Below are 106684 nucleotides of genomic sequence, written 5' to 3' on the forward strand. Positions count from 1 at the left end.
ATAGGAAAAACAAGAGACCTCTTCAAGAAAATTAGAGATTCCAAGGGAACTTTTCATGCAAAGATGGGCTCGATAAAGGACAGAAATGGTATGGACCTAACAGAAGCAGAAGATATTAAGAAGAGGTGGCAGGAATACACAGAAGAACTGTACAAAAAAGATCTTCACGACCAAGATAGTCACGATAATGTGATCACTGACCTAGAGCCAGACATCTTGGAATGTGAAGTCAAGTGGGCCTTAGAAAGCATCACTACGAACAAAGCTAGTGGTGGTGATGGAATTCCAGTTGAGCTATTTCAAGTCTTGAAAGATGATGCTGTGAAAGTGCTGCACTCAATATGCCAGCAGATTTGGAAAACTCAGCAGTGGCCACAGGACTGGAAGAGGTCAGTCTTCATTCCAATCCCAAAGAAAGGCAATGCCAAAGAATGCTCAAACTACCGCACAATTGCACTCATCTCACACGCTAGTAAAGTCATGCTCAAAATTCTCCAAGCCAGGCTTCAGCAGTATGTAAACCGTGAACTCCCAGATGTTCAAGCAGGTTTTAGAAAAGGCAGAGGCACCAGAGATCAAATTGCCAACATCCGCTGGATCATGGAGAAAGCAAGAGAGTTTCAGAAAAACATCTATTTCTGCTTCATTGACTATGCCAAAGCCTTTGACTGTGTGGATCACAATAAACTGTGGAACATTCTGAAAGAGATGGGAATCCCAGACCACCTGACCTGCCTCTTGAGAAACCTGTATGCAGGTCAGGAAGCAACAGTTAGAACCGGTCATGGAACAACAGACTGGTTCCAAATAGGAAAAGGAGTGCGTCAAGGTTGTATATTGTCACCTTGCTTATTTAACTTATATGCAGAGTACATCATGAGGAACGCTGGGCTGGAAGAAGCACAAGCTGGAATCAAGATTGCTGGGAGAAATATCAATAACCTCAGATATGCAGATGACACTACCCTTATGGCAGAAAGTGAAGAGGAACTCAAGCCTCTTGATGAAAGTGAAAGAGGAGAGTGAAAAGGTTGGCTTGAAGCTCAACATTCAGAAAACAAAGATCATGGCATCTGGTCCCATCACTTCATGGGAAATAGATGGAAAAACAGTGGAAACAGTGTCAGACTTTGTTTTTTTGGGCTCCAAAATCACTGCAGATGCTGATTGCAGCCATGAAATTAAAAGACGCTTGCTCCTTGGAAGGAAAGTTATGACCAACCTTGATAGTATATTAAAAAGCAGAGACATTACTTTGCCGACCAAGGTCCGTCTAGTCAAGGCAATGGTTTTTCCCGTGGTCATGTATGGATGTGAGAGTTGGACTGTGAAGAAAGCTGATCGCCGAAGAATCGATGCTTTTGAACTGTGGTGTTGGAGAAGACTCTTGAGAGTCCCTTATACTGCAAGGAGATCCAACCAGTCCATTCTAAAGGAGATCAATCCTGGATGTTCATTGGAGGGACTGATGCTAAAGCTGAAACTCCAATACTTTGGCCACCTCATGAGACGAGTTGACTCACTGGAAAAGACTCTGATGCTGGGAAAGGTTGGGGGCGGGAGGAGAAGGGGACGACGGAGAATGAGATGGCTGGATGGCATCACCGACTCTGTGGACATGAGTTTGAGTGTACTCCGGGAGTTGGTGATGGACAGGGAGGCCTGGCGTGCTGTGATTCATGGGGTCGCGGAGAGTCGGACACGACTGAGCGACTGAACTGACTGACTGAACTAACAGATCTTTGGGGCTTTACACTGAGTTAGAGTTCCTATCAGAGGGATAACAGCACCACAGCCACACTGAATCCTCAAGAAGGAGGCACACGAATGACTAGATTACAAGAGTTATAGGAATGAGAGTTGCTTACTTCCCAGAAACTACAGCTCACAGAAAACCAACAAAGACACGAGATACAGACCATTCACTTACGAATGTGTAAAACTCAAAAAAGTCCACATCACTCCTGCTGCTGCTGCTGCTGCTGCTCCTATAACATATCAAAAGTGCCTCAGAATTCACACAATACCAACTTTCTCATGGTTCTGGTTAAATTACATATACCAGTTTATAACAAATGGCAAAATCTGTAACTCTGTTCAAAGTTTTAAAAAATTACTTAAGAATAATTTCTTGTATTTCTATGCCACCTTTATAGTTCTGGTTTCTCATTTCGTAATTAGTAAATTCAGCGTGCAGTTTCTATCCCAGGCTAATTTATACACTTCCGGAAGAAATGACCTCTTAAATCCACAGAGTGTTGAGGTGGGGAGCCCCCAACCACGTCAGATTCATTTCACATATGATAATATACATGTTTCAATCCATTCTCCCAAATTATCCCACCCTTGCCCTCTCCCACAGAGTCCAAAAGACTGTTTCACACATCCAAGTCTCTGCTGTTTTCTCGTATACGGGGTTATCGTTATCCTCTTGCTATATTCCATATATTTGTGTTAATATACTGTATTGGTGTTTTTGTTTCTGGCTTATTTCACTTTGTATAATAGGCTCCAGTTTCATCCACCCCATTAGAACTAATTCAAATGTATTCTTTTTAATCGCTGAAACACACACACACAAATTATAGGCCAATATCCCAGATGAACATAGGTACAAAAATCCTCAACAAAATATCAGCAGACAGAATTCAACAACATATTAACAGGAGCATATGCCAGACTCTGTGGACATGAGTTTGAGTGAACTCTGGGAGTTGGTGATGGACAGGGAGGCCTGGCATGCTGTGATTCATGGGGTCGCGGAGAGTCGGACACGACTGAGCTACTGAACTGAACTGAACTGAGTACTCCATTGTGTAAATGTACCACAGCTTTCTTATCCATTCATCTGCGGATGGACATCTAGGTTGCTTCCATGTCCTGGCTATTATAAACAGTGCTGCGATGAACATTGGGGTACATGTGTCTCTTTCAATTCTGGTTTCCTCGGTGTGTATGCACAGGAGTGGGATTGCTGGGTCATATGGCAGTTCTATTTCCAGTTTTTTGAGGAATCTCCACACTGTTCTCCATAGTGGCTGTACTAGTTTGCATTCCCACCAACAGTGTAAGAGGGTTCCCTTTTCTCCACACCCTCTCCAGCATTTATTGCTTGTAGACTTTTGGATAGCAGCCATTCTGACTGGCGTGAAATGATACCTCATTGTGGTTTTAATTTGCATTTTTCTAATTATGAGTGATGTTGAGCATCTTTTCATGTATTTGTTAGCCATCCGTATGTCTTCTTCGGAGAAATGTCTGTTTAGTTCTTTAGCCCATTTTTTGATTGGGTCGTTTATTTTTCTGGAATTGAGCTGCAGGAGTTGCTTGTATATTTTTGAGATTAATCCTTTGTCAGTTGCTTCATTTGCTATTATTTTCTCCCATTCTGAAGGCTGTCTTTTCATCTTGCTTATAGTTTCCTTTGCTGTGCAGAAGCTTTTAATTTTAATTAGGTCCCATTTGTTTATTTTTGCTTTTGTTTCCAATATTCTGGGAGGTGGGTCATGGAGGATCCTGCTGTGACTTATGTCAGAGAGTGTTTTGCCTATATTCTCCTCTAGGAGTTTTATAGTTTCTGGTCTTACATTTAGATCTTTAATCCATTTTGAGTTTATTTTTGTGTATGGTGTTAGGGAGTATTCTAGTTTCATTTTTACAAGTGGTTGACCAGTTTTCCCAGCACCACTTGTTAAAGAGATTGTCTTTTCTCCATTGAATATTCTTGCCTCCCTTGTCAAAGATAAGGTGTCCATAGGCGCATGGATTTATCTCTGGGCTTTCTATTTTGTTCCATTGACCTATATTTCTGTCTTTATGCCAGTACCATACTGTCTTGATGACTGTGGCTTTGTAGTAGAGCCTGAAGTCCGGCAGGTTGATTCCCCCAGTTCCATTCTTCTCTCTCAAGACTGCTTTGGCTATTCGAGGTTTTTTGTATTTCCATACAAATTGTGAAATTATTTGTTCTAGCTCTGTGAAAAACACCGTTGGTAGCTTGATAGGGATTGCATTGAACTTATAAATTATTTTAGATAATATATTCATTTTCACAATATTTATTCTTCCAATCCATGAACATGGTATGTTTCTCCATCTATTAGTGTCCTCTCTGATTTCTTTCACCAATGTTTTATAGTTTTCTATATATAGGTCTTTTGTTTCTTTAGGTAGATATATTCCTAAGTATTTTATTCTTTTCGTTGCAACGGTGAATGGAATTGTTTCCTTAATTTCTCTATTTTCTCATTATTAGTGTATAGGAATGCAATGGATTTCTGTGTGTTGATTTTATATCCTGCAACTTTACTATATTCATTGATTAGCTCTAGTAATTTTCTGGTAGAGTCTTTAGGGTTTTCTGTGTAGAGTCTTTAGGGTTTTCTTTAAAAAGAAAACTCTAAAAATATATTTACCACAATGTTGGCATTAAAGATAAATATTTTGTTATGTGTAAAACCATCTTCTTCATCCTGAATATTTTTCCTTCTGCTTTTAAGTGATATTAAAATATCTTCATGGACCCCCCCTCCAATACTATAGACCTTGGGCATTGTGTTTACTGTACCTACTGACTTTCCTAAGCCTCAGTTTCCTCATCTGTAAAATGGGTGTAGTGACAGCATCTGCTTTGGTCCATAGCAATCAGCTTGTGTAGAGGTGGCCTCCAGCCCCTGGCATCTAGTTAGTGCTCAGCTGGGAAGGTTGCTGTCACTGCTCTCTGCTGGGGGTGATGGGCTTGCTATTAGGGGGACTGAGTAGCTCCCCTGGGGTTGGGCTGCTTCTGAGGTACATAATCAAAGGCCCGTATGGGTGAGGGTTTATGCCATCGGCTCTGCTTCCCACTCCTGCCTCACAAAGCATCATGGCCAGAAGGGTGAGCAGAGCCCGCCCTCTGCCCAGGCCTGTGGAGAGATTGGATCTGTCAGGGCAAAGCTGGGATGAGAAACCCAGGCTCGGACCCCAGCCCAGAGCCATCAGGCCCCACCCCAGGCTGTCTCCTCAGGGAGACAATCACAAGCGCATCTGGGCGCAGACGCAGACCAGACTTTGCTGCAAACATTGCTCCTGCCGCCCATGTTGCAAAGGCTTCACCCCCCGCCACCCCCCATCACCCTCCACTGCTGCACCATTTCCTCAAGGCCACGTCCCCATGTGGGCCACCACATGCAGCGCCCAGCCAGGGCCTGACCTTTGACTGCCCAGCCTGGGGCTGAATCCCTGCTCTGCCACTGAGTGACTGGGCAGGTTGCTTCACATCGGCTTGCTTACTTGAGAAAGGGATGTAAACACACGTCTTACCTCACGGGGCAATTGCAAAGGTGACACAGGTGACAGCACTCACGCGCACACACACACACACACATGTACACAGCTCCATCCTGAGGAGCAGGAGGGCCTAGAGCTGCTCTCTCCTCCCATCTCCTTCAGGAAACCACTCGGGAAAGCCCACGCCTGGGGTCGGGGTGCGGCCCAGGGTAGAGCCACTGGAATTCCAATTGGGCTACAGATCCAAGTGGAATAATCCTGGAATTCACATCAAGGGCCCGCTGGAGGAATAAAAGTGAACACATTTGAAAACACTTACAATGCTACCTGGTCTGCAGTGGCTGCTCAATGGATGTTGGGTAATTTTTTTTCTCAGTACATAAGCCACAGATAGCAAAGGGGCTTCCCAGGTGGCACAGTTGGTAAAGAATCCACCTGCAATGCAGGAGACCCAAGAGACATGGGTTCTATCCCTAGGTTGGGAAGATAGCTTTGAGAAGGAAATGGCAACTCATTCCAACTGGAAAATTCCATGGACAGATGAATGTGGCAGGCTACAGTTCATGGGGGTCACAAAAAATCAGACACTGCTAAGCGTGCTCACACACCCACACACAAGCCACAGGTGGCAATGTGGCTATAGCCTCCAGGACAGAACCTTCTAGAACTCACATGGGCTTCCAGAAATGAGAGTCCTCAGTTCCTTCCTCTCCAAATTGGCCACTGGAAGGTTTGTCGTTCAGGGAGTGTTGGGGAGTTTCCCCTAAATCCATGGCCTCTTGGTTGCTGAGACTCAAGCTGTTGACATCTCCGCTTCAGGAAATGACCATGTACCGGAGGCGGGGGGTGCTGTCACCCTGATAATAACCACAGTCGGTTGTGTGAGCAGCAGGAGGGCCTGGAGAGAGTTTGAGTTCCAGGAACTTTGAAGGAAAGAGAGAAGAAGGGGAGGGATAACAGGTCTTGAGTGCCTCCTCAGAGCCAGGCTCCAGGTGGCTCTTTGGCTCTGCTCCGGATTTGTGGAAACAGTTTTGCATGAAGCTCTGTCAGGGGAGTGGCCTGGGAGACTGTCAGTCAAGGCCTTTGGCTTCCTGGCTTCAGCTCTTTCTCTGTCCTCACTGTGGGGCAGGGCCCTCGGTCGCAGGGCCAGCTGGACACCAGAATGCGCCCAAGGGTAGCTTCTGGCTTCTGAGGGCCCCAGACTCAGACCCTGAACTCATTGGTGCCAGACTCTGACCAGTCACAGGCTGCTCCCAGCTCTGTTTCCTTTTATTTTTTCTCTAGTGGATTCCCTTTCTTTTCTTTTTCTTTGCTATTGTTGTTGGCTGTATATCCCAGCACGTGGGATCCTAGTTCCCTGACCAGGGATCAAACCTGCATCCCCTGCAGTGGAAGGATGGAACCTTAGCCACTGGACCACCAGGGCAGTCCCTCTTTAGTCCAGCGTGGATCCTGACTGAGAGATATCAAAGTCTGTACTCTCTCTGAACGGTGTTTTCCTGGAGAGACTGTTGCTAACCCGAGTGCTCCTTGGCTGCTGGCATAAAATATTAATACCTAAGTGAGTGTGCGAGCTCTGGAGCCGTCCAGGGGCAGGGTCTGGTTTCACATCCTGAGGCGAGACGACAGCTGCAGGCAGGGTCTGGGGGGCCCGGAGGCCCTGCGCCCGCTGAGAGGTGCAGCCCTGGCCCAGCGCACCTGCTCCACAGCCAGGTTCCAGGGAGCTGAGGTCAAGAAGCACGACAGCCATGAGAGGTATGTACCCTGGTGAACAAAGTGTGATAAGGAATCTGACTTCTGGAATCTGAACTGAACTTTGCTGGCTGTTTCTGTGACTGTCAGAGCCACAAACCGGTTTCTTCCTATATCGCAATGAAACCTACATACATAGACATGCAGAGAAGTGATAGTCAGATGCAGTCTTCTTACATATATTCTGTTCCCCTATGCAATGACTTCTTAATATGGTATCTGTGAGTCTCCCTCCAGAAATCTGAATTTCTATAAAATCATTGCATAGGGTTGTTTTTTTTTTTTTTTTCTGGAGAGGAGGATTTTTTATTTTGCAGTAGATTCTCAAAGGAGTCGGTCCCTACCCCAAAATTAAAAATGATAATGCTAACCATTCCACTTTTTGGGAATATCTATGACTACTTGTAAGTGACAGCAAAGATCCAGGGACTGAAACATTTCTGGAAGCAATGTTTGTGGTTGCAAAAGACTAGAAATAACTCAATTATCAGCCAACAGAGGTGGTTAATCATTTGGGTGTGTTCACCCTTTACACAAGGGTAGGGGGCAAGTCTCTCTGTGTGATCTGGAGGGCTCTCTGGGAGGGTGAAGTAAGAAAAGCAAGGTGCGGCACAGAGTGTGTGCTGTGCTGACACTCGTGGGTGAGCTAGGCATTTCCTGTATGCGGGGACTATCTCTCGGAAGGATCCACCAGCCACTGGCCACAGCAATCATCTGGGAGGAAGTGAATTCTGGGACAGAGTTCAGGCGTGAGAGGAAGGCTTGCTTTCATCAGAGTCTGTACTGTTTGAACTCGTCTGGTGTCAAAACAGTCTAACCAGAGAACAACGCCACAGGGCAATATGCCAACTTGACTTTCAAGAGGACCTGAGGCCTGTGAATGGCGGAACTGTGGGCTGAGCAAGAAGTGGCTAATTTGGGTGGGCAGCTGCTACTTTTCTAAATTAAGAAGGTAGCCAAGGTCAAAGGCTAACTCACAGCTGGCCCCACAGCAGCCAAGGGAGCTCAGTAGAGGGGGGCCCTCCTTGCAGGGGGTCTGACAGCCTGCCACATGCAAGCTGGTATTCTTGTCGTGATCATGACACCTAAGGCTTTCATGGGTGCAGTTCAAAGCACATGTGCAAACCCCATGTACTCTCCTCAGAGCCCTTCGAGGCTGGGGGGCTATAGCACAGACTCTCGACATCTGTTGGGAGGGACAGGAGCCGGGGGACTGGGTCGTGATTCATGACGTCCAGCAGGAGTGCCTTTGCTCCACCTCACCCAGGAAGGGAGTCCCCCCAGGAGGTCACGAGCAGCCTGGACTGCCCACAGGCCCGCCCCAGGCAGCTACCAACCTGCTAGGCAGGCCAGGCTGTGTGAGCTGTAGGTCACATTCCTCGGCCATGAAGCACCCGGTTGACAAGGCCAGAGGCCTGGTGTCCATCCATCCTTCACACCGATTTCTGATCACAGTGACAGCTGAGTAGGCCTCCGAAGTCGGTTAACTATTTGCCTGAGGCAGAGTGAGCAACTGGTCAAGAGGTGTCAGTGGGGTGGGACTGTCCTCACCAAGCTGCCTCATTCCACTCTTGGGGCCTCACGGCACAGAGCTTTGAAATCTTGTTCTCTGAGAACACCTCACTCTTCTGTAAATCTCTGGCCTGGCTCTTGTTGGGTGGGATGAGGTGTCCAGCCTGCACTCTGCCCACTCATGGCAAACCTGTCCCCCCCACTGAAGAGACAACCGGGGGGGCCTCTACCAGGGCAGGGAGGCTCACTGGACCCACAGGGGCCCACAGTATTCATCCATACAGTTCACCTGGAAGTGGGTGGCCCACTATGCCTGTTCACATAGGACTGAGGGATTTCCCAGGATGGGTGACTCTCAGCGCTAAAACCAGACAGTCCTGGGCAAACCCGGATGGCTGATCACCCTCCATGGAAGTCTGCCACCAGAGGGACATGCCAGGGCTCTCTGCATCCTTTCAAGGGCAGGGATTATGCATTCCTTTCTTTTTTTCCCTTCTACAATTACAGACTTTGGACTTCCCTGGTGACTCCATGGTAAAGAAACCACCTGCTAGTGTAGGAGACGTGGGTTTGATCCCTGGGTCAGGCAGATCCCCTGGAGAAGGAAATGGCAACCCACTCCAGTATTCTTGCCTGGGAAATCCCATGGACAAAGAAGTCCGGCAGGCTACAGTCCATGGGGTTGCAAAGAGTCAGACAGGAGTTAGCCACTAAACAACAACAACTTGCAACAATGCCTGGGTCTTTTCTTTGTATTTCATGATGTTGATATTTTTGAAGAGGACAGGCCAGGTATTTTGTAGACTGCAGGGCCCTCCAGCAGCGCCTGGTGTGTAACTGGCTGCGTGTTACTGCTACCATGTTTTGAGTGCCCACCATGTACCAAGATTGTCTCAAGCATTATCTCATTCATCTGTTCAACCAACCTTGGAAGGACAAGTGATATGATTATGCTCATTGTGCACTCAAGGAAAATAGACTCAGAAATGTTAAAGCGCTTGCCTGAAGTGGTCCAGCCAGAGAGAGGTAGGCCTGGATTTTAACTCTGGAGTCAAACCTCCTAACTGCTGGGCCATAGTGTCCTAGAGAGTTTTCTTGTTTTATTTGCAAGTGTTGTTTCTTTTAACTTCTGAAACTCTAACGTCAGCAAATTGTTGTCAAGGTCACCAGCCATCCTCTACCCAGAACTGCTCCCCATACACCGATTGAGATAAGGTGGCTGACCTATGGACTTTCCCCTGTAAGAAAAGAGGGGCAATTAACCACGAGAGCCCTGAGATTGTAAGCAGGTGGGTGCAGAGGGTTATGGGGTGAAAGTGCACTTCTGAGTCTAAAAACCCTGAGTCCCTGTTCTTGGCTCTGATCTGAGTCGATGATATGAGTTCCTGTTCTGGGTTCTGATCTGAGTCCATGATCTGAGTCCCTGTTCTGGGTTCTGATCTGAGTCCATGATATGAGTTCCTGTTCTGGGTTCTGATCTGAGTCCCTGCTATGGGTTGGAACAGGATATGAACCAAGGAACCCTCTCTGGTCTGGTCTGTCTGGTTATGGCTGGAGCTGAAGTGGCAAACAGTCACCTGGCTCCACTTACTGCCTCTGCCCCTGCCCAGTGCCGCAGCCTGAGGTAGAGCATCTTCTCACAGGGCCTGGTCACCCTCCTCCAGGAAGTCTTCCAGACTGAAGGCCCAGCAACCCCAAGTAGCCCCACGCCCTTTACTCTGACGCCATCCCTGACTCTGCCCTCTCCAGAACAGCCTTCCTCACTCACTGCACGTGGTAAATATTCAGTACCTATCAATGAATGAATGAATGGATGTAGGATGCCTTGGGACCTACCTTCTGTTGTCACTCTGACAAATCACCCTTAAGTTCTCACTAGCCTTTCCACTGTTGCATGTGCCAGTTGGTTGGCATGAGTTCTGCCCGCACTGCTCTTAAGAAAACTACCTCTTTTCTGTGCATTTCTGCCCTTGTTTGTGGCCAGGCTGGCCCCTGTGGCTCCTACTTCTCTCTTTTCCCAGGATTTCCCTAGAAGCTTCCACCTGGGCCTTGCTCTTGGGCTGCTCTTCTCAGCCCATCACAACTGCCGGCCCAGTCTGTTCCCAGGTCTTTCTCTGGGTGATCCATCTATGACTCCATATTTCTAGTGAATTTATTCATTCAACAAATATCCACTGGGCACCTACAGTGGGTGAAGCGCTGTACTAGGTGCTGAGGTCAGCAGGGAACAAGATAAAGTCCTTGGCTTCATGGGAGAAAGATTAAAGGGCAAACAATCAACAAACAGCAATTGCAGGATGTAGTATGTGCTAAGAAGGAAAGAAAACAGGGGGTTTACTTGGAGAATAATGGGGGGCTACTGACTCTGGACTAGCGACCATGGAAAGCCACTCTAAAGAGGGGACAGTTGAGCTAAGAATATAAGGACGAGGAGTCAGCATGCAGAGTTCAGGGAACAGCATTCTAGGCAGAGGGAACAGCAAGTACTAAGGCTCAGTGTCATACTTGGAAAACAAGAAGGAAGCCTGTGCAGCTAGAGCGGGACTGAGCTGTGAGATGCCACGGGGTTAGGGTCATCAGCCACAAAAAGGAGTTTGGATTCTGTTGTAAGCTTCACAGGAAGCCACTGGTGCTTTCATTTTTTTAAGTTTTTTTTTTTTTTTTTTAATGTGGACCATTTTTGAAGTCTTTACTGACTTTGTTAAACGTTGCTTCTGTTTTATGTTTTGGCTGCGAGGCACAGGGCATCTGAGTTCCCTGATCAGGGATTGAACCTGCACCCCTTGCATTGGAAGGTGAAATCTTAACCATGGTACCGCCAGGGAAGTCCCACCAATGATGCTTTTAAAGTCAGAAGGTGATGTGGTCTCCTTTTCATGTTAAACCTCTCTGGCTATTGCAGTGGATCCGAGGGAGGTCCCCCAGGGTCCTACCCTCCTGCTTGTGCCTGTTTGCATCCCCTCACACCCTCTTTGCCCTGTTTGGCTCCAGAGGACACTGGCTTGCGAGGCATTCTGTTCCTCAGGCCTGGCCTCCCTCTCTCAAACCCCCCTCTGGCCCCACTCTGGCCCTTGAATGTTCTAAGGTGCTTCTATCACAGTGGTCACTCTTACAGGCTCCAGGCCTCCGTGGATGTCCCTCCTCAGAGACGAAGGCTGGGGCTCTGGACTCAAGCAGACCTGTGGCCCAGTCCTGGCGTAGCCACTCACCAGGAGAACATGAGCTTCTTCGGAGCCTGTCTCCTCCTCTGGAAAAATAGGGGTACCAGTAGCACCTACTTCATGGATACTAGGCTTTCCAGATGGTGCTAGTGATAGAGAACATGCCTGCCAATGCAGGAGACATAAGAGACGCGGCTTCAATCCCTGGGTCGGGAAGATTCCCTGGAGGAGGGCATGGCAACCCACTCCAGTAATCTTGCCTGGAGAATTCCATGGAGAGGAGTCTGGCGGGCTACAGTCCATAGGGTTGCACAGAGTTGGACACAACTGAAGCGACTTAGCATGCACATACGCATGGGTACTTGTGTGGTTTAGTGGAAAAAAGCTGAATGGTGCTTGGAGCCATGCCTGGCACTGGGCTAATGGGCCTATGTCTGAGTCTTGCCCTTCTGGGCCAGGAGTGACTGGACAAACGGTGCCCATTGGATCTCTTGCTGCGGCCCAAGATCTGCGGCTCAAATGTGAGCTGTGAGAGCCTTGTGGATTCTTGACCTGGTTTTTCTCTGCTTTGGAACCACTCAAACAGCTGGCCTTGCTGCTGGCAGAGAACAGTTCTGGGCAACGGGCTGAAACCTGAGGAGGTAAATTTAAGCCGCAGATTTACAATACCTTCTATGAGCTTGGCAGGGGTAGCTGAAGTTGGTATTAGTAAACACAGAGCAGTCATTGATCACACTGGGGAAATAGCCTTGACTGACTTGACAAAGCCCTGAAATGTTCCCCTTAACTCCCCATTTGGAGTCTGCATTGTGGACAGTGCTGGACCTGGGTTTGAGAGATTGCCACTTTTTAGCTATGTGACCTTTGTGTTGCTGTTTAGTCATTAAGTCGTGTCTGACTGTTTGTGACCCCAAGGACTGAATCCCGCCAGGCTCCTCGGTCCATAGGATTTCCCAGGCAAGAATACTGGACTGGGTTGCCATTTCCTTCGCTCTTTCCAGATCAGGGATGGAACCTGTGTCTCCTGCAGGGGCAGGTGGATTCTTTACTGCTGAGCAACCAGGGAAACCTTGGCCAGGTTAATTAATGGAGTCTCTGTTTCCTTTGTAAACTGAAAACAGGGTCTTTTGAGGTTGTGATGGCAGGAAGATTAACAATGGCCAGGAAAATCCTTGTGAACATTGAACTACTGGGCCCCAGAGGAGGTGGTGATGAGCGTGATGCTTGGGACAACATAATGTGGGTTCTAGAATCAGTAAAACTGGGTTCTGGTCTCCCAGCTCTGTGACCTCAGGCAAGTTGTTTAACCTCTCTGAACCTCAGTCATGTTATCTGTAAGATGGGAATAAGAGCAGTGCCAGGGTTGTTGGGAGGATTATATGTGATACAGTAGGTAGAAAGCATCTCCTACAGACTCATGTCCATTTGGCACCTGAGAGCATGACCTTGTTTGGAAATAGGGTCTTTGCAGATGCGGTCAAGTTAAGATGAGGTCATCCTGGATTAGAATGGGCCCTAATCCAATACAACTGATGTCCTTATAAGAGGAGGAAAGTTTGAATAGACACACAGAGAGGAAAGCATGATGTGGAGACAAAGATTGGAAGAATTTGTCTACAAACCAAGGAACACCAAGGACTGCCAGCAACCACCAAAAGCTGGAAGAGGCAAAGGTTTCTTTCCTGGATCCTGCAGAGGGAGTGTGGCTCTGGTGCACCTTGAATTCTGACCCCTAACCTCCAGAACTGGGTGACCATAAGCTTCTGTTGTTTAAGCCAGGGGTCCCCAATCCCCAGGTCACAGACTGGTACCCAACGCTCACATGACTGTCTGAGTTCCCCACCCCCACCATATCCCTGTCCACAGAAAAGCTGTCTTCCACAAAACCAGTCCCTGACGCCCACAAGGTTGGGGACTGCTGGTTTAAGCGGTCCAGTCTGTGGTCATTTGTTACAGCAGCCACAGGAAACTAATACTTTTGAAGATCCAGAAAAAGTGCCCAGCGTGATCCCTGGCATGGTGTAAGTGCTTTAAAAAAGTTAGCCACTGTTATCATGCCTGTGTGTGCTCAATCACTTCAATCGTGCCCGACTCTTTATGACCCTATGCACTATAGGCTGCCAGGCTCCTCTGTCCATGGAATTTTCCAGGCAAGAGTACTGGAGTGGGTTACCATTTCCTTCTCCAGGGGATCTTTCTGACCTGGGGATTGAACCCACATCTCCTGAGTCTCCTGCACTGCAGGCAGATTCTTTACCACTGAGCCACCGGAGAAACACATTATTCCTGGAATTACCTTCATTAATGATTCAAGGTAGGTTGTCATGGCTACAGACTTGGTTGGAGGAAAGCCCTGTAGCTTTCCCACCTCAGACCTTGCTAGGAGTCAGGTGGGGTGGGGTGGCTGCCCCAGCTCTGGTCTCCATGAGCCCTGTCTGGACAGGGTGACTGCCCATGGGGGCGATGACTGGCCCCCATGCATCTAGGGGGGTTTCTGTCGAGGTTTGCAGTGAGTCTCCAGGGGCCCCTGTTGTGGGAAGGGTGGCAGCTGCCCCTGTGGCCTTGGCCTCCCAGGAGCCGCCTGGCGTGGCAACAGCCCAGGCCTGGTTTCTGGAGCCCGTCTTGGCAGACACCTCGTCAACCTGTCTGGCAACAACATTCCTCCGACACTTGGGCAGCCGGCTGTCACTCCGCAGCTCGTTGTGGTTTTTTAACTTGTAAACGAGGAGCATCAACTGCAATTCACTGGGCAGTTCTGAGCCCAGCGGTTCCCCTGTGGTGCTCGGATCCCTCACCTTCCGCCTGGCTTCTGTTCAGCCCCTGGAGGCAGATCTTCCGAGGCCCTCCCTTGGCAGGCAGGCAGGGACGCGCGGGCCTCTGGAGTCCTTCCAACACCCCAGGACAGACTGACTTCATCTCTTGCCTCCCTCAGGGGCCCGTCATGGCTTCTGGGTTTGGGGTAAGCAGTGTCGATGTGTGGGTTCCAAGTAAGAGTGAGCAGTGGAGAGAAGTAGCCACAGAATGCCTGGTTCTGGCACTTTCCTTGGATGGACCACTTGATCTTTTAGAGCTTCGGTTTGCACTCCTGTAAATGGAGATGTCTCAAGGGCTTGAGAAATAATCAGAAGTGGAGTGGGCCCCATGGTGAATGACTGTGAGTAGCAGGTCGCATGGTGGAAGGGTTTGAACACGGTTTTCCTGATTCTTGTTCAGTTGCCCAGTCGTGTCGGACTCTTTGTGATCCCATGGACTGCAGCACACCAGGCCTACCTGTTCCTCACCATCTCCTGAAGTTTGTCCAAGTTCATGTCCATTGGATGACACCATCCAACCGTCTCATCCTCTGACACCCTCTTCTCCTTCTGCTTACGTCCACAAACTTACATTAGGGTCGAGGAGGCCTCAAGGGGAAAGGGGACAGGACTCCTGACTGCCCCAGCTGAAGGTCAAGGCTGTAAAAGCCTGTCTGTTGGGCAGAAGGCAGCCCAGCTGAGTCCACTGTATGAATGGATGCTGGATCCCCTGGAGCAGAGCTTACCACAGGGCACAGACTTAATCGAGGCACCAAGGACTACATGTGTGTCCAGGTGGAGCAGTGACCAGGAGAGGAGTCTGGTGTCCTGGAGGTGCTGGTGGTAAGTCAGAAGGACTCTGTGATGCCACGAACCCAGGCATCTTTGCCATGGGATGAGCATTAGTGTTAGTCGCTCAGTTGTGTCAGACTCTTTGCAACCCCATGGATTGTAGCCCACTAGGCTCCTCTGTCCATGGCATTCTCCAGGCAAGAATACTAGAGTGGGTTACCATTCCCTTTTCCAAGAGATCTTCCTGACGTGGGAATTGAACCTGGGTCTCCTACACTGTGAACAGATTCTATACCATCTGAGCTGCATGTCTGAGCCTAATCAAGACAGTAGATGTTTCTCCCTGAGTGAAGTGTTTCTCAGCAGTTGGCCCCTCACTTTCTCCGAGTCTGTGTTTCCAGCATTGGGTGCAGCCTCCTGGGTGCTGTGGGGTCAGGGATCTGCGTTGGTCGTGGAGAGCATCCTGGTTGCACAGTTGGCCAGATTCTGATATGGTCCTTGATCAGTCAGTGGGAGTGATGGGCAGGGACCTTGCAAGCAACCCCTGAGGCTTTCAGGAAATGTTTGGAGTGGTGGAGAGGGGTCCTAGGAAACACTGCGGCATCTGGAGCTTGGAGCATGGACATACAGGGCATTCTGCACCTTTGGCTTTGAGCTCGGCAAAGTCAACTCTGAAGCTATTCTAGTTATGAATATGCACAAATTCTGCCCTCAGTCAACCACCTGGGACCCCCAGAGTCTCAGTCACCATTTACCTAGGAGGCTTGTTTGCTGTGGGGGGATGGGTGAGGGCTTCCCAGGTGGCTCAGTGGTAAAGAATCTGCCTGCAATGCAAGACATGGCAGGTTTGATCCTTGGGTGGGGAAGATCCCCTGCAGGAAATAATGACCCACTCCAGTATCCTTGCCTGGGAAATCCCATGGAGAGAGAAGCCTGGCAGGCTATAGTTCATGCGGTCGTAAAGAGTCGGACACGGCTTAGCAACTAAACAACGACAAAAACCCCCTGTTAACTGTGGGGCTCTGAGCACTGCAGGGCTGGTGTGGGCAGAGTCTGTTTCTACCGGTAAGGCTAGGGCTGATGGGAGAATCCAAAGTGGGCCACCCAGGTCCCCGGTCTCCACTGTCTGCCAGCATCAGGCTCCAGAGATGGCATCATTCCAGCCAGGACAAGGCTAGACCTCAACATTCTGGAGCGTGTGCACGGCCATATTTCTGGAACTCTTTTCCTATCTGAGTCCCCTCCTATTTTTAACCACACTTGACTTTAACAAACAGGATTTGAGTATCTGCTGCATGTTAAGCTTTGCGGCAGAAGAAAGAATAGCAACCGTGATAAAGGCAGTCATCCTAACAAAAGTGATCGTTTCTTTATCTGTAACAAGGGATAATAATAACATCCACCTCCTAGGGTGCTGTGAGGATTAAATGAGATTTTGCCCATAAGGTACTTAGAACATCGTGCCTGGCACATAGTAAATGCACAGTAAATATTACCCATAAGAATAATAGCTATTATAATTAGGACAGCCATTTATGAGGACATGGAGGCTCAGAGAGGTTGAGTGCCTTGCTTAAGATCACACAGCTTGGGGGCCCGAATGAGGGAGCTCCAGGGTGATGGGAGAGGGTGATTAGTTCTCCAGAAGCTTCAGTTCAGTGTCCTGAGTGAGCTAAGGGAAGGGCAGATGGTCCTGGGGGCAGTCTGACTAGGCAGTAGCAGGAAGGCCCATGAGGAGGTGATAATTCTCCAGGGCCTCACTTGGTGAATGGGCTGTCATCACGGAAAGAACAGCATGTGCGAATGCAGGGAGGCGCGGACAGAGTAAACTCAGAACAGGAGAGTGCCTTGGGTGGAGCACTGGGAGAGAGGGCTGGGCAGGGAGGCTGCAGGCAGAGGGCACAGAGCCTTGAATGCATCCGTAGGACTGACACAGGCGACAAGGACCCCACCAACTGTTCCCTGGAGAGGCCGTATGGTAAAATGATTTAAGACCAGGCCTCTGGCACTTTCCTGGTGATCCAGGGGCGAGGATGCTCCCAATGCAGCAGGCCTAGGTTCAGCCTCTGGTCATGGAACTAGATCCCACACACAACGATAGAGCCTGCATGCCACAATGAAGATCGGAGCGCCCACGTGCCACCACTAAGGCTTAGTGCAGCCAAATAAATAAATAAAGGACTCCCCCGGTGGGCCAGTGGTTAAGAATCCACCTGCCAATGCCGGGGACACTGGTTTGATCCCTGATCTGGGGAGATCCCACATGCCTGTGTGCCACAACTCCTGAGCCCACGCGCTGCAACGGAGAACCAGTGCAGCCATAAAAAACCAACCAACCAACCAAACAGAAAAGAGCCTGGCCCCTGGAGCCAGTCTGCCTGGGGTCACCTCCACAGAACAGGGCCAATAGCAGCACGTGTACTCCAGGGCTGGAGGAATAAGCCAGGAGCCCCTAGCCTCGGGGTATGTCCCCTCAGCCTCTGTCAGCCTGGCTGCCAGGCATGTGGGTTTGACCCCAGTGCTGAGACTCTCAGAGGCAGTTACAATCTCCAAGATAGAGCTTCCTTTGTTCCCTTATGGCTGGACTGTCCACGGCCAGTTGCCCAAAGAGGTGGGTGCAAGAGGATGTGCCTACGTGGCCGGGAGAGGTTTGTCTGGGGGACGGTGCTTTCTGGGTCATCTGCCCTTGGAAATCTAGACAGGAAAGCTGTGCCTCTAAGACCCTCCGGGAATCTCCTCTTGCAGCAGTCAAGTTGCCCAAACAGCAGAGGTGGAATGAATTCCTGACTCCTACTGGCCAATTTTGCCTTCATTTTGGGTCTCCCTGCACCTGTGCACGTGCAAGTCTGGGTGGATGTTGCCTCTGAAATGGCTGCATCTGTCTGGCACCCCACTAGAGGAGCCCTCAGCTGCAGAAGTTACTTTCTATGCGCACTTTCTGAGATGCCGTGATATTTTCAGGCCACCAAGAGAGACCCGGGCCAGCCCAGGCTCTCTGTTTCCTGGGCCTTCCCATCAGAGCCACAATTCTGATGCTCAGGGTCTCCTCCTAGCCACGTGCCCTGACTTGGCCTCCATCCGTCTTCTTGCCATCCCCGCCCCTTCCCCAGTCCTCCAGGCCCGCACCTGCTCTTTGATTCGTGGCTCCTTCTGCTTCCAAGGAGGTCAGAGGCTCCCATCACTGCTGGTTGGAATCTGGAACCATCACCTGCCTCTTGGGTGTCTTGGTACATACATTTCCCAGGCTCAGGGTGCTTGCAGGAGGGGTGACTGGGAGGGGTTGGACGTGAGGCCTCCAGGAGGCAAATCTCAGAGGGAGCTCCAGCCCAACCCCTGTATGGTCTCCCTCCCTTCCTCCCTTCTTTCCTTCTTTCCTTTCTCTCTTAAACAGCGTTATTGAAATGTAATTAACATAGCATAAAATTTGCTCATTTAAAGTGTACAACTCAGTGGTTTTTAGTATATTTGCAGAACTATGCAACCATTCCCCATAACCTAATTTGAGAACATTTCATCACCCCCTCAAAGAATCCCCATTAGCAGTCACTCCCCATTTCCCCCTCCCTTCCCAGCCCCTGGTAACCACTCATCTCCTTTCTTCTCCTGGCGTTCATTTATCAAGCAACTGTCAACAGTGAGGCCAGAGCCCCAAGTTCGCAGCTGGAATGACCCCTCCCTCGGACCAGGACTTCAGGCAGCAGAACCTCAGAATCACACAGTCATCCTTTCCAACTTGCCTACTCACTCCCTTGTGGTTTTAGTTCACCCGCTCATCCTCCTCATTTATCCAGGGAGGTGACAGGAGACCCAGAGAAGGGAAGAAACCTGCCCAGAGTCATGCAGCGGGTGGGAACACAACTCCTGGCCTGGAGTACCCCGCCTTCTCAGCTCTCCAAGCTGCCTTCCCCCAGCTGCCCCCTACACATTCCTGGGCCCAGCCACTCTTACAACATTGTACCCTAGTTTTTCCATCTTGTAAAATGAGAATTATAACACCTACCTCACATATCATTGTGAGGATTAAATGAAACCTAAAGCAATCCTGTATGTAAAGTTTAGCCCAGTGCTTGGCACATAGCGATCCCTCGGTAGAAGCAAGCTAAATTGCATCGAAGTCCCACCCTGGCATTCCAGGCCCTGCATGCTCCGGTTGTTTGGGCTGGGTGGCGGTCCTCCCCCACCCCGTGAAGATGATGATGGGAGCCACTGAAACTGCTCAGGTCCTAGTCACTGCTTCCCCGTCACCTGGGAGCTAGTGATGTCGGCAGGGCTGGCGGAAGGTTGAGACTTGCCGTGATGACTAACCACCCGGAACTGTGGGAGTCTGGTTAATCAGCAGCATCAAAACTTCCCGTGGCTGTTTGCAAACAAGGGCCACCCCCAGAGAAGGAGGGCCAGAGGCAGGGGAGAGGCTGTGGGGCTGCTGGAGAAGCTGGGTGAGCCATGCTGGCAGCGCCAAGAGGCTGGCAGGTGGTCAGGAGCCAGAAAAAATATAGCTTCCCTCACCCGGCTGCTGCCTCTGTGTACCCACTCCTGCCCCCTGAGAAATGAAAAGCTGATTGCAGTTACCAGGGCCTCTTGAGGGATTTACTTTCCAGGAGTGACTGATAGGTGCTTCCCAAGTGGCGCAGTGGTAAAGAATCTGTCTGCCAATGCAGGAGATGCAGGAAACGTGGGTTGGATCCCTGGGTTGGAAAGATCCCCTGAAGTAGGAAATGACAACCCATTCCAGTATTCTTGCCTGGGAAATCCCATGGACAGGGGAGCCTGGAGGGCTACAGTCCATGGGGTCGCAAATGAGTTGGACACCACTGAGCACATGTGTAGCTGATGGACTTCTTGAGAGAACACAGGATGCGGTTGCTAGCTGGTGTCAGAGCAGGGATAATCTTAGTAATGCTGATGGCCACCTGAGCAGTCTTCCAAGGTTGTGGGATGTTCCAGAACCCACCTGGGAAGGTGTCTGGGGGCTTGAAGAGCAGACAGGGAGGGGGTGTGCTGACTCAGCTCTCTCGGCCGGGCCTGGGCCAGCCCAGCAGACAGAAACCCAGCAAAGGAACCAGACACTCCCCTCCCTGACAGCCATCGCTCAGACGTTTTATGTGCCTCATGCCTCACAGGGGAACCAGCCCAGGCGAGAATTCCAGATCCAAGAGAAAAACTGTAAATTAGTACAAAAAGTAGCTCTCGTCTAAAATGCTGCCAGCAACAGTGTAAAGTGTAAATTTGGTAGAGCTCATCTGATGGCAATCTGGCAACATGTTTAGAAAGTGTAAAAAAAAAATGATCAGACTCTTTATTCGGATTTTATGAAATTAACAACCCCATTCCCCCTGCCCTGTCTCCTACCCTGTCCCCAGGGAATGAACAGGCTGTGTGTAGGGAGATGTCACAGCAATGCTGTTTATAAATGTGTAAAAATGGGAGCTACTCACATATCTGATTCCATGGAATGGCCAGTTCAGTGCTGGCAGAGCCATTCAGAGGTATATTATGCAGCCATTTGAAATGCTTATTCCTTTCAGTCATTTTTACAGGGTGCTAGGTGTACCCCACACCGTGCAAGCCTAAGGTTGAACGGGCCCTGGGCCTCATCCTGTCTTGGTTCTGCAGTTCAGAAAAGGGTAGACCTTAGTAGGAAAAAGTCACTTGGAAAATCCCTTGTTCTATGATATAACGTGAGAAAAAGGCAAAGTAGAAAACTGTCTCCACGGTCTGCCTCCCACTGTAACCACAGCTGGTGCTCCAGATGCCGGGCTCTGGGTGTAACGTGTTTGCTCTTATTTACTTCTCACAGCAGCCCAATGAGATAATTACCTTGTCACAGGAGGAAACTGAGGCACAGGAGAACTGGTGGAGCCAGAGTTCAGACTCCCAACCACCTGACAAGCAAACCTAGTTTTAACCACTGCTCTCTACTGCCTCCCCTTACTACAGAAATAATGTCTTTTGAAACTTAACTGTGTTCTGTGCTTCCCTGGTGGCTCAGACAGTAAAGAATCTGCCTGCAATGTAGGAGACCCGGGTTCGACTCCTGGATCCGGAAGATCCCCCGGAGAAGGGAATGGCTACCCACTCCAGTAGTCTTGCCTGGATACAAGAGCCTGGAGGGCTATGGTCCACGGGGTCATGCAGAGTCAGACACGACTGAGCGTCTAACACTGTTACACTTTCACCAGAAAGAAAATCTGGGCCAATGACAATAAGTGAAGAGTGGTGGGATTTGGGGGCACGGGTGATTTGTCCTCTCTTGATTTCTACTACATTTGTGCAGGAAAAAATAAAAATTGAAGTTAAAAAACAAACCCCCACCCCAGCAACCTAGAATTTGCAGCAGATGGGGAAAAATGAATGGGGAAGTTGAAAAAAAAAAGCAGGGATGATGTGAATAATGCATGTCTTGGCTTAGAACAAGGAGAGAGAACAATTTAGGAGCAAGAAGAGAGCCAGGGAGGGAGCTTTTAGGGAGAGGAAACCCAGGGCTTCTGCACGATCCCAGGGAAGGGCTGACTCAGAGGGAGGCCGTGGGGGCAGGGCTCATCTCCCTCGGTCACCCTTCCTCCATCTCTTCATTACCTGGTATAGTTAAGAACATATCTCCTTAACGTCTGCATTCCTCTCATTTTTTAGACTACAGGAAATGATAAGGGGAAAAAAACCCTCTGTTTTCTTTCTGCCCTGGAATGCTAGGAGGGGGCTGTCTGCCAAATTCTCTCTCAGATCATCAAGAGGCTTCAGGTTCCCCTCACCTGGGAGCTGGGAAGCACTACTGAGCAGAACTTCCTTGGCAAATGCAGCAGGTCAGTCACTGTCTAAATATTTTAGAGCAAAAGTGGTCTGGGGGGAAGGTTGCCTTGATTCCCAGCAGAGTCCTTTGGAAGTGGGAGCAAGGTTTCCCTCGTTAATACAGCTTTTAGAAGGAGGAGGTGCACAGAGGGAGCACGAAGGGGAGAGGGGAGAGGGGAGAGGTGGCGACCATTTGTTCAAATACCTGATGAGTACTGAGTGCTCACAGGAGCTGAGCCTGTGACAGAGGAGAGTCAGGATTAACAGTCCAGCCCCGGGGTCATCTAAGACCCCACCCCTTCACGTCCACTGAGAAGCGTGACTTCCTCAGAGCTGGGAGGTGTGAATCAAAGGCCAGCACCCCCCTACCCCCACAAAGGGCCAACCCCCAAGTATGCTCAGAGATCAAAGGCTTGAGTCCTGCTGCTGGTGAGAAGTCAAATTCGCACTTGCAGGGCTGGGTGCAGAGCCCTGCCTGAGCCCTCCCAGGATCCTCCAAGCTCGTTCTGCACTGTCCATGATGGGCTGTATCAAGGCTACTGGAATGGCTTCAAAACAGCAGCTAATTGAGTCAGAATTACTTACTGTGTGACTCAGCTCCAGGAGGTACCCTCTGACTTCAAGAAGCTGTTTGTTACAGGAACATGTACCTATCACACTTTTCACAGGGGCAGGGGGCTCCTAACTGACCACATTGGAATGATTCCCTAAGGATCCTTTCACTTACTTCCTTTTCTCTTTCAACTTTTTCTTCTGTATTGGGGTATAGCCAATTAACAGGTAGTGTTGTGACAGTTTCAGGTGAACAGCGAAGGGACCCAGCTATACATATACATGTATCCATTCTCCCTCAAACCCCTCTCCCATCCAGGTTGCCACATAACACTGAGCAGAGTTCCCTGTGCTGTACAGTAGGTCCTCGGTTGCTGTTCAATCACCAAGTCATGTTCGACTCTTTAAGATCCCATGGACTGCAGCATGCCAGGCTTCTCTGTCCGTCACCACCTCCTGGAGTCTGCTCAAACTGATGTCCATTGAATCGGTGATCCCATCCAACCATCTCATCCTCTATCATCCTTTTCTCCTTCTGCCTTCAATCTTTCGATCACTCTTGTTGGTTATCCATGTTTAATATAGCAGTGTATATCTCATTAAGTCCTTTATGTTATTTACATGGGAAGAAAGTCTGTTCACACATGTTTAGCGCACCCTGTTCTTTCCCTCTGTGATCCCTGTGTGATCTAGTTCTTTATTTACCTGATGTGATGCCAGGCACCTACTGCCTGTTGGAGCAGAGTCTGTAGCAGAGGCCTTCCCCGTAATCAAGTTAGGAAGGAGTCCTGAGCTCAAGGAGATGATGGTGTAGACAGGAGAGACCTTTACAATCAGGCATGGGGGATGCTGCAGGGGAGTGAGCAGTCAGGGTATGGTAGTGCCTGGTAGGGTCAAGGAAGGTGACCTCTAAGCTTGAAGGAGAAACAGGAGCTGCCCAGGTGAAGGTGGGTGGAGGCTGGCAGGAATGAGGTGAGAAGAGAGGCCTCTAGAGAACAGCACTGCAAAGGCCCGAAGGTGGCTGAGTCTCAACTAAAGTCATTCGAACTGGAAAATCGTCTTAGGTGCTCTCTACTCTGATTGCTACAAGAATCAGATTAAACAGAACTGGCTTATTATCACACACTCTTTGCTGCCCTCTATGCAGAAGAACCCCCTTGAGCCCTTGACTACCTCTCATATGGGTGCCTGAGAGTTAAGGGCTTTCAGACTCTTTGAACAACAATGGTGTTCCCCCCTCTCTCCTGGAGGATGGGTCAATGTGGATATGAGCCTGCAGTGTTCCATTGTTCAGGCACTCAGTCATGCCCAACTCTTTGTGACCCCATGGACTCAGTATGCCAGGCTTCCTGTCCTTCACCATCTCCTGGAGTTTCCTCAAACTCATGTCCCATTGAGTTGGTGATGCCATCTAACCATCTCATCCTCTGCTGCCCTCTTCTCCTTTTGCCTTCAATCATTCCCAGCATCAGGGTCTTTTCCAGAGTCGGCCCTTTGCATCAGGTGGTCAAAGTATTGGAGCTTCAGCTTCTGGCCACTGCATTCTTGTGGCCCTCCCAGGGACATCTATGCCTCTGCCAGGAGGCAGGTAGGCTGAACCCAAGAGTCCTCACTCATGGGCTCAGGACCTCAGCATCGGGGTGGCCAAGTTTTACTTTCTGTGTGGCTGGGGAGAATTGGCAGCCTCTGTATCAAACCATCAGTGAAGTTTCTGGGATAGAAATATACCCCGAAGTCACTGGTCTGTAGTTTCTGACATTGTGCAACCTTAAACTAAACTCGAGCAATCATAAAGCAATTTGGTTTCTCATTTCAAGACAGAGTTTTACTGGAATTTGGCAAATGCTTCCTCAACCATCTCAATTTTCTTTTTCCTTCACTGGTGCTTTGAACTTAGTAAACTCCAGCACCTATATACATATGGTTGTACTATACGCTTGTGTATATGTATATATATACAGGCTTTCCTGGTGGTTCAGTGGTAAAGAATCCACCTTCCAATGCAGGAGACATAGGTTCAATCCCTGGGTCAGGAAGATCTCCTGGAAAAGGAAATAGCAACCCACTCCAGTATTCTTGCCTGGAGAATCCCATGGACAGAGGACCCTGGAAGGCTACAGTCCGTGGGGTTGCAAGGAGTGAAACACAGCTTGACGACCGAACAACAACAACATGTACACACACACACACACACACCCACACCCCTATTGGGTTCATATCTCAGCAGTAGCATACACCAGGTTTGTCAATGAACTTTAGGAGGCTCAGTTTCCCCTCCTGAAAATGGGGGCTATGATGGTACCCACCTCATAGGGTGTTTGGGGTTAAATGAGATCTTGTTTTTAAAGAGCTCAGCGCAGTGCCTGGCACAGTGATAACTATGATAAATGGTAGCTATTATGTGCATAGAGGAAAAAGACTGTACTAAAATGTTGGCAGCACTTATCTCTAGTGGGTGGGATTATGGTTACAATGAACATCTATTACTTTTGTAATCAGAGGAAACGAACAATAAATGTTATTATTAATTTAAAAATCTGGCTTTGGCTTTGTCGGAAGGAACCTGCAGTTAATGTCAACGTGCCAGCTGTACGTAAGACAAGGCCTCCGGTTCTGTATCAGGACTTGGAAAGACAAACTCTCCCACCCCATCCCTCTCCCCAGTCAAACATTAGGGTCTATAATGAAAGGAGATACTTGGTCAAGGATCTAGAGATAATTTGTCTTCATTTGACCTTGCAGTCCCCCTGACCACTGCTATCTGCAGGGCAGTCAGAGAGAAAGTGCCTCTCAAATTATGACCTGCTTTCCCATTGGAAGGGTTATCTGGGGTTCTTAGCTAGAAATCTAACTCTCTAGGAAACCATTCCAGAAGAGCGACTCGGGACTTCCCTTGTGGTCCAGTGGTTAAGACTCCGCACTGCCAATGCAGGGCACGCAGGTTTGATTCTCGGTCTGGAAACTGGAATCCCCCATGCCTGTGGCTTTGACAAAAATATAAAAACAAAAACCAGAAGAGTGACAGGCATCCCTTATTGGGCCTGCAGTGGGACATCTCAGTGAGAAGATAAAACACATGAACCCATTTTCAGTAGAGGGGTTGTGAGTGTCCTGGTCTGGCATCCAGGACCATCTGCGGCCCAGGACCTTGGCTCTGCTTCTGGTTGGGATTCTTGATCACCAGCCCAGTGCCTGCTCAGCAACATGAGACAGAACCCACCTGGAGCTGCAAGCCCCCCTCCAGTCAGGTCATCCTCCCCTCCTGTTAAACAGGAAGAGGCAGAGCACCCACCCTCCTGGGATTATCTGCAGGAACCATCAGCCTGCACTGGACTGGCTCCTGAATTTCTTTGCTCTCTCCTCCTTCCGCACCCTGGAGGGGGAATATTGCTGCTGACTCTGGAATAAAATGCCGCCTCTGTTTGAGGGACAAAGAACAGAGTGGCTCCTCCGGGTCAGCTGGCTCTCCTCGGCTGGCAGGCTCCCTGACTCCCCCAGCTTCTTCTGGGACATCCTCTGAGGAAGGCCGTCTGGGTCTACACCAGGAGCTGCTGTCTGCTCCGAGCCGGCATTCTGAATGCGTTTTCACTGGAGATTAAAGGAATATTTTACCTTAAAAAATCCCAAACAAGTTCCCTGCTCTGCAAGATGTTTATGTCTTGAGGCGGGTATAAGAGCGGATCAGGGTCAGGGAGGAGCAGGGGGCAGCAGGTGGTGCCCTGGCTAGGGAGGCAACCTGGCCTGTGCACTCCTACTAAAGCTAGTGAGAATGTACGAGTGAAAATGCGTGTGCTGGTGTGTGACAGTGCATGCATATGCACGTGTGCTCACTAAAGCGTGTGTTGTTTAGTTGCTAAGTCAAGTCCGACTCTTTTGCAACCTCATGGAGTGTAGCCTGCCAGGCTCCTCTGTCCGGGTTTCCCAGGCAAGAATACTGGAGTGGGTTGCCATTTCCTCCTCCAGGGTTTCTTGCTGGACCTGGGATCGAACCCAAGCCTCCCGCATTGGCAGGTGGATTCTTCACCAGCTGAGCCACCAGGGAAGCCCATGAAAGTCTGTACTGGGGTTAACAACATAGGAAAGTTGCTGTGTGGAACGTGAGGAAGCGTTCAAGAGTATGTGAAGAGGCGTGTGCAGTATTTGTGGGAAAGCAAGGAGGAAAGTCTGAACTCCGTACAGGAATGTGAGTGCACACTGGAAGTGTGTGAGAATGTGCAGTGTGCACATACTAGCTAGAGTGTGTGTGCTAGAAAGTTTAAAAAAAAAGTCTTCTACAGTTTGTGAGAAACTGTGAAGGGTGGCAAGGGAGCACTTGTGAGAATTGTGTGTTACTGGTAACTAGTGTGTGCAGGTTTTGTACTACGGTTTGAGGTGTGGATGAGAACGTCAGTTTAAGTGCAAAAGCATGCACGTAGGAACGAACGTTGGGATGTGTGTGAGAACTGTGAATGTGTTCATGTGGACTCACTAGAGCGCGTGTGCAAACCTGTGAGAGCCGCGTGTATTGTATGTGAGCACGTAGGACGGCGCGTCTGCGTCTGGGGTGAGCGCGCACGTGTGCACGGGTGTGTGCGGAGCGCCGGCAGACCCAGAAGAAAGGTCTGAGCGGAGCGGGCGGCCCCGCGCGAGAGTGTGAGTCTCTGTGTGTGTGCACGCGGGAGCGCGCGCGCGCGCCGCCGCCCCCCGCCGGGGTCTGAGCCGGTTGCCATGGGAACGCGCCGCGGCCCGAGTTAATCATTTCCTGTGGAAAGTGCGCGGGAGGGGCCGGAGCGGGGCGGGAGCGGGGCGGGCCCAGGAGGCGGTGGCGTGGAGCTGCCTCCCGCCGGCGGGCCGGGCCGGGCCGAGCCCCGGGCGCTGCGGCGACGCCGGGATCGTGCCTCCGCCAGGCCGGTGAGTCCGGGGCTCGGGCGGGAAGAGGGAGGGCTGGGCGCTCGGGTTCCGCCCAGCCCGTCGTTCGGGGTGTCGCGTCCGGGATCCCCCTGCCCAGTCCCGAGGTGGGGCGCGGGGGGGGCCGGGCCCGGGAGACCCAGCCCTGCGCTATCCCGCCCCCGCCCCCCGCGCTGTCCAGCCGGAGCCGATCAGAGCATGGGGGCGACATGTCCCCTGGAATGCCAGCAGCCTCGGGACCCCCTTTCCGATTTCAATGGCCCGGGAAAGCCGGAGATTGCCGGGGAACCGCGTGCCGGTCAGCGCCGCCCCCTCCCCGGGCCGAGGTCCCCGGTCCGCCAGGCTCCCTTGAACGCTGCAGTTTAGTGCCCTCCCACCGCGTAGGTCCCCTGGGCAGTTGACTTGCCCCTTCTCAGGGCCGGGATGGGGTGGGCTAGCCGCAGGTTAGGAAGGAGGGCCTGGGCTGGCGTCCCCCTGGACAGTGGGGAAATTGAGCCTTTGACAGCTGCAGCCTGGTGGGGAGGGGTTCCCAGCTGGGAGGGCCAGCCCAAGCCACCTCTGTCAGCCCCTGTTGTGAGTTAGAGCGGAACTCTGGCGCAGTGAAGGGCCTGGTCCTGGCAGATTTTAAAGATAAAGCTGTATTTAAATTCCCAAGTACCATTTGTCACTAGTCCCCCCTACACACACACACACATTTGTCTCAAGGTTGGGGGTCCTGGCCACACCTGGCCTTTTGCCTTCTCTGGCTTTCTGTCAGCCTGAGGCTGAGCGAGCAACTCTGCTGGCCCAGGCTGTTCCCCATGCCCTTGATAAAAGTAGCCGTCTCCTTGGCCAGAGAGTCATTTGCGAAGAATACAGTCTGAGAATGGGGCCCTGTATTTGCAGTGACTGGACTTGACGGATGTGGGGGTAATGAGTTCTGCTTTCCTTCTGGGCACCAAGGAACAGAGGCTTTGAAATCTGGGTTGAGCTGCGAACCAGGACGTGTGACTGTGCACAGGGGAGGTCCAGCCCCTGTCCACCCTCCCAGACCTTCTGCCCCTTCTCCCAGGGAGACAGAGGCTATGTTTCCTGGGCAGTGGTCTCTGGGCAATTGTCAAGTCTGTCCCCCAATCATTGCAGAAACCCTGGTCTGGGGGAAGGGAGCTGCACCTCTGCCACCCTGGCCTAAACCTAGGCCGATGGGGCTCTCCGGCAGCCCGCCCCCTGCGTTCACCACCGCTGGATATAGGTCACTGAAAAATAAAATTTGGTGGGGGGAGGGTTCTTTGTATATGTCAGTATTGTTCTTGATGTTGTGTATATGTATTGTCCAAACTTTATACCAACCATATTAAGGTAGAGTTCTCCCATTTCAAAGATGGAGATACTGAGGCTTAGAGATAAAGTCATTCTCTCAGGGTTGCACATCTACTAAGTGGCACAGCCGGGCTCTGAACTAGCTTTTGGTCATAATCACGCTGTGCCCCCATCACCCTGTCCTATGACGGGGTTTTTGAGTCTCCAGTCTTGGGCTGTTTGAAAGTCCTTGATGCTTTTGACTCTCACATCCACAGACTGCTAAATTCAGCTGCTTTTTCCTCTTCAGGATCTTGCACACACCCTTCCTCTTTCTTCCTGATATCTTCCTGCCTCCCAACTTCCCTTCCTGAAAGCCAAGAAATAACGTGTCCTTCTGTCCCTGCCCCTCAGGCTTAGTTGATGTCCTTAAAAGTCTTTTCGGGGCTTCCCTGATGGCTCAGCGCATATAGAATCTGCCTGCAATGCAGGAGACGCAGGTTCGATCCCTGGGTTGGGATGATCCCCTGGAGAAAGAAATGGTAACCCACTCCAGTATTCTTGCCTGGAGAATTCCCATGGACAGAGGAGCCTGGCGGGCTACAGGCCAAAGGGTTGCACAGAGTCCAAGACAACTAAGCACAGAGGCACGTGGAAGTCTTCTCCCTCAACCGTGGAATCGGCCTTCAGTGCCCTTTGCCGTCTCACCTTCCAGCAGCTCAGCATGCAGGTGGAGCCTGTCTCGCTCCCTCTTTCTTTACCCACTGGGCAGCTGATCCTCAGGGCTGATTGTGTGCCAAGCTCTGTGCTGAATAGCCTGGAGAAGGGGACGTCTGGCTACGTATCCCAGTTCCCTCCGCTCCACAACTGGTCCATCTCCATTTCCTCAGCGGAGCTGCCCACAGGCAGGATTAACGTCCATTCTGCCCTTTGGCCTGCAGTCCTGACCCCCTGCCAGGGAGAGGGCACCCAGGAGACTCCTCCTCCAAGGTGTCGTCCTTAATCAAGGAAGGCAGAGACCAGGACTCCCTAGCCAAGAGCCTGGCATTCCTCCAGGGCTCAGCTCCGCCAGCCTCAGGCCACCCATCCTTGGGCTCTTCCTTCTCTTGCCTCTCGATGCTTCCGTTGCTTCTGTTCCTCTGTTGACCCAGCATGTGCAGATCTCTCCTGTTCTAAATTCCACATCCTCTCCTTCCCATCCTAGCCAACTTCTCCAAAGAGAAGGAAGTGGCAGCTTCCTCTAGCCACCCCCAGCCCACCTTAGACCTTCCCAGGTCTGTCCTCCGCTCTGCTCCATTGACCGTTCTTCCAATTTGATCTCTCTGTGGCATGGCTCCCTGGTAATTGACCGTCCTCTCCTTCTCACTCACTCCCGATCACCTCTGAGGACTCTGCACCTGTCTTTTGCTTCTGCTACCTCTGACCTTCCTTCTCCAGCTTTCCTTCCCACTCAGAGTCACCTCTGTCCTCCCTGATGGCCTTTCATCTTGCACTACCTTTGACGACTGGATCCTCACCTATGGCATGGTGACCCCCATCAGCCTCACAACTCAGTGATTCCATCTCTAGCCCTGCTGTCTCCCAAGCTTCAGTTCAGGCTTTTGTGTGCATTCCTATCAAGGCATTCACCCAGCAAGCCTTCGCCAGCTGTTTGGTGTGGATGTAGCTGCTGCTCCAGGCTGGGTGCTGTGGGACTCACCCTGGGGAACTGTAGAGGGTCAGGGGGGATGGACACTGTTTAGATAGCTTTACTGCCTGATAGAAAGCAGTCAGTGCAGCGAGGGATGGGGAGAGTGGTCTCTAGCCCAGGTGGCATCATTAGGAAATCCTTGGGTGCCTCCAACTCCATTTTAAACCCAAAGCAAACTCTACATTACCTCTCTGAGCTGACTTGGCTTCTTTCAAACATGGCATCACTTATTGTCTGAGTCTGGGACTGTAGCTTGGTGTATCACCTTAAATGCCTTCAGTGTTGCTTTGAACGCAATAGGTGTTCCATGATGACTTGCGAAGTAAATGGAGTCTGTCCTGTTCATTTGCTCAGTGCATAAGGGCCCTATGGGGCTTTCTACCCAGACCAGTGTTCCCCACCCCCAGCCCCATTCTCCATACCACCTGGAGCTTCCTTACCTCCTGTTCTGATTGTGAAGGTTTGTTGAAGTGTTTACCTCCCTCCTGACAGGGAGCTTTGAGGCCATGTCTCTGCTGATCAAAGAGGACCCCAGGCAGGTGCCTGGCACACAGCAGGTACTGGGTAAATAATTACTAAATGAAGAATGAATGAATCTTTGTATTTTCGAGTCCTAGCAGGATGTCTGCCAGTTGTAGTACAGCATAAGGGCTAGTTGAAGACATGAATGAGCTGATTTAAAGAGAATTTTGATGTATATAAGCCTGACTTGTCAGGGCCACAGTCAGGGTCCTTTCGTAATAGGTTCATGGAGATGCTGTTGGAGTTCCTGGCGGTGCCTCCATGTGGGGCTGTGCCCTGTCTGTGTGCTGCCAGGCTCCGAGCGGAGGGGCTGAGATGTGGGGTCTCCACACTGTGCTGCAGATGCAGCTGGTGGGCTCCTTGCCCACCTCTGAGCCTCCCTTCTCCTTAATGAGCACCCTGAAATGGTGCTAGGCCCTGTTTCATCGCGTGAGCCCAGGGGGGTCCTTGGAGGACATTGGAATTGGGGCTTTGGGTTAACAGGTCTTTGGACCCTTGCAGATGGCAGGCTCCGATCTGCTTGGGGTTGAGGCGGGGTAAGGTGCCGGCCAGCGGGCTTCAATCTCGGTTTTCTTGCTCTCTCTGCAGGCTGCCCGGCGCCCGGAGGAGGCTACTAAGCCCCGCCGGGCCATGGTCCCGTCTCGCAGGACGTGGAACCTGGGAGCCACGCCCTCGCTGCGCGGCCTGTGGCGAGTGGGCCGGGCCGGGGAGCCCGAGCCGGGGATGGCTCGCCCCGCCCCAGCCAGCCCGGCCGCCCGCCCTTTCCCACACACCGGCCCGGGGAGGTTGAGAACTGGTGAGTCCGCATTTTTAAAATGCCTCTTTATTTCCCTTCCTTCCTCCAGATACCAGCGATGAGACCGGGGTTTCTCGCAAGTTCCTAGACTCAGTCAGAGCTGTCAGGTAATTACAGGGTACCGGCAGCCCGCGAGCCGGGCGTGGAGTCAGGGCGTCAATTTCGCTGGGCACTCCTGCCCCGCGCCCGCCCGTCTGTAAAGACCGGCCCGCGACGCCGAGTTAAACGTTAACGCAGTCTGTAGCGCAGAGCGGGGAACGCGGCGGACAGCCACGCGCTCCCTGGCCGGCCGGGTCGCTGTGGCTCTGTGATCCGCCCGTCCTCGGCCGAGCACAAGTGGTCTCGCCCCGGTTTCTGCCCGCAGCTGGTAAACAAGGTAGGTGCAGAGCTGCCCGGCGCCCTGCGCCGTGCCGACACTTGATCCCGCTGGGGCTCGCCGGCGGGTGGCGCGGAGTGGAGGAAAGGCTGCTCTCGAGCGTGGCCTGGCAGAGGGTGGGTGCCATGCGCTCCTTTTAGGTGCCATCCAAGGTGGCCCTGACAGCAGGTGGGCAGTGAGGGAGTCCCTGAGTCTGGGCCCTCCCTGCCCCTGGGGGAGCTGTCAACACTGGCTCTCCTTTCTGGGTCATGTCCCCTGGCGCTGCCAACATCAAGAAGTGGGCGGCTTCTGTGATTCCCGGTGGGGGCTAGATCATCAGGCCTGGGGAGCTGCCCCGTGGGTGTCTGCCAGCCTTGGCTTGGGCAGGTCGTCCTGGAAGTGTGGGGGAAGGGGGTGTGTCTTCAGGCAGGGGACCTTCAGGAGTTTGCTGTCTGACTGCTCCTGACCTACTGGGAGAGGGCTGTAGAGGGCCAGCCTGTCTGAGTTAGCAGAGCCCTTCTGGGACATAAGGCCAAGCCCCTCCATGTACAGAAGGGAAAACCGAGGCCCAGAGAGGGCACATAGCAAGCTCCAGTTCCCTCTCTCCCACCTCACTTGTACCAACAGTGGCAGCCAAAGCGCTGCCCTCCACGGTCTCATCTTTGGGGCCAGTGAGGCTGATGTTGACCCTGGAGTCTTCCTGGGAAAGCTTGGCCTCTTGAATCAGGTGGCCCCAGTTGTCTGGAAGGAGCTGAAGATGATCTCTACCCTGCAAGATTGTCCAAAGGATTAAGACTGTAATATGAATGAATAGTATTGCTTTTCTGGTTTAAAAAAAAAAAAAGAAAGCAAAAATTGAAAAACAAAAACATGTTATCTTGGAAAACTAAAAAAAAAAAACATAGAAAGGTATAAAAAAGAAGACTCACCTAGAAGCTTGTCGCCAAACACTTTATATAGTTCCTTCCAGTCCTGCATGCGCATATAGATCTCTTAAATTAGTATTATGAGGCTTATGTGACCATACAGACTTTTATCCACTTTTAAAATTTAAGACAAAGGTCTGATGAAATCCTGTGAGTGAAATGCTAAGCATGGTGCCTGCCACTGGGTAGAGTTTCAGCCAGTATGGGTGTCCCTAGGCCCCTCTACCCACCCACCCACCCCCGCCCCCCACTTACTGCCACTTTGAGAAGGGAAAGCAAGCAGAAGGTGGGTTAGCACATGGGATTGGAACACTGGCTTCTTGTGACCCTGGGCATATTATTAACCCTTCTGGGCCTCCGGTTCACACCTCTCAGGGTTGTTGTAAGGAGCTGTTGGTCTGCATTGATGACTACCTTCTGTGTGAGCACTTTACATGTGTCACCCCATTTAATCCTCATCATGTGACTGAAGTTGGTTCTTAATGCCCATGGTATTGACAAGGAAACTGAGGATCGGGAAGGGAAATAAGGCCTGGAAAGCACTTGGTCCAGTGCTGGCAGTCAGGATGTGATAGCTCCCCAGGTTGGGAGCTCTGCAGTTTGCCCCTTGAGTCGAGTCCTCTCTCCCATCCCGTCCAGCTCCACAAGCTATGGTGGAGGGCTGGGGATTAGGGGTGAATGGGGTATTGAAGCCACAGTCAGCCCTCTTCTGCCATCCGGTGAGGAAGGTGACGTGTCAGAGACTCGAGAGGATGTGCTTTAACTGGTCCTGGATGTGCTCTTGAAGGCCGCGGGGACCAGGCCACCCAGTGTGGGGTTGGTCTTTATGAAGGCAGGGGAGAAATTGCCACCTAGAGGCAGCGTTGGTAATGAGGTCACGGCCCCGGGGTGTACCTCCTGTGAGGATTAGCACAGCCGGGGTGGCGTCGGCTTCCTTCTGCTGCCCTCTGTAGAGGGTTGCTGGTGGGCACGTGCCAGCCCTAAGGCCACTGTGGAGGGAGGGGAAGCCCCCACCTCCGGGGTGGGGGGGGGCTCTTGGGCGACCTCCTGCAGAGGATCCCTGGGCAGTTTGTGGTGAAGAAAGAGCGCAGCCCCTGCTCAGTGCCAGGCCTTCCCTCCGTGCCGGGCAGACATGTGAGGGCGTGTGAGTCCCTCCTGGCAGTGCCTGGGCCGCCTTGAGTGTGTGAAAGGGGAGCTAAGCCTCAGCCCTGGCCACTGATCCCCGGCCAGCAGCTTCCAACCAGTGTCCGGCGTCTCACCTGTCTCCTCTGTCCTGGGACAGGGCGTGGAAAAGACAGCCCGGCCGGCGGTGACGAGGACTCGGGCGCCCGAAGTGCAGCTCGCCCGGCCCTGGCTCAGTGCCGAGCCCTCAGCGTGGACTGGGCTGGCCCCGGGAGCCCCCACAGGCTCTACCTGACCCTGCAGGTAAGTCCGGGGGCTGTCAGAAAAGCCAGGTGTCTAGCCGGGCAGGTGTGCCGTGGCCCTTTGAATACCAGCCATTGGCCTCCTCTGGGGAAGGAGGCCACGAAGGAGACGGGTCTCACGCCTCCTGCCAAGCTCCTCATAGCACACCCACTGGGAGCCTGCCTGCGTGGGGCAATTTGCTTTATTAGGTTATCTGGCGGGAAATCTCACAGGAGATGACAGGAGCTTCTCAGCCACGCCCTGACTGAAGTGTTAAAGTGGGAAATGTGGGGCCTTCAGTGAGAAGCTATTAGGAAGATGGGCAGGTTTTTAGGGGAGCTGTTTATTCCCACTGGGGCATATGAGTCCATGGGGGCAGCGATACTTAAATTTCCTCATTTAAAGTGAGGACTTTACCAAAACTTGATTTCTTTTCTCTTGCAGTTGTCACTGCAAGTCAGTTATCACGGGGCTCTCAAAAGACTGACTTTACATTTATATGTATAGTATTTGGTTGTAGAATGAAGACGTCTTGATAGCAATAATGATATTTACTGAACGCTGGCTTTATCCCAGGCGTTGTGGCATATATTATATATCTCACATCAGTCCAAGACACGGTTACTGTTTTATGGATGAAGTAAAGGAGGCTCAGAGAGGTTAAGTGATTTGCTACTGGTCACACAGCAAGCTGGGATCTGAACATGATGAACTTTAAAAATGGTATAAAGAACTCACACATGTGGTATCTAATATTTAGAAACTGAATGTCTCCTGTGGTCCTGTGTCTTTGAGAAATCCACTATTAATTTATCTTTTCTATACAACTACTTGATTGTGTTTATACAGTTTTTATTCTTTATTTTTGCCTTCTATTCTTTGACTAGCTCTTTCCCTCAACAGTAAGTTTTGGTGATTTCTTCATGCGTATCAGTATATAGAGAACTACCTCATTCTTTTAAACTGCTTCATAATATTCTGCTTCAGGGCTTATCTCACTGATCTGTATTGTTTCTGATTGCAAAGAGCTCCTTAAACAAATACCTATGAATTCATGCACCTAAAACTTTGAGCAATTTCAGGATAGCACAGACTCTGCAGTTTTATTTTTGCTGCACCACACAACATGTTGGATCTTAGTTCCCTGACCAGGGGTTGAACCTGAGACCTTTGCACTGGAAGTACAGTCTTAACCACTGGACTGCCAGGGAAGTCCTTGTAATTTTTTAAATGGACGCATCTGTTAACAGATATTTTTGCAAGTGCCTACTCTGTGTTAGAAGACTGTGCTGGCACACAGTCAAGAAGAGAAATAGACCCGGCAGTCTAGCAGAGAGGCCAGGATGGGCAAACATTGACATAATGGCTGAGGATGAAGGATCAGAGTTATCTGGAGGTGTTGTCAAGGTGTTGCCCCCAAGAAAGATTGTGTGTGACAGGGGCTACCTTGAAGGGACCCAGGCAGATGGAGGGCAGGGTGGGTGCGGGAGATAGGTGCCATTTGAGCGTGTGGCTTCAAGTCCTGATCTGAACATGAACCCCTTGCTTGTTGCTTCAGAGACAGTCTTGGGCTTCCTGGTTTCTCTCATCCCCTCTGGTGTGGTTCATCTGAAGATGGAACCGAATGGTCCGTTTTGGTTTTTTTTAACCTGTAAGTTCTGCTAGAAATGCAGGTCTGGTGCAGGAACAGTTAAAAAATACTGGAGAACCATTTTTTTTTTTTTAAATCGGACTCAAGCCGTTGGTAGTTAAATCGGGAGGTGGTCAGAAACGGGCAGCCTTGAGTTGGGTGGAGGCTCTGTTCTTGAATTTTGATTATGGGCTGTTGGGTTGTGGTTGCTGCTGAGTCCTGGGGTCAGCAGATCTACTGAGGATGTGAGATGCTGCTGCCAGCCGCCAGTTTCCACATGCGTGTTCTTCTGGGCTGGTGAAGCTTTATTATGTTTATAGGAGCTTCGCTCGACATGGGGTGTGAGGTTCAAACAGGGACCCAGACCCAGTGAAGTGACCTGGTGGGCTTGGTGACCTCCTCCACCAGCTTCTCAAGCAGTTAAAACCCGATTCGCTCCCTTTGGAGGCTGCAGAAATTCCCAACCCCCAGGGGCCTGTCTGCCCTTCCTGTGGCTTGGCCAACGGGCCAGAAATAGTGTAACCTTTGCTCTGGACGGCAAATGGAAACTTCCAGCTGCCGCCGTTGCTGCCGCCAGTGACAAGGCTGCTCGTGCTGGTGTGGCAGTTGGTCAGAGGGTGGGGATAAAATTAAGTCGGAGGGAATTTTCCTAAATACGAGACATGCTCACGACCGTTCCTTCTGGAGTAGAAAGTGGAGTTTCTGTTTTAAGAATGGGATGATGAAGCTTCAGGGAGGGTTAAGTAACTTGCCCATGGTCACACAGCTCACCTGAGTCAGACTTCACACCCAGGCCTTTCTGACTGTAGACTTGGAATATTTTTTAAACATAGCAATTGTCTTTTTGTTTTGAATAAGGTTGGCACAAAGACACACCAAAAAGTGCCTGTAATCTCCCATTCTGGATAGCTTCTGTTATCAAAGATAACAAAGCAGAACACCACAGATGCTTACGAGGTTAAAAATGCAAATGCCAGAAAGGTTCAGATTGCAACATAAAGCCTTTCCTTTCGCCTCATTTTCTCTTGCAACAAGTTTCTTTTGATTTCCCCAAAGTTTGCATGTGTGCTCAGTTGCTCAGTCATGTCCGACTCTTTGCTGCCAGGCTCCTCCGTCCATGGGATTCTCCAGGCAAGAATACTGAAGTGGGTTGCCATATCCTCCTCCAGGGGATCTTCCCGATTCAGGGATTGAGCCCACATCTCCTGCATTGGCAGGTGGATTCTTTACCACTGAGCCACCAAGGAAGCCCATCCCCCAAATTTAGATGATGCCCCTGTACCATCACCCAACCTCCAGAGGAAACCAGATTTGGAGAGGGAGGGGAAAGCCTCTTATTTCCGTCATCCTTAAATGGGATTACATCTTACCTGTGGTTCTGTTCACACCTTACCTGTCGTCTTGTGCGAGTTGCATGTGATTTTCTCTGGTTGAAAGGCTCCTTCTGCCTCTTGCCTCATCTCCCCGCCAGTTCTCTGGTCTCTTCTCCTCCAGCCTTCTTTGCCTAATTCCTCCTTAACCTGGAGACAAGGGCTCATGATCCCGGGTAGCCATGCCTGCATGTGCACCATGGCCTTGCCCTGCTCGTGTGGACCCGTGTGCCCCCTCCTTGGCAGTCCCAGACTGGGTGCCATATGAAGGGGTATGGGGGCAGCTGACATCACAGGTGGGGGTTGTTGCCCTGAGATTGCCATGTGCCTGGTGGGGCTGGACAGGCCTGTGAATGGTGGGACGAGGGTCACCACTGCACTGGTGACTCAGGGCTCACAGGTCAGCCAGCTGAACTTCACTTGAGGATTTCTAGATGCCCAGGAACCTCGTTTGCTGGTCCTGAGGGCCGGCTGCCGATGAGGGCCAGGGGAATGCACTGCTCCCTCTCGCTGTGAGATCTGGGTGCATTTTCTTCCGGACTTCGGGCCTCCTTGTTCCCATCCACCCACACAGTGAGGGGTGGACCGGCTGGGTCTGGGGGCCTCACCAGCTCCGGGAGCATGCGCCATCCTCAGGCTCCACGGGGGTCCCCTCCCCACTGCAATCCCCCCTCTTCATGTGAGGATTCTGATTGTGTCTTGGCAGCAGGCCCTGCGGGACAAGGGGTGCGAGAGCAAGAGTCAGGGGACGAAAGAAGAGAAGCCCCTGAAGAGGCAGGCGCCGGCCCCCAGGAGGGACCGGGAGGCCCAGGAAGCTGGTGGCGCCATGAATGTAGAGAAAACAGGTAAAGGAAGCCTGCCCACCCACCTGGCAGAGCCCTGGCTAACGCTGATGTCAGAGGGGAGGCTCTTGTCCCCAGACACTGTCCTTCTCTCCTGGAGTGGCCGCCTTGACATGGAACTTGGAGACCCCAGCCTGCCCATCCTGACTCCAGGGACGCCCTCTTCCTGGTGCCACTGGGCGCCAGCCAGTGATAAGCAGCTTTGGCTAGCACACGCTGGGGTTGAATTTCCCTGCTTTTTTGTCTTTTCCCCAGTGTCTGTCAAAAGCAGGACGAGGGTGGCAGCCGCAAAGACGCCACTGCCTGCAGAGAGAGGCCCGGCCCCCTCCTCTTGTGTATCCGTGGGTCCATCAGGGACCCAGAGGCCCTAGGACGGGGATTCGCTCTGCCGTGTCGAGGCTGGGAAAGAGGAGCTGGTGGCTCCAGTCTTTTCTGGCGAGGCTGACAGTTCTGGAAGATTCTGTGGGCCCCCTTTGTGGAGTTCCCCAGCAGGAACCCAGAGCCCAGCAGCTGTTGGGGAAGGGCATTCTCAAGAAGCCCGAGGGGAAGGCCAAGAGTGAGTGGGGAAAGGAGCTGGCCTTTCTGTTTGCTGCCTCCTGTCACCAGAGATTGGTTTGTGTCTGAACTTGCAAGGTGGAAGGAGCCACCCGCTTCTCTGAGGTTGATCCAGGGCCTCCTTCACCTGTCTGGGCCCGGCACTCATCTGGGGCCGGGTGTTGGGGTCTGGCCAGGCTGTGAAAGTGGGGGCAATGTCCAGCCAATCCAGAGGTCTGACTCTTGTTTGTGGGTTCGGGGCTGAGCTTCCCCGAGCCTGGGTGCCCTTGAGGGGCAGTGTCCAGGCAAGGTCTCAGAGAAAGAAACTGTCTTCTGAGAATGAGGATGGACAGCTGACCTACTATGATGGTGCAGTGGTCCCTCAGCTCCCTTGTAAGTTCTCCTTTAATTGCATCTCTCCCTCCTCTGCTGTTCTCTGTTAGTTTCCTCAAGGTCTTTTCCTCCCCAGTAAATGCTCTCCAGGCCCCTTGCAGCTCCCCTGGCACATGGGCACCATGCCAAGGTTAGGATGAAGTCCCCCGGCTGTGGGCTGAGGGTGAGATGAGCCATGTTCCAGCAAGGAGGGCTATTCCAGGCTTGCTGGGCCACACACCTGCGCACCCCTCATGGGTTTCAGGTGCCTGCCCAAGGTTGCCTCTTTGGACAAGTTGCCATTGTCCCTGTTTCAGAGGGAAGCCCCAGAGCGATCCTCCCACCCGGCTCTGAAGTGGCAGTGCCAGCTCTTGGACCTAGAGTTGAGAGTGTTTCCTGCCACCCCACGGCAGTCTGCAGAGGGCACAGGGCCGTGCTGGTCACATGCTGTCTATGGCAGCTCCGGGTGCTGGCCTGGAAGCATCCGTCTGACCTCGCGCTCTCTAGAACAGAGAGCAGAAGCCTGGCCAGCTGTGTGTGACACGCATGCTATGTCACATGCGGGCCGCATGGCCAGAGTCCCCTGGCCAACCAGTGTTGGCCCCCATTCTGGCTCTCCAGAAGGCCTTGAGTCAGAGCCAACCCTTGGGGTTGGGAGGAAGGGAAAGAGAGTCTGTGTGTGCAGGGCCTGCTTCTTCGAGAGTGGATGGCTTCTCACTGTCCACCCCTCCTGGGCCCAGTGCTGAGCTGTCCTGTCCAGCCTGGAACCAGTGCCATCTGTGCCCCACGTTCCCACTTAGTCCAAGAGCCAGGCTGGCATTTCAGCTTCTCTGCTGTCTCATTGAACACACTTGTCACCTTCCCGTGGGTCAAAGCTGGGCTGTGTGACTTCAGGTGCAGATGACTTTGTTTCTGGAGGCTGGGGTCCCCCCCTCCCCCCGCCGTCCTGTCCACACAGGGCTGCAGCTTCTGGGACCTGGTGTTGGGGAGCTCAGATGCCCCGGTGCTCCGCGAGGGTGGAGGCTTGCAGCAACTCTTCACGCCTCACTCTTGGACACCTCGTCCTGCCTCACGGACTTTGGCCAGGACCCGGATTAGGCTGCCCAAGGCGGGAGGCAGATCCCTGCCCTTCCAGCCTCTCCTCTGTCCACTGCCCCACCCCCTTGCCAGCTCCCCACCTGCAGAGACTGTGGTCCTTCTTGGTGCCATAAAGCAGGCTGTGGTGGGCATGCCAGGCCCCATTAGCAGGTCCCAGGCCTTGATTCTGTGTCTCTGTCCTTTTGTCCATCTGTCTGTGTCTCTTCTGCTCCTGGTGACAGGATGGTGGAAGGCGGAGACCCCCCCCCCACCCCAGTATTTATCCCTCCCTCTTGCCTGTGTGGTCCCTGTACTCAGTCCCACAGGGGTGTGCCTGGGAGCATGCTCGGTGATGTTCCTGCTTGTGAGCTGCTGCATTTGATCCTGTGTCCTTGTTCTTGCACACGCACACCTCCGCTTGTTCTCTCTGTGCGGTGACCACTCCCTGCGGAGGGCAGGGGCCAGGCTGGCGAGCCCCCACCTCTCTTCTCCACTCTGGGGAAGGTTTGGGGTGTAAAGAAATCACTTTCCACCAAGGATAATGTTTTCTGGGGAGACAACAGTGGTTGCCAGAGTCACATCTTTTTCAACTGCAGGTCCCTGCAGGCTGGCCATGGAGAGGATATTGCCCATCAAACCTAGAACATAGGCTTTGGGGGAGTAATGAGTGGAAGTTGCTTTCCTGACTCCTGGTCCAGGCAGTTCTACCCACCAGAAACTTCCCGCTAAAATGGCTTCCTCCAAGGCAGGCCCTGGAGGCCCCTGCACTAACCTACCCACACCCACTAACCCCTGCTGCTGCCCCAGCCTTTGCCCAGCTCCTTTGTCTCCTCTGCTTGCATCCACTCCCCATCCCCCTGGTCCATCCTTCCATGACAGGCCCCTTGTCCTCAGCCAGGCTGGGGCCTCTGCTGCCCCGCTGATCGGCCGCTACTTTGCTCATAGGTGGGCGGCCCTTTGGCAGCGGGAGGTGCTCGAGCCTGTCGGGGTCGCCCGGTGCCGCCCCCGTGGTACATAGGATGGTGGAGGCCATGTCCCAGCTGCGGGAGGAGAAAGCCCAGCTGCAGGAGGAGCTGGTGGCCCTGAGGGAGAGGCTGGCTGTCCGCGACAGTGAGCAGCAAGCCACGTCCACGCAGCTGCAGAACCAGGTATCTGGGGAGGGTGGGACGGGCTGAGGCCACTGCCCACTGTGGAACAGGTCGGAGGACGTCGCCCAGGGTACCTGGGACCCTCCAGGCCACCCGCATAATGGACAGATGGGGTCTCCTCCCCTGGCTTGGGAACACACGGAGGCCTGGGCCTCCCAGCCTGGTCCTCCACGTGCCATTCCTCATGGTTACCAGGTGGCCAGATCCGCCTCTCCATGAGTGACAGGCAGCATGTGTAGATGTGGGCAGAGCAGGAAGGCGCAGGGATGTTATGCTCTGAGGCTGGTGCTGAGTCCAGCTGAGCAGTGGGGGCGCCCAGGTGGACAGGCACGCCCTGGCCTGTGGCGGCTGCAGTCTAGGAGAGGACAGACATTTGTCACTTGCATTTGTGTAAAGTTGGGAGAGTAACAAAGTCTCTGCTGGTGGGCGCATACAGAGGGCGTGAGGGCTCTTACCAGATGCTTTTGTCAGGGAGATCAGGACCTGTAGCGGGGAGAGCTCTCCCTTCCCCGACTTCCCTTGGTTTAGTTTGTCTGGGCACTTCACTTTTGAAACAAGTTTTGTTTTGGTTTTTGAAGAAGTTCACTGAGGTAGAATTCACATTCCATAGAACTCATCCTTTTAAGGTATACAATGTATGGTCTTAAGTATATTAGGGTGATGATGCAGCCATCACCGCTGTCTAATTTTAGAACATTTTTGTCACCCTTCAAAGACCTATTAAGTCACTCCCCATGTCCCCTTTCCCGCAACCCCTGGCAACCACTGCCCAGCTTTCTGGCTTTTTAAAAAATCTTTTGGCCTCACTGCATGGCATGTGGGATCTTAGTTCTCTGACCAGGGGTCAAACCTGTGTCCTCTCCATTGGCAACATGGAATCTTAACCACTGGACCACCAGAGAAGTCCTGTGTCCTGCTTTCTGTTTATACGGATTTATCTGTTCTGAACATTTCATATAAATTAAATAATACGTGGCCTATTGTGACTTTAAACAAATGTTTGCGTGCGTGCATGCTAAGTCTCCTCTGTCGTGTCTGATTCTTTGTGACCCCCATGGGGTAACCAACCAGACACCTCTGTCCTTGGGATTCTCCAGGCAAGAATACTGGAATGGGTTGCTGTGCCCTTCTCCAGGAGATCTTCCCAACCCAGGGATCAAACCCACATCTCCTGTGTCTCCTGCATCGCAAGCAGGTTCTTTACCACTGAGCTACCAGGGACGCCCCTAAACGAATGTTTAAGAAACATTTTTTTCCCCTTTAATTAGCAAAATTGACTTACTTTTTAGATGGGAAGTTGAGGGTTAAGCATCTCAGCCTTTTTGGTGTCTTTGAGCAGCAGCTCTCCAGGAAGTCCTGACCCCTTCCCTTATCCCAACCCCCACTCCTCTGGATGATCTGGAGAATTCAGAATGGTTCCCGGTCTTGGCTCATATTTTATTCCTGCAAGCTCTTGTCTGAAAAAGTATCTCAGGAGATGCACCTGAAGGTTCAGGTCTCTGAACTCTTGGAAGGGTCTTGGAAGGACCCACTCTTGGAAGGGTCTGACCCTGTGGAGCTGAGGGCCTGGAGCCCTGTCCATGTCCTGACTTTGGCACTACTCATCAGCTGTGTGACCTTGGGTTAGTTAATTACCACTCTGCACCTCAGTGTCCTCATCTGTAAAATGGACATAATAACAGTAGCTAGTGAGATGACCAGTATTACTGGTGTCACCACCATCACCACCCTCATTGTTACTGGGAGGAGTGTTGGATTTGGAATCATGTGCGCAGGGTTTGAGTACTGGCTGTGTAGCTATAGTAAGTCACTTCCTCTCTGAGCCTTCATTTACCCATCTCTAAACTGGGTCTAATGTTGCTTCATGGTTACTGAGCAGCTCAGTTATGAAACTGGACAGAAAAGTGGATCATAAACTGTAAAATGCTGTGCCTTGTGAGGTGTTACATCTGTGTGCTTTGGTTTCCTGTCAGCCTCACTGTGGTTTGACACAGATTGACCTTCTTGGTTTTTCTATATGTTGCTTCTCTAAGAAAAGCCCACCATGGAGTACCCTCCACCTCGTTCTCAGGATGCATCCTGGTTCCCATTCTTGTCCAGATTTGTCTTTGAACTCAACTGGCTTTGCCATGTTGCTCTTCCTGAAAACTCACGTGGCCTACTGGTTAAGATTGAGGGCTCTGCAGGGGCTCCAATTCTAGGGCCAGCACTTAATAGTCAAGTGACCCTGAGTAAGATTAACCAAGGCTTAATCTCTTGGGACCTCAGTTTTTCCTCCTGTAAAATGGAGATAATAATAGTATGTACCTCAGAGGATTGGAGGGTTCAGAGTAAAGATCTAATCAAGAAATCATTGCCAAATCTAATGTCATGAAGCTTTCTCCTTGTTTGCTTCTGAGAATTTTATATATAGTTTTAGCTTTTGTGTTTAGATCTTTGATCCATTTTGAGTTAATTTTTGTATATGGTGTTAGTAAGTGTCCAACTTCATTCTTTTGCATGTGGATATCATTTTCCCAGCACCACTTGTTGAAAAGACTATCCTTTCCTCATTAAAAATCTTAGCACGCTTGTCAAAAATCGGTTGACCAGATACATGAGGGTTTATTTCTAGGCTCTCAGTCCTATTTCATTGGTCTATATGTCTGTCTTTATGCCAATTCCACACTTTTTGGTTTACTGGAGCTTCATTGTAAGTTTTGAAATCAAGAAGTGTGGGTCCTCCAACTTTATTCTTCTTCAAAATTGTTTTTGCTATTTGGAATCTTCTGAGATTTCATATGAATTTTGGGATGGACTCTTCTATTTCTGCAAAAACTGTTGGTGGGATTTAAATAGAAATTGCATTGAGTCTATAGATTGCTTGGGGTAGTGTTGACATGTCAGCAATATTGTTTCCAAACTATGAATGCAGGATGTGTTTCCATTACCATTATCATCTTTAATTTCTTCCAGAAATGTTTTATAGTTTCTAGTGAACAAGGTTTTGCCTCCATCGTTGCTTTATTTCCACATAGTTTATTCTTTCTGATGCTATTGTAAATGAAATTGTTTTCTTAATTTCCTTTTTGTATTGTCCAGTATTAGTGCATAGAAACACAACTGATTTTTAATGTGTTGTATCCTGCAACTTGGCTGAATTTATTAGTTCCAGTTGGCCTGATTTTTTAATGCTCAAGTCAGTTGCCACCATTTAAATCTTAGTTAATTTCCTATAAAAATCTCAGCTTCCTGTTTTTGTTATAAAATGCTGGAAGATGTGGCACCTCTGGGCTGACATTCCCACATGGTACCCACTGCCTGGAGCCCAGTAGCCAGTCCTGCCTTTGGTGGAAGGGAGCATCCTTCAGTGAGCCCCAGCCTGCACCACCTTTGCTGCCCCATGCCCTGCCTTACGGCTCACTCGCTCAGGCATTCAACACTCTCTCTACATGTGTTTACCGAGCACCTCCTATATACCAGGTGCCATTCTAGGCCCTGGGAGTGCATTGCTGACACAGTAGACAAATGGCTCTGCCTGTCTGAACTCTCATTCTGTTACTAGAACTCATTACGGAGCTGGGCCCTGTCCTAAGCACTTTGCATACGTTATCTCTTGTAATCTCACTTAATGCTCCGGACCTCCTCTGTAAGGCAGCGTCACTCTACAGCTAAGGATTTGGAGAGAGGCATGGTGGGCTTGAGACATGTCCAAGGTTGTCCGGCATGTAGGGCAATGTCTGTATTAGAAAGCTGGGCAAGTCCGGCCTGAGAGTCCATGATCCCATGACCCTTGGTGGCAGAGAACTCACATGTGAAAACCAAGCAGTAGAGGCAGGGTGGATGGACGTAGCCAGACAGGCCTGGTCATTGGTCACATATGTAGGCAGCCAGGAGTCAGGTCTTCTGGGATGGGGAGTGTGTTGGGGGCTGCCCCTCGGGCCTCTGGACTGTGTTTCCTTGGGGCAGTCTGGATCCCAGGCCCTCTCATTTTCCCAGCTCAGGAACCCCTTGATCTCACCACTGGGATAGCCCTCCGTTCCTCCGAAGACAGCTGATGATGGAGGGCCAGGCTTGGTGGGAGGTCGAGGGTAGGTAATCAGTAGGTTGTCTGCCTTGAAAGGAGCAGACAACTGGGAAAACGCAGACCAGCTCAGGCAGCCCCACCCTCTGCTGAACCTGCTTCTGCTGAGAGATGTAACTATGGGTTGGCGTCAGGTCAGCAGACGGGCCCCATCTCCCAGGTCTCCCCCAAGGCTGCCCTGCACCAGGCCTGTGACTCAGTTTCTCTGGATGACGAGGAGACTGAGCTCAGGGAGTGTGTGTATGTTAAGTCGCTTCAGTCGTGTTCGACTCTTTGCGGCCCATGGACTGTAGCCCACCAGGCTCCTCTGGGATTCTCCAGGCAAGAATACTGGAATGGGTTGCCATACCCTCCTCCAGGGGATCTTCCCAACCCAGGGATCAAACCTGTGTCTTTTATGCCTCCTGCACTGGCAGGCAGGTTCTTTACTACTGGTGCCACTTGGGAAGCCCCAGGGGGAGTGTTGCGCAAACTCAGCCTGGTCCCTTCTCAGCCCTGGGGTTGACTGTGTGCTGTCCTGGGGGTCATCATGGCAACCTGTTAGGAGCCTGCTTGCCCCTCTGGCTGACTCTCGTTGTGTACAGATCCAGGTATGGTCGCTGATTCAGAGCTGTGCTGGGTGTGCCTGTGGGGTCCCCCTCCCACAGAAAGCTTTGCCGTCTGGTCAGGTTCATCCTCAGCTCCCCGTCTCTGCTCTGATTCTGCCGCCCGTCTGTGGTTCTGTCTCTGTCTCCATTGCCCATTGTTTTCCCTGACTCTGAGGGACTCACCCGTTCCCCCTCCCAGACTGGGAGAAAGCTGCCATCTTCCCTGCGGCCCCCCCGACTCGGAGCCGAGCCCTCTGTGTGGGGGGAGGGGTCCCGCGCCTGGGCAGCGCATGTTCTTCATTCCCGGGCCCCTAATGGAGCTGGTCGGCTGGGGCACAGCCACCGCACACCATGGGGTGGTTTGTGCCTGACCAGCTGTCCTCCGGTGTCAGCGTGTCCCCCCACTGCCCGAGACAAGCCGGGAGAGGACGAGGGTCTGACATCTCTGACAAGAGGGGTCTTTTACAGCCTCTTCCTCATGCCACACCTCACCCCTAGCCTGGGCCCCCAGGGCAGCCTCTGCCTTTTGGGGGTACCCCTCTGAAATTCCAGACAGAGGCTTGGCACTCTCAGAGTTCCAATTGTGATGTAAGAAGAGAATAGGAACTGGGCTGCAGGCAGATGGCAGGTAAGCATCCTGATCACCCCCCGCAGGTAAACACTGGAAACCCCCACTTTCGCTGCACTGGATCTGAATGCCAGTGGCGTTGGGGACACATGAGGTCTGAGCACCCCCAGCCCGGTGCCAAGGAAGCAGTCTGTTGGGGTACCAACTCTGTGCAAGTGGGTCTTACTGGGTGATTTCTGAGGAAGGGGAGGAAGGTGGGGGACCTCAACCTTTCAAAACGAGGTGGACTCCACCTGTTTCAGGGTGGAAGGAGTGCAAGATAAATATATATTCTTTGAGACTTAAAAATTACTGCAAAGTGTTAAATATTTGTCAAACATAATCCTGCTGTCCAGCACCCTCTACTTTTTTGTATTGCAAATGCAATTTTGTTTTTGGATTTTTCTTTGACTTAATACTTTGAGGAGCCATTCCCTACGTCATTTAAAATTCATGATAAGTATGTAAGTAACAGTTACACAGTAGTGTATGAGTGCATTTACAGTGACCCACCTAACCATTCCTCCAATGCCGGGCATTCAGGTTATTGCCAGTTTCGTGACTAAGGAATGAAAGGGAGCTCTATTCAAACTCCCCTCTTGGGCAAAGGGACTGAGCATTCTGTGTGCCAGACTCTTAATAGAAGCGGGCGTTGGCGTGGGCAGAGAAGTGGCATAGGCTTTGCTGCCTGCCTTGGTCCATGTCCAGTGCATTGCTAGGAGGGACGTGCTGGTGGAACAGGTGACAGAGGTGACCTTCTCAGGTGCCCGCCCTTAAGTCACCTGCTTGTCCGCCAGCAGGCTTTGGGCAGCCAGGCTTGTCCTCCAAGCCCCTCTCTGGGTCTTGTGTCTTGTACTCCACTTCCTCAACTACGAGTGAGCAGCTCGCTGGTGTCACTGGTCTTTCCCTCGGAGGTGGGGTCACGCCTGTGACCCAGTTCCTCCCCCAACCTGCTCAGAGAAGCAGAGGCCAACTTGTGGTTCAGCCGCTTTCTCCAGCCCCAGGAGATGGCTGGTTCTGAGCTCGTGCTCGACCAGTTGTGGATGACATCTCAGCCGTATGTAGTGGGGAGATTTAATATGCACAACCTGAAAATCCCAATGTCTGGGCTCGCTTGAAAGGTCAGAAGTTTGGCAGCACTGGGCCTGTGTCCCCACCCCCCGCCCCACTCCCACCTTCTTCAGCTGGATCTTGGGTGTCTAGTCCTGCATCGCCTTTCACCTGCTTTACCTGGCTGGTGGACCCTGTAGGCAGTAGGCTTTGTCTCCTGGTGTTTAGTAATAGCCAGCCCAAGGCTTCGTGGCCTGCTTGTGTAAACTGCACCTCCTCATCTCCGTGGAGGAAGCCTGACTCTCTCACGGTACTTTTCCCAAGGTTCTCTGTGGTCATCACAGAATGTTCTGCAGGGAAATCCCTAAACATGCTCTGATGAATGCTGGTGTCAAAGTCCTCATCTGCATTTTGGGTTATTTCCGAGGGGAGAGTTCCTAGGGGTGGGCTGATGTGAAACCAGGGTCTAGGCCTGTGGGGAGAACATGCAGCACCCCTGGAATCCTGCTGTCTGGGGGCTGGTTTCTCCTCCTTGGGCTCTGGCTGAACCAGGTCACCCTCGCCTCTTGATGGAGTGCACACCTCACGGCTCTCCAGCAAGGCAGATTGGAAGCCGGGGTAGACACAGATCCTATAGGTGTGCTGATCACTAGCAGGCTGGTGTCTCCACAGACAAACTCCCCAGGAACCACTCAGAGTGGAAAATTCTAGGGACCGATCAAGGACCAATCCACGTTTTGTAGTGCCTGAAGTTTATACAATTTGGAGACCTTTTAAGAGTTACAAATACAAAAGTAGGTACAGACCTGGGCAGGGGTCTGGGCAAGGCAAGTGTCCTGAGGGTCAGCCCCTTGAGTCCCCCGTCAAGCCGCCCCTGGAGTGGGCCCAGGGGTCACCTCTCTGTGTTCGCTCCCTGGACTCTCCTGAGAGCCCAGGCTGGTGGGTCCTGAGATGGGAGAGGGTGCTGAGAGCTGTAAGGACGAGGTCAGGTGCATCACACCTAGAGTTCAGGTGTGGTCTGATGTATGAACACAGAGAGGGCTGGGGCCATGGGGTCGGGCGAGAGGCCTAGGAGTGAGGAACCAGGCTTACCACCCTGGCTTTGTGCTGGCAGGTGGAACACCTGAAGGAGAAGCTCATAAGCCAGGCCCAGGAAGTGAGCCGCCTTCGATCTGAGCTGGTGAGCCCAACAACGCCATCCAAATGGGGCTGAGGGGTGGGGAGAAGCTTCCAGGTACTTTTCACCACAAGGTTGCGTGACCCATAACGGGAGGGAGGTTAATTGTTGTTTGCTGATGTAAAGCAGGAGTGTGATCTCTGGGTATATAAATATGACTTTCCTTGTTACTTTCACACTCAGGAAAATAGAATGAGAGGGCTGGGGTGCAGCCACCACCCTCCTCCACCTCTCCTCTCCTCTGCCCTCATCTTCGTCTTCTCTGGAGCCCCTTCTCTCTTCTCTCCGTCCATCACCGGCCTTTCTTTCTCTTTCCTCCCCATCTGGGCCCTCTGCCTACCCCCCCGCGTACGGTCTCTGCCTCCCCGCTGCCCCATCCTTCCCCACCGCCTTGGCCACATGCACCCCCCGCCCCCCGGCTCTCTGCAGGGAGGCACCGACTTGGAGAAGCACCGGGACCTGCTGATGGTGGAGAATGAGCGACTGCGGCAGGAGATGCGGCGCTGCGAGGCGGAGCTGCAGGAGCTGAGGGCCAAGCCGGCGGCCGCCTGCGCGGGCTGCGAGCACAGCCAGGTGGGCCCAGGGCCCGCGTGGTCCTGGGGCCGGGGGACAGCGGGCTTCACTCCCAGCAGTCACCCCGGCTCCTCACGCTGCCTCTTGCCCGCGGGTCTCACACCTGACCCGTCCCCACCTCCCGTGCCTCTGTGTCTGTCCGTCTGCAGGAGAGCGCCCAGCTCCGCGACAGGCTGTCCCAGCTACAGCTGGAGGTGGCGGAGAACAAAGGCCTGCTGTCAGAGCTGAACCTGGAGGTGCAGCAGAAGACCGACCGGCTGGCCGAGGTGGAGCTGCGGCTCAAGGACTGCCTGGCCGAGAAGGCGCAGGAGGAGGAGAGGCTCAGCCGGCGCCTGCGAGACAGCCACGAGACCATCGCCAGCCTGCGCGCCCAGTCACCGCCCATCAAGGTGAGCCGGGGCCGGGTGGCTGCCTGCTGTATGCACCTGGGCTGTGCCTCGGCACTGGTCTCCGGAGCCCAGGACGGGCCAGACACAGAACAGGCTTGTCTTGGTGAATAAGTGGGTGCGAGGGCTTGAAGGAATCCTTCCAGGTCTGCCCTCAGCCTGGCCCCTTCCCCTTCCTTCTGTCCAGGGTCAGGCCATGTAGGCATCCAGCAACTGAGGCTTGGGGTGCTTGCTGTGAGCCAGGCATGGATGCGATGCTTCACTACATTCTGCTCTCGTCTTTGCCCTCCTTGTCTGTTCTGTGCCCAGCCTTGGGCCACAGCCAGACTCCTCTTGGGCTCGTGAAAATGAGAAGATTGCAGGAGGCCCCTGCAGCATTCTGGAAAGCCAAGACCTCAGGGCTCCTCTAGTTTTTTCTGCGGGCTGTTAGTGGGATGCTCCTGAGGGTCCCCTCAGGGTCCTAGGGTGAGGGCAAGGCACCCACACACCTCTGTGTGCCCGCCCCTCCGCCCCTCCCTCGCAGTATGTCATCAAGACAGTGGAGGTAGAGTCGTCCAAGACCAAGCAGGCCCTCAGCGAGTCGCAGGCCCGGAACCAGCACCTGCAGGAGCAGGTGGCCATGCAGAGGCAGGTGCTGAAGGAGATGGAGCAGCAGCTGCAGAGCTCGCACCAGCTGACCGCACAGCTCCGGGCACAGGTGCGTGGATCATCGCATGGCTGTCGGGGTGGGATGACACTGGGGTCGCCCTGTGGCACAGTGCAGAGGCTGAGCACTTGGGGTCCCACAGACCCGTGTTCCAGTCCCCCTCTCCCTGCTGGCCGTTGTGACCAAGGGCAAGTTTCTGCTCATCTGTAAAATGGTCTGATCACAGAACCCAGCTCCTGGTGGGGCTTGACCTCATTGCAAGATTGACTCAGGGCCCGGCACACACGCTCTTGGAAGGGTACCCTGGTCCGTATCATAACTGACAAGAGATCCTCTGCCCTGCTTCCCAGGGCCTGTGGGACCCTGGATGGCTCTGAGCTGATGCTGGGAAGTAGCTGCACGGAGCTGGCAGCCCTTTCGGGGAGAGAGATGGCTTCCCGTGTGCGTGCGTGTGTGTGAGGGGTGGGGCATCTCGCCGTACCATGGGGTGTTGCACTGAGCTCCTGACCCTGGCTTCAGATTGCCATGTACGAGTCGGAGCTGGAGAGGGCCCATGGGCAGATGCTGGAAGAGATGCAGTCCCTGGAGGAGGACAAGAACCGGGCCATCGAGGAGGCCTTTGCGAGAGCCCAGGTGGAGATGAAGGCAGTGCACGAGAACCTGGCAGGTGAGCCAGCCGGCTGAGCCCTAGCCTCCCCCCACACCATGGCCCTCCACCCCGCTGCCGCTCATCCTGCCCCACAAGGCTCTCCACCCCGCTGCCGCTCACCCTGCCCCACAAGGCCCTCCACCCGGCTTCCCCTCACCCTGCCCCACCACGGCCCTCCACCCCGCTTCCCCTCACCCTGCCCCCACACGGCCCTGCACCCCGCTTCCCCTCACCCTGCCCCACCACGGCCCTCCACCCCGCTGCCGCTCACCCTGCCCCACAAGGCCCTCCACCCGGCTTCCCCTCACCCTGCCCCACCACGGCCCTGCACCCCGCTTCCCCTCACCCTGTCCCCACGCGGCCCTGCACCCCGCTTCCCCTCACCCTGCCCCTACACGGCCCTCCACCCCGCTTCCCCTCACCCTGCCCCACCACGGCCCTGCACCCCGCTGCCACTCACCCCTTCGGGCCCCCACAGGCGTCCGGACCAACCTGCTGACACTGCAGCCAGCGCTGCGGACCCTGACCAACGACTACAATGGGCTCAAGCGTCAGGTGCGCGGCTTCCCGCTGCTGCTGCAGGAGGCCCTCAAGAGTGTCAAGGCCGAGGTGAGTGCAGACCCTGGGTGGCGGGGCTGGGAGAGGCTCTGGAGCCCCTGGGTAGACACAGCATCCCCCAAACTCAGACAAACCCCCAGAGGGCAGCTCCCTTCCCTACCACGCACACGGCTGTCCTCAGACCATTGGAAAAACAGTCTGATCAGGGGTAGGTATTTGGATATTTGTCTTGTTATGAGTCTGTAAAGCAAACACGTCACATGTATCTTTATATCCCATATGGGCTACGCATATCTTTATAACCCAAACATGCTACACATATCTTTACATCTGTTAGGTTTAATTTAATTTTTTCAAGCTGTACTTGTGCAGTATGAGAATAACCAACGTGTCTAAAGTGCCTCCTACATGCCGAGCCTTTTATAGCCATTGGCTCCTTGAGTCTGTGTGACAGCTCGGCAGGATAGGCATGTCTTTGGGGAATTGAAAATAGTTCTTCTCCTTTAATAAAAAAAAATCATGTCAATAATACCTGGACATGTTGAGAGTACACATTTCACAGATGGGCATCGGATGAAAAGGAAAGGCCTCTCTCTGCCTCCCAGCCCGCTCTCCAAAAGAAATCTCTCCCAGCATGTCCCCTAAAGGGCATCCTGAGCATGTTGAAAACTGTTGACATGTGTGCGCATGTACACGCACTTTCCTTTCTCCCAACAAAGGGGAACAGGTATGAGTGTGGCCTGCATCTTGTTTCTTTTCCTTATGAATGGAACTTGAAATCTTCATCACCAGCTCCTATGAATTCCCATTTTACAGATGAGGAAATTGAGGCTTGAAGACATTGAGCCAGTTGCTTCCGGTCTCCCAGCTTCTCAGAGTAGAGCTGAGATTTGGGTCCAACTGAATCCTGTAGTCAAGGGCTGGTGCTATGGAGTGAGGGCTGAGTCCCAGCTCTTTGCTCATCAGCAGGGCAACCCTGAGATTGGCTTAGCTTCTCTGGGGCTCAGTTTCTTGCTCTGTAAAATGGGTCTGGTCGCAGCACCTACCCAGAGGGGTTATTGGGAAAGTCTGACGTGTGACAGCTCAGCTCAGGTGCCCAGTGCAGGGCAGGCAGCGATGAGCAGGCTGTCAGTGGTGGGGGCAGCAACCGGGCATGTGAGGTGGGTGGAAGTGGCCCCCTGATGGCACTGCCCTTCCCCCCAGATCGGCCAAGCCATCGAGGAGGTCAACAGCAACAACCAGGAGCTGCTGCGCAAGTACCGCCGGGAGCTGCAGCTGCGTAAAAAGTGCCACAATGAGCTCGTGCGGCTGAAAGGTGACTGCAGGGGGCGGGGTTGCCCAGCAAAGGGGGCCCTGCCCGGCCTCGGGCGTGCTCCTGCCCTCCCTTTGGCCCCCAGTGCCAGTCCTGGGAGCCGCGCCCTGTCATTCTAAGGCACTGTTGTGATCCCCTCTTTGTAAATAAGGGTACAGAGGCACAGAAATGTCACAGGGAATTTGCTCAAAACTGCATGGCGAGTAAACGAACGGTCCACCTTGGATCCGTCCAACTCTGAAGCCTTTCCTAGTGCCCATGGCAGCCCACCAGGTGTTGGAGGAGCGGGGCACTGAAGTACTGGGTGGTGGGTGGCTAGAATGTCACTTATTCTGATGTGGGGCTTGGTCAAGCTTGAGAGACCGCCCGTTCACCTGCTCTGTGCCACATGCTGTCCCAGACACTGAGGATATGTCTGTGGACCCCACGGAACCTGCCCTTGCCCTCATGGTGCTCCCTTCAGTGGAAGTGGGGGGGCAGACGGTGATCATTAATCACCCTGAGGACCCCCTCAGTGACCCTTTACCTGGGCTAGGGAGGGGTTCTCAGAGCTCCTAAATATCTGACAATTGAGGGTGTCAAGGGTCTTCTTGAAGGAGGTGGAACCAGGGCTGAGACCTGGACTGTGAGCTGGAGTGGCCAAGTGCAGGGAGGTGGGGCCATGCTAGATGTGATGGGGAGTTTTCTCTTCATTCAAGCCTCTGGGATCCCCTCTAAGGGCTTGAAGCAAGGGGCGTGGCATGATTGAATTTGTGTCCCAGTCAACCCCAGGGCTGCCCTGTTGCCTGTGCCCATCTTCTACCTGGTCCCGTCAGCCCATCTGATTCCCTGACTCCATCCTGGCATTCACAGTGCCCTTCCAGAATGAGAGAACAAGCTCCTTGGCTTAGCGGGATCCAAGCCCCTCATTGTGTGTGTGAGGAAACTGAAGTCCAGATGTGTAATGGGTTGTCCATTTTGGTATCCCACCCAAACTGGGTGCAAGGTGCAAAGTCTGAACTCTGAAAACTGACCTTTCCTCTATGTCCCCAAGGTGAGGCTGCCACCCTCAGTTGGTTTACTAAGCAAAAAACGTATTGATACATGAATTCATAGCATAGTGTGAATGACTAACAGCTTTGTGGACCACCTTGCCCTTGGGGGCCTTACTAAGAAGGTAGGGATCTCGTGAGCCACTGGCCTGCTCTGGACACCAGTGGACACCAGTGTGGAGGTAGTCTGGTCTTGACCTGGCCTGTACCTGTCTCTCCTGCCCCATCCAATCTAGGGAACATCCGGGTGATTGCCCGTGTCCGGCCAGTCACCAAAGAGGATGGGGAAGGACCTGAGGCGACCAATGCTGTGACCTTTGATCCCGATGACGACTCCATCATTCACTTGCTGCACAAAGGAAAGCCTGTCTCCTTCGAGCTGGACAAGGTCTTCTCCTCACAGGCCTCACAGCAGGACGTGAGTGTGGCCCCTGCCGGGAGAGGGACAGAGAGACACACTCACCTCACATGAAGGGGGAGAGCTGGACGAAAATAAACGTAAGGGAAGGGAGACAGGATGGAGAAGCCTAGGGCTACATGGTCCCTCTCTTTACCTCTGGAGGAGAGAAGACAAAAAGGGCTTCAGAAGGGCAGATCCATGCATAAGCTAGGGAACTCCCCCGTGGTTCCGCCCATCACAGCCACACCCACTCGGGCCCATCCTACTCAGGTGATCCCTCCTATCCTTATAGCCACACCCACCCTCATAGCCCCTCCCACCCACACTGTCCCCTCCCATAATCAACCACACCCACTCTCAGCCCCTCCCACTCACATGGCCTCGCCCCCGCACTGGACCCTGGTTTGTGTGGAGGCAGGCCTCTCCAGCCAGGAGCACCACCTTTATCAACCCCACGGGCCTTTCTAGGGACTCCCATGCTGCTCGCGCAGACCTCAGGGAGGAGCCCGCAGCTTGTATGAGCCAGGTGTTTTCAGCATCTGCTCTTCCCTCATCTCTGCCAGGGCCAACCTGAGAGGCCTGTTTTGCTTGTCCCAGGCTAGGCTTTATCTTTGCCCCCGTTCTTTGTCTCTGGCTGACAGGCGAGCCAGTGGAGGTGCCAGGCACATGCTGCCTCTCCCTTGAGAGGTCGAAAAGCTGGGGGAGGGCTCCTGAGCTCCTGGCCCAGGCTGCCCCTTCCTCAGGTGCCAGTGGGCAGTAATTACTACCCTGACTTCCTTCCAGTCTTTCGACAATGAGGTTGCCCACTGACGCCTAGTGTAAATGACTCATTAGTCACAAATTCCTCTGCAGTGAGCTGATTGCCCATGATAACACGTGCCATATTGTTGCTGAAGGAGGGGAGCGGGAGGAGGAGGTGGCTGGGGTGTGGGGCAGCCAGCAGCCTTGGCAGCTCCATATCCTCCATCCTACATCTTCTCTGCAGGTGTTCCAGGAGGTGCAGGCCCTCATCACCTCCTGCATTGACGGCTTCAATGTCTGCATCTTCGCCTACGGCCAGACTGGGGCTGGCAAGACATACACGATGGAGGTGTGTGCCCACTGGATGGAGCAGGGGTTCAGAGTGAAGACTGCCCCCTTGCTGCCATAGATGGGGGTGCCCCTCACTGGTCTCGAGGTTCTGTGTGGGGCATGTTTTGCCTCACTTGGTCTTCCCAGCCTTAGAGCCGAGCCCATAATTATTTGTGTTAACCCTAAGGCACCAAGCCTGGAGAGGGGCTGCCCTGCCCAAGCACACCTGCGTGGTCCCAGTAGGTCCGGGGGAGTGGAAGGTGTGCTGACAGCAACCTCTGGCCCCAGAGGGGTCTCAGCCTGGGCGAAGAGTCCAGGGCAGATTGCTGTGACGTATCTCAGGATTGCCCTGATTTCAGCCACACACATGTATTGGGCTCCCATTGTATGGCTGCTCATGCTGGGCCCTGGGGGTGTTGGGATGAATGAGAGGGGACCTCGGCCCTCAAGGAGATCCTTGGGCAACGGGAGAGACTGGCCAATGGAGGCTGTCATGGGGTGCCCAGCTCTTACCTGCAGCTTGCAAGACCTCATCTCCCTGCCTGTACCACCCTCCCCCCACCCCACGCCTCCATGGACTGTGGCCTGGAATAGAGGCGTTGAGAGGAGGAAGAATTTTGACTGTAGACAAAAATGGAAAGCTGGTCCCAGGGCATGTCTTTAGTTTATTAGCATTTCCCTGGCTCTTAAGGGTTGCTACAGGACTCTCCAGGTAGAGGAGGCGGGCAGGTGACCTGGTGTCCCAACAAGGGCTATGAGAGGGCCCTGCTGGCCCAGGCTGTTAGACACCCTTTGGGAAGGCTCCCGTGGTGGGTCTTTCTTCCCCAATCTTTACCTTCTTTTCCCTCAAGAAGGAATTGATTAGACTGTTTAGTGAGAGGCAGGCCAAAGGAAGATGGGAAGGGGGAGGGGGTGGTTGGGGGGAGTGTGTGCAACACCCTTAGGCTCCCAGCTCTGTCTGGGGTGCCCAGAGTTGAGGTGACACCAGGGGCACCCATCCTCCAACTCATCCAGCCTGAGGCTCCACATGCATCAGGCAACCTGCCTGGGGCTCAGCTGTGACCAGAGTGCCTGCCCCACAGAACTGGCCTACCCATGGGGAGATGGCAGTGCCCACAGCAAGTCACCATGTGTCCTTCAGTTAGGTGCTGGAGAGGAAAATTCAGCCAGGAACGAGGAACCAACAGTGAGGGAGGGATCCGGTGTTTGAAGGGAAAGAAAGCTTCCCTGAGGAGGTGACTTTGGTGCAGACACCGAAGCCAGTCACAGAGAGGAGTGTGGGGTAGAGGGGACAGTGGGGCAGAGGCCACGGGGCTGGAGGGTGTGGGGAGGATACTGAGGCCCCAGTGGCAGAAGCGGAAGTGGGGGTGGAAGGTGCCATCCAAAGGGAGGCCCAGGTGAGGACTCCAGATTTGTCTCTAGAAAGGCCAGCCAGCCCATCCGGCCCCAGTTCCCTTGCCAGCTTTCCCGCAGAACCTGGCTCACGGCGTACCTGACATTGAGCCCCCACTCTGGGCAGCAGCAGGGAAATCACACATTCCCAGTGGCTCCTCCCAGGGGGCCCAGCAGGGCCAGGTGTCCATCAGCAGCCCCTGTGTGCAGGCCCCAGGCCAAGTTCCACCTGGCACTCTGCTTTAAGTCTCAGGCCCAATCCTGGGAGGGCGGGGCCATTTTAAAGGTGAGAAAACTGAGACCTAAGGAGGTGAAGCAGCTTGTAGCTGGTGGAGAGTGTTTAGCTGGCAGGACGGCATGCGACAGCTTAAGTCGGGGAGGCTGGCCTGGGAAGGGTAGCCAGAGCAGGTGGGGAGCATCTGCACGGGTCAGCCTTTGTGGGGAGAGGGGAGAGGCTTGGCTAACTGGGGCCTTGATTTTACCCCCAGGGGACCCCTGAGAACCCAGGCATCAACCAGCGGGCCCTGCGGCTGCTCTTCTCTGAGGTGCAGGAGAAAGCATCCGACTGGGAATACACCATCACTGTCAGTGCCGCGGAGATCTACAATGAGGTCCTCAGGTGAGGGGCCCTCAGGTGAAGGGCCCTCAGGTGGGGGCCTCAGATCGAAGTTGAATGTTGTGACTAGGCCCAGAGGATTCACTGGTTCCAGGCCCCTCCCCTGCACCAGCAGGCGGGAGGGAGAAGCGCCCACTGAGCCCACCTGGGACACCCAGACCAAGGCCCTCCTTACCCTCTCGAAGTGCCCTCACCCTACCTGCAGGCTGCACTGGGTGGTGAAAAGTGAGAGTGGGGTCTTGGGGAACCCTACCTCCAGGGGTTCAGCGTAACATGGGGGCTGGTTACCACCACCCCAGGACTTTTGGGGAACATTCCTGCCTCTGCCCTTCAGCAGACTGAGTGCCCGAGAGGAGCTGGGGCTGAGTCCCTTGGTGTCCAGAAAGGCATCCTGAAGTGTGATGGTTGGGAGAACATTCCAGGCTGGGGGCGGGTGCAAGTGTAAGCAGAAGGCAGACTGGGAGGAGGGCGTGACCGTCCTTCCTGCCCTCAGGGACCTGCTGGGACAGGAGCCCCAGGAGAAACTGGAAATCCGGCTGTGTCCAGACGGCAGCGGGCAGCTATACGTGCCAGGGCTGACAGAGTTCCAGGTGCAGAGCGTGGAGGACATCAACAAGGTGAGGAGCTGGGCGGGCCAACGCTGGCGGCTCCGCCCACAGCGGGGCGGCTCCGCCCGAAGGGCCAGGGCTCGGATGCGGGCTCTGCAGGGCCCGCAGTCCTCTGGGAGCCTGTTTCCTCCCCGGGAGGAGGTAGCGGGTGACGCCCCCTCATAGGGGTGCTCCAGGACTGGGGATTCCGAACACCCCACTCCAAAGCCGGTGCGTCGGCCTTCCCGCCTCCAGGTGTTCGAGTTCGGCCACACCAACCGCACCACGGAGTTCACCAACCTGAACGAGCACAGCTCCCGCTCGCACGCCCTGCTCATCGTGACGGTGCGCGGCGTGGACTGCAGCACCGGCCTCCGCACCACGGGTGAGCCAGGGCCCCCGGCGCCCGGCCCGAGCACCCCCACCCCTGCCTCTCCTGGGGCGGCCCTGACCTGCCCGCGCCCTCCCCGCAGGGAAGCTGAACCTGGTGGACCTGGCCGGCTCGGAGCGCGTGGGCAAGTCGGGGGCGGAGGGCAGCCGCCTGCGGGAGGCTCAGCACATCAACAAGTCGCTGTCGGCCCTGGGCGATGTCATCGCCGCCCTGCGCTCCCGTCAGGGCCACGTGCCCTTCCGCAACTCCAAGCTCACCTACCTGCTGCAGGACTCGCTCAGCGGGGACAGCAAGACCCTCATGGTGGTGCAGGTGAGGGCCTCAGGCAGGCCGGACAGGGTGGCCATCAGTGTGTATGGACTTGGCCAAGAACAGGGGTTCCCACCCCCTTCCTTCCCCTGCAGCCGGAGTACCCCAAAGGCTGGTCAGAGAAAAGCCTCTTGTCTTCAGCAGCTTCCGAGTCAAGTGACATGTGCCCCCCCACCCCCACCCCGTAGCCTTCCCAACAGACCTGGCCACAGTCACTCTTTGCTTGCAGCTTCCTCCACTTCACTTGGTGAAGTTGCCCCTGGCCCCAGGTCCCCTCCCTCTCCGTCTTCTCCAGGGAACCTTCTAGAATCCCCTGGTTGTGAGCTCCCTCTGATGCCCCTTCCAGTTCTGTGAGGACAGCCGGCCAGCCAGGTGGAGAGTGAGCTCTCGTGTGTCCCCTAGGTGTCCCCTGTGGAGAAGAACACCAGTGAGACGCTCTACTCCCTCAAGTTTGCTGAGAGGGTGCGCTCTGTGGAACTGGGCCCCGGATCCCGCAGGACAGAGCTCGGGTCATGGTCCAGCCAGGAGCACCTAGAGGTACAGGGACCCCCCACAGGCCTGCCTTCGGCCGGCGCTGAATCAAAGACTTCCTTCCAGTCATGGGCAAGAGGGAGGGTATGGTGGGGAGGACAGCCTGGAGTGGGGAAGAGGGGAAGATACCAGAGTGGGTGGAGCCAGAACTTGAACCCAAACCAGTAGTCTCTTCAGTCCAGGTGTTTTTGTTGACCTCAGAGGTACCTCGGGGTCATCAGCTGGTTGGAGGTGGGGCAGGGAGGTGCAGGCTGGCACACAGATGCTCAGTAGTAACTAGTTCACTTCTTTATTAATTCCCATCTTCCTCCCATGGCTATTGTATCATCGTCATGTCCATCTTGCAGATGAGAAAACAGTTTTGGGTGGCTGGGGAGGGGAAACACATGGGTGGCAGGGGACCCGCCCACTTGCCCTTCTCTGCCCACAGTGGGAGCCAGCTTGCCAGACGTCACAGCCCTCAGCGCGAGCCCATTCGGCCCCCGGCTCTGGGACCACTAGCCGCCCAGGCTCCATCAGGAGGAAGCTGCAGCCCTCAGGTGAGTCTTCAGGGAGTGAGCCAGGGTGGAGAGCCTCCCCCATAGGCTGATCACAGGCACTGGGCTGCCCTTATGGGAGTGAGCTTTAAATTTATAAAACTTCTCCAGACCAGTTTCACAACCTTCCTTGGCCCTGGGAATTAGTCAGGGCAGATAGTCCATTTTATTGATGGGAAACTGAAGGCCCCTTGGAGACAGTGTCAGGGGGCGGCCAGCCCTCCAGACTCCTAGCTCGGCTGCTGATGTGAGGCCCAGGATGCAATTCTCTGAGGCTGGGTTCATGAAAGACATGGCCTCCTAAGTAGGCCGTGGATGGGTGATTAGAATCCTAGGCTCCAGCCCCCAGCTTGGCCCACTTACAGAAGGGCCTGGCAAGTGTTTTGAGTCTAAAGGGGGTGTGGGCAGCAGGGTCCTGGGGGTTGGGTCCCAGCCCAAGGCAAGCCTATCAGTGAGACACCTGTTGCTTTGATTTCAGCCTGACGGCTGGGGCTGCAGTCTCCAGGTGAGTGTGGGGGCCAGCAGCCCAGGGCTGCCCGCCCACCCGCCTGCCTGGCCGCCTCGGGTTGCAGGGCTGTGCCGGGAAGTTGGCTGGGTCTGGGGCTCGCTGCCTGCTGTCTGTGTGCTTCTGCCCGGCTGCCTCCTGCTCTGGGACAGAGGCCGACAGTCCTGGTGCTGACAAAACCTAACCCCTCCCATAGGGAAGTCCAGGCCGTTGCCTGTGTGATGGACATGCCCACCCTGCCGGACCAGGGACCAGCGACTGGGTCTCCATGCATGGCTGACCTGCCCCTGCTGAAGCGTCTGGAGCCCGCGAAGCAGAGGCCAGAGTGGAGGCGTCTCTTTGACCCCATCTCCCCTTAGAGATGAGCAACATGTTCAGAAGGAAACCATGTCTCTTGGCTGTGGCTCTGGGTGCAAGTGGCACAGGCTGGGCCCAGGCCATCAGTGTGGGCCCTTGTGGGGAGGGCAAGTGTGTTGTGTGAGAGGGTGGGCCCTCGCCTGGGCTGTCCCACCCCTCCCCAGCCCGCAGGGCCCCTCCAAGGCACAGGTACTGTGGGAGCTGGGCAGTTGGTGGGCAGCCCTGTCCTGCTCTTCTCCGGGAGTAGAGCATCTCGCCAGGCGTGTAGATAGTGTTCCTAGGTATGCACAGGAGGCCTGCTCCCGCCGCGGGTCGGGCTTTATTTATGGCCGGCAGGAGGCCAGTGGGTGGGGATCTTGCTGCTCCCCTCTTCTGCCTGGCACCAGGCTGTCTCCCTGCTCACTAGCCTCTTGACATTTTCCTCCCTCTGAAATCTTATTTAAGAACTTTTGGAAGCTTAGCCATTTTTACTTATTAAAATAACCTTTTTACACAAACATTGTCTGGAAGAGTTGGTCTTGTGAGCCCCTGATCAGACGCAGCGAGTAGGGTGTTTGCATGTGTGGGTGGTTCCCCAGTGCTGGCCTGTCACCCACTAAGTCAGGATCAAGTGTCCTCCTCCCCCATCCTTACCATGACTGACCCATACAGGTACTGGCACCTTCACCTAGTAAATGGGAAACTCAAGCTCTCCAAAGGCTTGTCAAAAACCTAGCCACGGTGGTCCCTACTCCACTGCCTGCCCTCTGCCCTGGCCTTGCCCCCTTAGGTGAATGGCTCTAGGTGAGTGCCAACCCCCTCCTCCCTCTGCCTATAGCACCCCAACCATCGGTGCCATGCCCACCAGGCTCCCCACCATGGAAGCGGTGCTGGTCTGCACCTGGTCCTAGCCTTGGGGAAACATGTGCAGGGCTCTGTGGGGTCCTCACACCAAATGGGCTAAAGCTGCCTCAGGAGGAAAAGCAGGGTGACCTCTGGGTCAAGGGAGCTGTTCTGGCCAGCCAGCACTGGGGGCTCCTGCAGGGAGGGGCAGCTGTTCAGAGCATGAGGTAGCTGCCTTTCTGGTCCCATCCCTGGAGGCCTCCGGGGGTCGGGGGAGGGTGGTGAGCTCTGGATCAGCCACTGCAGTAAGTGGTCCCACTGCAAGGCTGGGGGTCCAGCCCCTTGCAGGGTACAGTTGCCGACTGACCTCAGAGGCATCCACTGGACAGGTGGGAGTGTGGCTGAGACAGAGGGGCTGGACTGGAGAGCCTGAGCCCACCCCTCACCTGTTTCTTCTAGCCAAGAAACGGGGAGTTGCTGTGCCTGCCTTCCCCCAGAATAAGTCTGAACTTACCCCTTCCTGCCGGCCCATCACTCTGCTGCCCCCTGCTGGCCACCCAGCGTGGCGTACCACCTCTGGGTCTTGGAGAAGGAGGCCTCTGAAGAGGCCATCAGGGGCCCAGGAGAGCCTTGTGGCTGCCAGAGGATGCACCTCCCAGTAAGGAAAGCAGGGAATAGTTACAAATTTAATAAAATTCACCTTATAAATTACAGCAGCAGCCCCAGGGCTCAGTTCACTGCCCCAGGAAGCAGGAGTTGGGCAAAGCTGGGCAGCTGTTGCTGCAGAGAAGTTGTCACAGTTCAGGGCTGAGGAGTGGCCAGTGGGCCAGCGCCGCCACCTCCAGGATGGCCACAGGGCAGCAGTGGGGGCTGGGTAGAGGCTCATGGGCCGGTGGACGCACAGGGAACAGGAGTAGGGGCCAAGGCCAGGCCTGAGGGTGCCCCCACTCTCTGGGCTCCTCAGTCCAAGCTGGCCATGAGCAGGTGCAGCTCGCGGAAGGCACTGCCGTGGCGGCCGCTCAAGCCCGACTTGCTCTTGACGAGGCTGCTGATGCTCTTGAGCTGCTTGTAGCAGAGCCGGCACTTGTGCAGCCTGTGGGCAAAGGGTCAGTGCTGGAGGTGGGCAGTCGGCACGGTCCCATGACCCCTGCCCAACCCCAGGGCCTTTCCTGTACTAACCACACTGGCCCTCCTCCCAGGGGAAGGCGGAGACCCAAAGAGCAGGACCCAGGCCACAGCCAGGCCATGGAGGAGCCCAGGCTCTGGTAACCCCACCCTGTGCCCTGAGCCACTGTCCCAGGCACAGTGACCGCCTCTATTGGCTGTTTCACCAGGGCCATCAACAAGCAGGCCTGTGTGCTCTTGCCTGACATGGCGTGCGCACACACACCACACACTCCTCCCCACTGCCCGGGATCCTCACCTCTCCTCCCGGCTGATGTCCACACCCACAGAGGGCGGGGCCGCCAGGATGTCTGTGATGAGGGGCAGAAACCGCTGCAGGATCAGCTTCAGGGAGGTGCAGCCCGTCTGGACGTAGCTGCAAGGGCAGAGGGATGGACAGAATCTCAAACACACAGAGCGCATGGCTCATGGAGACAGAGCGGGGCAGAGACGGGGCCAGAGGCCGCATGGACTTGCGGTCACTCTGGCCTTCCAGCCTTGGAGGGGACAGCAGCACGGCGCAACCACCTCACAAGTGCACCAGCTCTGGGGGTCTTTCCTGTAGTCCACCCCCACCCCACCCCGCTGAGGCAGGTGCGGCTTCCCCATGCGTACCTCTCATACTTGCTCTGCAGAAGCTTCTCGATCTGCGGCAGAACCGTGGTGCACAGATCCAGCTTCCACAGGGAGCTGGGGAGAGGGTCAGGGACACATGCCCTCAGCACCCGGCCCTGCCCACGCCCCCCACCTCCCATCCCCCGTCATGGCCACTCACGCCTTCTGGTTGACAATGTTAAGGAGGTCTACAACCACAGACAGGTCATTGATGGCCACGGCTGAGTCCACTGATGTCTGTGCAAACAGAGCACCCATTAGTGGGGACCGGGGACACAGTGGCCCTGCGTGGGTGTGATGTGATCACGGGCTTTATTGGGGGGTGAACATAAAACTGCAAGGTGTGGTGACGGGAGCTGCCTACCACCTCTTCAGCCCCATCCCAGGGAGCTCTATTCTCAGCTCCAAACCCAGGCAGAGGTGGCACTTGCTTTGATATCGCCTGTGGTCCACACGCCCCGCACAGTGTCCAGGTTCTTGTGGCGGCTGGTGAGCACGACGCACATGGTGTCATGGCCTTTGCGGATCTGGGACATGGCATCCTCGTCGACCAGCTCTGCCTGCTGGGGGATCTTCACGGCCTGCGTGGGATGGGTGCCTGGATGCTGGCAGCCAAGTTCTGCCCTCGCCCCATGGGCCTCCACCCACTCTCAGCCTGGGCCCCCCACTCACGGGCAGGAAGTCGGAGGCCTTCAGTCCGATGGGCTCATTGCGGGTGGCAGGAAAGATGGCAGGCTCGGCCTTGGGTGCAGGGGTAGAAGTGATGACCGGGGGCCGGGACAGAACCTCAAGCTGGAAGGGTCTGGAGTTAGCAGGCAGCCAGCCCAAGGCTTCCCCCTCTTCCTCTCTCTCTGGCAAGGGTCACCCCAGCCCTGATTCAGGACACCAGGCCCTCTCTGAGTCTCATACCGTGCCCGCTCCGCCTGGAGATATGTTTGGCACTGGGAACTGTGCGTCCGTGGCTGGGCTGGGCTTTGCTGCCTCCTTGGCTGTGGCCATGTCTGGAGATAGAAGGGAAAGATCCCTGGGTCAGGTCAGGTCGGGAGAAGGGACAGGCGGGAAGGAAGGCTTGCGCTGGGACTCTGGGTGGCGCCTCGCCTCTAACAGGGGAGGCCTGGCGGAGGGGGCGGGGCCTGTCCCCTCCCTTTCCACCTACTCAACCACAGGTCTGGCAGAAAGCAGGAACTGAGCACCACATGTGGATGGGACCCAGGGAGTGGTGGCCCCAACACCTCACTAGGAATGGGGTGTGTTTTGCAGGGGGAGTTGGTGCTGAGTGGATGCTGACTAGGAGTGTGAGAAAGAGAGGTGCTTCAGGAACCCAGCTTTAGGGGCACGGGAAAATGGCCCCTTGAGAAAGCTGGTGGCGGGGAAGGCTGGGCTGGAAGATGAGGGCACCCCGTCCCACCTTCTCCAACCACAAAGCAGATCAGGTTTTTCTCCCTTCTTAAATCTTCCAGCAGCAAAACCCAACCCCCAGGGACTGGGGACCTGGCCCCCCAAACCCCCGCCCTGCTCTCAGCTCCCTCCCACCTGAGGCTGTTCCCTGCCGTCTCCTCACCTGGCCCCCAGGCCTGCCTGATGCACCACCTCAGCAGAGCCTCACAGCCCCCATCTACAAGGCCCGAGTGCCTCTCACCATGCCTGGTTCCTCCCACACGGCTGTCTACCACCTGCCTTCCTCACTGGGTGCGGGCACCTGCCTGCTTTTTCACGCTGTTACCAGGGTCGAGAGCAGTGCCTGGCACACACTAGGTGCTTTTTGGGTGAATGGAGGGAAAAGACCCAAGGGGAGAGAGGCTGGGAACTGTCCTGTGGGAGGGGCAGCCTGGAAGAAGACGACTGGGGAGCCCGGGAGGCCAGGCCCTGCCCCCTGACTCACCATCTTCTGGGGGTGCAGGGAAGGGCTCACTTCTTCGGGGTGGTGTCCGACCTGCAGAGGTGAAGGGGGCCAGCCCAGGGCTGCTGTCTGAGCCCTCAGGGCCCAGTCGGCCAGGACCCCAGGGCCCCACAGGATGCGGAAGATGGGTAAGTGGTTCCAGGGTACACATACGGCTGTAGACCGTGATCTGTTTCTAGGGCCTGAACCCTCAGGCTTGCCTCTCCTCATGCCCTGGACCCTGGCAGGCCAAGCACCAAGGGTCTGTTGGGCTTCTGCGGAGGCCTAGAGGGCCTGGGGACAGAGCCGGGCCCAGATGTGGGTGAGAAATTAGGCTAAGGGGGCGGGGCAATGTTGACACCATCCTGGAAAGGACCATCTGCCTCTGCGTCCCGGAGGGGGATGGTGGGGCTAGGCGGGGATGGGAAGGGAAGGGAGGGGAGGGCCTCACTAATGCTGTTCTTGGGCTGGAAGATCTCATTGTAGTCCTCCGCGTTCTGGATCTCGGCCCGAGATTCCCGCTCGTCCCGGTCGTCCTCGCTGCTGGGGCTGCGGCGCTCGCTCTCCGAGTTCTGCTTCACCCTGGGGGGCCGGTCGAGCAAAGGGAGGCAGGGAGGGGTGGCAGTGAGGCCGGGTGGCTCACCTCTTGCACCCCCCAGTGCCCTCCGAGGCCCCGAGCACCCCACCTCTGAGGCTTGCTGCAGGCGGTGCTGGGCCGCTCGTAGATGCGGCGAAGGGGGGCGCTGGGGTGGGGCGGCTGCTGCGCCGGAGGCCGGCTGTCCTGCACCGGGTCCTGGGCCACCGTGCCTGTCCTGGTGACCCGCGTCAGGTCCACCACGTAAGAGGAGACGTTGCTCTGGGAGAAGGCCACGCCTATCTGCAGGAAATGGAGGAGGTGGGGCGGGACCCTTCGTGGGGCCCTGGCGGTAGGGTCCCCACAGGACCAGGAGGAAGTTGGGGACCTCAGTGGGAGGAGGCCGGCGGCCCGGCGCAAAGGTGCATGGTGGGCGGTGGCTCTCTCACCAGCTGGTCGTTGCAGATGGCCAGGTCGGCCACCTTGCCCCAATGGACGAGGACCACATCAAAGCAGCGCTCGGGCTCCCAGCCGTAGACGCGCAGCGAGTCCTGGCAGCCACTGTACAGGCAGCAGCCATCGGGGTTGAAGAGGATGCTCCTGGCCCAGGCGAGAGGGGGCCGTGGGTCAGAAGCCTCCGGAGAGGCTGCCGGGAGCCCAGGACCAGAGCGGAAGTGGAGACTACAAAGGGCCACCACAGCCACGCCCCAAGGCCCGGAGGAGGCCCCGCCCACCACCCAACAGCCCGCCTACCTGACAGGCCCCGGCTCCCCTTCAATACAGCTCACCACCTGGAATTTCTCCAGATCCCAGAAACGTATGGTCCTGCAGAGAAAGCCAGGTCCCATGCTGGTTTCTACGCAGGATGGTGGCTGGGAAAACCCGCTTTTCTGCAGACACTTGCCCACCCGCCCCAGGTCAGAGCCACTCTTGAGCATGTGGGAGGTGGACGGGCCTTGGATCCAGACACCCCAGCAAGGCCCAGGACACGGGGGCCGGGGAACTGGAGTCAGGAGAGAGATGTGATCTGGGTCCCAGGCTGGCATGGATGGCAGTCAGTCCAGTCTAGGTAGGATGTGACACCCCGGGACCAAAAGACAGACCGGGACAGAAACACACACAGAGGACAGAGGTGTGGCAGTCACAGGTCACGGGCCCTGCTCCTCCTCCTCACCTGTCGGAGCTGCCAGAAGCCAGGAGGTACTCGTTGGGGTGGAACTCCACCACATTGACAGGCCCCGTGTGGCCAGGGAACTCAGACATCATCTTGCCAGCAGTCAGATCCCAGAGCTGGGGCAGGGTGGGCTGGAGGTCAGGACCAGCCTGGCCCTCAGCCTCCAGATCACCCTCTCATCCAGACCATGCTCTTTATCCACGAACCGCCTCCCACTCTGGACAATCCTGGGGCGGGCGAGCCCGATGGGGAGGGAGGTGAAGACCCAACCTGGGTGTGATCAGCAGACCCCAGTCCCCAGCCCTGGACCCATGTCTGGCTGGGAGCTACCTTCACCATGTGGTCATCTGCGGCCGATGCCAACCACTTCCCATCGGGGCTGAACCGGAGACACCGCACAGCCTGGCTGTGCCCCTGAGGACAGGACAGAGCATGCACACTGGAGGGGCTGGGCCCTGTGGGCTTCCCTCCCCACCCCCTTCTCCTCCCTGCCCTCCACAAGCAAGTGCTTCCTGGGAGCAGGCAGAGAGGTGTCAGACGGCCACCCACGGGAGATGCCACAGAGGAACGCCTCTCCACAGGTGGTCATGGACCCCAGTCCTGCAGGACACTCCAGGAGATCAAGACCTCACGGTCTCAAGGCTGAGGAGCAATGTGTCCTGTGCCTCTTTTTGGAGAGTTAAATGCCTCCTCTTATGTGAAAGGGTCTAACAACTTCAAAAAATAATTATTAAACTAGTGCTTCCAAACTCATATGAACAGGAACCCCTTCACTTAATAACACCTGTTACCAGCCTACAAACTGTGCAGCACAGTTTGGTGAACACGGCTCTGTGGGGAGGCGTGGAAAGCTGGGGGTCCAGGTGGACCACCCAGGGCACCCCTGCTCTGCTCCAGATGCACGTTTCTCATCTGGACTTTTTGTTTCCCACCCAGGCTGGATGAGCAGCTCCTCCAGCTCCTTCCAGGGTCCAGGCGCCGCCCCTTTCAGGGTCTAGACACCGCCCCAGGCTTCATGCCCTCAAGGCGTTTGTGGAATGATGGACAGAGGGGCCTCACTCACCCTGTATCGGAAGACACAGCCTTTCCTCCTGATGTCCCAGAGCTGTGAAGTAGGGAGCAGAGAGGGGCGTGGGTCAGGACAGGTCACAACCACGGTGGGCTGCGCTGGGGAGGTCGAGCCAAGCTCAGTCCTGGAGCTTGGGTCAGAGGGCAGTAGATGGCCATGAGCAGAGAGGGGCTCTGAGCACCTCCAGGTCATTACACCCCAAAATGACAGGGGTCTGGAAACTGCTCAGTAAAGCTGGGCATTCCGAGGACAAATGTCTGGCCAGTGCTCCCCCATCTCCCTGCCTGGGTGGGGGTGGGGGGACATGGATGCTGGAGCACAGTGGGGAGGCGCCCCCGCAGAGCCGAAGCCCACCCCCTCGGGTGGGACTCGACATCCTGGTTCCACTGCCAGCCCAGTCCTGGGAGAGCCAGGGTGCTGAGTGGTGTCTCACCTTGATGTTTGTGTCCTGGGAACCCGAGGCTACAAACTCGCCATATGGGTGGAAATCCAGGCTGCAGATGTTGGCTTTGTGTCCCATAAGTGTGCGAAGGACTAACGAGGGAGAGAGCAGAGACAGTGGTGTGAGAGGCAAACAGGACGGCAGCAGAGAAAGGGCTTCAGTGTTCGTTTCTGTGTGCGCTTTCGTCCTGACAGCACAGAAAAACACAACAGCAACACACTTTCAAGATGTGGAGGAAAGTCGACCGTCCTACCACTCTAACAACTAACTTTTCTTATTTTCCTCCCGAGAGATGCCAGCCGTTTCTGCCATTACAGGAGCCCCCAGGAAACTCTCTGCAAGCGCCATGTGGCTTGTGCCAACGTGTTCTCACAAGAGTGAAGCCCCAGAGTCAGCAGAGTCGAGCAGCTGCTGTACTCGGTTTAGGCCCTGTGGACATGGAGCTTATGACCTGCCAGGCATCCCATCACACCCGAGACAGTGCGAGGAGAGGGATGCAGGAGCAGTCCAAGGTAGGGGAGAAGCTGCTAGGTTGAAAAGAGAAATCCAGGGGGGCTTTTTGGAGGAGGTGGTATCTGAGCAGGATGTCAGTGGGTGGTGGATGAGGGAGGCTTGTGTTTCTGTATCAGAGTGTTCTCCAGTACCACTCAAATTTGCCTCTTCTCTCTGGCCTCATATGCCTTGCTTTTTAGAAGATTTATAATTCTGCTGTTTGAATGAAACTGATCATGCCAAGGGTGCTGGCACAAAGTGTGGCAGTCCAGTGATCCTCAGGTTTGAGACAGGTGAAACAGGCTGCCTTGTGAGGTAGTGAGCTCTCTGTTGGAGCAGGTGTTCAAGCAGACTCCAGACATAATGCTTAAAGAGCAAAATTCGAAGACACTAAAATCTGAGCAGCTACCCTCCCCACACTGTAGTTGTCACATGCCATTGGGGGCTCAGCACTGCCTTTCTGGCCAAGGGGGCTTCGGGCACATGCAGCCCAGCCCAGGCCCTGGAGGGTGCACACTCCTCTCGCACATGTTCCAGTCCATGCTGCCCCTGCCAGCCCACCTGCTTTGCATCCCAGAGCCAGGCTTCCAAAATCCTGCCCCACCCCAGAGGATGCGGCAGGTCCCACCCCTGCGTAGGCCGGCTTCATGAAGCCCAGACCGCCTTCCTGTGGGATCCTGGGCTGACCCTCCCTCGCCCTCTGGCTCTCCATGGAAAGCAGGCAGGACCACATTCTTCTGGTGTGATTTCTGCCCTCGCTCTTCTGTCCTGGAAGGGCTCTCGGGGCCTCCTGATGCCAACTTGGTCACGGGATCCAGGAGCTGCAGAGAGGAGGGGCCTCCAGGGCCTGTCTACCCGACATGGGAACTTCCAAACCCTCCAGCTGAGCAGCTGGACGCTCCAGTGATGGGCAACTGAAGCCACAGTCAGGCAACCCTTTAACATTACCCCTTTCTGCACACGAGGTGCCAGTTTGCCTCTGTATCATTTCCACCACACTGTGGTGGGTGGGGGTGGAGGTGGGTCTGAGGTCTTAGGGTCTTCCTGCTGAGAATGTGAGGGCAAGTTTCTCTTCTGTCACCGAAACCGACCCACCCCAGCCAAATGGCAGGGCAAACTACTGGGACAGGAGTCCTGACACCAGGATTCGAGGTCAGACACCCCAGCCATAGAGTCTTTACTAAGTTCATGGCCCTCCTTGGGTCTGTTTGCCCATCTGTCAAAAAAGGAGATAGTGCCAACCTGGTTTTGCATCAGAACCAGCTAGAAGCTTATGAAAGCCAGATCCTGGGCCCATCCCTCTCCTGAGTCAGTTTCTCTGGGAGTGGGGTCTGGGATGTGTCACAAGTTGTTTGTAGAACAGCCAGCCCTGGGAGCCAGGAATTCCAGACGTCTTTAGTTTCCATTCTTTGCTGACCTCAAGAAATTCCTCACGTTCCCTTGTGCATGAAAGTCATGGCTGCAAAATCACAAGTCTTGGCTTCTCTATATGTCTTGCTCCTCTGTGAACGGTAAATGGCTGGTACCCTACACTGGGATCTGGGTCCAGGCAGAGGCTTCCCAGAGGTGAAGCAACTCCTGCCCAAGCCTTTCTGCTTTCTTGGCTGGAGCCCAGCCAGCCCGGGCATGCTCCTCCCTGGCCCCTTGTCCAGCGATGCTCCTGCCTCGTGGGTCCTATGTGGTGCCAGGCAGTGGGACTTTGTGCTGAGATGCTAAGCTTGCAGCCCCTATTTGTTATCTAAGAGGTCCTGGGGCTCTGTCTTTCTGAAACAGTCCACCACCGGGTGGGCAGGTATCACTAAGAGGCTCAAGTGAGGTCCTAACTTGAGGAGCACCTACATGAGAGCAGAATGAACCTGGCCACGGGGCGTGCGTGGCCACAGGGCGTGCGTGGCCAATGGCCACCATCCTGCAGCAGAACAACCTGCAGGCACCAGAGGAGAGGCCAGAATGACCTTTAAGTCTCAGCCAGGCAAAAAGGGCATTGTTTTTGGGAGAAGCAGACTCGGCAAAAACCCACGCCACCCCTTCCTCTGCCATCCTTCAGGGAGCAGATGGCCTCCCACCTGGCATGCTGCAAGGTCCAGACTAGAGGCTGGCAAAAAGCAGTGGGCAAACAGGTTTTACTTGGACCTCTGAGTGTCGGCCTGCACAGTGTTCTGAAAAGTACGTTGAGTTAGCTGTCAACCTTTAGAAATGGGTGGATTCCACATAAATGCCCAGATTCCCAGCTTCTCTTAAAAAAATCTGTAGAGCTGGCAACATTGCGCCCACATTCCCATGCGGCAACAGCCAGTGATGCTGAGAGGCAGCTCCCGTTCTAGGGAAAGTGGGACTCCCTATTTGGCCCAGAACTGAGGGCATGAGTCTCCAGACCAAGACCCCAGAGAGGACCCAGTACAGGGATGAGAACACGCACACCAACGCCCTTCACTGTGAAACCTGAGGACACTGGGAGGAAGATCCTACAAGCCTGCAGAGAGAGAGAGAGGCAGGGGAGGAGAGAAGCAGGTCCCACGAGGGGGATCAGGGATGACCTCCCAAAGCAACCCTGGAACCTAAAACACACCGTCTGGTCAGTGAACCAGGAAAGAAGCACCGTCCGAGTCAGGACAGGCTTCCTGGAGAAAGTGGCTGGACAGGAAAGCTGGGGACAAGCCCAACTGCAGGCATGCGTCGGTGGGGAGGCAGGTGTGGCCACCTACTTTTGGCAGCTTCCAGGTCCCAGACGCGGATGGAGCCCGACTGAGAGCCGGCCACGATGAGCTCCTCGGGGGTGTTGAGACGGACGCTCTCCACGGGGGACGTGTGACCCGTCAGGCTCTGAGGAGAGAAGGTAGCAGCCTCGGTGTGCTATGTCTACAGACCCCCAGCTGCTGCCTCCAATCCTGGATCCCTGGGCAGCTCATCAAGCAGGGATCCTGTGGCGCCCCAGGCCTCTTGGCTCCCAGGGCTGAAAGTGGGCCAGACCCCAGCCACGCTCCACCATCACCCACTGTGCTCCCGACAGGAACGTCACCTGCAGGAGTGGCCCTGCAGCGGGGCAGTTGACCTTTCAGTCCCAAGTCCAAAGCACTGTCCTCCTGGACTGTGCTCCCATCTCTACTCTGCCTGGCCCAGCCCTCCAGAGGGGAAACCACGGCAGAACTGAGGTCTGACCCGTCAGTAGCCTCTGAAGCCCCCAGGTCCCCAGGGGCTGACCCCCACCAAAGGACCCAGCCACGCTCTCAGGCAGGGGCTCCGGAAACCAGAGGACCTGGGAGTGATTCTGCTGCAAACATGGACACTCTCCCCAATTCAGACCAGCCTCTGTTGATTCTTTTCCAATTGGGGTGTGTTACTCTGGAATTTCAGGGAGCAGGAAACACCTGAACCCCCCGAAACAATTTCAATTCTCTTCTTAACCCAATCTCAGTTCTGACCTTAACCTTGCCTGCGGTTTGGGTCAGATCTCAGCTGCCCACTGGATCTCACAAGAACACCGAGTTGATTACGTTTCTACTAATAAACCTCACCTCCTTTGTATCTTGACTCAGTTAAGAGTCAAAAGAATACCGCCCTGCGCGGCAAGATTGTAGGGGAAGAGGGCAAGCTTCAGTGCCATCGATGAGAATGCAAATTGACTTTTGGAGGTCAGTTTGGCAATATGTTTTGAAAGCTTTATAAAAAGTACACACCCACAGATTCAGTCTTATGATTGCAGATCTGTTTGAAGATTTAGGGAGACAAGGATGTGCCCCACTGTGGCTGGGCTGAGCCAAAAACCTGGCTATGACTTCCATGCTGGGAGCCAGGCTCAACCCTACAATGGGATACCACAAAGCTATTAAAAATCGTGTTGTAAAAGGGTATTTGCTGACACAGGAAAACACTCGCACTGTTGCTATATTTAAAAATATAAAACCAGGCTACAGAAGAGTAAGACAGTGTACTAGAAACACATTGTTATATGTTTGTGTGTGTGCACGTGGGCGTGTTTGCACGTGTATACCTAGGCACAAGTCTGCACACACATGCATGCACATGTGTCTGTATCAGCCCCTAGCAGCGCACAGACCAAAGTACCAGGTGTAATGGTCCTTGGATAACCAAACTGCATAGAACTCATTTCTGTATGTTTTTCCCTTCTGTGTGATTTCCTGTTTTGGAAAACGGTTTTTGGCATCGAATATAGTTGTAACCAGGGGGACAGGGCTAACAAAATGCAGCAGAACCCTACAGGGCCTTCCTAGGACAGACGCCACCCACCTCCATGTCCTTTGCCTGCCTTTTATCTGGAGAAAAGCTTTTGTCAGAGAACAAATCTAATCAAAGAAATAAGGAAAATGCAGAAGAAGCAAGGGAAAGCAGTCAAACGAGACCAAATAACAAGAGTTTAGTCATTAGACAAAGTCAAGGAACTTCGGTTTCTTCTCAAGGGCTGTGGATACTGATCTGAACCCTATCTTGCGAGCTGCCTTGTAGATATCGAAACTCCCACCAGATGGAAGAAGCTGACGACATGACGACCAGACTGTCACCATGGCGTGAGATGCCACAGTTCTGAGAACTGGGTGGACCACCACCCAACCGACTTCAAGATGACGTCAGAGCTGGCTGTGCCACTCCGCACTGAGCTCCCTCGCATCAGCTACACACCTCTGAAACTCCCCTTTAAAAGCTCTTGCCTCTGATCAACAGTAGGGAACTGACTATTGGACACAAGACCGCCTCCCCACCAGCTGCCAGCCTCCTGAATAAAGCCACCTTTCCTTTCAACAAACACTTGCCTCTCATGTATTGGCTCCCAAGCCAAGCAGAGTTGAGTTCATTAGCACTATTAAAGAACCAGCCCTCTAACCAGCTCCAACCAGGGGCATTCAAACCCCTTTTGTGCAGTGAGGTGAGTAATGAATCAAAATAACCCTGCAGGTAACTGACAGGCGAGCGGACAGGCCAATAGGCAGGGGAGGCTCAGATTTGGCCCTGTAGGCTTATTTTAGCCTTTTCATACAGGCTCCCCAGAGCTCCTTCCCACAACCAGGTGACCGCCCCCACTCCCCATTCCTGAGGACTGGCCACTGTCCCAGCCATCTGGGTTGTCCTGGACTTCCCTGAGCAGACAAGTCGGGGGAAGCACTGATGTGCTGGGTTTCTGCAGAGCTGCCCACTCCCAGCGACCATCCCTGGCCTGCCCACCTGCCCCACCCCGCCCACCGGCCGAACCTCACCATGATGCAGTTGGGCTTGTTGATGGACCACAGGTTGACGCGGCAGTCATCCCCGCCTGTGGCCAGCAGCCGGCCTGAGGCTTTGCCCAGCACCAGAGAGGACACATTGCTGGCATGGGCCACGATCTCCTCTATACAGGGAAGAGCAGAGGGAGAAGACAGTCAGGGGCCTGAAAGGCCACATGGAGGCAGGCTGGGCCTTATCCTGCTCGGCCCCCATCCCTGGCACCGGAAGCCCAGAGGGAGGGGCCCTGCTCCCTGCGGCTCCCTTTGGTGCCCAGACACACCCCATGAGCGGTGAGACAGTGCAGGGCTTGGGCCTGAGACAGAAACAACAATTTCTCAACTTCAATCACTCCCATCCTACCCTTAAGCCTCATGAATTATTTCCTTTTTCTGCGTATCAACGGGTACTATTATTAAGTTACTATGATCAGTTTTAAAAACTGACTTGCTATTTTTATTTAGCTCTGTCGTTTAAGCAGTAACATGCATGAAAATTACAAGCTTGATATGTTCACTACATTTTTTCTATAATACAAAAAGAAAAATGAAACCAATGATTAAAAAATATTGACCCACGTACCACCTAAGAGCCTCTCAACTGCCGCTTGGTGTTCCTGCTTGGGGAAACCCACTTTCAGAACTATATAGGCAGACAAGCTGTCCCCAGGTGAGCTCAGCCAGGGCTTCAGCCCGCAGCTTCAGAATCATGGATTGGACTCTGGTCTGAGCTCTGCTATTGCAGGCTGTGTGGCCTTGAACAAGTTGCTTACCCTCTCTGAGTGCTGCACTCGTCCTTGGGTAAATGGGGATAATAATAGTGTGTGGCTCACTGGACTGCTGAGGATTCCCTGAGGACATTCCTGTGAGCTTCTGTGAGGGGCTGAATACTCATGGCTGCTAGGCAGACTACAGATCAGACATCATGGAGAGTGGGCACTGCAGCCCAGGAGAAATCCAGGAGGTGGGCTGCGTGAGGAGGGAGCAGGAGGCAGTCGAACTGAGGGGTCGGGTGTGAGGGCCAAATGGACAGAGAGGGAGGAAAGGTCACTGTGGGTGGCCCTGAGGGCCCATGGCTTGGACTTGGTGGGGGCGAGGGTGCAGCAGATGTAAGTCTCAGAGGGCATCACCAGGGAAGGAACAGGCAAGGAACCAAGAGACAATTTAGGCCTCCGAGTCAGGGCCTGAGTAGTTTCTCCTAAGGGGGAGGAAAGAAACAGTGTCCCCACACAGATGAGGGAAGCATGCTGACGTGCTGAGGCAGCTGGGAGGCTGGCCTGGGAGATGCTGAGGGAGAGGGCGGTGCAGCTGCTCTGCACAGGCCCGTCCTGGGTGCCTGCTCCAGCCTCTGACCTACCTGGGGGTCTCTGCGGTGCCAGCCTCAGACCGCAGGGAGGCTGGGAAGCTGGGCTGGGGAAGGATGCTGGCCAGGTGGCGTGCCTCACAGGGGCTGTCAGAACTGCCTGGGGGACAGGGACCCAGGCTCAACCTCACAGACGACACCCCACCTCAAGGGGTGGCGGGGCTAGCCCCAGCTGGGTGAGAGCTCCTGGCAGGCCTAAACGTGAGCCGGGGCCTTGGGGACCCTGGCCCTGGAGTCGAGGAAGCTGGGCCTCTCTCTGGTCCACACCTTGGCCAAGGAGCCTTCAGTCCCCTGGACGCTGTAGCACAGATGCGTGGGTGCCCTGGGGCTCTGGTCACAGAGAGTTATCTGTTCATGAGCTTCTGTTGGGCCAGACTGACTGCCCAACCTAGCTAGAGGCCAAACCGCCTTCCCTTCCCCCTGAGCACTGTGACCCCCCCAGCCCACAGCCCGTCCCCTTCTCTGAAGATACTCCCTGCATGTGATGCCCTCCACACATGACCCACCAGGAGGCCGAGCTGCCCACCCTACCTCTCAGCTCTCCCAGGGAAAGTGTGGGCTAGGCCCCACTGCACTGGGTCTTCTGGGCCCACTGTCACCCCTCTCTGCATCTCAGGGCCGCTGCGTGCAGAGACAGCCATTAAAACATAGTATGAATGTTTCCTGGGTGTCCGCTAGAGGCCCTGCACTGAGAGACAGTGGGGAGTGACAGTGATAAGGTTCTCGTCTCCATGCTCCAGCCTGGGCAGATGGCTCCGGGGACAGGGCATCTAGCCCGAGGAACCACAGATTTTAGGGCAAGCAGAATTTGAATACTGGGCCCTTCTAGAAGGGCTCAGACTACTCCCCTGCAAGCAGCCTGACCAGGGGATTTGCTGGAACCCCTGGAGGGACCAGCAGGTGGTGTGGGGAGAGGGGGGCACACCTCGGGCATCAGGCAGAGAAGGCCTCAGCACAGGGCACTGGCCTAAGAGCTCCCAGTCTGGCCTGAAGGATGGTACCCTGCAGTGGCCCAGGCCTGGATACCGAATTTAAATGCAAACAAACAGAAGTCCTCACAGTAGGCCAGGCTGATGGCTGCTGCTCTACTGTGGGGCCCAGGCTCACGCTGGTTTCCCAAGCTCAGGGGACACACTCTGGACCCCACATCCCAGCCAGAGCTAGGGGGACACTGTGTTCTGGTCAGAAGCGCTAAGCACCTGCATGCCAACAGAAGGTGCAAAGAACTAGGCTTCAATAAGCACTTTTGATCCTCCTCAGACTCTAGAACCATAAGGAGCCAGAGGTCATTTGGCCTTTGAGCTCTTTAGACAGTTTATACCCATGGAAACAGCTGTGCACATGAAATTGTCAGCAGATGCCCAATATGCCTGATCACGTCACCTCCCACCTGAATGCTCTGATGGCTCGGCCCCGCCTTTCAGATAAAGTCAAAGCCTCAGAAGAGCTGGGTAAGGTCCCAGAAGATCTTACCAGCCTATGTGGCACCACATTCTTCCCACAGCATGCTGCAGCCCATGGCCTCCTCCGAGACCTTGAAACCCACCATGCTTCCTGCCTCAGGGCCTTTGCACATGCTGTTTAGGCAGCCCACCACACTCCTCAACTCCCACCCCCTCTATCATGTAGTTAACTGATTTAAAGCACAAGTTCCAGCTTGAAATCAGAGAAGGAGAGACAGATGAGCATGATTACCTGATTCCCACGTCCTGTGCTCCCCAGACTCTAAGCCCCACTGTACCAGGACCTTGCCTATTTTGCCCTCCATTGTCTCCCCAGTGCCTGGTTCTTTCCTGGTTTCTCAGGAAAACCCAGCTGTTGAAGATATATATACATAACCCCAATAAATAGAGCCATTCTGCCCAAAGTACACCTCCTTGGGAGCCCATAACATGATGCTCCCTAAACCCTGGGACTGAGGAGCAATTTGAACATGGCCGAATCTTCTCATTTACAAATGAGGACACTGAGACCCAGCAGAGAGTTTTGCTCAGATTCTCACAGTTAAAAAGTGGAGGAGCCCGGCCCTGCTTCTGAAAACAGCCCAGGGATAGCTCATAGCAAAGGGTGATCAGTTTGGACACACCTGATCTATGCCAACCAGTTATTACTAGAGGAGTATGGCCTACAGAGGCACCAGGTGCAAAGCAAGAGGCCTCAAAATATGATCCAGGGACCCTGGGACCCTCAAGATCCTTTCAGGGGATCCAAGAGAACAAAGCTACTTTTATCATAATAAAAAGTGGAGCTTGGCTTTTATACTCTCATCTGCTCACAAGAATATGGTGGAGTTTTCCAGAAGATACACGATATGTGATGACATCATCACCAACAGTGTGTTTGTACATTATGTTTTCAAATATCTCAATATTCACTTCTGAAGTGGTAAATGTTGGTAGATATGAGTCCCATAAAAAAAACTCTGGGATCCTCGATAAGTTTTAAGAATATAAAAGTGTCCTAAGATCAAAGAGTTTAGAGTTGTCAGTTTACAGTAATGGTGGGGGTGGGTGGTACCTGGATTCAGATACATTGCAGAGGCTATTAGCAGCCCTCTGCCTACCCTCTCACCTCCGCCCCAGTCCCAAGATGTTCTCATCTGATGGGGTAGCTTGACTGGTGAGATGTCTGAAAACACCAAGGACATCTTTGAGGGGCGCCATCCCATCTGCCGGCCTAACTGGAAATCCTGCTAAGTGCTTCATTATGTTCATTTTCTCACTTGAATCTCACAACAGTTTGAGCATGGAAGCGTGATTATCTCATTGTACAGACAGGAAACTAAACCTCTGAGAGGTTAAGTCACTTAGCCAATGTCACTCAGTGCCAAAGTCATGATTTGCATGTTGGTCTATTTTATGCCAAAGCCTGGGAGTCTCCCCTTGTGCCAAGAACGGGAGACAAAGTTGAGGGTCCAGGCCACCCACCAACAAACAGCTACCGGGGTAAATGGGGTAAGAAAGCAAGTCACTCACGCAACTTCCAGGCCGTCTTGGTGACCACAGGGGTGGCCATCCTTCAGCTGGCTGGCACCTGAAGCTCCACCCACAATAGACTGTGCTTTCCTTGTGGGGTGGGGGTGGATCCCCCCCAGATCCACCAATCAAGTTGGCAGGGAGTTTCCACACATGCAGGCAGAGGGAATGCCTCGTCTCTGGACCACCTCGTGGTTTTAAATCATCCACAGCAGCAGCCCGTGCGTGCCTTTTGGGATCCTGGGTCATGGAATGTCAGGCTTGAGCCATCTCAGCTCAACACTGGGCTGGAATACAAACAGAGGTGATGGCTTGTTAGCAAACACTCAGGGGGAGCTCAGGGGGTCCCTGGGTTTACAGAACTGCAGCTGCAGCTCCCTCGATGACCAAAGCCACTTGATAAAACAGACACCCACCAAAGCCACTAGAGACAAGAGCTCCACGGCAAGCTGGGTTTGAGAATCTGGAGAAGGGGGTATCTCAGGCAGGGTGACTGAAGCACAGAGAAAAAGAAGGTTCTCTCAGAGGCCAGGATGATGGGAGGAGGTTCTGTTCCAGGAAGCTGGCTGCCTGAAATGCAGCTGAAATGCAGCAGCTGCAGTGGGGCGGGGAAGAAAGACCACATGTCTGCAGTTCCGAGAGATCTCAGAGTCAGTTTTGTCTGACGTATGGGAAGGGGGCGGAGTCAGAGACTAAGTTTAGGGGGCCAAGAGAGGCACCCGAGAGATAGAGTCCTGAAGAGGGCCCTGGGGGTCCAGTATGTACCAAGGGAACTACTCCAGGTCCCTGCCATTCCCAAGGACAGCTCTGGGAACTAGGCCTCCAGACTGGGCATGAGTCGGTATGACTCTTCAGCATTAAAAGGCAACCTCATGGAGCCTCCTATCCGCTCCTCCAAGCCTCTTTCTCCTGGATTCCCCAGGTCTGCCTCTCTAGTTCTCCATTCTCTCCTCCTTCTCCCTGCCGCCTGTGTGTGCACATCCGGTCTCCAGGGCTCCCTAACTTGGCCCCTGCCTCGCCAGACCCTCTTAAATCCCCCTTTTTCTCTCTGCTATCAGTATCCCCATTCATTCACTCTCCTGCTTCAAGAGTCCCCATTCATCCCCCCTCCTCCTGCAGACCCTCGGCTCTCCTTCCAGCCTCCCAGTATTTTCCCCTCGGGCCTCCACGCCGGTCCCGCCCCTCCCGAAGCTGGAGCTGGTCCCTCGGCCTTGCCTAACCCTCCCACTCCTCTCAGCACTGGCTCCAGCCTCCCTCCGCCCAGAGCCTTCTCCGTCTCATCCCGGCCTGGCCCCGCCTGGCTCGGCCCGGCACAGGGCTCAACCTCCCCTGGCCGCCTCGCCCCTTCGCCCCCTCGCCCACTCCACCTGCAGCTGCGGTTCGGGAGGCCGAGGCTCCGCTCCAGGCGCGACCCCCACTCGCGTCCATCCCCTGGCCTGATTGGCCGCTGCTTGACAACCGACCCTCACAACAAAACCTCCGGCTCAGAGCCCCTCCTTCCTCACCCCCAACACCAATCAGCCGCCGCGAGCGCTCCACCTCCCTTCGGGTATGACCAATAGAAGCAGGCGCTTCTGCCGCCTCGCCTAAGTGCCCGCCCTCTTTTCCTGAATTGGACTAATCTCGAGGAAGGAGAGTTCAAGAGCCGGCCCTAGGCCTCTAGTGAACCAATGCGAGCTGCCGTTTCCTTGGTTCCGCCTCCGCCTCAAGCTTTCCCTTTCCTCCCCTTTCCATCTCTTTCACGAAAACTAGTTTGCACTTAAAAATTTTTTTCGAAACGCCCTCCAAGGGCGGCTGCACCAATCGCTTTAGCAACCGTCCCAAATTGACCAATCAGCAACCGTATTATTGGAAAGCCAATTTCAGGATAGCCAATAGGAAGGGGACATCAGGAGCCGCGTGAAGCCGCGGACCTTCCATCTTGGATTGGGGTAAAAGGAGGGACGAGGCCTTAGTCAGCACTTTGCCGAAACTGCTGTTTCTTCTTTTTCCTCGGGTTCTGTGCTGGCGTACTCTGAGAACTTTGTCCCTCTTCTCTGGCTCGGACCCCGGCTTGAACCCCACGCGGGAGGCTTAGAGAGAAACGGAGTCTGATTCCGGGTCCGAGTCAGTCTTGGAGCCCGGGAGTGCTACCCTCACGGCCTCGATGAATGGATGAGTGCGCTGCAGCTTGAGGGGGACCGCCAGTTTAGACTTGGAACCCGATAAAGGCCGACTTCATTTGGGACTCGGGTGGGGTGGGCTTTGGGAAGGGCCGCTACCCACAGAAGTCAGAGGAGCAGAGGCAGGGGTCACACACATCTTGAGAGAAAGCCACTGGGATCTTGTTTAAAGGGATGTAATGCTTATGAAGTCAGAGCCGGGGTTAAGGCTGAGACAGCCATGTAACTCTGGATACGGTACATTTCAGAGCTTCCAGTTTCTTGTTTGCAAAATGAGGGGCTTGCACCCCCACCATGGCTGGGGTGGCCCAGCTCACAAAGTGGGAATGGCAAGCCTAAGGTGTGTGCCCCAGAACTTGGGTTCTTGACGCTAGACTACAAGAGACTGAATTCCAGCGCATCTTATCAGCCACTAATTAGCCATGTGTGAAATGGGGATGCAGTTGCTGTATTAAATAAGATAAGGCTGTACAGGTAGTCCCAGGCCACAGATAAAGAAGGGAAGGAGAAAAAGGCTGCTGCTGGAGTCTGTGAAACATGAGGTACACGTGGCAAATGGCAAGTGTTTATTTACAGGTAAATTAGGAAAAGCAGGAAGGTACTGTGCCTGAATGGATGGTCATTAGCTGGGTATAGGGAACACCAGGGCCATGCTTTGGGGGAGGTTTCTTTCTCTGGAAGCTTTGCTGAGGCCTCAGGAGGGACTCAAAGGACCACAGGTATAGGGGGTGAAGAGCATCAAACAAAGACTTTAAGTAACTCCACCAGGCGTGGGTCCTTGTAGAGCTTTTCCTCCAGAGCCAAGTACTTCAGTGGGGCCAGCTCCTTGTGTCTGAAATCAGAGGGAGGGGTTACAAAGCTGGTACTCCGAGACTTCCCTGGTGGTCCAGTGGTTAAGAATCCTTCTTCCATTGCAGGGGACATGGGTTCGATCTCTGGTCGGGGAACTGAGATCCCACATGCTGCAGGGCAGTTAAGCCTGTGTGCCACAACCAGAGAAGCCTATGCATGGCAATGAGGACCCAGCACAGCCAAAAAAACAAAAGCTGGTGTTCCAGCATCCTTGTGGGTCCTTTCGGCTCCCCACACCCCTGCCTCCTCACCGACTGAGCCGCTGCTCCAGGATACGGATGCGGAACATGGCCTGAGAGCAGTAACTCAGGTATAAGTCTTCATCCTCAGGCGTCAGGGTCACCTGATTCTCCTGATACCACTGCTGCTTCTTCTGCAGCTCTTGAGTCTCCTGTGGGCATGGGGAAGGAGAGCAGGAGGGCTGACCCAGACTTCAGGCTGACCCCTCCCCCTACACTGGGCATCAGACAGCCCCACAAGGTCAGCCCCGTCACCCCTTCTCATAGAAGCCAGAGAAGCAGAGGCAGGAAACCCTGGGGCCTTGTTAAGAGGGATATATGTCCACGAGGACTTCCCAGGTGGCTCAGTGGTAAAGAATCAGCCTGCCAATAGAGGAGACGAGGGTTCTACCCTGGACTGGGGAAGATCCCCTGGAGAAGGAAATGGTAACCCACTCTAGTAGTCTTGCCTGGGAAATCCTATGGACAGAGGACCCTGGTGGGCTATACAGTCCATGGGGTCAGAAAGAGTCAGATACAACTTAGCGACTAAACAACAACAACATGTCCACGAGGTTAGAGCAGGAGTCAGGACTGAGAGCCGTGTGACTCTGGTCAAAGTACATTTTCAGAGCTTCCAGTCTGTCGTCTGCAAAATGAGGGTCATTGCACCTACCCCTACCCCCACCACCAGAGACCTGTTTGTGAAGATTAAATAAGATAATGCAGGGGAACTACATGGTGATTACCTGACCAACAGAAATGGGTCAAAAACCATAGGAGTTGTTATAATGCTCCAGCCAGCCATCTACCCCTCCATCCCTCTGTTTACTCATCCACGTCTCCATCCACCCTTCAATCCAATAAACAAGGATGAGGAAGGACAGCTTGGTCCTTTGGATACACCAAGCACTGACCTCCTCCCCCTCCACCCATTAGTCCCTCACAAGTCTATGCGATGTTGAGCCAACAGCCCTGGGCCGGTTTTCTGGTGGAGGTCCCCACCCCCGCCAGGGCCCTGGCTGCACCTTTTCAAACCGGGCCTGGATGAGGTTGGCTTTGTCAATGAGCCGCTGCTTGAAGTCATTGAGGCACTCATCCTTGAGGCGCACGGCCTGCCAGCGCGTGAGCTTCTCTCCAGGTGGGAGCTGGGCCAGGAATGGGGCCAGGTAGTCCAGCTGGGCCTCCACCTGCCGCAGATGCTCCTCGTGTAACACGCGCTCCTGTAAGAGGAGGCCTGGGGGTCAGCTGGACCAGCAGGGGCCTCAGACAGCCCCCAGCCAGCTCTATCGAGATGTGACCACACAGAACCAGACCTCAAACCCTCTGCGCTTGAGGCCTCAGAAGGCTCTGCTGTCTCCTGAGATCACAGTTATTGGTGACAGCCAACTCCAGTGTCTGAGTTCACACGTCTCCACTTGAACCTCAGTACATACCTATCACTCAGCAGATGCTCGCTCGATAAATGGTAATAAAGCGTGGTTGTTAATGACGTTAAAAACTGCTGATGAGTCCCTTTTTTCCCTTCCACCCTGGGGCCTTCTTTATGTCCTGCATTGGCCACGAGGGCCCAGTGAAGCTGGAGATGTGGGAGTGGACATCCCCACCTCTGGGGGTCTGAGAACCAGACCTCAGGTGCCCAGTCCTGTCTTGCCAACCTCATCTATTTTTTTTAGAAATCTCTACTTGGTTGGTGAAGGGAATTAAAAGCTGGCCTCAAAAAAACCAAGCTGGGTCTTGCGACCAGAGTGGGTAATGTGAAGGCCCTGTGTGCAGGGGCCAGAAAACTCAGGCCCGTGGCCAGAGTCTACTCACTGGTGCTACGAGCCCAGGTCACAACCTCCAAGGAAGCCCCCAAGTGGAGGTCTTGGCTTGGCCATAGCTCCTGGAGGTGGTGTGGGGGGACCTGGCCTGTATCCTGAGCACATGTTGGGGCATGATCCAGGGAAATGGTCAGCTCACAGCAAAGATGACCACTGTGGTGTCAATAACTTCATCACCTCTAAAGGGCTTCCCCCCAGAATCCCTGTCAACCTCAGCACCTTGGAGGTGGGGGTGGGTGGGTGGGGGAGGGGTCAGGGGGAAGCCAGGGAGCAGGGCTCACCATGGCCTCCCGGTACTCCTTGCTCTTCTCATTGCGCTTGGTGTCATAGATGGAGATGGTCAGCGTGTGTGCCTCCTCCTCCTCCTCCCGAAGCTTCAGGATCTCCAGCACCTGAGTTGGGAAGTGAGGGCAGACGTGGTTAAAACACCCCCACCCCTGCTACCTGCCATCTGCCCACTCTCCCACGGGACACCCAACCTCCAGCTCCGACTCCCAGGCCTGATGTCTGGACATCTTCTCCTCGTTCTTCAGCTTCATCATGGCCTCATACTGGTAGAGAAGCTTCTTGGTGTGCTCCATCGGCTCCACCTGGGACAACCACCACAGTGACTCAGAGAAGCAGCAGCAACGGCTGGGGTTGTGGGCAGATTCTGGAGCCAGATCTCTTGGGTTCAAACCTTTCCCTGCCATTTTCTAGCTGTGTGACCTCCAGCCAGTTGCTTCACCTCTCTGGATCTGTTGCATCTCTAAAAACACAACTAGCAACAGAAGAGAAACTGGAGGCTCAGAGGGGCTAAGGAATGTGCCAGCAAAGTCAGGATTGAAACTAGGAAAGCCAGCCCGGTGGCGGTGTTGAGATCTGTCACAGCCTTGGTCGCAGGATAGAAAAGGAGACGATTTTCAGAGGAGCTCAAAGAGTATTATTCCCAGATGGGAGGTCTTGATTTTCCCAGGGGCGAAGATGAACTTCCAGGCTGGGTACCAGGGACTTCCACCCCAGTTCTCCTAGGTCGCAGAGACAGCATGGAGGGCCCCAGGGTTCTCTCTTCACCCCACCCCGTCCTGCCCCTGCCCGCCAGACTCCCGAGCCTACCTCGAAGCTGATACACATGTCGGAGGTCATGATGATCTTGTTGCCCTTGCTGTCCACCTCCGTGCGTCGCAGGAACTCGCGCTTGTTGGCCGTGATGTGGTCCGAGCGGCAGTGGTAGCGCAACTGAATGCGCTCCTCCGCGATCAGAAACACTCGCTCGGCCACGTCCTCGTCCGCAGGCTTCGCAGGGTTGCGGAAGAATCGCTCTGTGATTTTCTGGGAGATCAGACCATGCGGAGGAGGCGGGGTGGAAAAGGGGGACTTATGTGCCTGTCCTGAGGACAGGCGCAAAGGACCCTCAGGGACGCTGGGGTCTGGGGTCACTTGGGGGGGGGGGTTCATGTAGAACAGCCCCTCCCAGCTAGACAGTGGCTCTCAAGGCCCCAGGGGTTCTCAGTGCCCGGCCGCTCCATTTCTTCTCTAGTTCCTTCTGCCAGACTCTGCTTGCCCACCTCCAGAGATGGGGAGCTCACCACCTCTCCACGCAGCCTGCTCTATCACTTGACTATGCTTACTGCTAGAAAGAGCTTCTTCAGTGTGCAGAGGTTAAATATAGGTGCAAAATAACTTGTGATGATATGGAGGAAAAAGCTGCACAATTATGTGAAGAGGGTGATACAGGAATTCTGCGAACGCACACACACACCCCTTAGAGAAGACGCTCACAATCCAATCTAGTAATATGTGATAATAGCTGAGAGATGGCATTCTGAGATATTTTTTACTTTTTATAATTTTACATATTTTCTAAGTGTTTAGTCAAGAGTGCGTATACACACACAAGGCCATAATACCTCAGTGGCCCAGTGGCTGATGTCTGGCATCAGACAGACCCGAGATGGTGTGTTTGGTAAAACAGGAAAGGTCACTCAGTAAAAAAGCCTCCCCGGAGTTGGGGCTTCTCCCCTTCAGGGTAACCTTGGCCCACCAGAGTAAGCAGACACCCCATCCCCATGCCCAGCAAGTACTTACCACCATGGGCCGGGGGTTTGACTCTGCACTGTTCAAAGCCAGCTTCTTCATCCGGGGCCCGAAATTGACATGGCGGTAGGAGAGGAAGTCCGGCCGTCCTTGGTAGTGCTCTGTCATCGTCTTGGGCGTCTCCTCCCGCTTGATCAGGCCGTCCACGCGGGCCGTTTCATAAAACTCCATGACACGGTCCATCTCAGGTTGCATGGACTTGTATGAGTGCACTGCGGGGGAGATGGGGACTGGGCAATGCCTAGGTGAGCCCCTGGAGCCCCTGGCTTCATAACCCGACCCCAGGCCTTGGGGAGAAGCCTCATGTATGATGTCACCAATGCCCTAGAGCTAGGTGTTTAGGCTGCTTCCAGCTTTTTTGTTATTATAATCAACACCATGATGAACATCTGTTTTATGTATGTTTTCTTCTTGCTTGCTATTTGTGCAACAGAACTGCTGGTCAAAAAACATACATAATTGAAATCTACCAATGATTATTTTGCCCAACCACTCCCCAGAAAAGTTGTGCCAATTTGCTGTCCTACCAGGAATGAAGGGGAGGCTCATGCTTACACGTGGTAGGCCCATTTTTTCATTTTTGCGAACTGAAGGGTTGTAGGTTGGTCCCTTATTGATTTTCTTTCTTTCTTTCTCCTTCCCTTCCCTTCCCTCCCTTCCCCTTCTTCCTGTCCCAACCAAGTGAGATTGGTCATGTTTTTAAATGTATATTGACCTTATGTTTTTATTTGGTGAATTCTTGGATTGGGTTGTTAATTCTCTCCCAGGATATGTCTTACCCTGCTTCCCACCCTCCTGGGCTTGCGGCCACATCCTCACTGCCATACTTCTGCCCCCTGCATCGCCCTTGTGGGGATGCTTTTGGTTTTCTTGTTAGCATCCTAACCCCTGTAAACGGGGCCCCAGTGGGTACCTGATCCCAACCATAGCATGGGCTGCGGCCCTGCTTTACCTTTCCTGGAGGAACACGTGTCACATTTCCTTAGATTTTCTGTGCTTCCTCTGACCTCCCACACATCTGCTTTGCTTGGGGAGGCAGGGGCTATTTCTGTTGCTTGCCACCCAAGAACCCTGGTAATAAGGATGATGGTTCCTCCCACCATGTATCAGCTGCCTTGGAGGCTGCTCTAAGGAGCACATGAGGCCCCCACCCTGGGCTCCTAGCTGGCCTAGTGACAGGGTCTACTCACTGCGCAGCGCCTGGGGATGGCCCGGCTTGAAGTAGTCGACATTCAAGCCCGTGATCTTGTTTATGTGCTTCAGCTCCAACATGTCCTCCCTGTTCTGGTACCACTCCTTCATCTCCAAAGCCTTGGTACCTGTGGGGCCCGATCGGTGCCTGAAGCAGCCAGGCCAGTTCCCCCAGCCGCCGTCCCACCGCTCCCAGCACACAGAGACCAGCAGGGCCCACACTCACACAGATAGGGGTGGTGACATTACCGAGGGCACGTGACATGTCGGGGACCCAGCTCTCCTGCCCCCTCCCCCCCGCCCCCGCAGCTAGGGCTGCCCCCTTACACTCCAGGTCCTCATAGGTGGTGAGGCGGCACACGAGCCCGTTGTTGTTGAGGTACGGGGCCCACTTCTCCAGCTTCGCCCTCTTGTACTGTATCACTTTCTTCCCATTTGGGCAGCGGGTCTCGAACGCTGAGGACACAGAGTGGGCTGGGGGCCTTCCTCCCCAGACTGGGGGATGGGAAGACCAGCCTCACCAGCCACTCTTCAGTCTCTGTTCACTGTGCTGTTTGCTCAGCTCCTCCAGCCCCCAAGCCCACTCCAGGGAGGCAGAGGGGACAAGTCACCAGGGCGGCTCCTGCCCTGGAGGACATCTCAGCTTGAGCCTGACCAAACCGCACTCTTACTTCCAGACCTCGGCTGGAAACACCATCCCCTCCTGCCCATAATGTGCTGACTTCTTCAAATCCCTTAAAACTTAGCTTAGATGAGCCTTGCTCCCAGAAGCCCCTTCTGCCCACCCACTCCTCAGTCTCCAACCCCCGGGTTCTCATGACACCCTCTTCAGCCCTTCCCGCCCTGATGGGACAGCCTAGGTCCTCCCTATAGGTCTAGGCACTCCCAGATGGAAATTTCAGCAATCAGCAGAGGTTGGCACAAGGCAAAAGCATGCCCTGACCCCCTGCTTTCCCTGCCTGCCCCTTTTTGGTCCTGAGACCCCCGTCCTCCCTGGGTACTGTGCGTAGTCTCCTCCTGGCAGAGTGGGGTGAGGGAGGGGAACAGCTGTGTTCTGGTCCCCGGTCCTCCAGCAACTGCCACACTCCATCACCCTGGGTCTGGTAACTGAGCCCTGTCCTGTGTGCCAGACTAGGGTCAGTCCCCCGCTGCAGAGCTGAGTGTATGGTGGGAAGGAAGAAATGAAGAGGGTGCAGCAGGAAACATGGAGCTGAGGTTTGGAAATGAGGGGCCAAGGCAGCCTCTGCAGGCATCCCACTGCCACAGACGTCCCCAAAGGCCCAGAGATGCTGTACCTTCAGGGGAGATCTCAATCTGCTCCACCCAGGAGGGCGGCATGTCGAAGCTCTTATCCTCATCCTCCTTGCCCTGTTGGGAGAGGTGAGGGTGGGGTGGGTAGTTCTGATCAGGACTGGGCCTTCTGATCAGGGCTGACTTACGGGCAGGTTGGAGCTGCTTTCTCACCCCACAGGGCCAAGCCCCCCAAGATGGCTTGTCAGCTCCCCCAGGGGTGCTAGAGATCTGACCTGGTATGACCTGAGACGGGGGAGGAGGAAGAGCAGCTCCATCGCTCTACCCACCTGGCGCCTGGCAAGCACCGCCACGCCCTGTCCCGTGTGACCCCCTCCCACTTCCCGCAGAGGCAGGAGACAAAGCCACAGGCCTTTCGTTAAAAGAGGGGCTTCTGGAGTCGGGTGGGCCCAAGCCCCACCCTCCATCCAACAGCAGCTCAGGCAAAGTACCTTAACAGCTCTGAGTCTCAGTTTTCTAACTGCTTGGGAGGATTGACTGATAAATGCACATAAGGGTTTGGGACACTGCCTGGTTGCCCTTATTGTTTTTCTTTCTCTTTGAGCCTAGTTTCCCCATCTGGTAAATAAGGCCTAGTCTAGACAAATGAACTCTCTGACGATACTGAAGGCCATAGCTAGCAGGAAAAGATTTCCCACATTCACTGCACTCGTGAGGCCTTTCTCCGCTGTGAACTCTGTTGACGAAGAAGGCTCGAACTGTTAATAAAACATTTTCTACAGTCACTGCACTTATAAGGCCTTTCTTCAGTGTGAACTCTCTGATGACTGAGAAGGCTCATCCGAGCAATAAAAGATTTCCCACGTTCACTGCACTCATAAAGCCTTTCTCCACTGTGAATTCCCTGATGATACCAAAGGTCAGAGTTAGCAGTAAAAGATTTCCCACGTTCACTGCACTCATAAGACTTTTCTCCAGTGTGGATTTTCCTACCAGAACTGAGGAGGTGCATTTGATTAAAGGAGGTCCCATAGTCACTGCCCTTATATGGCACTTCCTCACTGTGAACTTTCTGATGATAACGGATGCCAGCCAGAGTTATAAAAGATTCTCCATGTACATTACAGGCATAAGGGCTTTCTCCTGTATGAATTCTCTGATGTCTATGGAAATTGGAGTTGTGGATAAAAGATTTCCCACATTCATCGCATGTAGAAGGCCTTTCTCCAGTGTGAATTCTTCGATGTACATAAAGGATTTATGGGTAAAACATTTTTCACATTGAATGCATTCACTTATAAGGCCTTTCTCCAGTATGACTTCTCTGATGTTCAATTTAAAAACAATACAAATGAATACACACGCAAAACAGAAACAAATTCAGGTTTAAGGGCTTCACTGGTGGCTCACTGATAAAGAACCTGCCTGCCAATGCAGGAGATGTGGGTTCAATCCTGGGTCAGGATGATCCCCTGGAGGAGGAAATAGCAACCCACTCCAGTATTCTTGCCTGGAGAATCCCATGGACAGAGGAGCCTGGCAGGCTACAGTCCATGGGGTCGCAAAGAGTCAGACATGACTTAGCAACTACATCGGACAAATGATCTTCAGGTTAGGTAACCACAGAAACTTGCATAAGATTTTCTCAGTTTGAAACTTCTCTATGAATAGATACATGTAAATGCATGGCTGAGTCCCTTTTCTGTCAACCTGAAACTATCACAACATTGTTAATCGGCTATACTCCAATATAACATAAAAAATTAAATAAAAAACAACTCTTCTTGTCAAATTGCTCAGACCTCTGACACCCACTTGGCCTGTCTGTTCTCATTTTGAGGCCAGCAGGGGGCACCAGTGGTCCAGGATTTACTGCACAGGAGAGGAGGCTCTCTGGCCTCCAGGGAGAAGACTCTGAGAACACTCAACACCATTTCCAGGTCGGTCTACACGTCTGTTCAAGCACATCACACCGGTGGTCTCACTTGTCCTCATGCAGCCCCAGGAGACCGAACAGAACCACCTTTGAGAACCCAGACTTGGGAGCTGGACTGTCAAATCCCAAGTCAAGTCCCACCTCTGTCACTTGTTGGCTGTGTAACTTTGGGTCAGTTGTTTCACCCCTCTGTGTGTAAGCCTTCCTGTCAGTAAAATGGGGCAATAATAATCATGGATGACAATACTAGGACCCATCACACAGGGTAGCTGTGAAGATATTGGCAAGTTAAATACCTACTGGCACTTAGAAGGGCTTCCCTTGTGGCTTATATGGTAAAGAATCTGCCTCCAATGCAGGAGACCCAGGTTTGATCTCTGAGTCAGGACGATACCAACCCACTCCAGTATTCTTGTCTGGAAAATCCCATGGACAGAGAAGTCTGGGGGGCTACAGTCCATAGGGTGGCAAAGAGTCAGACAATAACACTATCACTTTCACAGCACTTAGAGAGGGCCATATGAGTGTTACCTATGGGCTGAATTGTATCCCCCCAAAACTCATATGTCCTAGTACCCAGAACCCCAGAATGTGACTATATTTGGAGACAGGATCTTTAAAGAGGTATCTAAGTTAAACTGAGGTCATTCGGTTGAGCCCTAATCCAATATGACTGGTGTCCTTATAGGAAGAGATTAGGACCCAGACACACACAGAGGAAAGAGTCTGAGGACCTGGGGGTGGTCACCCCTCCAAGCTCAGGAGGATCCAAACCCTGCTGACAGCTCGGCTTTCAGTCTCCAGGGCGTGAGAAAAGAAATTTCTACTGTTCAAGCCACCCAGTCTGTGTTATGGCGACTTTAGCAAACGAATACCCCAGTTATTACTACCGTGATGTAACTGACCCCATCCCCCCATTTTACATGCAGATGATGAAACTGAAGTTTCCAACGGTTAGGAAGTTTGCCCAAGATGTCGGAACCCGTAGCGAAGGCATCTGGGCCTCTGACTTCCACTCACAGGGCCTCATGCAGACCTGCCTGGATTGCCCCTGAGTAGGAGATCAGAGATAACTAGGCCAATGACCTTCAGAAGGGACAAGAAAGGTCTGGAAGTGTGTGTGGAGGATCATGGTGACCATGCAGGAGAGGCCTGGATGTGAGGGATGGGTTCTGGGGCTCCCCAGGCTTGTGGAGAGGGTCTTATTGCCCTACTCCAAAGGGCAGGGCAACCCCTGAACAGGACTGTGTGTGTGTGTGTGTATAAGGGTGGGGGAGTGTGGGGCGGGCAGGAGGCCTGAATGCAAGTCCCAGCCTTTCCCTGCACCATTTGGGGGTCCCGGGCAGGTCGCTGGACCTGTCTGGGCCTCAGTCTGCCCATCTGTAAAATGAGGGCATGGTCCAGACCCTTCTGCTTCAAGGAATCGATAAGTGGGCAATCTGAACTGCACCCCACCCTAGACACATACCTGTGGGGGGAAGTGTGTCAGGCTGGCCTGAAGCAAGACAGGGTGTCAAGTCCCCCCACTCCACGGAGGCTCACCAGGTTTTCCACGTCGTCGTCATCATTCATCCCCTCGTCCTCCTCCTCAGTCAGGGACAGGAAAGGCTTGTCGGTCCCCAGGAGCAGGTACTCCCACCTCACGGGGTCTCCCAGGTCGAAGATCAATTCCTGATGGAGAAGGGGGTTGCTGAGCACACCCCACAGCCAGTGCACCCCCTCCTCCTTCACAGGGGAAGGGAGGGGGCGGGGAACAGCCAAGCCCAGGGTGAGAAGAGACCCGGCTGGGTCTCAGAGGGGTCGGAATGTGGCTCCAGGCTGCCTCTGAGAGTCCTCACCCGCCCTCCTCATCCCCACAGGGAGACGGAGGCCCTGAGGGGGCTGGGAGTCCCTTCCCGTGTTGGGCTCTGGGTGCGAGACTCGGAAACTCTCTGGCCTGATAGGCCTGGATGTGGAGCTCATTCGGCATTGTCCTTACAGGAAGAGATGAGGTGTCGCTGTACAGCAAAAACCGGTTCAAGAAATAGAACATTATCCACACTCCCAGAAAGCCCCCTGGTATCCAGTTACCACCTCCCTCCAAACGTGTGCACACGTTTTTTTAACTTCTGTAAATGGCACTAGGCTTTGTTTTTTGTTTTGGCTGTACTGGGTCTTCATTGCCCCAGGGCATATGGGATCTTAGTTCACCCACCAGAGATCAACCCCGCATCCCCTGCATTGGAAAGGGATTCTCAACCACAGGACCACCAGGGAAGTCCTGGCACTGAGTTTTTATACATAAATATATATGGAAGTTCATTGAGCTGGATGTGTAGGGTAAGTGCATTTTTCTGCATGTATATTGCACTTCAGTACAATGTTTTTAAAAAATCAATTGAACTAACAGTCCACATTTTATAAGGATACAGAAACTAAGAGAGTGACAATAAACATACTGGCATGATTATGTATGGGCAAAGCAGTAAGCCCTGGGTACTCCAGGAAAAGTGCAAAGCCCCCTTGGCTGGTGGCCAGCTCTAACCACTGGTCACACCCACCCTCCCCCACTGTGCCCGCCACCCCCGCCCAGGCCCCGCCCAGCACCTTGCAGCAGTTCCAACAGTCCTGCATGTTGACCCAGTAGTTCTTGTGGTTCCAAAGGCTCTCAATTCCCAGGAAGTGATCGTCCAGGGTGCTGTAGCTGCGTGCAGTGAATGGGTCAATGAAAAAGCTCTCAGGCACCTCACGTTTCCCCGACAACACCAGGACCCAGGAATGCACACGGAGGCCGTGCAGGGGGTCGGTCTTCGCATTCTCCTGCTCCTGCATGGGAAAGGTGGGTGACCTCGAGGTAAATTGATGGGAAGGGGATCATCAGGGGTCCAAACATCTCCCTGGGGCTGAGGAACTGGTGAAATAACCGAATTTTGATCCACACTGCATCTCTGGTTGACTTCGTGACCTTGAGGATATCACCCCACCTCTGAACCTGTTTTCTTATTGATAAAATGGGAGGATCTAGCTCGATCTGTGGTTTATCAACTTGACCTTTTGGAGCTCTAGGGTATATGGGATTTATTGGCTTTCTGGTGTTGTGATTCTGGGTGAGATTTCATCCAAAGAAAGATAGAGGGCCACCATATGGCTTCCTTGTCTGCACCCCTCTGGGAAAAGGATTACTGTGCCATGTTCATTATTGCATCCCCAGGGTCTACTGCATCCCACAGTAGACCCTCAATAAATACTGTGTGGAAGGAGAGACAAGAAGGGAGGGAAGCAAAGCAGATGAGAGGGATGATGAGAGTGAGGGTGGACAGGAGGGTAGTGGGAGGATGGGCGAGAGGACGGTGGGAGGATGGTGGGAGGATGGATGGGAGGGTGGTGGGAGGGTGGATGGGAAGATGGTGGGAGGGTGGTGGGAGGATTGTGGGAGGATGGTGGAAGGATGGATGGGAAGGTGGATAGGAGGGTGAATGAGGGGTGAATTGGAGGATGGATGGGAGGGTGGTGGAAGGATGGATGGGAGGGTGAATTGGAGGATGGTGGGAGGATGGATGGGAGGATGGTGGGAGGATGGTGGAAGGATGGTGGGAGGATGGTGGGAGGATGGTGGGAGGGTGGTGGGAGGATGGATGGGAGGGTGGTGGGAGGGTGGTGGAAGGATGGTGGGAGGATGGTGGGAGGGTGGTGGGAGGGTGGTGGAAGGATGGTGGGAGGATGGTGGGAGGATGGTGGAAGGATGGTGGGAGGATGGATGGGAGGATGGTGGGAGGGTGGTGGAAGGATGGTGGGAGGGTGGTGGGAGGGTGGTGGAAGGATGGTGGGAGGATGGTGGGAGGGTGGTGGGAGGGTGGTGGAAGGATGGTGGGAGGATGGTGGGAGGGTGGTGGGAGGATGGTGGGAGGATGGTGGGAGGATGGTGGGAGGATGGTGGGAGGGTGGTGGAAGGATGGTGGGAGGGTGGTGGGAGGGTGGTGGAAGGATGGTGGAAGGGTGGTGGGAGGATGGTGGAAGGATGGTGGGAGGATGGATGGGAGGGTAGTGGAAGGATGGTGGGAGGATGGTGGAAGGATGGTGGGAGGATGGATGGGAGGGTAGTGGAAGGATGGTGGGAGGATGGTGGAAGGATGGTGGGAGGATGGATGGGAGGGTAGTGGAAGGATGGTGGGAGGATGGATGGGAAGGTAGTGGAAGGATGGTGGGAGGATGGATGGGAAGGTGGATGGGAGGATGATGGGAAGGTGGATGGGAGGATGGATGTAGAGTGTATGCAGGTAAATCTTCGGTGAGCTCCTGGAACAAAAAGGACACCAGAACTGCACAGCACACAATGAATTGGCCCAGGCAGCACAGTTCTGTAGTATTAGCATCTGGCTGACCACCACTGGGATTCCCGCATGGCCGGGTGGAGGTGGAGTTGGTTGGAAGGGGGAGGAGGGGATTTGAACCTGGGGGCCCATAAACACATCCCTTCATGACCTGTGTCTGTTTCCCCATTCCTAGCAGCCGCTTCTCTGGAGCCGAGTTCATGGCTTGAGGGCTGAGGGTGCTGGACCCACCAAGAGGCGTGCCTCCTCCTGCTTCTTCCGATTCTCCTCCTCAGCCTTGATCGCCTCCTGCCTCTTCGCCTCCTGTTCCTGCTCAAACCTGCTGGTCAGGTCCCTGGGTGGTTTGATGGCGTACTTCTTAGGGGGTGCCTTTTCCTGCTCCTTGACTGTCTGTCATGAGACAAGAGGAAAAGGATCAGCAGCCACCCACACTGTTGCTCCTGGAGTCCACAGGCTTTCTGACCCCAAACACAGAAAGAGCCTCAGCTCCAGACCTGTGACTGTGGGCATGTCCTTCCATTTCCCTAACTGCAGGATCTTCTGCAAAATTCATTGAGAACCTTTTCCCCAGGCTTGATCCTCCAAAAGGAGACAGGACAATGCCTGAATGAGCTGCCCATCCAGGCCGGAGCTCAGGAGGTGTGATTTCTGGTCTTCACCCCCCATGGCCTAGACTAGCGATGATCTGGGTCTGATTTAGAAAATGGGGCAAATTGTCGGGAATCAGATTTTCCAGGTTTTACCATTTCAGGGCTTCATATGTTGACTTGAAGTAAGAGTTTCCTGGGCTCGGAAGAAGAACAAAGCCTGTGTGTGTGTGTGTGTGCGTGCGCGCGCGCACGAGCACACACATGAGTGTGTGTACATGAATGTGTGCTAGGTGGCCAGAAAAATGTCCAGGAAAAGACACCACAGAAGCTGCAGAATGGGGACCTGGTATGAGGGAGAAATAGCGAATCTCTACCATTCATAGTCAGACAGACTGGTCCTCAGCCCCCAGGGACCCACTTACCAGCTGTGTGACTTTGGTCACAAAAACTATTTCATCTCAACACACTCACATGTAAAACACAACAGCAATCATTCCTAGCATGCAGTGCTCTTGAGAGGAGCAACCAAGTCAAGAAACGTGTAAGTGGTTTATAGACGGAAAAGTTCTCAGCAGCCATTAGCTATTGATATCAATTTCATAATTAAAATTTTGGCAGAGCTAAGAGGCCCGTATGTGAGTTCATAGGCCTTTGGAGCCAAAAGCAGTGATGGAGCTTTTTTTGTTCCATCTTTCCTGGGGAGCTGGGCCTGAGAGAGCAGGCTGGGCTCTCACCAGGTGCCTCCTTCTCCTTCTCCACCAGAGAACGGCCCCGGGGGCCCCAGTTGCTCACACAGGTATAACACAGGTGCATCATGCTGGTTGCCTCAGGTCCCTGAATCCCCTGCCCCAAGCTGCAGATACCCATGGGGCCTTGACCCTGGATCACAAAGTCCTGGAATCAATCCAGTTCATGAAAAGCATTATCTGCCTGTGCATGCATGCTAAGTTGCTTCAATCGTGTCTAACTCTTTGCGACCCTATGGACTGTAGCCTGCCAGGCTCCTCTGTCCATGGGATTCTCCAGGCAAGAATACGGAGTGGGTTGCAATGTCCTCCTCCAGGGGATGTTTCCAACCCAGGGATTGAACCCACATCTCTTATATCTCCTGCATTGGCAGGCGGGTTCTTACTAGAGCCACCTGGGAAGTGCTTTCTGCCTGTAGTGTGGCTATTTTCCAAGAGATGCTTTAATGATTCCTACAAATATATTCACTTTGAAGTGTTTTGAGTGTTCACAGCCGCCTGGGGTCATTATGGTGTGCTCAGTCAGCGTATCGGAGAAGGCAATGGCAAGCCACTCCAGTACTCTTGCCTAGAAAATCCCATGGATGGAGGAGCCTGGTAGGCTGCAGTCCGTGGGGTCGCTAAGGGTCAGACACGACTGAGCGACTTTACTTTCACTTTTCACTTTCACACATTGGAGAAGGAAATGGCAACCCACTCCAGTGTTCTTGCCTGGAGAATCCCAGGGAAGGGGGAGCCTGGTGGGCTTCCGTCTATGGGGTCACACAGAGTCGGACACGACTGAAGTGACTTAGCAGCAGCAGCAGCAGCAGCAGTCAGCGTATATAAAAGCACAGCCACGGCCTGCTGTGGTTTGGTGGAGGTTTGCTGAAATTTTGTGCTGTTAAAGAGGGATCTTTTTACATGAGAGAGGGGAAAAAAAAAAGACAGAACTACCTGTCCATTTGTCTGCTTTTTCCTTGTATGAAAATGACTGGATGGATTTTTATCACAGGCACAGGATAAATTTGGAAGAACTTGGCTGAAGATGGCTGCCATGTGGCATCCACTAATGTGGGGAACACAGCAGCTCAAACTGAGTGACGACAAGTGGAGGAGCAGCCGGTCTGCAGGAATGGGCTGTGTGCGTGCAGATGCCGGGGAGAGGAGTCATCAGTGGTTTGATTTCAGTGGGCGCAGGTGTCCCAGTTGTAGAGCTCAGCGGCAGGGATGGGCTGCCCTAAGGATGGCACATCTCACGTGACGCTGAGGGCAGCAGGGGCCCGGCCATACCTCTTTGGGCTTCATGGTGAGTGGGCACGCCTCCCGAGTTAGGTCCATGTGGCACAGGTCCTGCGAGCCGTAGCCGTTGACACAGTAGGCGTCGTAGCCCGCGCCGATGAGCATGGAGCAGAGCAGCGTGCTGAAGTCAAAGCAGTTCCCCTTCTGGTACTTGAGCACGGTGGTCGAGGAGTATAGGTACAAGGGCTGCGCACAGCATGTTGGTCAGTGCAGCCGCCCCCTGCCCCTCACCCGTCTCCCCAGGGCTGGGCGCCAGGGCCAGTGTGTAGGCGCGACCCCAGGGGGGCTCCTCCCCTTTGCTGGGTTAGGGAGCCTGCTGAGAATGGGGTGAAAACCACAGCCCCCGTGTCCAGAAAGCGTAATCCACATGTGCCTGTCATTCCAAAGGGCCATGGGCTTCTTCCTGATGGGAAAGACCGCCTGGGATGTTGAGGCTTCCGGTCTGAGGATCTCTGATTGGATGCTTTATGGTTTTATTCCAAAGTTACCCTTGCCTTCTACCTCAGTCTCTCTCTTCTCTTTCTCCACTGTGTACATGTCCCCTTCTCTCTCCCTCCTTCCCACTCTCCGTCCTTAAAGAGATTAAGCTGGTCAGAACCCCAAAAATGTGGCCTTGAAATGTGGGCAGCAGGTCCACCTCTTTCCTTTTCCACCTCCTAAAGTCCTGAAAAGAAGACTCTGAAAGCCGAAGAAGGCAAAGGAGTCAAAGAGGTGGGAGTCCAGAGATCAAGCGTGCTGTGTGACCTCAGGCAAGTGGCTGTCTCTTTCTGGGCCTGTTCCTATCCTCCCTCCCAGCCAGGGGGTTGGTGAGGGGTTCAGCCCCGACAGACTCATAGACTGTGGCCCGAGGCTGGCCAAGCCTCCTTCTTCCGACCTGCCTGGTTTCCCATCTCTGGCTTCATGGCCTAAGGATGCAGCCGCAGGTGGTACTTACAGGTTTGAGGGGGTCGGGCAAGGGCACCATGGACAGGAAGTCAGAGACGAACTGGGCGCAGGTGTCCCAGTTGTAGAGCTCAGGGTAGGGCATCAGTGTGGGCCGGATGGTTGTGCTCACAAACTTCTGCAAAGGGAGAGACCACAGGCCCTGGGGCAATGTGCCACTTGGGAGGAAACCACGGTGCTCCGAGGAAGCTGGAGACCTCGGGATGGGGCTGGGGCGGCTCTCTAGGCCTCTCTGGGCCTCAGGTTCCTACTCAGGGCCTTGGGAGTTGGAGGAAGGGATTCCCTCAAGGCCCTTCTTGCTCAGATCTAGTATAATCCTGTGCCAGTGATGTGATCACTACCGCGTCATCACCTCTTCCCGGCTCAGTGCCGCTCAGCCCCGCATCACCTCCCTGACCCCCAGCAAGTCTGTGAGGCAGGTCCCGCTGACAGCTGAGGAAGCCGAGGCTCTGAGAGGTGAGCTGACTTGTTCAGGTCTTCTACAGTCAGTAGCAGAGTCAGGTCTGTCTGACTCTAGACTGCTGCCCAGCGTGGGGGACCTAGTGCTTCTATGGCCTTTGAGGGGCTGCTCTGCTGCCCTGGGGCCAGGAGCCAGGCCCCTGGGGTCTCCCTGTGAATTCGAGGAAGGTTTCACCAGCACCACATCACACATGGCCCCACCTAAGGGGCAGCCCCCACCGATGGCTGTAGCAGAAACACAGGTCCGGGGTTACCAGGCCCAGGAAAGAGGTGACTAGGGATCTAGTTGGGAACAGCTGAGTTCCAAGTGCTGGCAGCTAACACAAGGGTTCCATCACCAGGTGGGCCAGATCAAACAGTCTGCAAGCCCCTGTCAGCCTGTGTATGGGCTGCAGCATTGTAACTTCGCATTCATCAACTGCCATTCCGTCTACAAGTGGGGAAACTGAGGCCCAGTGAGACTCAGGGACGTGCCCTGGGTCCCAGGGTGGGAAGGAAGGAAGCCAGCACTCAGGTCCTGGCCCGTTTTGTCTTATATCTCTGGCTTTCTCTGCACAGGGCTGGCCTCAGGGGCTGGAGACCACACTGGGTGTCTGACTGCCCCTTAGGTGGGGCATGGGGGCTCCAAGCCACCACAGACCCCAGAGATGACGCACACAGGCTGTTTGAGTTTATATGCTGCCCCCCTCCCCTTCCAGGAGAGGTCTGTGCTTGGCCCACCTCCCTCCGCCCTCTGTGCTCTGGCCCCGGCCATGCCTCTACCACCGGCTCTTACAGGCACTTCACACTCGTTCAGAGGGTGCAGGAAGAGGGGCACGCGGTCCGGGCACAGGTGGCTGTACTGGCGGGAGAAGTTGTCTGCCACCTGCAGCAGCTGTTCCTCCTTGAGCGTGTTGCTTTGGTAAGAAAAGGGCAGCTTGGAGGTGTCGATGGTGTCCTTGGTGAAGGTCCTGTGTCCACAAGAGGGTGGTATCAGCCTGCGTGGAGTTGGGCCTGGCACACAGGGAGTCCTCCATCTACCTTAGCTGCTGCCGGCTCTACTCCATCCTCCTTTAATCCTCGTAACTACTTAGGAGGGAAGTGTCCTTCTTATCAGCGGCTCTTTTATTTTTTTAATCTACTCTTAATTGGAGGATAATCGCTTTACTATGTTGTGTTGATTTCTGCTGTACAACAGCCATAAGGATACACATGTCCCCTCCCTCTTGAGCCTCCCTCCCCTCTCCATTATCCCGCTCCTCTGGGTTGTCACAGACACTGGGTTGATCAGCTGCCCCTTTAAACACATGAGGGAAATGATGCACAGAGAGGCTGGGTGGCTTGCTACGGTCACACAGTTAGGGAGGGGCCGAGTGGAGACTTGGACCAGACAGCCTGAAAGCGCGGTCCTCACTCTTAGCCGTCTTCTTCTGTGTCCCCGTGCATGCTGACCTGCTCTCTCTCTGCCCAGCTCTGGTCTGACCCCCGCCAGGGTGGCAGAGCCAAATCTCCCTCACTCCCCATCCCTGACACTCACAAGAGCTTCTCCGGGACAGAGACCTCGATCTCTGACAGCTTCCTCTCCAGGTCTCTGAGCATCTCCTGCGTCATGGTGGCTTCCCCCCTCCGCACCTCCATCGGCCTCTTTGTTTTCTCTCCCCTCTCGGCCCGCTCAGCTGCCTCTTCTCGCTCCGCCGCCTCTTCCTCCTCCACTTTCTCCTTCAGGACCTCCATTCTGGCGTGTCTCTGACTGTCTAGAGAGGAGATCGCTGCAGGAAGATTAAACGCACTCAGAGTGGCCAATTTCAGGCCAGAATGGAGTCAATGACACTGCCTGTGTCCCTGGGTGGTGCTTTGATGTGCTTTAGAATTCAGGGGCCCCAAGTCCTCTGGGATCTAATGTCTGATGATCTGAGGTGGAGCTGATGTCATAAGAATAGAAATAAATTGCACAATAAATGTAATGTGCTTGAATCATTCTGAAACCACTTCCCTCCACCTCTGGTTCATGAAAAAAATTGTCTTCCATGAAACTGGTCCCTGGTGCCAGAAAGGTTGGGGACCACTGGTTTCAATAATAAAGGGAGGAGGCAAGACCCTCTTAAACATCCTTTCCATCAGAGAGAAAGTCTCCACATGGTGCGAGCACACCTGTAACACCTTTCTGACATATGCAAATTTCCTCTTAAAGCAGAGACGATGCAGGTCACACATTGAGACTATTGTCAGGGCAGGAGCAGGTAGCTGAGACTTATTAACCTTGCTTTGCTTTTCATACATTTATTCTGTCAGTTACTTTCTCCTTTTGGCAGGTGATGTTAATGCTGTATGGATAGTATTATGAAGTTTCCTATTAAATATATTTATGAAGTCCAGTAAGTCTAAATTCAAAGAAACTTATTGATAATTATCTTTTAGACCTCTTAGATATGACACCTGTATGTTCAGTCATGAAGTTGCTAACAGGGCTGGTTCCCAGTGCCTCACAAGATTGGGTTGCACCATGGTTGGCAACACTGGAGACAAGAAGTTGTTGTTTAGTCACTCAGTCGTGTCTGACTCTTTGTGGCTCCACGGACTGTAGCCCGCCAGGCTCCCCTGCACATGGAGTTTTCCAAGCAAGAATAGTGGAGTAGGATGCCATAACGTACCCCAGGGGTCTTCCCAAGCCAGGTATTGAACCTGTGTCTCCTATTTCTCCTGCATTAGCAGGTGGATTCTTTACCTCTGGCGCCACCTGGGAAGCCCATTGATAATAGCAAGGAAGAAAAAAAAAAAAAAGAGGTAACATCACCAAACTTTGAACATAGAGGGCAAGAATGGGGCTGCCACTAAGGTACCTGAATAAGGGGCAGGTGGCAGTGACACAGCCTACACTCTTCTGGTCAAGCCCTTGCATCATCTCTCAGGATGGAGGACCTTTGAGTGGGGGCGTGGCGGGTGGATGGACACACTGAAATGCCATGTATGCTCATGTGCCCTAGGGAAGGCCTTGTCTGCAGCCAGAGAGCCCAGCTTCACTAAAGTGGACCAAAGATCCAGTCCCCTTATAATTTCCGAAGCGATAAGAATACTAGGCACATCTTTTTTTTTTCTGTTTCAGCAAGGCTGGGTGACCCCCTGGTTGACTCCCTGATGGGGACCAGTCATCAGAAAGACCAAGCCATGGCTGGAAGCTTGGAATTTCCAGCCCCTCCTCAATTCTCCAGAGACGAGAGAAGAGCAGAAATGGACTCAATAATTGATCAAGCCTATGTGAGGAAGCCTCCATAAGACTCTCAATAGTAGGATGTTCAGGGAGCCTCCAGGTTGGAAAGGCAACGTCCTCTCCGGGGACAGAAACTGCTGCACTCAGGACCTTCCCAGACCTCGCATTACGTACCTCTTCATCTGCCTGACCCTCTGTGTCCTCTCTGTGTCCTTTAATAAACTGGCAAATGTAATGAGGTGTTTCCCTGAGTTCTCTGTGTCTCTCTAGCGAATAAATAGAACCCAAGGAGGGGGTCATGGGAACCCCCAGTTGGTAGCCACATTGGACAGAATTTGTGGGTAACCCAGGGACCAACTACTTGCTTGCTGTTGGCATCTGAAGTGGGTGGGAAGAGTCTTGCGGGACTGAGCCCTTAACCTGTGGGATCTGATGCCATCTCCAAGTAGGTAGTGTCAGAATTGAATTGAATTGTAGGACACACAAGTGGTGTCATGGAGAATTTCTTGGGACTTCCCTGGTGGTTGAGTGGTCAAGAATCCTCCTTGCAATGCAGGGGACGTAGGTTCGATTCCCAGTCAGGGAACTGAGATCCCACATGCAGTGAAGCAACTAAGCCCATTCCTCAAAACTACTGAGCCCACGCACCATGACTAGGGAGTCCTTGAGCTGCAAAGAAAGACCCCATATGACGCAATGTAGATCTGTGTGTGGTGCAACTAAGAAGTGATGCAGCCAAATAAATAAATGAATATTTTAAAAAGGAATTACTCAGTGAGGGGAAAACCCACACATTTGGTAACCAGAAGTGTCAGATGCAAAGGGTTTTGTCTGAGTAGTAAAGGAGACACACAGAAGGTGGAAGACTGAGTTTTTCCATTATGGACCCTATGAGGCAGATACTATTATGATACCCACTTTTCAGAGGAGAACACTGAGGCCTAGAGAGGTTAAGTGCTTGGCCTAAAGTCACAGAGCTAGTAAGGAGCAGATATACACATGAACCTGTATATTCCTGGCTCTGAAATACATGCATAAATCCTAGAAGGAATGGATGGTTTAGTGGAGGGGAAGTGAAAGGAAAGACATAGGAGGGGAGGAGGCCAATGTGTCAGTGGGCAGCCACTAAAATGGGCTCTGAGCCAAGGTCACAGAACACGTCATCAGAGGTGGAGCTGAGCCAGAACTTGCAACGCTTATTCCCTGCATCAGCCTGCCCTGTCAGCTAAAGCACAATATGAGGAAGGCAGTCCCGCCTTAAGGTTCCCCCAACTCTGTGCCCAGCAGTGCTCCCCACCCCACAAGCCCTTCCCTGTGTCTTTCGCCCCAGCAGCAACCTCCTCTTCACCATCACACACATACACACACACACACACACACACACACACACACTCAAACTTCCCCAGAAAGTATGGGGTTGAAAGCCCCCAGGCAGAAGAATCCCCCTTACCACCAGCGCCCTCGCCCTCCCCTCTGCCAGGTGGGGTTCAGCCACCCGGCACCCCTGCTCCCATCTCACCCTTGAGGACAGCCTGTACCATCTGTTAGCCTGTCTCCATGGTAACAGCTTTCAAGGCCAGGGCAGGTCCTGGGAGAGGAGGCTTCTGGGAAACGTAGTCTTTTGTCACTAACCAGGTCTGGGTCTAGGAGACCCACTGCAGTGCGTCCCTCAGCCAGTGGTGGGCTGGAACCAGCTTGTGTGCCAGTTTGCACAAGCTGATGGTTAAAGCTTTAGGAATGTTTGTGAACCCATTGATGAACACAGTCATTCAGTTCAGTTCAGTTCAGTTGCTCAGTCGTGTCCGACTCTTTGCGACCCCATGAATCACAGCACGACAGGCCTCCCTGTCCATCACCAACACCCGGAACTCACTCAAACTCATGTCCATCGAGTCGGTGATGCCATCCAGCCATCTCATTCTCTGTCATCCCCGTCTCCTCCCACCCCCAATCCCTCCCAGCATCAGACTCTTTTCCAATGAGTCAACTCGTCGCATGAGGTGGCCAAAGTATTGCAGTTTCAGCTTTAGCATCAGTCCTTCCAATGAACACCCAGGACTGATCTCCTTTAGAATGGACTGGTTGGATCTCCTTGCAGTCCAAGGGACTCTCAAGAGTCTTCTCCAATACCACAGTTCAAAAGCATCAACTCTTCGGTGATCAGCTTTCTTCACAGTCCAACTCTCACATCCATACATGACCACGGGAAAAACCATAGCCTTGACTAGATGGACCTTGGTTGGCAAAGTAATGTCTCTGTTTTTTAATATGCTATCTAGGTTGGTCATAACTTTCCTTCCAAGGAATAAGCGTCTTTTAATTTCCTGGCTGCAATCAGTATCCGCAGTGATTTTGGAGCCCAAAAAAATAAAGTCTGACACTGTTTCCACTGTTTCCCCAACTATTTCCCATGAAGTGATGGGACCAGATGCCATGATCTTCGTTTTCTGAATGTTGAGCTTCAAGCCAACCTTTTCACTCTCCTCTTTCACTTTCATCAAGAGGCCTTTGAGTTCCTCTTCACTTTCTGCCACACAGTCATTAGTAAAATTTAAATTATAAAAACATATAAGTAAATGCTGCTGCTGCTAAGTCACTTCAGTCGTGTCCGACACTGTGTGACCCCATAGACGGAAGCCCACCATGCTCCCCTGTCCCTGGGATTCTCCAGGCAAGAACACTGGAGTGGGTTGCCATTTCCTTCTCCAATGTGTGAAAGTGAAAAGTGAAAGTGAAGTTGCTCAGTCGTGTCTGACCTTAGCGACCCCACGGACTGCAGCCTAGCAGGCTCCTCCATCCATGGGATTTTCTAGGCAATAGTACTGCAGTGGCTTGCCATTGCCTTCTCCAATATAAGTAAATAGACTATATTAAAAACAGAGGGAAGAAATACTCACAACTCATCACTTCCTAATTATTTTACTGCATTTTATTGTTATCTAAGCTCCAGAGGTTATTTATCACTATTGTTATCTGTACAATGAAAATATTATGTAAGGGTAAGCTACCCCGCATCTTTTTCCAACTCTGTTCAGTGATGTCACATAGGTAGCTTAAAATTGTCCATGAGATTATTTATACCACAGAAACTGGCAAATGCTGCAGACGAGGACTTTTTCTCTCATCACGTGTGCTAAGTTGCTTCAGTAGTGTCTGACTCTTTGCAACCCTGTGGACTGTAGCCTGCTAGGCTCCTCTGTCCATGGGATTCTCCAGGCAGGAATACTAGAGATTTCTCTCATCAAGTGTTATTAAACATTTACCAGGACAGCACTGCTTCTGCTTGCATGGTTAGTATGGCCTTCATCAAAACAGATAGAAACCAGTGTGGGTCCTGGCATGGCTGCCTGTCAGAGTCAGGCTGCCCGAGTTCAGGCTGGACCACTGATTTAGTATAAAACTTACTTGTTAGGTTAGTGGCCCATGAAAATGCTTACTTTAATTTCTTTTAAATTCCAAAGAAAAAATGAATAGACCGATAATGCACATTATGAGTCCACCTGGGATTATATTTGTCTTCGTACCAATGTAGTTGCAAAAAATAACTTCTTCTGTTTTGTTTTTGAAGGAAAGGGCCCACAGAACTTGTGATGCCGCCTTGTGGGGTGCTGTGGTGTCCAAAGAAATCTTGCAGATGTCTGGATGAGATTGTATAGTTGCTGCTATTGGTGAAAATGTAGGAATCACCTCAATTCTTGGTAATAAAGAATAATTTTTTTCTTCTGGCTGGAACATTATGCAGTCTTGTAAAATAAAGTGAGAAGGATAAATTAGATGGAGGGAAAGTTCCGAAGATGGCGTGTGGACTTCAGTTCTGGAGTTCACCCTGGGATTACCTCTCTGGGGAATTCACCTGGGAGGCGGCCAGGAAGGGAAGAGGAAAAGGAAGATGTGATTCGCGCCGCTAGTGGAATGGAACACAGGTCTCCTTTTTCCTTTTGTCTCATGCAACACCTAATTTCCTCCGCATAGTTGTTTATTCCTCTTTACCCATTCCCAGCCCACACAGGCATTATTCTGACGCTCCCCAACTCCCCACCAAATGAGCATTCTTTTTCATGCTGTCAGCATTTTTAATTGCTGTTAATGATAGTGTATTAATATTTTTCTGTTTCTTAGATATTTGCTAAGAACTGTGTTTTTAAGATCCACCCACTGGACTTCCTTGGTGGTCCAGTGGCTTAGAGTCTGGGCTCCCAAAACAGGGGGCCTGGGTTCGATCCCTGGTCAGGGAACTAGATCCTGCATGCTGCAACTAAGACCTGGCATAGCCAAATGAATAAAGAAAATAAGTAAATGTTAAACAAACAAAAACTGCACCAGAATTTATTTTAAAAAATCCACCCACATTAATTTCCTCTTTACTCTCCCGGCCATGGACACCCCACTTTGCCATCAACTTCCACTATTCACAGATAATGCCACACATGTCATTGGTGGAGGCCCTTCTAGACCTGCAAGTGTATCTTTGGGATCAAGAACCGGGAGCAGGACGGCTGGCTCAGCAGCAACACTGCACTTTTTTCCAGGTGGTGAAACCTGCACTCTCTCCACCTCCCACAATGCCTGAGCGAGCCTGGTACCCTTGTCCCCACCAGCAGCTGATATTCACTCCCTTCCTGATGCTTGCCAGTTCCGTAGGGGTGCAGCCAGATCTTATTGTCACTGGAGCATGTGCCTCTCTGATTACTCAAGATTTTAAATCTGTCTTCATGCGCTAATGTGTTAGCTTCAAGGGTTTCTTCTTTTGAAACTGTCTTTTAAAAACTCAACCCATTTTTCTTTATTGCAGAATTATCTTGTTTGGATTTGCAGGACTTCCATGTGTTAATCTCTGGTTCCAGATGCTGCAAATGTCTCCCTGCATTCTGTCACTAACCTTGCCTGTAGTGACCTTCACTGAACAGAAAACTTTAATTTTGATGTAATTGAGTCTATCAGGTTTTGGTCTGAAGTTTTGCACTTACGAATTTTTGTTGAAGAAATCCTTTCTTGCACTTAAGTCACAAAGATATTTTCCCCTCTGTGATGACCTAGTCGGGTGGGATGGGGAATGGGAGGGAGGCTCAGAGAGAGGGGATATATGTATACAGCTGAT

At 53.6% G+C, this 106684-nt stretch overlaps 3 protein-coding genes across 11 annotated transcripts; 1 reads left to right on the forward strand and 2 right to left on the reverse strand.

The window, feature by feature from the left end:
* The first annotated feature begins 6386 nt into the window (after positions 1 to 6386).
* KIFC3 (kinesin family member C3) lies at positions 6387 to 60783 on the forward strand. 9 transcript variants are annotated; one of them, XM_055412660.2, is made up of 22 exons: positions 30963 to 31027; positions 31581 to 31788; positions 34352 to 34494; positions 38180 to 38318; positions 41244 to 41446; positions 48868 to 48933; positions 49360 to 49503; positions 49653 to 49892; positions 50413 to 50586; positions 51055 to 51202; positions 51663 to 51793; positions 52946 to 53057; positions 54322 to 54503; positions 55471 to 55575; positions 57437 to 57567; positions 58058 to 58181; positions 58407 to 58536; positions 58625 to 58854; positions 59254 to 59388; positions 59813 to 59921; positions 60397 to 60423; positions 60620 to 60727. In XM_055412660.2, the coding sequence occupies exons 1-21, from the start codon at positions 30977 to 30979 to the stop codon at positions 60399 to 60401; spliced, it is 2910 nt and encodes a 969-aa protein (XP_055268635.2). In that variant the 5' UTR covers positions 30963 to 30976; the 3' UTR covers positions 60402 to 60423; positions 60620 to 60727. The 9 variants fall into 9 exon arrangements, with proteins under 9 accessions (XP_055268637.2, XP_055268636.2, XP_055268642.2 ...); XM_055412662.2 differs by lacking the exons at positions 30963 to 31027; positions 60397 to 60423 and adding an exon at positions 6387 to 7023 and having other exon boundaries at positions 60620 to 60783; XM_055412661.2 differs by lacking the exons at positions 30963 to 31027; positions 60397 to 60423 and adding an exon at positions 27383 to 27505 and having other exon boundaries at positions 60620 to 60783.
* Positions 60784 to 62275: 1492 nt separating this feature from the next.
* Positions 62276 to 78738, reverse strand: KATNB1 (katanin regulatory subunit B1). The gene is made up of 19 exons (XM_055412668.2): positions 78563 to 78738; positions 74222 to 74352; positions 71717 to 71834; positions 68511 to 68611; positions 68072 to 68113; positions 67339 to 67422; positions 67009 to 67124; positions 66588 to 66659; positions 66284 to 66434; positions 65947 to 66137; positions 65712 to 65842; positions 65264 to 65314; positions 64291 to 64382; positions 64054 to 64173; positions 63813 to 63962; positions 63542 to 63618; positions 63382 to 63456; positions 63026 to 63142; positions 62276 to 62695 (listed from the first exon to the last, which is right to left on the reverse strand). The coding sequence occupies exons 1-19, from the start codon at positions 78600 to 78602 to the stop codon at positions 62563 to 62565; spliced, it is 1992 nt and encodes a 663-aa protein (XP_055268643.2). The 5' UTR covers positions 78603 to 78738; the 3' UTR covers positions 62276 to 62562.
* A 2685-nt stretch (positions 78739 to 81423) lies between these two features.
* On the reverse strand, positions 81424 to 103487 carry DRC7 (dynein regulatory complex subunit 7). The gene is made up of 18 exons (XM_055411117.2): positions 103106 to 103487; positions 99916 to 100147; positions 99175 to 99349; positions 97933 to 98058; positions 96990 to 97184; positions 94613 to 94771; positions 92658 to 92876; positions 91614 to 91742; positions 88180 to 88252; positions 87212 to 87340; positions 86884 to 87012; positions 85685 to 85905; positions 84713 to 84928; positions 84097 to 84207; positions 83899 to 84009; positions 82823 to 83017; positions 81828 to 81967; positions 81424 to 81556 (listed from the first exon to the last, which is right to left on the reverse strand). Exons 1-18 carry the CDS (start codon positions 103125 to 103127, stop codon positions 81463 to 81465), a joined length of 2676 nt encoding a protein of 891 aa, XP_055267092.2. The 5' UTR covers positions 103128 to 103487; the 3' UTR covers positions 81424 to 81462.
* Positions 103488 to 106684: the final 3197 nt, after the last annotated feature.

The sequence above is a fragment of the Moschus berezovskii genome, chromosome 22 (genome assembly GCF_049115385.1).
Source record: "Moschus berezovskii isolate FMDL1 chromosome 22, NW_MosBer_1.0, whole genome shotgun sequence".
In the NCBI taxonomy this organism is placed as follows: Eukaryota; Metazoa; Chordata; class Mammalia; order Artiodactyla; family Moschidae; genus Moschus; species Moschus berezovskii.

What these genes read in the sequence shown, in the direction of transcription:
- KIFC3 (XM_055412657.2), top strand. Translation starts at nt 30,977, where the DNA reads ATGTCTCTGCTGATCAAAGAGGACCCCAGGCAGGTGCCTGGCACACAG. An exon ending in CGGGCTGCGAGCACAGCCAG is followed by an intron (nt 49,504 to 49,652) that starts GTGGGCCCAGGG and finishes GTCCGTCTGCAG; the next exon opens with GAGAGCGCCCAGCTCCGCGA. An exon ending in CCGCACAGCTCCGGGCACAG is followed by an intron (nt 50,587 to 51,054) that starts GTGCGTGGATCA and finishes CCCTGGCTTCAG; the next exon opens with ATTGCCATGTACGAGTCGGA.
- DRC7 (XM_055411117.2), bottom strand. Translation starts at nt 103,127, where the DNA reads ATGGTACAGGCTGTCCTCAAGG. An exon ending in CAAACCCCCGGCCCATGGTG is followed by an intron (nt 84,929 to 85,684) that starts GTAAGTACTTGC and finishes CTGATCTCCCAG; the next exon opens with AAAATCACAGAGCGATTCTT. An exon ending in CCTGGGAGTCGGAGCTGGAG is followed by an intron (nt 84,010 to 84,096) that starts GTTGGGTGTCCC and finishes TTCCCAACTCAG; the next exon opens with GTGCTGGAGATCCTGAAGCT.
- KATNB1 (XM_055412668.2), bottom strand. Translation starts at nt 78,602, where the DNA reads ATGGCCACCCCTGTGGTCACCAAGACGGCCTGGAAGTTGC. An exon ending in CCAGCCCAAGAACAGCATTA is followed by an intron (nt 65,315 to 65,711) that starts GTGAGGCCCTCC and finishes TCACCTCTGCAG; the next exon opens with GTCGGACACCACCCCGAAGA. An exon ending in AGGCCTCCGACTTCCTGCCC is followed by an intron (nt 63,963 to 64,053) that starts GTGAGTGGGGGG and finishes CATCCCACGCAG; the next exon opens with GCCGTGAAGATCCCCCAGCA.